The 132288-nt window shown below is 47.6% G+C and overlaps 7 protein-coding genes and 1 non-coding gene across 29 annotated transcripts; 2 read left to right on the top strand and 6 right to left on the bottom strand.

Annotated features, from left to right (window-relative positions):
• The first annotated feature begins 3307 nt into the window (after positions 1-3307).
• PSMB11 (proteasome subunit beta 11) lies at positions 3308-4187 on the top strand. The gene has a single exon (XM_043554492.1). It carries the CDS (start codon positions 3308-3310, stop codon positions 4160-4162), a length of 855 nt encoding a protein of 284 aa, XP_043410427.1. The 3' UTR covers positions 4163-4187.
• Positions 4188-7820: 3633 nt separating this feature from the next.
• Positions 7821-18163, bottom strand: CDH24 (cadherin 24). 2 transcript variants are annotated; one of them, XM_043555784.1, is made up of 13 exons: positions 17916-18163; positions 16069-16373; positions 15584-15764; positions 15309-15428; positions 15068-15235; positions 14705-14892; positions 14041-14294; positions 12955-13091; positions 10508-10629; positions 10315-10426; positions 9819-10067; positions 8236-9252; positions 7821-8140 (listed from the first exon to the last, which is right to left on the bottom strand). In XM_043555784.1, exons 2-12 carry the CDS (start codon positions 16267-16269, stop codon positions 8753-8755), a joined length of 2232 nt encoding a protein of 743 aa, XP_043411719.1. In that variant the 5' UTR covers positions 16270-16373; positions 17916-18163; the 3' UTR covers positions 7821-8140; positions 8236-8752. The 2 variants fall into 2 exon arrangements, with proteins under 2 accessions (XP_043411719.1, XP_043411718.1); XM_043555783.1 differs by having other exon boundaries at positions 15584-15878; positions 17916-18160.
• An 865-nt stretch (positions 18164-19028) lies between these two features.
• ACIN1 (apoptotic chromatin condensation inducer 1) lies at positions 19029-53127 on the bottom strand. Of its 17 annotated transcripts, none has more exons than XM_043555788.1 (19): positions 52696-53127; positions 51214-51279; positions 49148-49259; positions 48615-48734; positions 40452-40540; positions 37706-38965; positions 36989-37204; positions 36373-36488; positions 28610-28751; positions 25153-25195; positions 24151-24281; positions 23901-24017; positions 23256-23397; positions 22788-22933; positions 22292-22399; positions 22045-22152; positions 21484-21808; positions 21278-21378; positions 19029-19974 (listed from the first exon to the last, which is right to left on the bottom strand). In XM_043555788.1, exons 1-19 carry the CDS (start codon positions 53005-53007, stop codon positions 19648-19650), a joined length of 3981 nt encoding a protein of 1326 aa, XP_043411723.1. In that variant the 5' UTR covers positions 53008-53127; the 3' UTR covers positions 19029-19647. The 17 variants fall into 17 exon arrangements, with proteins under 17 accessions (XP_043411723.1, XP_043411720.1, XP_043411722.1 ...); XM_043555785.1 differs by having other exon boundaries at positions 23901-24053; positions 24151-24284; XM_043555787.1 differs by having other exon boundaries at positions 24151-24284; positions 52696-52876.
• On the top strand, positions 52770-55873 carry CB3H14orf119 (chromosome B3 C14orf119 homolog). Of its 3 annotated transcripts, none has more exons than XM_043555803.1 (2): positions 52770-52880; positions 54723-55873. In XM_043555803.1, exon 2 carries the CDS (start codon positions 54724-54726, stop codon positions 55150-55152), a length of 429 nt encoding a protein of 142 aa, XP_043411738.1. In that variant the 5' UTR covers positions 52770-52880; position 54723; the 3' UTR covers positions 55153-55873. The 3 variants fall into 3 exon arrangements, with proteins under 3 accessions (XP_043411738.1, XP_043411737.1, XP_043411739.1); XM_043555802.1 differs by lacking the exon at positions 52770-52880 and adding an exon at positions 53210-53342; XM_043555804.1 differs by lacking the exon at positions 52770-52880 and adding an exon at positions 53370-53943.
• Positions 55874-56003: 130 nt separating this feature from the next.
• LMLN2 (leishmanolysin like peptidase 2) lies at positions 56004-60615 on the bottom strand. Its single transcript, XM_043554546.1, is given in 14 exon segments — positions 56004-56211; positions 56693-56872; positions 57048-57277; positions 57487-57759; positions 57858-57954; positions 58030-58099; positions 58283-58454; positions 58530-58675; positions 58822-58906; positions 59117-59409; positions 59479-59665; positions 59963-60014; positions 60106-60190; positions 60321-60615. Coding segments are annotated over 14 exon segments (2373 nt in total).
• An 8861-nt stretch (positions 60616-69476) lies between these two features.
• Positions 69477-71675, bottom strand: CEBPE (CCAAT enhancer binding protein epsilon). The gene is made up of 2 exons (XM_043554493.1): positions 70616-71675; positions 69477-69989 (listed from the first exon to the last, which is right to left on the bottom strand). Exons 1-2 carry the CDS (start codon positions 71123-71125, stop codon positions 69654-69656), a joined length of 846 nt encoding a protein of 281 aa, XP_043410428.1. The 5' UTR covers positions 71126-71675; the 3' UTR covers positions 69477-69653.
• Positions 71676-77388: 5713 nt separating this feature from the next.
• Positions 77389-129860, bottom strand: SLC7A8 (solute carrier family 7 member 8). Of its 3 annotated transcripts, XM_043555805.1 has the most exons (12): positions 129524-129860; positions 128932-129123; positions 112920-113124; positions 111860-112011; positions 91140-91265; positions 88913-89066; positions 88162-88285; positions 86596-86699; positions 82767-82863; positions 80885-81034; positions 79104-79281; positions 77389-78598 (listed from the first exon to the last, which is right to left on the bottom strand). In XM_043555805.1, exons 2-12 carry the CDS (start codon positions 129089-129091, stop codon positions 78435-78437), a joined length of 1614 nt encoding a protein of 537 aa, XP_043411740.1. In that variant the 5' UTR covers positions 129092-129123; positions 129524-129860; the 3' UTR covers positions 77389-78434. The 3 variants fall into 3 exon arrangements, with proteins under 3 accessions (XP_043411740.1, XP_043411741.1, XP_043411742.1); XM_043555806.1 differs by lacking the exons at positions 111860-112011; positions 112920-113124; positions 128932-129123; positions 129524-129860 and adding an exon at positions 101381-101400; XM_043555807.1 differs by lacking the exons at positions 88913-89066; positions 111860-112011; positions 112920-113124; positions 128932-129123; positions 129524-129860 and having other exon boundaries at positions 91140-91255.
• LOC122469885 lies at positions 90274-90435 on the bottom strand. The gene has a single exon (XR_006293764.1). It is a non-coding gene; the product is annotated as a U1 spliceosomal RNA (small nuclear RNA).
• Positions 129861-132288: the final 2428 nt, after the last annotated feature.

A 132288-nucleotide genomic window follows, 5' to 3' on the forward strand; every position in this document is an offset into this window, starting at 1 on the left:
CCGAGGTCAGATGCTTAACCGACTGAGCCACCCAGGCAACCTTAAGAGAGTACATTTTAATTTTTTTTTTCAACGTTTATTTATTTCTGGGACAGAGAGAGACAGAGCATGAACGGGGGAGGGTTAGAGAGAGAGGGAGACACAGAATCAGAAACAGGCTCCGAGCCATCAGCCCAGAGCCCGACGCGGGGCTCGAACTCCCGGGCCGCGAGATCGTGACCTGGCTGAAGTCGGACGCTTAACCGACTGCGCCACCCAGGTGCCCCAAGAGAGTACATTTTAAATGTTCTTCCCACCACCACAAAAATGGTTAATTATGTGAAGTGAAGGATGTGTTAACTAACTTTATTGTGGTAAACATGTTGCAGTATATACATGTATCAAATCATTACACTGTACTCCTTACACTTACACAATGTCATATGTCAATTTTATCTCAATAGAGTGGACTTGGGGGAAAAATGATAACTATTGTGGTTCGGAGGTGAGAGAGGAGATTAATACAGTTTGGGTTGAGGTTGGGCGACCAAGAAGGCTTTGCTAAGGAGGTGTGGATTCGTTTCCCTAAACACCACTTGGGTCCCATTGTTCCTCAAACCAACAGCCTCTCCTTTCTCAGACCAGAAGGATTTTCAGAGTAGATGATACTTAAGCCAGGCTTTTAAGGATAGGATTCATATTGATAGAGGGGAGGGGCACCTGACTGGCTCATTCGATACAGCGTTCAAATCTTGATCTCGAGGCTGTAAGTTTGAACCCCACATTGGGTGTAGAGATTCCTTAAAAGTAAATAGTAAAGGGGCGCTTGGATGGCTCACTTGCTTAGGCATCTGACTCTTGATTTCGACTCAGGTCATGATCTCCCAATTCATGAGATTGAGCCCCATGTTGGGCTCTGCGCTGACAGCACGGAGCCTGCTTTGGATTCTCTCACTCCCTCTCTTTCTGCCCCTCTCCCACTTGCATTCTCTCCCTTACTCCCCTCTCTCCCAAAATAAATAAACAAACATTAAAAAAATAGATGAAAAAGGTAGATAAAGGGGGAGTGTGAGATGTGTTAGGAATAGCATGAAAAGAGGTTGTGGTGGATGGATCAGGGTTGCACCATAGTGGGTCTTAAATGCCAGCCTGGGGAGGAGAAGGTGGTTTGAGTTTGATCTTGTAGCCCTTCAAGGTTTCTTAGTAGGGAAGACACAAGATTTGAGTGATATCTTAGGAAAACATGTCAGTGTGGAGGATAAGATTAGAGGGGACACTGGAGGATGGCCAATTAGAAGGCCATTCAACTGTCCAGATCTGACTTGAGAATGGCTTGACCTAGGGAGGTGACAATCCATTCATATACGAAACATCTAAGGCTTAATCTTTAAAATCAGTAGACATTCTGGGGAACCTGGGTGGCTCAGTCAGTTAAGTGTCTGACTCTTGGTTTTGGCTCAGGTCATGATCTCGTGGTTGGTGGGTTTGAGCCCCGTGTCGAGCTCTGTGCCGACAGCTCAGAGCCTGGAGCCTGCTTCGGATTCTGTGTCTCCCTCTCTCTCTGCCCCTCTGCAGCTCACACTGTCTCTGTCTCAAAAATAAACGTTTAAAAAAATGAAAACAAAACAAAACAGGAGACATTCTTATCTGTCTAGTAAGAGAGGGAGAAAGAAGGGAGAAAGACTGGTTGGACTTTACTGTGACATCCTGGTTTCTCTGGTCTTCCCATGACATGTTTGCACTTGCCATTATAGCGACTCCACGGCCCTGTCATCATGGTATCTGGAGGGCCTGGGATCTTTCTCTTGTGTGTGTGTCTGTTTCTTTGACTAAACCCATTTCCACAGCACCCCTTTGAGCTGCAGTGTTTGGTAAAATATAGTCCAGATGGTGCTGGAAGAAGTTGCAGCTTGCCGCTCTGTCCCAATCTACTTTGTCTTTCTGAAGGGCCAGCTGTCAGGGTCTACTAACCCCACCCCTTGACCACCCCTGGTTGGTCTAAGACTTAGACTCAGCGTTATGGGGACAAGGTCAGTTGTTTCTCTTGCCTTGGAACTACAAATATCTCTCTTGCTATTGTTAACTATTGGGCGGAAGGGGGCGGGGAGAGGGAAGGCCATTAGATGCTTTCAGCTACATCCTCAGAACTTTTACATAATCAGAGAAGCTAGACTGCCAGAGAACTGTCAGGAACTCTCTCTCTGTCTTTATGCAGATGGAAGTTCATATTCACCTCCAAAGCAGAGTTGAACGAGAGCTCCACATTCTAGGTTCCCTTCACCCTGGCCCCTCCATACCTTGCCTTTGTGGAAGGTATTTGAGCTCCCCTCCTCCTCACATAAGACTTTCTGGAGGTGCCTGGCTGACTCAGTGGGTTAAGAGGCCGACTCTTGATCTCAGCTCAGGTTATGATCTCACAGTTTCTGAATTTGAGCTGGGTTCTGTGGTGATGGCTCAGAACCTGCTAGGGATTTTGTCTCCTTCCCTCTGCCCCTCCCCCACTCGCATGCTTGCGTGCACTCTCTCTCTCTCAAAATAAATAAAAAAATAAACTAAAAAAAAAAAAAACTTTTCTCTTGGTCTAGGTCCATTTCTTTTTCTCCACCTGACTGGAAAGTGAAGGTGTGAGCTGAGCTTTAGAGTTCCCTGGGCCCAGACCCCTGAAGAGAGAACTCAACATCAAAGACTCCTGCCTTGGTGGGCCCACAGCACTCTATTCTTTTCTTTTAAGTAAGCTCTATATCAAACATGGGGCTCACAACCCTGATATCAAGAGTCACATGCTCTACCAATGGAGCCAGCCAGGTGCCCCTTACAGCATTCTATTCTGATTCCATCAGAGATCCACTTGTCTTTACCTCCTCCTAGGCTGGGAGCTCTTTCCAGACAGGGACAGAGCTTTATCTGTCTCTGCAAGCCCAATGCGCCCCACAGGAAAAATAAGAGGGACCCAGATGTGCTCCTTACACTCTTGCCTCCCTTCCTTTGAGGTTACCCCAGATCCCACTCCGCTCCAAGTGCTTGGAGGATGATGGACAGGGGACTCCTTGGGTGACGCTCAGATGTGTCACGAGCAGCGTCTTCCCAACAGTGGAGACTTCACCGGCCTCGTCCTGTCTCCCCTTAGCAATCCTCTGAGAAGGAGGAGGCTGCTTCTCAGCCAGTCCCAAAGCCTGATTTGGGGTTAGGGAGAAGCGAAGCCACAGATCACATGCCTCTCTCACCAGTTCTGGCCGCAGCCCAGCTTCTCTTTAGCGTCTCTTTCTCCACTTGACTCCGGCCCACAAATCCCTGCCTTGTTCCTTCCAACCATCACTCAGCCCCAGGGATGGCCCTGCAGGATGTGTGCAAGTGGCAGGCCCCCAACACCCAAGGACCATCACCTCACCTGCCTCAGCCTGGGGCCTGGGCTGTGCCCCCAGGCTGTGATCCTCAAACCTTCTTGCAGATCCACGGTCCCAGGCTGGCCCATGGCACCACCACCTTGGCCTTCCTCTTCCGGCATGGAGTCATCGCTGCTGCTGACACACGTTCCTCCTGCGGCAACTATGTGGAGTGTCCAACCTCACGCAAGATCATCCCTGTGCACCAGCACCTCCTGGGCACCACCTCTGGCACCTCGGCCGACTGTGCCGTATGGTACCGCGTGCTACGACGGGAGCTGCGGCTTCGGGCACTGAGGGAGGGTCAGCTGCCCAGCGTGGCCGGTGCCGCCAAGCTCTTGTCGACCATGATGTCCTGCTACCGGGGCCTGGATCTGTGTGTGGCCACAGCCCTGTGTGGCTGGGACCGCTCTGGCCCTGCCCTCTTCTATGTCTACAGTGACGGCACCCGCCTGCAAGGGAACATCTTCTCCGTGGGTTCTGGATCTCCCTATGCCTATGGCGTGCTAGACCGCGGCTACCGCTATGACATGACCCCACAGGAAGCCTATGCCCTGGCTCGCTGTGCCGTGGCCCACGCCACCCACCGCGATGCCTACTCCGGGGGTTCTGTAGACCTTTTCCACGTGCGGGAGAGTGGATGGGAGTATGTGTCACGCAACGATGCCTGTGTGCTGTACTCGGAACTGCAGAAGCTTCCAGAGCCAGACAAGGAAGAGGAGGAGGCCAGCCGGGACCATCCGGAGCCCGCCAGCCGGCACAGAGACTCTAGGATGCCCGCAGAGACTGAGATTCTCTGAGAAGCGGCAGGACTTGGAGGGGGCCTCAGCCCAGGGAGTGGGGGGGGGGGGGATGGGCCACCAGGGGAGCAGCCTCACAGCATCTGGCTCCCTCCTGTACGGGTTGCCAGCTCCATTTGTTCCAAGTCTCCATCCCTTTCTGCCTCCCAGTGCTATTGATGGCTCTGTCCAGCATGTTCCTATGGATGCCGGATGGATTGGTCCGGCGTCCTTCCCACCACCAAGTTCTCCTCTCAGCAAATACTCCTGTCGTGTGCCTGCTGCACGCCAGACACGGGGCTGGGGGCTAAACCCTCTTTCTCACCACCCTCTTTGCTGCTTTTCCCCACCAGATCCCTGCTCTCTTTTCTTCCCGTTCCTGTGCTCATCTCGGTTTCAGAGTTTATCACTGTCACCTTGTGAGGGGGGTGGCTGGAAGAGGAATAAGGTGGGGAGAGTCACCCAGAGCACCCAGGCTAAGGGTAGGGCGGGGCAAAGTGGAGCCTGCGGTGGTAAGGAGGGTTTCTCCCAGCTGCTTCCCCTTTGCCCCCTCCCCGCTGCACGGGACTCTAATGACTACAGTTGCTGCTCCTTATTGAATGCCCTTCTCATGATAACTCGGAGGTAATAATTATCCTCACCTTACAGAAGAGGAAGCAGGTGCAAAGGGTTATGTGACTTGCTGGGGTCACACAGTAAGTGGCAGAGAGGAGGCTTGGATCCAGGCCTTCTGCTCCAGAGCCGAGATCCTTCGGCACAGCGTGTCCTCCCAGGTCCTCTTTCTTGCCTTCTCTCTCTGTCCAAGGCCCTGCAGGCCTCCGGGAATGAAGAGAAAGGGAGAGAGCAGCTGGGCCAAGCCCCTGCCTGGGGTGAATGAACCCAGAGGAGCCTGAGGGCCTGGAGGCCAGCCACCCCCATGACATACCAGGGCCTAGAGCCTTGGCCACCGTTTGCTCTGGTCTTTTGGCCTGTCTCTGTTGCTGCCAGACTTCTCTCCTCTTTCCCCTTTCTTCTTTCTTCCCTCTGTCTTCTTTCCAGCCTCTCCTTCCTGTCACTCTCTCTGGGGAATGAAGAAAAGAGCAAGGTGGCTGTGCCAGTGGGAAACGTTGGGTTAGCACACCTCCTCCTGCCCTTCCTGTCCCTCCCCCAGCTCCCCTGTAAGTCCTGACTTGGCGGGTGCAGGCTGCCGGTCCAGGAAGGATGCTGTCCCTGCCCTGCCCCTCCCCAAGCAAAGTTGAAGGGGGGGTGGGGGTGGGTGGGAAGCACAGTCAACCAAGAGATGGGACTGCCTGGAGGGAAGGTTGCTGAACCTTCTTTCTCTCTCATCCCACTCCCACAGAGCGTCTAGTCTCAAGATTAACAGCCTCCATTTAGTCCCCCTGGATGCCTCTCCTCTCAGCCTCCAGCCCAGCCCTGAGCTCCAAGCCCCAAGCCCCAACCCTGCACTTCCTGCTAAGAATTCCTCCCGGGCTGGAGCTGCCCAGAGGGAGGAGACCTCCAGGCTCTGGCCTTCAGGGCATGAGTAGGGAGGAGGAGGGAGGAAAGGCCAGAGAGTCTCAGGAAGGAAAGCAGTGGAGGCAGAGGGAGGAAAAGGTGGTGGGGACCTTTGATTCAAGCATTTGATTGACTCGGGCCTAAGAGGGTGCATCTCCAAGTACAGAGATTTATGTGGACATGTGTCCTGGTGTGAGTGACCCAGTAGAAGTGTGTGCACCTGCGTGTGGTAGGTGATGCATGTGCTGTCCTGTGTCCGGAGCCAGGAAACAGACTGGAAGAGAAACACTGACACGTGGATAGGGAGAGTGGGCCCTCCTCAGAGAGAAAGGCAGGCCTTGACATTTATTTTGGAAAAATGGTCCAAAGCAGAGAGGAAGTGGGGGCAGAGCTCACCCCACTAGTTCACCACCTCTGCATCTTCACAGCCCTATCCTAAAGCCCTAGGAATGAGAAAAAGTGTATATGTCTGTGTGGGTGGCTAGCAGCTGGGGTGGGGGGGGTGGGGCCGCCCGAGCCCAGCCAAGGCTCAAAAACTGCCTGCGTCTCACTCCCCTGGGATGCTCTGCGCCCCTCCCCTCCGCATAAACTGGGGAAGGACTGAACCCAGCTAGAGAGGGCAGAATAGGAGGGGAGCCCCTTCTTCTGGTGTCTCCTTCTCCCATCACCTTGCCCCTTCTCTCCCTTCTTTCCTTCCACGGTCCTGCCCCTCTTCACTCCCTTTGATAAGTTCTATCCTTCGAGATGATGAGGTATTTGAGACCAGAGATGCACCCAGAGGTCTTGCTGACAGGCCTGCTTCCCTGTGCCCTGTTTTTTCTTCTAAGTTTAATGGAATCGGGGTGGACCAGGAGAGCAGGTAAAGGCCCGTGTCCCACCTCAGTGCACCCTTTACCACCAAGGAACGGCCCACAAGTCTGTCCTTCTTTTTCTCCACTTATTCCTGAAGGCTTGATGCAGATGTCGGGGTGAGACCAAAGGGACAGAGAGCTTGCCCATCCTGCCCTGAACTGGAAAACCCTGTCCCTCCGACACCGTGCTTGGGGTGCTGTCTCTTAATCGTCTCCTTCAGAGACAGCCAGCCTGCTCTGGCACAGGCCTTTGGCCAGTCAGGGGTCCGGGTCCACCCTTCAGTGCAGCAAATGACAAATCCAGCCCCGGGGGCAGGGGTCCTGTTCTCCTATCACCTAGTTGCCCTAACCAAGCAGCATGAGAGGTGTTGAGGGGCACCTGGGTGACTCAGTCGGTTAAGCGTCTGACTCTTGATTTCAGCTCAAGTCATGATCTCACAGTTCGTAGTTTGAACCCCGAGTAGGGCTCTGTGCTGACAGCGTGGAGCTTGGTTGGGATTCTCTCTCTCTCCCTCTGCCCTCCCCTGCTCATGCTCTCTCTCCCTCTAAAAATAAATGAATAAACTTAAAAAAAAAAAAAAGTTGTGAGAGAAGGCATCTTCATTGGAGTAGTTTCCTCTGATGGCCAGCAGCCTACACTTGGAGGGGAGGGTCACAAGGACCTGTCCTGACCCATCTACTCGAATCTCCAGGAGCCCTGACTGGAGCTAGGAACTCTCTTGTCTGCTCAGGGAGTGCACAGTGAGAAATGATGGCCCTCTGCTTAGCTCCCACCCCAAATGACTTTGGTCAGTTGGCCCCTCAATAGCTCACTTCCCTGGTCCCTCTTCCTCCTCCTTTGTGTTCCATGGAGAGTAAGATGAGGACCAGGGAGAATTCAAGTTGGGGTCTCACCCCAGCCACCCTCTCCTGACGGGCACCACAGGCCACAGGAGGACTGGCTTGCCCCCCTCTGCTGCCCCCCAGCCACATTTTTTCCCTGGTTTGAAAACCACTCTTTCCCTCCTTTCATCTCTCCTCTATTCTTCCCAATAGCTCTCACCCCCCCTTCTCCTTTCCACTCTCCCCTCTGGCCAATCCCTCTTAGTTCCCTTGGACATTTTGAGACCAACAGGAAACAGGGGAGTTGGCAGTGGGAGTGGGGGTACTTACTTCCTGAATGGAATCAACTCAAACCCTCCTCAGGCTAGAGGGGCTTGAAGTGGACTGCCCCCCAAAGGAGAGAGGAGAGTGAGCCAGAGGGGATGGGCTAGGCCTCTCCTCCCACCCTATGGCACAGTGAAGCTCTGCACAGAAACCTGCATGTGGAACTGAAAACAGGGCTCCAGCTTTAGAAAATAAAGTGTTTGTTTATTATGAAATTAGAGATGGAGGCCTCTCCCCTTCCTCCCTTTTTCCCCTTCCCCAGCTGCCTCCCTCTTTTCTTTCCTTCCCTCCCCTCCCCCTGGGGCCTGGGAAGCACACAAGACAATGCCCAGAGCTGGGATGCCCAAGGCAGGCCAACAGCTGGGCAGAGCTCCAGGGAGGCGGCCATGGCGGGAGTGGGGTGTGCTGGAGCTCTCGCCCTGGGAGGTGGGCTGGCACCCTCTCTCTGCTGGAGGCCAGTGGAGCCAGGATGAGGCCATGAGTGATGGATGGAACCATGCGGGCAGGTCTGTAAAGACAGGAGAGCCCGGGGTCGAGGTGGTGAGTGGAGGAGGGCTTCAGGCCATCCCTGTGCCCTCAGGCCCATCATCTAGGGACACTGACCTGGGGCCGAACATCCCCTGCAGGAGGGTGGGCAGCAGTGGCTGGAAGTTTCTCTTGCTTTTGGGATGGTCAACAGAAAAAACCAAAAAGCCAGTCACAGGGACCCAGAGAGAATGCAGGCAGATGTGGGCAGGAGACAGACACAGAGCATGTATGTGGGCAAGGGAGACAGAGAGAGGGTGTGAGAGAGATTTCGAATCCGGGAGACAAAAACAGAGTCACAGAGAGAGTGGAATCACAGTGAAAGAACAGAGAGATTCAGAGTCGAGCCACACAATCCAGACCCAGACAGGAGAGCGTTACAGAAAGAGACAGAGATCCCTGGAGGGAGACACACAGACTCAGGAGGAGGGAGGTAAGAAGGAGGTTGCCCTGGGGAAGCTGGGAGGAGGGACACAGGGAGGAAAGGAGGCCTGGGGGCCCCTGGGCTGCTGCCGCCTGCCTGGACCCCGGGGGAGCTCACTCAGAGGGCCTGTGCGGGCTGCCCCACCGCGGCGGGCAGGGCCAGGGCCGGCTCTCAGGGGGCCGGGGGCTCCTTGGCCCCGTACAGCTCAGCCAGGGTGCGGAAGAGCGGCCCCCAGTCGTCCAGTGGTTCGGCGGGGCCGGAGGCACCCCCCGCTTCGCTGCCGGAGCCCAGGGAGCTGAGGGAGCCGCAGGAGGAGCCCCGGCCCTCGTAGCCGTACACCTGCACCGAATCGTAGGGCGGCACGCTGGGGTCATCGTCCGCCTCGCGGAGCCGCAGCGCCAGGAGCTGGGCCACGTCAGAGGGGCCGGGGGGCCTGGGCTGGCGTGGCGCCCGGGCCCGGGGCAGCACGTCGCGGCGCGCTGGAGGGCCCGGGTTCGGTGGGCCCGCCCCGTCGGGGTTCTGCAGTGCGCTGATGTCGAAGGCCTCGGTGTCCTCTTCGCCGCCGCCCTCGTCATCGTAGGTGATGATGTTCTCGCGGACGTCCTCCTCCTCCAGCACCATCAGCGCTTCCTGCTTCTGCCGCCGCAGGGCCACAAAGAGCACCACCAGCGCTGGGGGAGAGGCGCACACAGGGCGCTGAGCCCGCAGGGCCCGGAACAGGGCGCCTGGTTCCGTTCTGAACCGCAGGCAGGTTGGGAGACAGAGGAGACAGTGTGGCCTAGGGGTGGCAAGACCTTGGTCTGACATCTGGCAAACCTCGTTTGAGTCCTGACTTCACCCCTTACTAGCTGTGTGACTGTGGGAAGTTGCTTGGCTTCTCTGAACCTCTGTGATCCTTTAGAGGGTTTGTGTGGAAAACAGGGAAAACAAATTTACCTCTTACAGCTGTTCAAAGGATGAAAGGGAATAGTACGAGTGATGTGCTGGGCACCACACGTGGTCCAGAGTCAGGGTTCAATAAACAGTTTTTATGGCTTGTTGCTGTCATTGCGGATTGGTATGTCAGGGAAATGAGGCCAGAGCTTTTCTCTTGGACACATGAGGCAGTGGGAAAATCCAGGCATGATGCTTCCTTCATGCCCTAGGGTGGATTTCCCTGTGTCCAGGGATCTGGCTCCTCTCTATACCCCCTGCAGCCTTGGACCCCTCATCTATGTCCCACGGTGGCCTGACTCACCAAGCAAGGTGCCCACGCAGGTGATGATGGCAAGCAGGGCCCCAGTGCTGAGCCCAGCGGGGGAGAGCTGCGCCTCGGGCCGGCAGGACGCCACAGAGCCATCAGGACGGCAGCGGCACACGCTGACAGTCACTGTGGCAGTGCTGCTCATAGCTGGCTGTCCCCAGTCCCACAGCTCTATGGGAACCAGATAGGGTGCCTGGCGGGGCGGAGCAGGACGAGAGGGCAGCAGCAGGTTGGCAGAGCCATCTGTGGGAGAGGGAAGGTGTTGGCTATCTCCGGGGACACCTCCCCTGTAGGGTGGGTGCGACCCACGGAGACAGCTTCCGATGGGGAAGGTTTGCAAAGAGCAAAAACGTGCAAATCCCCATCCACTTTCTGTTGAGTGGAGGGCCCAGATATGTGGGTCAGGAGTCAGGCCGACTGGGCTAGGGGGTGGCAGAGGAAGAGAAGAGCAGGGAGACAGGCACAGGCACAGTGGTAGAAGGCTACCCACCTCGGTTGTCTTGGACAGTGAAGTTGGCATCAGGGCCCAGAGGCCCTTGAAGGGAGACACGGCTACTGTTGCCAACTTCATCTCTGTCCAGAGCCCGGATGACCTGAATCAGCTGGGAGGAAGAAGAGAGGCCTTGTATGGAGTGGGCAGCTGGAGGTCTTGAGGTCCCAACCCTGCTGCCTCAGCAGCTCACCTGGCCAGGGGCTGCAGAATCACACACAAAGGTGTCGTAGGGCTCGGCCAGCTGGGGGGCGTTGTCATTCTCATCCAAGGTCTGGATGGCCACTTGCACGCGGGAGGCCTGTGCGGAGCTGTCTGAAGCCAGAACACGAACACATACACCCCACACACGCACACACGCCACAGTTTACACACAGCACACAGGGTGCACGGGCATGGATGCCACATGCAGCACACAGCATGCACGTGCAACACACGAGAAATGCACGCAATATGCGAGTGAGAAACAGCGTTGTGAAATGAAAGGAGCAACACCAAGTGCACACAACATTCCCGTGGTAGACAAGATATGTGCAATGCAGCACACACATTCGGCAGGAGGGAAGCACCCACAATACATACATACAATAACCCACATGCAGGGCACATGCACCGTGAATGAAAGGTAGACACAAAGTGCATACAGGATGCACACATACAATAGTCATGAAATAAACACATTCATACCATATATTCGATGTACACTCAGCATTTAAAGCAAATACAACACACACAAAGTGGATGTTGGATATATACAGTGAATACAGTGTCACCAGCCCCCCGGGTCGAGAGAATGCATTTTCATACACAGCGTGCGTGGGACAGAGACAGACACACGTGCGCGCGTGCGCACACACACACACACACACACACACACACACCCCATCAGAGGTCCGGGAGGCCATGGTATAGCAATGAGTATCATTTAGAGCTGGCCTTGGGGAGCCAGGCCAGCCTGGGTACCAGAGCTAGACACAGGCCCCCTTCTTCATGCATCCCTTTATCAGGTGGCTTCATCATTGCCCTGCCTTGCTCCTCACTGCCAATGCCATCCAAGAGAGAATGGAAAACAGGTACCCCTGCCCACCCTGGTGCTCACCTCTCCTGGTTGAGCCTCCCACATTCTTTAGTCCTTCTCCAGGTGGGGAGAGAGCTGGCTAGCCCTGGTGAAGGGGCTAAGGTCCCAGCCTGGGCAAGGAAGGCTGAGTGGGCTCCCCAGCCAAGGGTTTGGGGCTCCATTCCTTCTCTGCAGTCAAGACCCGGGGCCTGCTACTTGATATTGGAGTTCGTTGCAGAGCAGGATTTGGTGGGAGGGTGAGAAGGCAGGGAGGGGAGCATGCGCGTGCACACGCGCGCACACACACACACACACACACACACACTCACACGGCTATGTATACACAGGCAACTACAAACACACTATGTAAACACGCAGGGGCATTCCCATGGACAGATACACAAGCACTTCTATGTAACACACAGCGACATGGGCATAAACATAAGCCCATACACAGAAAATTCTACACCGAGAGGAGATAACTGCTCTGATTCTGCAGCCTGACTGGGTCTGATGGCTCTTCCACTTAATGTCTGTGTGACCTTGGGAAGTTACTTAACTTCTCTCTGCCTGAGTTTCCTTATTTTCAAATGGGGAACTAATCATACCTCCCACATAAAGTTGTAGTGGTGATTACATTAATTCGTTCACATTTGGTACTTAGAACAGTGCCTGATACACTATAAGTAATAAATTACCTGTCTGCAAACACTCACGCATGCAAAATGATATATATAAATGGCCACTTGTACCTATTATCATATACATCAAATTACATATATGCACAAATATTCTATACTCAACTACACATACACACAAATACGTGTGTGTATTTTCACACACACAGAATTATACACACATGTAAGTACACACTCACACGTACACATACTATATAGTTCTTCACTGACACGTACAAACGTCTGTGCACACAGTTACAACTCCCACAGACAGGACACAGAGAGAAAATGTAGGAGACCCTGGGGCGTGAACAGGGGTGAGAAGGGGGGGTTCACAAAGGGGAAGGAGGTCTTCCTATCTCCGGTGGCCATGGCTGCCCAGAGGTAGTCAACCCATGCTGCTGGTGACTGGTAGCTGACAGGGGCAGGAGCTGGGCCCTCTCTTCTACCTTGAAGGCTCTCTGCGGGGCTTCCCTGAGAGGGGCTTCTGGGGCCCCCCCCAGTCAGCCCCCAGAGGAGGGACCCAGCCCTTCCCTGAACCCTGGCTTCAGCCTGCAGCAGACAGTGGGAAGGGCAGGGTCTGCCAAGGTGCAGGTTGGGGTTTGTTAGGGGTTGGAAGCTATCTGAGGTTAGGTTTGTTTCCCAGTTGGGGAAAGTCAGGCATGGGAGTGAATTTAAAGTCAGGGGAATGTGCAGGCAGACCCACTGTGCCCAGGCCAGCCCAGCCTCAGAGACCAGAAGGCCTGCCTGGTGGTGATGATCCAGGCTGGGGACCCGGCGCTGCACACAGTGAGGAGTGGTGGCAGTGACTGCCCCTCCCCGCCCCCCAACTCCCCCTACTCAGGGACAGCTCCTCTGCCAGGAGGCTGCTGCTTTCCCCTCTCCTGGGGGCCCAGGGCTCCTCACCGAGCTCTGTGGCCAACACTGTGAGGTTGTGCCAGACACGAGTCTCGCGGTCCAGGGGCACCACCGTGCGGATGGTGCCGTCTTCGGGCTCGATAGAGAAGCAGCGCTCTGGATCCGAGTGGGGGAGGATGGAGTATCTGGGGAAGATGGAGTGGAGCTGGGAGCTGATCTGGGGCAGGGCCGGAGCTGGCTGCTACCCCTCCCTCCCTTCTGTTTGCCTTGCTGGGCCTCTTGGCTCTTCTGGGCAGAGGGCCCGAGCTCATCTGGGCTGAGCCTGCCCCGTGTACCCAGAACCATGATTCACATTAGGATCCCCTTAAAAAACAAATCATTTGGGGAAGTCATAAACATTAAACACCTGTCCTAAGACTCAGGGGGGACTGGGTTTCATGGGGTTGGGAGAGGAAGAGGTGGAAAAGGGGTAGATATGATCTGTCTGTCAGACTTCTGGGCTCTGTTTTGGGGACCCAGGGACCTGTGTTTCAGCTTTGCTTTGCCTGAGACCAGCTGTGTGACCTTGGGTGAATCGTTCAACCTCTCCTTACTTAACCACAAAATGGCAATGACGCCAGCACCTCCCTCATTCCTGTGACAGGGATGCCCAGAGGTGGGAAGAGTGGCTCTTCTCAAGGCAGACAAATCCGGATTTGGATCCCAACTCTGGCGATGTAACCTTGGGCAAGTAACTTAAGTTCTCGGGGCCTCGTCTCTAAAACAACGGGTGATGATCATGCCTACTTCACGGGGCTGTCGTGAGAATTGAATGTGGTCAAGCGTTTGGTAAAATGTGAAGCAATAGTGGTAGCCATCACCCATCCACCAAGCTCCTCGCAAGAGATTGCATTTGCTTGCACCGCCACTGGGAGGTGCCACTGTTATCCTCTCAGAGGGATGGGTGGAATTGGAGAGCGGTAATTAGCCAGGTCCTCCAGCCCTCCCCTGGCCCCCAGTCCCGCAGAGTGGGCTCCTGCAGCCAGAAGGTGAGTGTGGTTTTTCCGTGAAGGGGACCCATCCTCAGTGGGAATAGCCTGCTGCTGAGCTCCTTCCCTGAGTCCCGGCCCTTCCCCTGCCCACACCCCAGCTCACCTGATTGGGCTGGCTGGGGAATCCAGGTCAGAGGCTGAGACCTGGCCCACCAGCGTCCCGGGAGCTTTGTTCTCAGGCACTGCCAGGTGATAGGCAGCCTGGGTGAAGGCAGGGGGCTCTGGGGCATCCTGCACAGCCACTCGTACCGAGGCCACGTCCTTGAAGGGCCCTCGCCGCAGGTAAGCTGGGTCGATGAGGGTGTTGGTGGCCTCCACACGGAAGGAATAGGAGCGCCGGGTCTCAAAGTCTAGGGGCTATGGGGAGGGGACGGGGAGTGACTGAGGCACGTGGAAACCAGGGCAGGCCCAAGCTCCCGGGAGGTAAGAGAGACGTCCCATCTCCATGCAACCAGTGCTCAGCCCACCCGACAGGAGAGGTGGGCACCTGAGAGGCAGTGGCCGCGTGGTCAGAGTGAGGCAGATGACTTAGTCCGTAACTCTAGGTGTGCCTCCAGCTCCACCACAGACTGGCTACATAAAAAGTCCTGAGCCAGTCATTCCCCCTTGCTGGGCCCCAGTCCCTCATCTGAAAGACGACTGGATGACCATGATCCCTAAGCTCCAACGGTGGTCCCGAGTCTGTTGCAGACCAGTTAGAGGGGTGCCTCATGGCGCAGGAGGCACGCATGAGTGAGTCTGCAAGTGTTAGCAGACAGGAGACTAACCTTGCGGACGGTGAGAAGCCCATCTCGACCCTGGGAGTCTGTGCTGATGCTGAAGGCCTCGGACCCCTCTCCGTCCAGGATGCTGTATGCCATGAGGGCGTTGTCCCCCAGGTCTGGGTCCTGGGCCCGCAGACGGCCCACTAGGGTGCCTGGCCCAGCAGTCTCCACCACAGAGAACTGGTACAGGCCTTGGGTGTGGATGGAGAGGAAACATTCTGAGAGGGGTCCCAGCCTTCCTCCCTCCCCCAGCACTTCCTTCTCCTGGGGGCTGGCTAAGGGAGGGGCGGGAGAGAAGACTTCTCCAGAGGCCGTAGGGGGTGGGGCGGTCAAAGGATGGGTCAGGTGGCAGCACTGGCCCCTTACTTTGAGGGAACTTGGGGGGGTTGTCGTTGACATCGCTGAGGGTGACTGTCACTGTAGTGCTGCCCGACAGCCCCCCCATGTGGCCGCCCATGTCCTTGGCCTGAATCACCACCAAGAACTCCTCCTGTGTCTCCCGGTCCATGTTGGGGATGGCGGTCCGCACCACTCCTGGGGAGAGACGAGGGGTCAGGGGGTACCTGTTCCCATGGCTGCCCCCCAGGTTCCTGAGCCCTATTCTCACCAGTCTGGGGGTCGACAGAGAAGAAAGGCAGTCCATCCAGCACGGTGTACACCAGCTTGGCGCTGTTCCCGTAGCTGGGGTCATCGGCATCGTGAGCCGTCACCTGGATCACTGACGTCCCTGTGGGGTGTCCCGGCACCCCCACTCAGCAGGGGCAGGGCCAGGTGGGAAGGAACAGCAGATGAGGGGGACCCAGACATGACAGCAATGAGGGAAGGAGAGGTGAGGGTGCTCCAGGAGACAGACCCCGGGATGGTCAGAGTTGGGGTACTCACCGACATTGGACATCTCGGGCACTGTGGCATGGTAGGGACCGAGGGGAAAGATAGGTGGATTGTCGTTGATGTCTTGCACCTTGATGATAAACTCTGAAGGGGGCTCCAGAGGCCGGTTTGAGGCTCGGTCCACGGCTTGGGCAAGCAGCACGTACTGTGCCTTCTCCTCTCGGTCCAGGCTCTTGGTGACATGGATATTGCCTGTGGCCTCATCAATCACAAATACAGTGCCTGCCCCCTCCCCGGTCAGCAGGTACTTGGTGCGGCCCTCGCCCCTGTCCACATCCGAGTGCAGCTGTAGGGGTCAGGGAAAAATGGCAGCGGGTTCCAAGCATAGGGACAGAAGGTTAAAGAGTCTAAGTCTATGACTGGGTGGAGCGTTGGGAGTCCTGAGGGACCAAGGTCATTGTAGAAGTGATGAAGTTGCAGGGCAGGGCCTAAGGGCCTCAAGAGTCAAGGTAGACATGGGAAGGGCTGATCCTTACCTTACCAATAAGGACGGGCTCTGGACCGGCATATTCCTCAATGACAAAGAACTGGTTCCACACCCAGCTCCTTCGGTTCCGTAGCAGTACTGGTCCTGGGCCCCCCCGGGACCCTGCCCAGGCCCGGGCTGGGGCTGCCAGGCGCCCCATGCAGCCCCAGCCACCCAGCCAGGCCAGGAGGAGCCTCACCAGACCCCACATGTTTGGGCTCCAGCCGGGGCTCTGTTCACTGTCCCTGGGTACTGAGGCATGAGCTGGCCGGGGCAGAGGGGCAGATGCGTTGGAGCTACCCCATGGATCCACACCTGTAGGACAGGTAGTTGTTCAGGGCCAAAGAAACCCTTAACTCTCCCCACCCCCCAACCAAAGTTAGATGCTGAAGATCAGACCTCCAAGGAACCAGACATCCCATTGCCCAGAACCCAGACTGAGACAGAGCAGACAGTCTGATCCTTCTCTCCACCCAGGCTCTGCCTGTATTCACCTCCAGCCCTACAAGCTGATAAATCTTTGGCCAGTCAACTCTGAGTCGAGAAGCTGGGGAAGAAAACAGGAGAGGGGATGCTGGAAGGGTTTAGAACCCTAAATGTGGCTCCTGTTCTCCCAGGTTGGGCATGCAGCCAGGGGGTTGGAGGAGATGGGGACTACCAGAGAAAGGGCTTAAAATCCAGAGGCTGGGACTCATGGAGGTGTGGTGTCAGGGTGTCTAGGGTCAGGCTGAGCAATGACAAGGAGTGCAGCCGAAGACAGGGTTGTGAGCCTGTGAAAGTCCCTCTTTCACGGAGAACCCCACCTCTCCAGAACCTGCCCCCAGCTCATACTGCCAGCTGAAGTCCTTGAAGGGGGACTCCAGAGTGGAGGGCCGGCCCTGAAAGAAGAGGGGGTAGAGTTGGGGGCCAGGGCCAGGAGGCTGGGAAGGGAGAGCAGAGAGTACAGATACAACGTTACTGAGGGTGAGACCCAGACTCAGGCACTGTCCGGCACAGACTGAGACAGAATGGCAGCAAGAGACACAAGGAAAGAGATCAAAGGAGGCAGCCTGGATGTGTGATAGGCAGAGAGGAGTCATAGGTAACAGGCTTGGGAATGGTTGGGAGGGGGGCAGAGGGGCTTTCTGTGTGTGATGGGCAGACAGGGGCAGCCCTCAGCTATGGGGGGGTCAGGCCAGGCCTGGAGAACTTCAATCTGGGAGAGGGGGTGGTCAGGAGGGGCTTCGGGAAGGGAGCTGGAGAGAGGACCCTTCCCACTGCTGTCTCCTCCCTCTCCTCCTGGGGGGCATCCCTCAGGTAGCTGTGGCTGCCACCCCTCCTTCCCCAGAGCAGAAACACACCTGCCAGTCCTTTGCCCCCCCCCCGAAGGAAGAGGGAAGCCGAAGAGGGAAGCCGGAGGGAAGCCGGGGGACCAGAGCGGGAGGCGGGACGAGGAGAAGGGAAGGGCTGGAGGAGTGGGAAACAGGATAGCGGGAAGGGAAGAGGAGGCGAAAGGGAAGGGACAGGGAAAGGAAAGGAGAGCGGGAAAAGGCAAAGAGAAAGGAAAGGAAGGGTAGGGGAAGGAAAAGGCAAAGAGGAAGAGGAGATGGAGAAAGGGCAAGAGGGAGAGGGAAGAGGCGGAGGAGGCAAACAGGCAGAGAGAAGGCAGGATGAAGAGAAATCGAGGGAGAGGAAAATGGGGAAAGGAGGGAGAGTAGGTGCGAGGGAAGAAGGGAAAGAGGTAGAGCGCGGGAGACGGGAGCGGGCAGTGGGCTCCCAGCCGCGGAGCGCACCGCTCTGAAGACACCCGCAGGCTGCGGGCCCCCTGCTGCCCCTCCGCGGGTTGTCGACCCCGGGCTCCGGGGCAGGCGCTCTTACCTGGCAGTGCCGAGGGGCCCAGGCCGGCGGGGAGCGTCCCCGCCCGCCCCCGTCGCCGGGTCCCGGGGGCGCAGCCCCGAGCGGATCGGAGCGGGCGCCGCGGCTCCGCTGCAGGTCTGAGCGGCCCCGGCGAGAACAAGGGAGCGAGACGGAGGGGGCGGGGGAAGGAGGCTCCGCCTGCGGAGGAGCGAGGCGGCTCCGCGGCGCGCGGGAGAGAGCCCAGCCTCCGACCCTCCCCGGCCAGCCCGGGCCCGCGCGGCGGGGGCGGGGGCGGCGCTGCCGGGCCGCCGGGCGCATACAGATGCAGCGCCCCTCCCGGGCCGGGCCCGCAGCGCCCGGCGGGCCACTTGGGCGGGAGGACGTCCAGGCCCCGGCGCCAGGCCGTCTTCCAACGGCTGGCGAAGAGGGTGAAGCCGGGAGCGCCGAGCGGCCCCCGCACACCGCCCGCAGCGGGGCGAAGGGCGAGCGTGTGGTGAGGCGGGGAATTAGGAGCCCGCTGCGGAGAGGCCCGGCTCCAGCTCCCGGGGCGGCCTCTGGGGCGGCTGTAAACCCCGGCCACAAGGCGGCGGCATTTGGGGGGCCGGTGCGGGGCACCAGAGCGGGCCGACTGGGGCAGCGCCTAAGTCCGGCAGAAGGGTCCAGGGAGACCGCGGGCTGAGCCCAGGGAACAGGTCAGGGCCCGAGGCACGCCAGCAGCGGGAGGGGACGGAGGTGGGGAGTGGAGCCTTTTTGGGAAGCTCCTTCACAGGTTCCCATTGAGCTAGTGGCTGCCGCCCCCTGGCGGCACCCGTGGGAGGCGCCTTGAAGGAGGCGGGCAGGTGACCAAAAGCCTACACCACAGGAAGGACTGGGAACCTCCTCAACCCTCCAACCAACACTCCTCTTGGCAGGGGTCTTCCCCTCTCTGCCCTCCAGTGAGTTAGATCCTCTGTGGCGACGTGGTTACAGCCAAGGCAGAGATGGAGGGCGGGAATTCCCTGCTCCAGGAAGCAGCAGGCTTCCTGAACAAGTGTAGGGAGTGCAAACAGTGGTGCTTCCATGCTACCAGTCCTCTTCAACTCAATTTGGCTCTCCCCCACGCCCTGCCCAAGGAAGGCCAGTAACACACACTAGTTAAAACTAAGTCAGATTTTTATTATTTTCCATAGACCACATCATTTAATAATAAAAAAATAAAAATAAAAATTGAACAAAAGGAAAAGGTGGATATAAAGTGGAACCGGTGGGCAAGAGGCAAGGACTGCAGGACAGAAGAGACTGGGAACTGCAGGGGCCCTGGGACTCAGGAGGAGATGCTGATTCAGCTCATAGGTGACCCAGTCCTGGCCCCGGCTGTTCCCAAGAGGGGGGTGTGAGTACCCAAAGGAGGTGGTGAGCAGGATGGGAGGAAAAATGAAAGAGGTGTGGGGCTCCTGGCTGTTCCCCGCCTCTGGGCCAACCACCTCCCTCCCTAACCTAGCTCTTCCCTCTCAGATTTATCATGGGAAATGAGAGGGAGAAGAGGGCGAACTCCCAAGAGATAGGTTATGGGGGTGGGGCTTTGGGGGGGAAAGATGGCCACTACTCCATTTGGTATGTGGGGACAGGTGGCAGCCATACTTCAGCACTGGGTAAAAGATGTGAAAGACCCCTGGTTATAGGGTGGTAGAGATTGTACCTATCCCTCTGTGGCCTCGAACCCCCCAGGGCAGGGTGGCTGATGCCTGCAGCTCTCCCTCTCAAGTTTTCCCAGCTAGCGGCGCCCGCCCCGGTCCCGCACAGGTGTGCTCCGACTCCGGCTCCTGCTGTGGCGCTTGGTGTCTCTGCGGTCCCTCTCCCTGCCTCGCTCCCGGTCCCTCTCCCTATCCCGATCTCTATCACCCCTGTCACGCTCCCTTTCCCTCTCTCTTTCCCTGTCCCTCTCTCTGCTGTGCTCTCGACGCTTCTCCCGCTCCAGCTGTCGGTTCCTTTCCCGCTCTGCTTCCTTCTCCCGCTCCTTTTGCTCTTCCTCCTCTTGCTCCTTTCGCCGCTTCTCCCGCTCCTTGGCCCGTTCAGCCCGCTCTGCCTCCTTCTGAACAATCTGCAGCAGGCAGCAAATGTAGAGAATAGGCATCTTGGCCCTGCTCATGCCAGTCCCGCTTTGTCTATCTGCATCTGGACCCTGCCCTCCTAGCTCAGGGTCACTGTCAGCTCTGCTGTTAAGCAAGAAGTGTCAGCAATCACATCTCTTTGTCTTGGGGTCTTAATTCAAGTTTTTACCTTTTATACCCACAACAGGTAGTGGCACCAGTCATGCCTGGCCTCTGGTATTTCCCTAGCTACCTAGATGTGAACAAACCACTTTTCTGTTTAGTTGAGTAATATCAGCCTCAAATTCCCAAAAGGCCCATCACTAAGAAACTTAAATTTAAAAAGCAAAAAATCCAAGTAAACAAACAAACAAACAAGTAAAAAGCAAAAAATCCTAGTGGTGCTTGGCTGGTTCAGTCAGAAGAGCATGCAACTCTTGATCCTGGGGTTGTGAGATTGAGCACCACACGGGGTGTAGGGATCACTTAAATAGATAATTAAAAAAAAAATGTTCTTAATTTATTTTTGAGAGAGAGAGCGCGAGCGCACAAGCGCACAAGCAGGGCAGGGGTGGGGGCGGAGGGGGACAGAGGATCCAAAGTGGGCTGTGCGCTGACAACAGCGAGCCCAATGTGGGGGCTTGAAACTCTTGAACTGTGTCATCATGACCTGAGCTCAAGTCAGACATGGAACCAACCGAGCCACCCAGGTGCCCAAAATAAATAAATAATAATAAAAAAAAAAAGTCCTAGAAATAAAAAAGCAGAGAAGTGGATGAATCTAGAAAATGGATTTCTTGGGGCGCCTGGGTGGCTCGGTCGGTTAAGCGTCCGACTTCGGCTCAGGTCATGATCTCACAGTCCGTGAGTTTGAGCCCTGCGTCGGGCTCTGTGCTGACAGCTCGGAGCCTGGAGCCTGTTTCAGATTCTGTGTCTCCCTCTCTCTCCGCCCCTCCAATGTTCATGCTCTCTCTCTGTCTCAAAAATAAATAAATGTTAAAAAAAAATTTTTTTTTAAAAAGAAAATGGATTTCTTGGCTAACGGAAATCAATTTCCAAGAGGCATGGCTGACACAACTATATAAACCCAGTTCCTGTCTTCGTGTCAACCTTTACCCTCTTGGGTTTGGCTTCTCTGTGGCATACTTGGCACGTGGTTCTTAAAACTACCTCTTTCTGTGATGCTTAGTTTCTCCCCTTACTATCCTAAGCCAACACCTGGGCCTACTCAACCCTCTAGTCACGTGACTCTCTCTGCAGACTGCCGGCAAGACTGGGTGCTACTCTGAGTGGAGCAGGAAGGTGAGCACTCACCTGGCTGTCAGTCAGAGGGAGCCAATAGATGCAGGGAGCTGCCTTGGTTTTACGGAAAAGGTCATCCAGCAGCTTGGCAGGTGGTTCCTCCTGAGCTTTCTCTGAAGCGGAAGAAAGCAAGTCAGACAGACTTTATGCCTCTGACCCTGTGTCCCATCCCATTTGGACCCCTACTAACGGGTGTGTATGCCCCCACCACTAAGTACCTTTCTTCTCACTCTTCTTTTCTTTAGACTTCGCACGTTCCTTGCGGCGGCGGTCACGGGACCGTGATCGGGAGCGGGGCCCTTCTCGAACTTTGTCCCGATCCCATTCACGCTCTGATCGAGTTCGCTCCCGCCGCTCCATTTCCCGTTCCCGCTCTGCCCACTGTTCCCGCACCGCCCTCTCCTGCTCCCGCTGTTCTGCCCGGGGATGCTGTGGTGGCTGGGCTGGGGGTGGGGGCGGGGGATGCAGGGGCCGTGGTACCCCCTGCTCCTCTGTCTTAGTTTCAGAGGGACGGTCCACCAAGAGGCCCCGGTGATAATCCAGCTGTGGGTAGAGGAGGGACAAGGACAGTCAGGATGGAGATGATATCACTCCCACTGAAGGAGCCCAGGTACCAGGGCATACAGAGTTTGGAGCCCCATGGTTCAACCAAAAGAACCAAGGGGGAGGGAGAAGAGGGAGAAGGAATCTCAATGACTGCAGGTTTGGCCAGGATCTCAGCTGGTTTCTAGCAGATAATGGCCTCCCCTGCCCCTCCTTCCTTTCTCTAGGTTTCTTACCTCCTCTTGCTCAGCATAGTCAGCACAAAGGAATTTGGGGTTGGACTGGGGCCACTTGACCCCATGTAGAGCTGTGCGGGTGGCAACTGCTTCCTCTACTGTTGAGTACTGGTGGAGGAAGGGAGAAGGTGGAGGGTCACAACAGGCCTCAATCCCTCCCACTTGCCACAGGGCCCTCAATTCCACCCACATTAGTCACAGAAGGAAATCTATGACACAACCTAGAGGATCAGCATCCTTTCCTCACCGTTACAAAGCAGTGAGATTTGATCTTGTCAATCCAGAAGGCCTCTTCCACCAGAGTTCCTGTCCGTCCCAACAATTCCTTTAGTTGGCCTAAAGTAAAGGGACGCACCTGCCAGCGAAAACGAAGTTTCAGAGTCTTAAAGAAAGCAAGAACAACACTGTAACTAGTATTCAGATTCCCCAAATCTCTGGCACAGGAGGACAGCTTCAAAGTCTGGGTGAGGGCAAAGGGGTCAGGAACTCTCTTGCATGGGAAGCGAGAAGAGTGGTAACAGAGATACTATGTGCCAGGCCCTCCACAAATCCTCCAGACAAACCTTACAGGCTGATACTTTGTCCCTATTTTTCAGGTGAGGAAACTGGTTGTGAGAGATTAAGTTCAGTTGCTCAGTGAATAACTGACAGATCTAGGAGCTGAAGCTAAGAAACAGGAACCCAAAGCTCAAACTCTTAACCACTGAACAATGTGCTGTGGGGAAACAACGCCGCCGACTCACCAAATTGGAGATGTGGACGATGTTACTGATCTTGCCCCGGGGCGGGGAGGGCACCTGAGCAGTTCGGACTGGGTCATCAATTGTAATGGAAACTCCAGACTTTTGCTGGCTAATGGAACGTCGAGTTAAGGTATCTCCTAAAGTCACTATCAAAAAGAGCACACAAACGGTTTTCAGCAGGGAGCAATGCTGGCTCTTTTACCTCTGATATGCCTTTCTTTTCTCTTATTCTCCACCACGTAGTCACTCTTCCACCTAATGTGCTGAACACCTATAATGTGCAAAGTGAAGCTCCATATTATGGAGATTAAAAGATTCTAACCTAGCTCTCATGCAGCTTAGTAACAAGGAGGCGGAAGTAAAACAGATATGCAAAATACTAAAATAAAAGGCAGAAAACATTAAATGCTTTAAAAGAGGTCCAAATAAAGTGCTCTGGGAATTCAGAGAACTGCATGCTTCACCTACCTTTTTTTACTTCATGCTCCACAGGAGGGGGCAAGGCCACCTCTACTGAAACCTGGGGAGGTATAGGGGGTTCTGCTTCGGGCTCCTTCTCTTCTTCCTCTTCTTCCCTCTGCCCATTCTCTTGGCCTTCGGCAGGTACTACCTGTAAGTATCAGACAATGGAGGAATTCTTAAACACCAAACTGGCACATTCTTTTCAGCCTCTTGTTCCTAAGAGGGGTGGTACATTTAACCTAGCATGCTCTTTCAACTAGGAGAAAGATTAAGTTCTCTTCCACCAGATCCTGGGATTATTAATGGTTCGATTGTCATGAGGAAAACTAAGACAGGAATGGGCAAATTTTTTCTGTATATGGCAAGATAATATTTTTAGGCCTTGTGAGTAATACAGTTTCTGTTGCAACTATTCAACGCTGATGTTCTAGCACTTAAGCAGCCAGAGAGATAAGAATAAATGGGTTGGCATAGCCTTGTTCCAATATGACTTTATTACAGACAACAGGTTAGATTTGGTAGTCTGTTGATCCAAAAGGGCAATTAACCCAACCCTCTGCACAGATGGCAGATTTCCCTTCTAAGACTCCACCTTAGTTGCCTGCTCTGAGTCCACTGCCCCCTCCCGACACTGGGGTGCAGAAGCCTTACCTGGGTGACAGTCCGGCATATTTTCAGCCCCTTGTCATGTGTTCCATCGTCACCATTACGCTCTGTCTCATCCTCAGAGATTCGGGAGTCATCAGCATGAAGATCCACAATAGCCTCCTGCCCCGCCAGGGGTTTGATGTCGGGGATGAGGCTCTGGGACACAGATACCCCCCACCCCGTTACACTGGGCCCGTGTCTACTCCCACCTCAAAGTGTCTTGTCCTCCCTTCCCCGGCTCCTCCCACCTCACCTTGAGTGATTCAGTGGTGATACTGATGGAGGGCTTCTTCTGTGTGGTGGCTGTGCTGGCTCCCCAACGCCGCTTCCGACCAGGCTGGCCCCCCTCTGTGTCACTGTTTCCAGCTGGCACCCCCTTGGTAGCTGCTGTCCCCAAGAAACAGGACCCAACAGTTAGATGGTCTCAAGTCCTCTGCTGGTTCATACCATAACACATACAGATAGCCTTCGACTGGAATTTCAGTAAAAGGTTAACTTAAGGAAATTTCATTTGGGGACTGGGAAACATTGCTTCAGAGTGAACAATAAAAGCACTGGAGCTACTTCCTGACAGATAAAAACTACTAATCTCTAAAGGCAATGAGGGATGGGTAACTAGGGTGGTGTGAAGTTTAAACTTTTAGTGGCAAAAACAGCTAACATACTGGAGAAGGCAGACTGAGAAGGACATATGAATACAAGAAAACACGGCTATGTGATACCAGTATCTAAGTAAAGTTAAGACTGTGACATATCTAATCATGCTTCACATTCATTTTCACACTATGATCTCATATTTAAGTTACAAAGATTTATTACGCTTTTATGGATTTAGAACTTCTTGGTGGGAAAATGTTAAAAATGTTACTGTTTGAGGTGTGAGCACTCTTAAGACTCTCTCTCAGAAGAAAACATAAACTGATAAGCATTATACGGGAATCCCTCAAACCTACTCCTGGTTCTGAGGGTTCAGATACCTGGACAAGGAAATGCATGTAGGGCTAAACAGGAAATGGTGAGACACCTCGCAGTGTGTCTCATTAGTTAAGAAAGAAATGTGACCTAGGAAAAATGACAGGGATTGTCTGAAGTTTTGAATTACAAAATGGCCAAGATGGAAATCTGCTGGGTACAGGGAGTGGGATGGGAAGAGGTGACCCAAGAATGCCATGGAGAAAGAATGGGTACCTATTTCTCTATAAACTCATTTTATGGTTACTTTTGACCTTTATCAGGGATTTGGGGCTAGACTTACAGACAACGGAGATCTTCCTCTTGAATGATTTGGGCAGCGAGCTCTGTATAGAGAAGAAAAGGGGGAAAAAAAAAGAGAAAGAGACACACCCCACAGAGAGGGGGGAAGGAGGTTAGATGGGGCAGTCTTAGCATAGGCTCCAAAGACACAGAGAGAGAGAGACACAGAGACAGACAGAGACCAAAACAGAAGCGGCAAACGGCAAAAACGAAGCAGAATCAATGCAAGTTAGAGAAAAAAATAAAATCAAACATCACAGCAGGGAAAAGTCATCTAGTCCATACCACACCTGTGTATTAGCTTAACCAGAAATAAGCTGGAAGAGGAATTGAGGAGCCTCCCAGCCCTTTAAAGGCATTGGTCATGCCCTCTTCCATGGTCTCTAGGGGTCAAGAGGACACCAAGCCCAATAAGGTATGCCCAGAACTGGGTCATCTAGTCCTCTCAGAAAACATGAGGAAACAAGGAAAACCACCTTTGGAATAACTGTCCAGCCTGACACCCACTGACACTGGCAGTGAGTCACTTGGACAGCAGACTGTTAAGACTGTCCGCACCCCTACAGGGCAGCACCAGACCCACTGGAGATGAGGCTCCCTAGTCAACTGCCAGCAGAAAGAATTTAAAGGTGCCTTTGGTACAGAAAGGTTTTTATGATGGGCAGATTGTCCCCAGGGAGCCTCAGACTTTCTAACCACTGTACAGAGCTCTAGCAGAGCCTTCCTGGTTCCTTTCAACCGGGGCTTAAGGCTTAGGGGCTCTGCCAAGGACTAGAAACTCCCAAACCTGCTTTGGAGCAAATTTCTACCCGAAACATTCAGTGGGAAAAAGACTATGGACAGAGCAAAAAGAGGAAGAGAGAGAAAAGGGGATTAGAGCATTTTGAGATTTCAGTGCTTATTTCTGGAAAAACTAAGACCTACCACCCTTCTAAAGGGTAGGGCAGGACCCTCTTGATGAAATCCCCTTTCCCCATCCACCCCCCAGCCCCGTTTGTGTCGTCTAACCAAGTCTCCTTGGTCTCCGTTAAGGGCCAGCCTGACCCCTAGCCGGGCCGCTCTCGATGGGTAAGTTAGTGAGAAAAAAAAAAAAAAAAAAAAAAAAAAGAGGTCTTAATTAAAACAGGAAAAACATGAACCAAATAAATAAATCCAATAAAGAAATCAGAAAAATAAAGAAAAAGAAAATAATTAAAATAAAATATTAAATAAAAAGAAGAAGAAAATAAAGAAGAAAATAACTAGGAATATGACAAATGTTCCAGGTACCATCTCACACCTGGGATCTTCAGTTCAGCCAATCGCACCTCACTGTGTACTGTATCTAGTCAACCGCCGGTCCAATCAGAATGAGCCCTCCCTGCTAGGCGCTGTGCAATTGGTGGGGGGTTGGGTTGGCAAAAAAGGTGGGCGCACGGCGTGGTGGTCAGCACGGCACTGCCAGAGTCCTCCCAGGGGCGCAGGGGGGGCGGGAGGAAAACGTGTGGGGGGACGCTGCCCAGTTTCCATGATGTCAAGACAGTTCACTGGTGGTGGCCAGGCTCAGCGAGGGGTACGGGGGGAAAGGGGGCAGAGACATCAGTCCCAGCCCTGTAGGGGCATCATCTTGCAGTCCCTGACGAGATGGCCTGTGAGTAGCAGGAATAGTCCTGGCCTTTTATCGTGACAGGCAGGCAGGACCCTATGTCCACCAGTGGCAAGATGCGGCAATACCACCACCCAACACTTGGAATCCAGGTGATGACTCCAGAGTCCCTTTCTCCTCTGCCTGTAAATGGGGAGGGGGTCCTCTCACCGAGTGGGATCATGGAGCCTCTGATGAAGGCAGGCTGGGGGTAGTAGGTGGACAGCCCCAGGACCTGGCACACATTCAGCAGCAAGGTCAGAATACTTTTCTTCTGAGAGTTGTGTGTGGCATCTCCTCAGGGACTCCAGCTGAGACAGTGGTTCCAGTCAGGTGGATGGATGAGGCCCTGCCTCCAGGGATGGAGGAGAAGCCGGAGCAACCAACATGCTGCCCTTCACCATGGACAACAGGGACCAAAGGAAAGTCCTTCTGATGAGCAAGTGGTGATACATGGCTGGGCTGTCATCAGCATTAAATCCCTGGGCTCAAACCCTAGACTTCTCTGCAGGGTTCCTAGTCGTCACAGCTTAAGCCGAGAGCCTCCACTTGGAATTTTACAGCATGGCACTGTGATCACAAACATTGACTCTTTAGGAGGTCTTGGTGCCCTAGATGGGGATCCCAACAGTCTGCAGCAAACAAGGCAACCCACAGTCCTCAAAAGGGTTAAGGGCATGTGGGCAGGCGCCCCAGCACTGACACAAGCTCTTCTTGGGGTGTCCCAAATAGGGAGATGATGCAAGTCCACCCCTTTCCAAATGTTTTTTGCTTTCTCAATACAAGTCTCTCCAGAACAGTGCTCTTCTTGGCCCCCTGATGTAAGCAAGGCAGGGAGGCAAAAGGGGGCCCATCACAGGATCCCATATACATGCCCCCCTCTGGCCAAGACACCTGGATAGCAGACTCGGCTCTGATTGGGCAGCTCAGTAGCAGCGGGTGGGTCCAGAGGAAGAGGCGGCATCAGCGATTGGCCAGTTGGGCAGGGTTTTATTTTACGGGCGGATTACCGTACATGAGGTACTTGGACAAAGTTTTACGGGGAAGAAGGACCTTGTAATAAATAATATTCTGCACATCAAATCACTTTCACCGGCCCCCACCCCCGCAACACACACCAAAGAAAGGCTACACACACGACAGTCCCTCCCATCCTGTTAACCCACTCCCAAACCCAGCTAACTCCTTCTCTATTACTTTAAGAGCCAAGAAGACTTCGCTGGCTCTGATGGGGGGAACCCCCTGAATTGGGTGCAGGACACAAGATAATATATATGCCAAAAAAAGGAAGTAGAGGGGTCAGAGAAATGGAGAAGGGGCCTCCGGGCTCACCCAAGTGCTGGCTTAAGTAGCTAGATCTCTGCAATATGACCACTAGAGGGCAGAGGAGGAACAAAAATTCCTCAGCATGGCTGGTCAGCTGAGAACCACCACAGCCCACTAGATGGCGTTGAACTCCCACAGGCTTTTAAAAAGGAGGGAAAGCTAACAGTTACTACAGGGAGAAGCTTGAGAGGGTAGCAGGGAAAGCTGGGCCTGGGTCTTAGATAAAGGGCCATTAATTGACGCTTCCTTTCGTTACAAACTTCCAACAGTCTGCACTACACTACTTCCCCAACAGGGAAAGGGGAACCAATGAGCCCTGTCCCCATCACAAGGGGTCTCCCTTGCTAAACCAGCGAATTCTCCCTTGGCCCTTATCCTGATCCAAGTCTGTCTAGTCCCTTCTTTTTAAAGCTATCCCACTGTGTTAAGAGGGATCATCAAAGTGGTCTACTCTCTCCCCTAGGCCCGTTCCTGCCCGCCCACCCCAACAGGTGGCTTGGAAATTTACCTCTTTCTTCTCCTCATCTTCGGCACTGCCCTCTGGGCGGTCATCATTGCTGACTTGGTCTGCAATAGGCACGGGGGGTTCTGGAACCTCATTTTCAGGTCTGTTTTCACTTGTGTCCATGGTCACTTCCTCCTTCTCCTCACTGACAGTATGGGGAGAGGTACGGAGGGAAGGGCAGGAAAGAACCAAGGGGAAGAGAGAGCAAGACGTTAGGTTTTGGGTCAGGAAACCCCCATGCCTCATCACTTGGGTGGGGTTGGGAGGGCTGCTTTTCAGATCAGACTAGAGACCATGCCCCCACAGGAAAAGTGAGAAACTGTTTTCTTTGGGAAAAGAGCACAGATTGTAGCATCCACATCCACTCACTGCTGAGATAGGATAAAGGTGTGATGAGTGAGGTCAGGACTCCCAACTGTTTTTAGGTAATTCACCAGAGTACTCTTATATGGAAAGGAGTAACATCCCTCTCTGAAACAGTCCCTCAAAAGTCATTGTGATTTGCCCACAATCCTGTGGCCTCCCTATCCCCTGGCCACAGGCATCTTTAACAAAATTGCATGAGAAATTAAAGGAAGCTTGACTGCTTAAAAACACGAGAAAGAACGTCCGTGGCTGTGGCAAATGATTCCAACCTTGTGTTTATTATAATCAACTGCTTAATAAAACCTACTGACCCACAGGATCTGGAAACATCAGGAATGGAGAAATGTGGGGGAGGGGGCTGCAGGGAAAGCAGGGCTGATGAAGGTTCAAGCTTCAACAAGGACCCTCTGTCATCCAAAAAGAAAAAGCTACAATTGCTGGAGTTTGAAAGCTCAGAGAAGAATCAGGCCACTTTTACCTGCTCAGAGGTGTAGGAATTGTTCTTATATTCGGCTTTCGCCCAGTTTCTCCCACTCCCTCATTCCAACTTCCAAGAGATAAAGAGAGCAGGCCTCCTAGTCAAGACACACCCTCCCCCCACACCATGTATCGCCCCCCCAATATTGAATCCCCCTACGCCCACTCTGAATCACACAAGTTAGCTCCCATTTCAGGCAATGAATCCCAGAGATTCACTTCAGATAAACTATCTTTCCATCCCCTTTTTCTGTTTTCATCCCTAACTTCTATCTCTAACCTCACCCCCACTACCACCAAACACTGGGGTTCCCAGTGTTTGGGTTCCCCCAAATTAAGATGAGCAGGAGCCTAAGACTCAGGAGAGGGCAAACCAAGCCCCCCACCGATAACCACCACCAGAAAATTCAGCATTCCCAACGGGCTGACTGACACTCAGAGGTCAGAACAGCCTCCCCAGAGCAGGCAGGGAGGGATGCATGGGAAGGGGGAGGGGAAAATCGGAACTGTGCCCCCAGCTAACCGGCCCCCACAGAAACACGCGATTCAACTGCCTAAATCTAAAGAAAAGACTTATCCCAAAAATACCTATTTCCCACACGGAGAGGGCAAGTTGGGCCAATTAGAAATCAGGCAGGAAGGACAAAGAGGGAAAGCAGAGTGATTGAAAACAAACCAAAACGAAAGACGGAATGAAAGCCATGGGGAAGAGAAGGAAGATGAGGTGGGCTAAAGTGGTGGGGTAAAGGGATACATGGAAATGTGAGGCTCTCACCCTTCTTTGCTTTCTGATAACATGATTTTTTTTCTCCCCCTGGAAGTGCTGTTTATCCCTTTCTGGAATGGAAGAAATAACAAAAACCAAAGAAAAAAAATCCTAAAAAATTATAAAAAAAAAAAAACACAACCAAAAAACCACAACACCTTCCTTGTCCCAAGAGCCCACCACCTCCTCCCCAGCCACCCGATCCAGAGAGAGAAAATCGAGATGCAGCAACTGGGGATCCAAAAAATGGTAAATGGAAGGGGAGGTGGTGGTGGTGGTGGTGGTGGTGAGGGGAGGCTAAAATAGATCTGGCTTTTAAGAGATAAGCGTTAAGTCCTCACGGCAAACCCCGAGTTCGGCTGGATTGGTCTCTCTGGAGAAGGAGGAGGAAGAGGGCCAGGCTGCTGGTAGTGGCTGGCTCTATTGTATTGGCGGAGCGGCGGCGATCAGCCGGAGACATGCAGGGGAGCCATCTTGCCACTTACCCAGCAGCCCGTGTGTGCGGATGGGGGAGGGCCCTGCTGCAGCAGGGGAGGGGAAAGAAAAAAGGGAGGGCGCTGAGTGAGCAAGGTTCTTATCCTCTGGCAGGCCACAGGGAGCTCACTGCTGGCTCAATAGGCCTGGCCTTTTTCCTTCTTTTCTCAGGTTACAACAGCTACCCAGGCCTATCCCCACAGGGAGAGGGTGCGCTCTCCTTGTCTTCCCAGGGGGAGGAGGAGGGGGCTGGGTGGAGAGGGCATACAAAGTTACAGTGGCTTGCTTGGAAGATTCCAGAGAATAGATGGAAGGGAAACAGCAGAGCTGGGAGTGAAAAATGATTAAAGGAAGACAACAAAGCCAAAGTTGAAAGAGACGCAGAATGGAGGGTCCTGAGCAATTTTTTATGTGTCTACCTCCCCCCCCATCCTAGAAGCCAGTCAGCTGTTCATGGCAGGGAGGTGGGATGAGAACTGGCACTATCCAATCACTATAGCAGCTAGCTAGCTGCTCACCCCAAGCAATGACCACGTGTTATTACTCCAACCTGTCCTTTCTCTAGGGATGGTGGGAGGAGTGGATAGCAGAGATAGTTCCTTTTTGAGTTACCAGTAGAGAGGGGGAGAGGTGTCTCTAAAGAGATGACAGACAACTTTGTTTCAAAGAGTCTTTAATAAGGTCACCCTTCCCCGGGGTCCACTGGAGCCAGAAAGGAAAAGGATAAACAGGGCAAGGGGGACCTTGGGTAGCTGTAGCACGAAGGCCACATTTTGGAGCAAGGACTCCAAGGTGAAGGCTTGAAGTAGATGAGAAACTGAAGACAGCAGTTACCTGGGGCAGGGGTGGGGGGATATCTGTTGGGCCGAAAGCGTTTAGGAACTAAACAGAAACTATTAATCATGGGCATCTTCACCAGACTACATGTGAAATAGGAAGCTGACTCTAACCATTCAAACAAAGCACTCAGGAGATGTTAAAAAACACTGCTTTGTTGAATGCAAAGGTGCTCCTTTTGTGTCCTAGTGGCAGCAGAGGTTTAACACTAAGACAAGCTCCTGGGTACTTAACCAAAAGCTTGGTATTATCTCATCTGTAATACCAGAGCTTTTAGCTAGGAATAAAACTTACTCCCCAATGCTTAAAATCTCATACATGCCAACCACATGCTAAAGCGGTCATGTTTACACATTACACATTTCCTTTCACTTAGTGGTCCTTGTCTGCCCAGTAAGACTGAGAGCTCTGCAGTCAAACTGGCTAGGGCCTAGTCATGGCCTGCCCCAGCTCCCATACAAGTTCTGTGATTTTGGGCAAATCTCTGATTCTGTGTATCTCTTTCTTAATCTGTAAAGTGGGGATAACAATAATACCTATCTCATGGAAGTGTGATGAGTTCGCCCTTAAGAGCCTGGCTTGGATGACTTTTGACTCCAAGTCAAGGTAAAGATATACATAAACACATGTACATTTAATAGGTCATTATCTCATTTGATGCCACCTATGGAACTTTTTCTGAGTTTTCTCAAAGAGTAGACTGCTTTTTCTCTGACGTGAAGGTATTCGGTAGTTGGTCTGACAGGTTTTCAGCAAAGACCTCATCACTCTGTATAATAACCGCTGGTTGACTTGCCCCTCACCTCCACCTTGCAGGGTTCCTCAAGGTCAGGGGCTACATCCCTAGCCCAGGGCCTAACACAAAGAAATGCTCCATAAATATTTAAGACTGTCACTGGGGGTACCAGGAGGACATTTTAATAATTGCTTGCTGAGTGGCACCTGGGTGGCTCAGTCAGTTAAGCATCTAACTCCTGATTTCGGCTCAGGTCATGTTATCACGGTTCAGAGTTCAAGCCCCATGTTGGGCTCTGCGCTAGCAGCAAGGACAACTGCTTGGGATTCTTTCTCTCTCTGCCCCTCCCCCACCCCCCCCAAATAAGAAAATAAACATTAAAAAAAAAAATCATTGCTTGCTGAACTAAAAGTTTTCTTCCTCTTTTTTTTTAAAGCTCTATGCCCAACGTGGGGCTCAAATTCTTGACTCCAGATCAAGAGTCACACCCTCTACTGACTGAGCCAGACAAGCACCCCTAAGTTTTCTTCTTAAAAATTATTGTAGATGGAATTCCTACAGAAAACGTTACCTCACGAAGAATGTTAGCTTCCAACATCCTCAGATAAATGTTCCCTGTCCATCAAATGTCCTAAAATAGTTTGGGCTGCCAATATGCCTCTCCAGAAGTGGCTTCCTTGCAGGAAGAATATTTCTTTCTTGGAAATTCTATCTCGTTTTTTCAAGAATAAGAATTTTACCATGTTATCCTTGGCTTTCTTAAGACACAGTGAGTTTGTGCCATCTATTTCCCCACAAAAAACTCTGTGGAATCCAAGATTCCCAAGACTTTATTTTCATAAAAAAAGATGAATCCTTCGAATTGCCCCCCAAAGGGGCTCAATCTACTTGCAGGCCCAGTCCCAAAACCTTGTTAGCTACTTGTCAGAGCCCCATGCAGCTTTTCTTTGTAGCCCCTTTTAGACAAAAAGCATCCAGGCATCTCCCTTCCCACATCAAGTTCTTGCACAAATATTTCTGAGATCTTTGAAAAATCTGTGAAACTGCATGGGGGCTGGGGGTCGGAGATATCTATCTATAATTAAAGAGCACACAAAGCATTTGTAGGCCAGAAGAAAAGAACCGAACTACTTGGAGAATAGTAACATATTATATAGTTCATATCAAGATTCAGAGAAACTGATGGGAAAGGAAATTTCTACAGGCATACATGTCTCAATTTTAGTTACTGTAGAACATTCATGAGCTGAAGACCTGATATGAAACTTACTAAGAAATAACGGGATGTGACTACTCCCAGGCAGTGAAACTTAAATACATAATCCTGTAGGAGCATACTAGTTCCAAGATAACCAAGAACAGAATGATTTGGGGAATTATGTCTTTAGATCCTCATTTCTCAGTGAGCGAACGCTATTGAGAATAATACATTTTACTTTTTAAAATTATGCATCATTTGCATACTGGCACTGTAGGTCCCCTGGAGAGTAACCATTACGCTGTCATACTGGCTTAAAGGACCATTTCCTTCCTTCATACTCAGGCAAGCCAAAAGTCCAAAACTGCTATTGCCTGCAAGGGTTGTGTCCTCAGGAAGGTTGTATTCAGAAAAATTCAAGTTTGAATTAACTACTGCTGGATGATACAGCTGCCCACACGAAAGTTCTTATTTCCCCTCTATTTTTTTAATGTAAAAGAGAGTAGCATTATTTTCTGCTGTCTGAGGACATTTTTGTTATATCCATAGCAGGCAAAGATTGGATTTTGGAACATAGCCCAACTGAAATAGGACTGAGGGCTCACAAATTACTATTCCAAGCAATGACAAGATACCTTACCTCATAAATTTAGAATTCCTCAGGACACAATCAGAATAGATTTAACAAAGCACAGAAAAAGTTAGGCAATTTCTTCCAGGTGCTGAGAGGTCCATGAAGTCTTTTTTTTTTTTTTTTTTTTAACACTTTACTGAATCAACAGGCCCTAGCTCTCTTGTTGAGACACACTGGAAAACCAAGGTTAAGCCACAAATAGTCTTTTCCATTTAGCACTGCTGATCCCACTTTTAAAATTGGCCAGGGGCCCCAGTGGTCAGCAGGCTGAACACTAGGACTCTAGAGGGGTGAAGGACTAGGAGGAGTGTTGTGATTCGGTTGAGCCTCCAGAAATGTAGGCAAACTTTTCTTAAAGATTCATTTATCAAATCCAATGCCAGAATAGCCTACAGGTTTTGGCCGTTGGGCATGTCTTTTTATTAGGCTGCTGAACAGACCATCTGGAAGACAGGCAGAGGGAAAGTAAGTAAAGGGGATGTGTGTGAGTTACTCCTGAGGCCAGATTGCATTTCTAATCTATAGGCTGCTCCACTGAAGCTTGCCTAGGCAACAATGGACAATCTCAGTATTTGCCCAAGGTGCCACTTGCCTATCACCTTGTTGGAATCAATATAACTAGATTGCTTGCCTCAGTTGTAAAATGAAAGATCAAAGCCACCTTTATGTGGGGAGAAAAACTCCAAGCTTCACTTGTCCCAGGCTTACATGCAAAAGTACAGAAATAAAGATGTTTCAAAATGGCATCAAGTGCCGTTTTGTAGCCAGGATCTCACAGACCAACTGAATATTAGGGCAAACAAAACCTTTTCAGAAAATTACTTGCCTCTCAAGGTGCATAGGAGGCAGTTCCTCAGGCCCAATTAGTAGCAAGTTGTCAACACCTACTTTGAAACTGCCATTACACAAAGGACATGCTGTACCCCCCCCATGGGATGGGGTAGAGGAGGGCAGGTATTATCTCTGCTTGATGGATATGGAAGGGAAGCTGTCACCCCATTTCCTCATCGATGGTGTAGCTGGGGAATCCTGAACACCTTCCAGAATCCGCTGGGTTTTCACTTTATGGTCCTAGAAGAAAAACCCCTCTCCAAAGGATAATGTACCCATCCCCAAAGGGAAAAACAAAAACTTTTCAAAGTCGAGTGAACTTTTGACATTCAAACCAAAAAATGGCCACAAGATGGCAGCAGAGGCAAGACCATTAGACTGAACAGCAGCAAGGGTATATCCCAAGGCAAAAACTATACAGATAAAGAGTACGAAACTAGTATTAAAGTCATAAGGAAATGAGGTAATCAATCGCCTGCCCACCACCCTCCAAAATCTGAGGCAAGATAGTCCGAAACTCTCATAAGAGAGTAAATTATTAGACTTTTACATAAAAGGGAAAATCATACTGATAGTATTAGTGTTAAAACGACATAAAACCAACATGGAACAACTTTAGGTTAACTGTCTACACAGGATGTTCACTAAAGCAGTACAGGATTCTTGATGTCCAAAAGCTAAGCAATCTTATTTCCACAATGCTTTGCTCTTCATTTCCCATGGGACTCTGAAGCCAGGAATTTGGGTTCAAATGCTTCTTAATTTATAGTACCTAGCTCAGAATACTGAATGATATACCTGTTCTTACCTGTATTTTTCTAAAAATAAATACAAGGAATAAAAAGTTCAAATTATATAAATGGTAAAAATCAATCCAAGGGTCTTATGGGGCCCCCAAATAAACTTCTGACTTCCTTCATGTACACTTCATATTTTGCGGTATCGTATCCAGTAAAAACTACGATGGATTATGCTTAATAAAAAGACAGCTAACAACCAGGGAAAACAGCGAAAACTCAAAAGCAACCCCCCTGTGCTTTTCTCAGTAGACTTTTGATATCCTTTATTAAACTGTGTTCCCAGGTTCAGATGTAGCTGGTAAATGTGAATTAAAGATTGAGTTAAGCTGACCTGAGTCAACTCCCTCACTGTCTTGAGTTTGGAAACCAAAGTCCCTACCGCCTGTTCCTTAAAGGACCTAACTATTTTGGTCAGAGGATCCCAGAAATGGGTTTCCTTATGCTCTAACCACCACTTTTCAGACTACCTTAAGAATTCTGGTGGCAGCTCTTAATGTAACAACTGAAACCTAGACTTTGTCCAGATAAAGCTCTGCCTTCTGTTTTAAAAGGAAACTAGGACTGCGTAGTCGAAGAACCCCAGGGAGTGAAGAACTACCCCTCACTCCCAGTTCCTTGTTATACCCCAGACAAGATCGATTACTTACACAGTGTGATGAATCCTTTCTGATTCTGGTAGGTGAGAAGTCTGGGTCTCTGAGGTTTGGGGCTGTGTGGCAGCTGGTGGCTCTGCCTCTTCAGCTTCACACTTCTTTGGGCTCCCCTGTCAGGACAAACATAGCAAAACAACATAGCAACGTACTTAAATCTGCTTGGTTCCTTTTCTTTAACCTGGAGCTGGTAAAAGGCAGAGCAGGACTTACACAGTAGCAGCTCCACACTTAGCCCTATATATCTTCATTATTTTAGTTTAGAAAGTGGAATGGAATGCCACTTCAAGAATTTCTATGCCAGCAATCATTTTATTAGAATTTTTTTGAGAGAACTGAGAAAAGGCTTCCTTTGGGGCAGAAAAAAAGGAGACATTCTACAGAAGTGACTCTGGGAGCCCTAGAGATGAGAACCTTGCTGCTTAGCCTCACATAGAGCTTTCATGAACCAGGGAGCCGGAACGGAGTTCAGTGGAATCTTCCATGTATCCCCAAATATCAACGTTTCTATCGAACCTTATCCAGACCGACCTTTCAGTTTTACAGCTAACACAAAAGGGAAAATCATGCCTAATCCTCCATCTCCCACTAGGGAGGGGGCATAACAGCCTACCCGCTCAGGTTGTAACCTCTGGGTCACATGCTTTTCGGCTGGCTCAGGTTGGCTTAAACGCCTCATTCGAATAGAGGATGAGGTGGAAGTCCTCTCCTTTGGCTCAAGGACCTGCAGTTGTGGCACTGGTGGAGTTGCAACCTCCTGACCAGAAGAGGGATCTTTGGTTTCAGTGTAGCTGGTGCTGCTGTCTCTGGAGACTCCAGGGCTCAGAGACTAAAGAAATGAAGCACATAAAGCAAATTATTTTATATGATTATGTATTTAGTACATCACTGAGTTTTCCAATTTCTGCTGACTCAGTTTAATACTATAGACCCTTCTGTCTCTTATGTTTATTCCTGTTTGAGTTAGTGATCTCTTGGACTTCCTAGAGTATTTGCCAAATTATTTATTAAGTTCCAACTAAGGTGCTGAGATGCTGGGATACTAGAATACACATGTAAAAAGGCATGTCCATGTCCTCAAGTTTACAGTCTAGTGAAGAAGACGGGTAAATGATTCAACTTCAGAATCAAAGGGACTCAAAAAATGAAAAAGAACTCTAGGGATCAATGGGTTGAAAATCAGACTCAGAGATGATAGGAAAGTGACCTTGGGAGTAAAAGTAGTTTTTCCCATTCCTGCCAGGAATTATAATAGGTTCTCCTGGGGTTGAAAAACACTGGAGTACAAGATAAAAAAACATCAATGCACCCAAGATTCTCCCACACTTACTTTTCTGCTGTTGCTTGACGCTGAACGGGAACGGGAACGTGACCTGGACTCTGACGTTGATCTGGAGTCCATCTCAGATCTACCACGAGGGTTGGTGTGAGTACGTGCCCGAGATCCATCTCTCTGCTTGGATCTTGGAGATGAGTGAGATTGAGAGCCTGAGCTGTCAGGAGAGCGGGATCTTGATCTAGAACTGGAGGATGAAGAGGAGGACCGGCTTGAGGATGAGTCAGCTGACTGTTTCAATCTGTGGCTTGGGAGAAGAGTATGAGAAGCCCTTCTGCCTTCCTTCTGTTCCAAAGACAGCTGTTTCAGAGATTCCTCAGTGATCCCTTTGGCCGGTGCTAATTCCTCAATTTTTAGAGGGAGTGGCTGAGCAGATTTTTCTGACTCAGTTTCAAGACCCTTCTGGGTTGAGCATTCAGCTAGTGTGCTTTTCTGAACTAGAGGCAGGACACTCTCCTCTGGCACTTTCTCTGCTAGAGATTCTGCTTTGGTGTCTGCAAGACTGGACAAAGGAGACAGGCCTCCCACCAACTGGACAGTATGCTGAGATATTAATAGCTCCCTGGCCTCAGCATCTGTATTATGAGGAGACAGCTGAATGAGGACAGGGGGAGCTGGGCCTTCCATGGGCTCTATTTCTTCTTCACTCTGGAGTTGTGTATTAGACGGTGGAGAAGATGCTTCCTTGGTAAGTAAGGGTGGGGGAGTTTCCTCCTCACTGGCATTTTGCTCTGGTTGTAGCACAAGAGGGGCCTTCTCCAGATCTTCAGTCAGTCGAGGAGGGGAGGGGGATTTCGATTTTTCCTCGAAGCCTTTTAAAATGTTTACTTCCTTTTCTTCCTCCTCAAGAGAAGAAACTGTTTTCATCTCTTTCTCCTGCTGATGTCTGGCCATATGACTTCTTCTGGCCTCCTCCTGGGACCTTGTAACTCTCCCTCCTCTCTCTAACCCCTCCTGTTCCTGGGATCTTATGGTTTGGGATCTCTCATCTATCACCTCCTCTGGTTTTGCTTTGGGTATCTCTTCCCTCTCTTCTGTTTCCTCAAACTGTTTCAGGACTGGTACATCCCTAGATTTTTGTCCCTCATCATCTTCTTCCTCTTCCTCATCTTCCTCCTCTTCCTCCTCCTCTTCTTCTTCCTCCTCTGTTTTCAAATTTCGATCTGCTCTGACCCGCAGATTTCTGGAAGGTGCCTCTTGGTCCTCTTCCTCCTCAGCAGCCTGGCTGCACTCAGAGAGTTTAGCTGCTCTTGCCTGAAAAAAAAAAAAAAAAAAAAAAAAAAAGATAGTTATTTGTTTATTTATTTAAAGTAGGCTCCATGGCTATAGTGGGGCTCAAACTCACAACCCTGAGATTAAGAGTCACATGCTCTACCCACTAAGCCAACCAGGTGTCCCGGAAAGGAAAGATATACAATAGTTCCAAGTATATTTGCTCACTAACAACAGAGGAGAAAAAGTATCTCACAAGATATACATAGGAAGGAGAAACTCAAAGACACGTGTTTTCAGCAACATAAACAAGTGTCTCAGTAAACAAGCATGACTTATCGAGCTGTTACAGGAATCAAAATAGTGACCAAAAGGAATACAATAATGAAACTGCTACTAGTTTTTAGTTTCAAGCTTTAAAAATAAACTGAACGTCTTTGGACGCCTGGGTGGCTCAGCTGGTTAAGTGTTGGACTTCAGCTTAGGTCATGATCTCACGGTCTGTGAGTTTGAGCCCTGCGTCCAGATGTGTTGACAGCTCAGAGCCTGAAGCCTGCTTCAGGTTCTGTGATTCCCTCTCTCTCTGCCCCTCCCCTGCTCGCACTGTCTCTCTCTTAAAAATAAACAAACATTAAAAATAAATAAATAAAAATAAACTGAACATCTAGAAAGTAGCAGGGCAGGTGGGGGAACTGACGTATCATCACTTAATGTAATTATTCTTATCGTTTTGGTATATTTAATTTTTTCCCCACTATTTCTTTTCCATACTCATAATTATACCACAAATATCCTTTTGTATTCTGCTCACTTAATACTGTATCATATGGCTTTAAAATTTTTTTGTTTGTTTTAAAGATTTTAAGTAATCGCTACACCCAACATGGGGCTTGAACTCACAACCCCAAGATCAAGAGTCATATACTCTACCGACTGAAGACAGCCAGGTGCCCCTGGCTTTAAAGTTTTAATTAAATAACTGTATCTTTTCTAATAATGTATTTTAGAAATACAGACCAGCCTGTTAATTTTCACAATTAAGTTTTAATTTTTATATATTTGCTTAATTTTATATATTTGCTTCTATGCAGATTTGCTTAGAAATCTGAACACCAGAGCAGATCTAAATTAAAAAAACCAGGGTGGCTCAGTTGGTTAAGCGTCCGACTTCAGCTCAGGTCATGATCTCGCGGTCCGTGAGTTCAAGCCCCGCATCAGGCTCTGTGCTGACCGCTTAGAGCCTGGAGCCTGTTTCGGATTCTGTGTCTCCCTCTCTCTCTGACCCTCCCCCGTTCATGCTCTGTCTCTGTCTCAAAAATAAATAAATGTTAAAAAAAAAATTTTTTTTAATTAAATTAAAAAAACCAAAGCAAAAAAAAAAAAAAAAAAAAAGAGAGAGACGAGAAAGAAGATAACTACAGAAATCTAAAGAGACACCAACTCTGAAAAAGTCTGAGGAAGAGAAGGAGAAGATAGCCAAAGCAATACCCGAAGAGGTGATAGATGTTTTAAGAGGTATTTGAATTACCTGTCTGACCCTGGATGATCGTCTTTCTCCTTTCCTTGGTTTATCATCATCAGATTCACCTTTCTCTTCAGAAACAGAGGAGCTTTTTCCTATCAAACGAAAGAAAATCAAGTCAGACTCATGGCGTAAACACTTGTTCAAGGCTGCTTTCTAAAATTCAATCAATCATAGCATATGAGTGGGGCGCCTGGGGGCTCAGTTGGTTGAGCGTACAACTTCGGCTTAGGTCATGATCTCACGGTTCATGAGCGTCAGGGTCTGTGCTGACAGCTCAGAGCCTGGAGGCTGCTTCACATTCTGTGTCTCTCCCACTTCTCTCTGGCCCTCCCCTGCTCACACTCTGTCTCTCAAAAATAAATAAACATTAAAAAAAAATTTTTGTTTTAAATCATAGCATATGAGCTAGCCAATATCTATCTGTATCAATTTCTTTGACTTCTAAGCAGAAGACCATATCAAGTTCTAAGACTCAAGGTCTTATTGATAATTCCTGCTATGCTTGTCTAGAATATTTTCAGTATCTCAAAGCCGATTCACAGATTACAAATAACTCAAATAAATATATGTAAAATAACTACCTGGGGCTTCAAACTGTTTAGCAGGGATGTACAAATACAAAGTATACTTATTTCTATAAAATGTTTTGTCACCATTTTTCTGGATTGCCTGACAAACCAGTTTGTGAAACAACAATCTCATGAAATAAGTACTTAAATGAATTGTTTTCAGGCCCTAAGTTTCTAGAAATTACTTCAAGCCCTGCACAGGGCTTTAGAAATGGGCTATAAAGAGCTCAAGGTAAGATTTCTTTTTGGAAGGAAAAATAAGTTCAAGAAAACTTGAAAACCACTAGTCTAGGTCATTTCAAAAGAGCTCCATGTAAAGCTGGAAAAAATTTCATTCATATTCCACAAAGGAAGGTAATGGTACATAAATCATTTAAACAATCTGAGTCTCAATGTCTTAACTAAGAAAAAGGCAGAGATGGATCGAAAGATTTCTAAGTTCCCTACCAGGATTAAAATATTACACAGAATACAATGCAAATATCGATGAGAACCACCTTAGAAAGCAGCCTAAACATTATTCCAGATACTTAGCTAGATTGGGCTCAATTTTAATATAGTACAAAACTTAAATGATCCATAAAACCATCTCCTACACTAAAAGTATTTAAATTGGTGCAAATAAAGCAGATGGTGTGAGGTCTAATTCAGTCTTCTTATTTCTATATCCCAACAATTTGGGGCACCTGGCTGACTCAGTGGTAGAAAATGTGACTCTTGATCTCAGGGTCATGAGTTCAAACCCCACATTAGATGTGGAGCTACTTAAAAAAAATAAAATAAATATATACCAAAGAACTAAAATGAACTAGTCTTTGCTTCTGTAATTGTAAGAAGAAACAGGGGCACCTGGGTGGTTCCTCTGGTTACACATCCAACCTGCTCAGGTCATGATCTCATAGTTTGTGAGTTCGAGCCCCTAATTGGGCTCTCTGCTGTCAGTACAGAGCCCACTTCTGATCCTGTCACCCTTTCTTTCTGCCCCTTCCCTGCTTGCACTTTCAGGCTCTTTCAAAAATAAACATTAAAAAAAATACACATAAAATGAACTAGAAGACTGCACATATTTTGTAAAACTTTACTCCATCATCACTTGACTAATAAGATCTCTGAATATATACCATTTTACATCTGGGTTAGTGAATAAACACCTGCATTATGAGTATGTGGTTAGGATATATAATGACAGGCCAGACTCTCTAGCCAACATTTGAAGGATAATCTGTAGGAAATTAATAAATAATGTGATTATAATAATCAATAAGAATTTAGTAATTAACTGGCCTGAAATAGGTTAAATTACAATTTGAATAAACCAAAAGAAGATTGTTTTCCATTAATTTCAGACAAAGCTCCTTTACAAAAGTTTAAAAGAAGGAAGTATTTTTGTAGTTTAACCAAAAAAAAAAAAAAAAAAAAAAAAAGGCAGAGGCTGGGGGCAGGAGGGCTGAACAGGCAGAGCACAGAGAACTTCTACAACAGTGAAAATACTCTATATGATACTGGAGTGATGGGTACATATTATACATCAATCCAAACCCACAAAATGTGCAACTTAAGAGTGAACTCTAAGGTAAACTATGGATCTTGGGTGATTATGACTTGTCAATGTAGGTTCATCAATTTTAAGAAATGTACCACAATGATGGGGTATGTGGATAACAGGAGAGACTACGCATGGGTGGGAACAGAAGGCATACAGGAAATCTCTATACCATCCTCTTAATTTTGCCCTGAACCTAAAATTGCTCTAAAAAAAAATAATGTCTTGGGGCATCTGGGTAGTTTAGTTAAAGCATCCGAATCTTGATCTCAGCTCAGGTCTTGATCTCAGGGTTGTGGGTTCAAACTCCACGTTGGGCTCCAACCCCATGTTGGGTTCCACGCACAGCATGAAGCCTACTTAAAAAATAAAAAATAATTCAAAAATAATGTCTTAGGAGGCACCTGGCTTGCTCAGTTGGTAAAGCATGCAACTCTTAATCTTAGGGTTTTGAGTTTGAGCCCCTTGTTCAGTGTAGAGATTATTTAAAAATAAAAATCTCAGGGGCACTTGGGTGGTGGCTCTGTCAGTTAAGTGTCTGACTCTTGATTTCAGCTCAGGTCATGATCTCACAGTTCTTGAGATCAAGCCCCATGCTGGACTCTACACTGACAGCAAGAAGCCTGCTTGGGATTCCCTCTCTCCTTCTTTCTCTCTCTGTCCCTCTCCCACTCTCTCACTCTCTCAGAATAAATAAGTAAGCTTAAAAAAAACATGCAGGGGCACCTGGGTGGCTCAGTTGGTTAAGTGTCTGACTTTGGCTCAGGTCATGAGCTCCTGCCCATGCTCTGTCTCTCTCAAAGGTGAATAAACACTTAAAAAAAAAAATCATCCAGATGCTCAAAAAAAAAAAAGAAAAAAAAAAGTTAACCAGGTCAGAGGTAACGTAAAGATTTGAATTTTGTAGACATTTTAAGCTTATACACAAAGAAAAGATGGGGAAAATTATACATCAAAATATCAGCTGAGGTTTTTTTAGTGTGTAGGACTATGGATGATTTAAAAACTTGTTTTCTCGGGGCGCCTGGGTGACTCAGTCAGTTAAGCATCCGACTTCGGCTCGGGTCATGATCTCACGGTTCGTGGGTTCAAGCCCTGTGTTGGGCTCAGTGCTGACAGCTCAGAGGCTGGAGCCTGCTTCAGATTCTGTGTCTTCCTCTCTCTCTGCCTCTCCCTTGCTCATGCTCTCTCTCCTTCTCTCTCCCAAAAATAAAATAAAAACATAAAAAAAATTAAAAACTTGTTTTCTCCAGTTTTTCCAAATTTTCTTTAATAAATACATACTTTTGTAATAAAACAACAAATATTATTATAACTTTTTTTTAGATGTTTATTTTTGAGAGAGAGAGTCACAGTGCGAGCAGGGGAGGGACAGAAACAGAGGGAGACACAGAATCTGAAGTAGGATCCAGGCTCTGAGCTGTTAGCACAGAGCCCGATGGAGGGCTCGAACTCATGAACCATGAAATCATGACCTGAGCCGAAGCTGGACGCTTAATCGACTGAGCCACCCAGGTGCCCTGAAAATAAATATTATTAAAAAGATAAAATCCTATCCTCTGGAAGAAAAAAAATACTCCCCAAATCCTATAAATAGCTAAAATTCATAGGCCTAGCCATCCCAAGTATTCGTTTTTATCACTGCAAGTTCTGAGAAACATTCTCCGTTTTCTTTTCAATTCATAAACAGAAATTATATGCACATATTTAAAGCCATACTAAAATGCTTTGTGGTGAAAAACAGGCTTTCAGTAAACACACATATGCTCTGAATAAACAAATGTGATTTTAAGGGGTGGGAAAAAGGCATGTTTTATAAAGCTGGCCAGATTAATGTGTTATACAGGTCAAAGAGTTCTAGAGTTGTGATTTTAAAATTTATGTACAAGCAAAGAGCCTTTTTCTCTACCTATTGAAAGTTGAGTGCTATTTATAACTTGGATCATAATGTTGTCCGGATGCTGTAAAACTACAGTGATAGGATTCTAAATGTTAACCCTCTGGAAGCACTTGATTCATCAAAGAGACATGGGCCATTCAGAAAGTTTTGGTCATGACTGTTTAGCAAAAAAAGTGACAACTTGGAGGGGACCCTCAGACATAAAATAGGAACTCAATAAGCAATACAAAATATAAAGAAAAAAATAAATAAAGAAATCAGGAATCACTTTCTAGCTCTTAGTAAGGAGCTGATCTGATGCAGACAAGCTTCTGGGAAAGGTGACATCTTCTATGATGGGCACAAGATGTCTTAACGTAAGTGTCTTAAGCCAGATGTTAACAGTATGTGTAGAAACTGAGTACCTTTAGCAAAGGATGGAGCCAATGTATTTTAGGAGTTGAAAAGCAAGTCAGAGTAAATGTAAGATTTCTAAGATTCCAAAGCCAGAAGCCTTCAGGAGAAAGTGTAAGGTGGCTGCTAGACAGTGGAGAAGTGAAGAATGTTTAAGGTCCACATAGGAAAGCAGTTTCTTCATTCTAGAAGATAAATCCATGGGCAGGACTGGCAGGACCCAAGTAAGGTAGTTAGAGATCACGTCAAAGCCTGTGTACAAAGGGTATCCTTGGGTATGAATGAGAAGCAGGAATTAAGAGAAGAGAACTGGCAATGATGCCAAACCTAAATCTGACTGATGGCAGCTGAGTAAGTAACTTAACTAGCGTTTCTCTAGAATCTCAGCTTTCAGATTTAAGACAAGAAAAAGGAACGAGGACTGTATGCCCTATAAGCAAAAGGTTAGTTAAGATTTCCTAGAGCTATACCTTTGTTAAAGAACCTGTATTCTGATATCCACTTTTAAATGTTTTTGTATTTTCCTAGATTGGACTCTTTTTGAAATAACTAATGGTGGCAATAAGAATTTCTGTATACCCAATCATGACCTAGAGGTGAGTCCAGACAACTTCTGACTATGGACTCCCCACACCTCAGAAAAATCTGAAGAAAGTGGTAGAAAGAGAAGTCAAGAAAGAAAGCTAGGAAGGATTTTATATACCAATTCTTCCCTATTTGGGAGATTGCTGGAATATAAGCCAAAGATCCTCATCAAATATAATATTGAAAAATTATTCTTTCAGTTAGTCATTCACAAATTGAGTTGATTAACAAAACTATCAGGGGACTTTTAAAAACATGTAGAATCCCAGACTCCCATTCCCTGAGACTCTTGGGGTAAGGCCCAGGAAGCCACATTCTTAAAAAAAGTAATACAAAAAAAAAAAAAAAAAAAAAAATCAGATCATCAGGTGCCACTACTGATTAGCAAAATATGTCACTAGAAACCTAAAATCAAAATCTTTAAAAAAAAAAAAATTTTTTTTTAACGTTTATTTATTTTTGAGACAGAGAGAGACACAGCATGAACGGGGGAGGGGCAGAGAGAGAGGGAGACACAGAATCGGAAGCAAGCTCCAGGCTCTGAGCCATCAGCCCAGAGCCCGACGCGGGGCTCGAACTCACGGACCGTGAGATCGTGACCTGAGCTGAAGTCAGACGCTTAACCGACTGAGCCACCCAGGGGCCCCTCAAAATCTTAATTAAAGAGAGGATTCCCAAAACATCCAAATAAGCTGGTATCTCAATAGTTTCCTGGCCTATGGCAGATTAACACAGCGAACCTTGAACGAATCTAATTTTCTGGGTAAACTCCAGGCATTACCACTGCTCCAAATACACACTGCTAGAACCCCAAACTACCACTTCGTTGAGGATCTTGCCCAAATTTTGTACGACATCTATGAGATCCATATTCTAACCAAGATCAGAGGTAGGAAGTTTATGGTAGACAGTACAATGAAGAGCACAAATGGCAATTGTTAGCTGTGCTCTACAATTTACTTCAGTTATCTCTTCTAATTTATTTGCTTTTGAAACCTTATTTGTTTCAGGATCCATTTCTTATTTTCATTTCAAATTACATTCAGAACTGAGACTCTTTTAAGAGAGTTCTTCATCAAATCATGCTCCTATTAAGAATTTTCAGTGGTTTCTCCTTACTTTAGAATAAAAAACCTCATATTCATTGAATTAACATTCAAAGACCTTTGCACTATTATCCCAATCTACCTTACAAGTTGTTTCTCTATTCTTTTTTTAATGTTTATTTCTGAGAGAGAGAAAGAGCACAAACAGGAGAGGGACAGAGACAGAGAGGGAGACACAGAATCCAAAACAGGCTCCAGGCTCTGAGCTGTCAGCACAGAGCCTGATGTGGGGCTCGAACTCAGGACAGTGAGATCATGACCTGAGCCGAAGTTGGATGCTTAACCGACTGAGCCACCTAGCCCTTCTGACTATTTTTGAATATGTAAGACCACTTCACTCTGGCTGCACTAATTCATTACTTCTCCTTTAAAAATATCATATCCAGGGGCACCTGGTGGCTGTTGGTTGAGCATCCGACTTTGGCTCAGATCATGATCTCCTGGATCTCATGAGTCTGAGCCTCATATAGGTAAAAACAAACAAACAAACAGGCAAACAAACAAACAACAAAAAAAAAAAAACCCAGAAAACAATCCACAAGCCCTGCACCAGCCTTGCTACCATCAGCCCAGAACCTGCTTTGGATCCTCTGTCCCTCTCTCTCTGCCCCTCCACCTCGACCCCCTCAAAGATAAATAAGCATACAAAAATAAAAATACCACATTCATTATTTCTATGCATTTGTTCCTTCCTAAAAATATTCTCGTTTCCTCTGAGCCAATTCAAATCCTACTTATTTCTAAGGCTCAGTTCAAATCCTACACCTTTTTCATGAAGCTCTCTCTCATCACTGTAGTCCTCAGGGAACTTTTATTCTGTATTCTTATGGTCCATGTGTTTATACTATTTATATATCACTTTAAAGCACACCATCTTCTCTTGATGGCTGTATGTGCAATTTTCCTCTCCCAAAAAGACTTTATAATGTGTTAACGCCCCCTATACTCACAGCAGAAACTTAATACTTTCTTGACTGACTTCTGAAAACACTGACAACTAATCTAGAAGAGTTTTCCCCCTTCCTTCTGGTTTTACAATTATGGGGAAAAGAGTGTTAGGAGCAAAATGGATCAACTGAGACTCTGCTACTTTTGTACTTGAGAAGAAAAGGGACCTCTAAAATAACTTATTTTTCTCTTACCGTTAAATATCTGCTAAAAAAAAAAAATCTATGTTCAGAAAGGAATTCTATATTCATCAGAAGAGGTAGTAACTTCTACATGTCCTAAAAATATTAATATGGAGTGATCACCTTCCCCATGACCACTAACATTAAAAATGATTCACAATCCTTTTAATTACAAATTGTTTTAATATATTTATTGTCCACGTCCTATATACATGTTCCCCTAAAAGTATACCGTCTTAGGTAGTTTAGAAAACAAAGGCTGTGTTTACAGGCATTTGCTTGAGATACTACGCGAAACTGGGTGCTTAATTTTTATGTGAAAAACTAATCTTGCCTGAACCCACTCTACACAGTGAGTTAGAGCTCCCTGTAATATGCTCACATGATATTCTGCACTGCCTCTGAGAGCACAGAGCACAACAGTAATAATTATGCAATAACCTGACTAATGTCTATCTCTTCACTAAACTATACATTTCATTAGGGCAGAGACTTGTCCTTGCTCTCCTATATTCCTGGTGCCCAGCATGTGCCTAGCATACAAAAGGCACTTAATGAAAATTTGTTGAATGAATTAATAAACTACAGCAGATGTCCATTGAGGGGGGTGACTGGATGGGCAACACGTAACCCATACAACTGGTGAAAAGATGACAGAGTTGTGACTCCTGTAAATTCAGAAGTAGAGGAGGTTAAAGAGGTACAGATGCGAAGAAAAATCATACTGCCTTTAAAACACTCTGAGAGGTTGTCACAACACAGAGGTGAAAGCAGACTTCAAAAAGGACATAATTCCCATGACAAACAGATGTGAAGTATCAATGTCACAGAACTGCCCTGGGACTTTAACGGAGGCTTAGCATGAAAGGAGGCGTAACTACCTCCCCCCACCAACTACGCAGGATTGACAAAACAGCGCAGTGGGGAGGGAGATACGTACTGGGTGAATGTCTGCTGAGCTCCAGCTCTGGTCTCTCCAGGCTGCTCTGAAAGTCAGGAGGCAGCAGGGAAGCCACTCCCTCAGGATGGATCATCTCGTCCTCCGACTCAGCTGAAGCTTCTGCAAAGCACAGATTGGGTCGGGGCAGGGAGGGAGTGAAGGGCTCAGCATGTGGGAATATGTAGAGGAGCGAAGGAGATCAGGCAAAGTCACGGGACACAAGAGTACATACTAAAGAGAGCACTGTACATAGAGAAAAAACTCCCTGGGATTAAGATCTACCTCATTTAAAGGGCAGCTTAATTTACTTATAATTCTTCCTGTTGGCAGGAATCCTTTTCTAACAGTCAAATTAGGTGTCTTCTTCCCTGACAAAAAGTAAATAACAACTCACTTGGCTTAACTACCAAAGCAAGTAAGTAGCAGTTTCAGCCTGACTTACTCCTGAAATTGCCTACTTAAACAGGCCTATCTATTCAGTGACAGGAATAAGAATGAAGAACTCCTTGAAAGAAGTGACAGTCTGGGCTTACCTTCAAGTTCTGCAGCTTCTCGGGCTTCACGTTCCAGACGCTGCCTAAGTAGCTCCTGCTGCTTTTCCAGATACTGCTTTATGAAACTGTTCTGGCTCATTTCCTCGCCAATCTGTGTAGAAGACATGGAAAAAGAAAGTCGAGGAAAGCAAACCAGGAAAACACAAGGAAGAAAATTCCATGGAGCAAAAGTCTACTCCTTATATTTGAACCCAAGAAAGATAATCAAAATGTTGGAAGGCCCTTTTCTAATTATGGTGAGGACCAAAATAAATAACCCTATGATTCAGAAAAGATGGCAAAAAGAGGAACTGCACATAATTTCTTATCTTGAATATTTAGTTCCCAACCAAAGAGTGATGCCCAAATTAAAATAAAAATTCCTGCAAAATTATGTTTTAATCCAAATTTTAATCTAAAATGTTATTTAAAGATAATCTAAATTTTCTTTTTAGTAATATCAAGAACTGAAAGGAAAAAATACAAGTTCCTACTAGGTCATTTTTTTGTTGATAAAAAAAGGTAAATCTCAACCTATCCAGGGATCATTTTGTTAAACAACTCCAAAATTTACATACGGTACTTAAACTATGTAAGAGATTAAGAAAAGGGATGTCTATTCATCATTTAAGCAGTTTTAACTTCCTTTTTCTTTGGGTGGGGATAAATCCTTGGTAACAACATTAAAATCCAGGAGCTTAATCCCTTTTCCCATTTTTTCCTGTAACACAGAGTCCCACATCACTCTTCTGTCACAAGTCCTTCCCAGAACCTTCTTGCTTAGCAAGTCCTACTAGAATGCCAAAAAAGGGAAAAAATCGGAATATTGTTTGTTTTTAGTCATCTTTCCTAAGCATGGTAAATGTTTATTTTCACTTAAAGTAGAGATGCATCTCTTGGTACTCAATGGACATTGATAAAGTGTAGGTTGCATTTATTAGAGAACGTACAGATTTACTGCAAAAATCCTATGTTAATAAAGCAAAGCTTCAAAGACTAAAATGCAATGAATAAATGGAATATAATCATAAACTGATTAACTCATGTAGTTTCTTACACTTATACTTAACTAAACTTCCATAAACAGACTAGATTATGACATAGCTTAATGAAGTGGTAACAAGGGACTAGGAAGGCTCTCTTGTTTTTCCATAGTATCTTGGGACTTCACCTAGTACTGGAGCTGCACAACACTGCACTAACAAAGACCTAGATTTTTCCTTTAAGTACATAACATACTATAATGAGGGGATTTTAAAAGCTGAAAAGAATCTTATGAAATTGCAGTCTAAGAATTTTATTTTTTTAAACTGTGGAATTGTTTCTTCTAAAAAAATCTTACACTGAAACTCAATATATAAGACAGATAAAAGAAGGTCGAATTTAGTTAGGTGGGGAATATGAGCACCTGCCCACTTGGGAAGAAGGTTATCTTCCCCAGAAATCCCCCAAAAGCAGGTCTACAAAACTAAAGTAGAGCAGTTATAAAACTATGGATATAGTCCAACCTTTTCTAATATTATACATAGAAATTGTGGAATCCAAGGCATCCAAAGGTTAAGTTTCTTGCCCTAAGTAACAGAGTAATTAATGATATTTACAAGTAAGTGCACAGTTAGCATTAACACTAGTAATGGTGGATGATTTCCAAAGGATTGAATTCTTGGAAAATCTATGTCAACACAAGAATTCTTCTTGATCAGCAAGTATCATCCTACACTGCCCTATTGATTGTCCACTTCATGTCTTCATTCAAAGACATCAACTACTTTTTCCAAATCAATGGCAAATGAATGGCTCCAGATTCTTGTACTACACTTAATCAATTGGAACCACATCTTTTTGCACACATCATTGCAAGTATCAGAAATTAACTAAGAGCTCTTCTAATTCTGTTTCTGAATTTTTTTATTAGAATTCAACTGATCTGGTATGAGGACTTTTCCAACTCAGGGAATTCAGAAAAATACTGGTGAGGAATTAACCATCAAATATACATCATTATGTCCTTCCATATGTCTGTGCATCCAAAGAGCCCACCCTATCTAATAAATCTTTTTTCTTACCTGGGAATTTGGCTGGAATGCAGCATGGGGTGTTGAGTGTTTCTGCAAATTTTCTAGCATTAGAGCCTGGTATAGAGAATGGCAAAAGTCAGAAACTTGGGGGAAAAAACCCACCACTCCCCAATCTCTTCATTGAATGCAATGACTAACCATACACACTTAAACTGTACTCCTTTTCCAGGAACCTAAAAGCCCTTTACTAATACTAATACTGTTCTTACTCATCTTCAGAAGACCCTTGAAAGTAGCCATGGTTACTGCTCCCAAATGTACAAATGTAAAATGCAGGCACATGAAGAAAATGAGCGACCTGGCTATGTAATAAAATCAGTGACAGTGACAGAACCAGTACTACAATCTCTATTATCTTCTGCACTTCTGACTAATGTCCCTTCTAAATCTGGCCATGCAGGTAAAATGACTTCAAATACTCAAGTCAGCTTCAAATACAGGAAACCAACATGGGGCTGCTGGTTTTGGCTTGACTGAATTACTTGGTCAGTTACCCAGGGCTAGATCTACTTGAGTGAATTTGTATTGTTTCCAACAGAGTGGCACCTAGATTTATCAAGTCTATAAAAATTTCAAAAAGGAGGCTATAGAACAAAATGACCACAGGCTCTAAACTGTGGCTGACCCAATCCACACACACGAAACCGTCAGCTCTGTACAGGCAGGCAACGGTCTGTCAATTTAACCCTTGAGCCAACTCAGCCCTAATGGGTACTACACACCATGTATCCTAACTAACCCCAATTAAAACCATGACATCCTCACATTGCCTCCGTTTACACCAAATCTATACACACAAATCCATCCACCTCATGACGATCCCACCCTAAACTACTCAAATCGATTCAAAACCCCCAACATATAACAACCTGCCCCACCTCTCTCACCAATATTCACCAAACTCTTATCCACCCAAATTGCTTCTGGATAAATCATACACCCCTCTACAACCGAGTCCCTTCAAGTCAAGGTCTCTCTTCATCTCACCTCCTAATCTAATCAGGTAGGCATTTTACCCTATCCCAATCCTATTCCTCCGGATACCGACACCAGCCCCATTAACCCCTCCGCCCAACTATACCCCTAACTCTGACCCAGCCCAATTCGCCCCCCTCAGGCCAGCAACGCCGGTGGTAGTGGTGGGATTTAACTCCTTCTGCAGCGCATGCGCCGAAACCACAGACACAAACAAGGAGGGGGTGGGGGAAGGAGGAAGGAGCTTAAGACACTCCGGGAGAGTAGCGCGCACCCTCCCATTTTGGGCTCGCGCCGCTGCCGTTAAGGCGGGAACCGGCGCTGTCTCTATTCCAGCGCGAGCCTCACCAACCACCGTGCGCGCGGTTCCGGAGGCTCGCGCTGGCGGCCTGAGCGAGCTCGCGCGGAGCCCGGACACTGCGCCTGCGCCGCGGCAGAGACTCGTCTCTACCGGGTCCGCTCCCCTCCGACACCCCGGCAACGCCGTCTTCTCACCCCTTTGAGCCGCTTGACCAGGGCACTCTTCTGCCCGCTCTTGGCTAGGCCTCGCTGCTCCAGTGCGGCCTTCAGGTCGGTCACCCGCAGCGCCTGAAGAGGCTTCCCGTCCAGAGTCACCTCCTCCAGCTCCGCCATCTTGCGTGAGGTACTCGGGTCCGTCCCGACGGCTTCGGGCATCTTCGGTAATTTCCGCCAACGCCCTTCGAACGTACCGAGCTGACCCCGCCCACTGCCATAGTCAACCCCTCGATTACCACTCAGAACTCCTCGGGTTCCTCCGGAATTGCTCGGGTATTTCCGTCTCAACATCGGCACCAATCAGTTCTTCCCATCCTCCCAGCCTCTCCGCCTTCCTCACCCTGCCTTCAGAACTCGGTTATCTTCGTCTTACCGAGGCTTTGAATCGAATGTACTCGGAAGCCCTCGACTCTGGCCTAACCAAAATCGGAGTTAGTCGGCTATCTCCGAGCCTAAGACTGAGGCGCTGAGGCGCTTGGGTTTTTGGGGCTGCTCCGGGACCGGAAGTGCGTGGGCTGCCGGGCTGGCCCTGCTTATGGTTTTCAGGAAACATGGAAGCGGCGGCGGCAGTTGGGGTTTAAGCACTTTGTGACGGTCTCCAGGTGCCCTGTGAGAGGAAAGGGGAGGTAAGCGGGGTAGAAGTCCCTCCCTGGGCCGGGTCAGACTCGGTGTTTGCGGGCTACCCTAGTAGGGCACACTTCCCGCTCTCCTACCGGTACAGCTGCCGCCTCCCGATATCTGAATCCCCGCCACTCCCATCTAAGGCTACGTTGCTCTTTGGGATCTTAGAATGCCAGGCTCCGTGGCCTCCAAAGTGGGCAAGTGGCGGCACCGTGTTTTTGGGCCCAGACTGTGAACTAATTCAAAATTATTGAACTTGAGTTTGCTATGGAGGCCATGTCGCAAGACTAGGCAAAAGTTTCTCCTTTCCCCGAGTAAGAATAAAGTTCCTTTAGGAGGGATTGCTTCTTGGAGGAGCTCTGTGAAAAAGGCAACCTCCCTGTACTGTTTGGGTACTGAACTGATGTTAATTGATTACGGATTCTTCTCTTTGTCACTACAAATACTCCAACCTGCAGCAGAAGAAACACAAACAGTAAAATGGGTCATAGACAAGTAGTTTAAAGTTTTCATTGTTAGACATTCAAACTGTGGAACTCAAACTATTCAAGTCGACTGACCTTCCATTTGCATTACTGATGCAAATCAATGACAGGGCATCAATAGGTATTATATATTAAACCTTTAAGGAAAATGTTCAGAGACATAAATTGTCATACATCTCCAGCAGTATAATACTTGTTACACTCCTAAGTCATCAAACCAACTAGACTTTTTTCAGTCTTGAATAAACACGTGGCTTCTTCTATTTTTTCCTTTCTGTGTTATCTTATTTTGGGTGAGGCACGCTCACTTACTTTGCTCTTTAATTTTTCCTGGTGCTTTAACAGGAAATATAAGGAAGTAATGGATGTTATGAAGCTCTTGGCATATCTCAGAGGCTATGTACACATTACAAAGAAGACTTATCATATATGATTTTCACCATCGATAGCTCTGGGATTATTAGCAGCTAGGCCCTCACCAGCTGCATGTACTAGATTAAAAAAATATGTACCTTTTTTCATTTTAAGGAAGATGAGGTGGACCAACGTTATCATTTTTCTTTACTCAACCTGGAACATAGAAGTAGGCCAGAGAGAGTGAACAAGAAATGTGTTGGTTATTTTTAGATTCTTTATAAGAATAATGGAGAGAAGCAGTGGTTGGGGAGGCTAATGGGTTTGAAAGGGAGGGAGGTTGGCAAATATGAAGTTATTTTGGGGTGACTTCTCTAAGGTAGTTGGAGAATAACCTATGTGAAGTACTCTGTTGTTTTCTTGTGAATTGAATTGGTGAAAAATAACTTTATCCGTAGATGGTGATTTTTGGTAAGATTCTTTGTTGGGAAGTTGTATTTTGGTTGCCCTATCTAGAGAGTATATAACAGTGCTTTTATGTTTCAGGATGCCACTGGAATCATCTTCCTCTTCGATGCCACTATCCTTCCCTACTCCCTTACCCTCAGTACCAGACAGTATTACTAACTCTTCCCCACCTCCAATGTCTTACATCACTTCCCAGGAGATGAAGTGTATTCTTCACTGGTTTGCCAGTTGGTCAGGTCCCCAGCGTGAACGTTTCCTACAGGACCTGGTAGCTAAGGCAGTGCCGGGAAAATTACAGCCACTGCTGGAAGGTCTGGAGCAGCTTAGTGTGTCTGGAGCAAACCGACCGCCTTGTATCTTTGAGTGTCAGCTACGTCTTTGGGATCAGTGGTTTCGAGGTTGGGCTGAGCAGGAGCGCAACGAATTTGTCAGGCAGCTGGAGGTCAGTGAGCCAGACTTCGTGGCAAAGTTTTACCAAGCAGTGGCTGCTACAGCTGGTAAAGATTGATGGGCTTTAAAATCAAAGAAGATAATCATATCTGATGGAGCTGCAACTTTACAGTGAGAACTTCAAATATGTCACTTAACAGTCTAGGGATGGTATCCTGATCAACTGACTGACCTTGTTGACCAGGACAGGCTTGGTTATTTCAACTTTAATAGCCTATCAACTGGACTCCCAGCAGAAATGTTTTCCATCTAAGTAAATTCAGATCAGTCAGCCTCCTAGTTTGCTCCTTTCTACATGTCAAACCCTCAAGAACTCAATGGCTTCTTTTGCGAGTATAACCAAAAGGAACCTACATATTATAACTCAAGCCTATTGCTGGCCCATGAGGCTATAAAGTAGAGCCTTCCTGCTCCAGAAACAGGAGAGAAGGACGATAAAAGGTCACGTTTTTATAGTTTAACTGGATTCAGATGGCTGATTTCACCACTCTTAACCAGATTCTGGCATAATTGTGTGACATCCCAACTAAGCTTCCCTAGTGATGATTTTGTAAAAGTATGTAAAAATCAGGAGAGGGAGATAATTGTTACTCCTTCCATGCTGATGTTTATTTGAATCCAAATAGCAATGGCTTTTTCTAAAGCATATTGTGATATCCTTGGAGCTGGTAACAAATACCTGTTCTGTAAGTTTGCTCTCCAATATGAAAACAAGTGACACTCTTTATAGGTTGAAGTGTTTATTTTTTGTATCAAATAAAGAATCTTCAGAACCATAAGTCTCTGGAATTTTTTCATTACAAGGCTAGAATAGAGTTGATACCTAGAGAAAGAGGCATTCTGAGAAAAGTATAGACTTTCCATCCTGTTGTCTTCCAAGAAATAATCTGCCCTATCTATCCTGTCATGTCACACCTCTCTTATTCCTTCAACTGGGCCCCTTGTTTCTTGGAGCTCTGGTGAATGGTGAGGGGCAGCCGGTGCCACCTGGAGAATAGCTCTTCTGTGATAGGCCATGGTTCCCAGTGCACCCACCAGGATAAGCAGTGTTAGGCAGAGTCCCATGGACAGCCCTAGATGAGTCATGGAGGAATTATGGTCCAAGGTAACCAGTGACCTAGGAACATAGAGGTAATATTTGGCTTGAAATAATGCTTAGGCTTAGGAGGTGAAGAGCTTCACTTTTATCATAATATACAGAGCTCATGAAACTCTGCTTCATCCAATCAAGCTACACAGGAAATCAGGAATATAGATCCTGAAAATAGGAAAAAGACCAAGATCCAAGTCTCCTAGCAACTTAAATTGTTGGAAGGAGACCTAACCTGGCAGTGAGGTGTTGGCAGTTAGACTATGGTGTTTAGGTAACTAGACATAGTAGCCTGTTAGTACTTTAGGGAAGAAGAGGACTAGGATCCCTATGTCCTACAGATGGGGAACTCCATCATTGTGGAGGGAAAGTTGTCCCATAGTGCTAGGTCTGAGGTGATCACACTCGTTTTCCAAAATAAGCCTAAGACACACATGAGTGCTTCCTGCAATTTCAAACATCTGGACTCCAGGACTTTGAAAGAAAGCTACTTGGAATATTGTCTTACTTGATGTGTTCTGTGGTAAAGCTGGCTCCTCCATAATATACTTCCAGGGGCTTCTTCTGGAGACTCAGGGTCAGGGCCCTGTGCAGCATACCAACCGAAGGCCCGTGGCAGCCAGAGGACTTCCACATGTACACAGTGAACACCAGTCCAGTGGTAGTGGAGGGGCTGTGGAAATAGCACCTACAGGGACATTTGGATCTCTTAACGGAGATAGAGTCCCTGGAAGAGTATGTCTCCTGAAACAGGTGCAGGCTTCGGAATGGCACAAAGTTTTCAGAGGAGAGTGGTGAAGTAACCAACTTAGGCAATCTCCCTGGCCCACTGTGTACATCCTCAGTCTGAACTGTCCCTTTACCTGCCAGTGTGGCCTCTGCTCACCAGAGCCTGTAGTACTGCTTCAGTCAGCTCTTCTAGCGTTTCTTTCCCCACAGAGTGGCCTGGGGGCCCAGCTAATTGTAAAGACAGATGGAATAACGGGTCTTTGGTGGCAAGACTCACAGGTGGGGAAGTAACAGCATTGGTACCTTCATTTGTTTGACACAGCCGACCCCGGGGACAGAAGAGAAGACCATGGTACCCAGGTATCTGCAAGGAAATACATAGCAGGGTATAGTTATGACTTCAATTGTTTGCTCAAGCCTTTCTAAGGAAATTGTACAATCTAGATCAGAGTCACAGACTTGGTGGGTACTTAGAGAAAAATGAATGAACATCTAAATGTACTAACTACCATACAAGCATTGTCAAACTTCCTTTTGCCAAGGGCTCTGTAGCTTTTCACTTATGATACCCACCTGAATAGCCTTCCCAGGAAGGCATGAGGCCCAGGGTGACCCCTCTACCTGCACATTGTATGCTCCCCTTTCTGTGCATTGATGTAAGTAGCAGCGGCCAGTGAGCTCTGCTTCCTTCAGGTGTGGGATCTGAGAGGGACGCCTGGTCCCGTCCCCACGGAGCAGTTGTGAAGTGAGGTTGGCAAGGAAGCAACGACTCTGGGAATGGTAAATTTCCCCGTGGGGGTTGTCTGCCCCAGGTGGGAATCCATTTTCCTTCTTCCAGCATTCACTCTGAAAGGCGGGACAGGAGGCAGAATAGTGTTTGCCTAGATGCCTTAGACGTTGACTCCTCTCCGGGCCCACTCACTTCCATTCTCCAGTTGTCTCACCCCATTGGCCAGGGGCTTGTACATGCGGCAGCCTTCCAGCGTGGGGTCTGAGGAACAGCTCCCCTTGTCCAGGTGCAGGTAGTGGCAGCCCAGTCCGCTGTGTGGAAGGGATGGCAGCTGACACCAGGGTCCCCGACAGCTGTACAGCCCCTCAACCACTCAGCACACACACCTGCCAGTACAGAAGAAGTCTGAGGAGCCAGCCCCACATGTGGTCACCAGGCCAAATTCGTGGCCAGATCCTGCTTGAGAGGTGGGAAGAGAAAGAGCCCTCAGAACAAGTGAAGCCCCCAACACCCCTCAGCGCTGGCTGTGCTTATGCTTCAGCTACACGTCTGCAGCAGATAACCCCTTCCAACCTCTCTCGCTGCCCCCAAGCTGACTCAGGTGGTGAGGGCCCCTATGCGATTTTCCTTTGTTCTCACCCCGGCCCCACAACAGCTCCTCTGCAGCACTGTGGTTGACTTGGTACCAGCCTGAATCTTTGAAGGCAGCAAGAGTGACGGGATCAAGTCGAGTGCGCCGGGCACCATTGAAGGTAGCGGTCATTACAGAACCCTGGAGCAGTCGGGCCTCCCAGTGTGAAGACAAAGTGCCCTAGGGAGGAGGTAGCCCGTTGCCACCTGATGACCCCCTCTTCCTTCCAGCACCCCGAGGTGTTCTCAGTCTCACCTCTTCTTCCAAGGGAACACCCAGTGAAGCCCCCAGCACTCCCAAGTGTTTGGCCAGGCTGTGGCTAACAGCTGGGGTAGTGAGAAGCAGCTGTCCCCACTCATCACGCCTTGTGACTTGTGGCCTTGTAGAACAGTTCTCTGGAACTGAGCACAGAAAGTGAAGGAGGCAATATGAGGAGAGGAAAACTCAGAAAGGGTGGAGCAGAAATGGAGGGAAGGAGTTGGTGGGATGGTAGTGATCCCCTCTCTTTGACATTGTGGGAAGGCTGGCTCTCACTCCTCTCATTTACCACCGGGTCCTGAGGGGCAATCCCGCCACTTCTTGAAGAGCTGTCCAGAGAAACCCAGAGCATGGAGCAATTCATGTAGTGTGGCCTAAGGACAAATGACCGCACGGTGAGGGGGACTGGGTGTGGAGCAGATTGACCGGCCATTCCATAGCCCCTCTGCCCAATCAGCTCTTCTTAGAGTCTGAGGCACCTTCTCCTCCAACCTTAATAGATTCTTCCACTTCATGGGAAGCTGAGTGACCTGTCCCCTATCCCCAACCTGTTTGCATCTTCCTATTCGTCATGCAGCAGTTACCGTGATGATGTCACTATGGCTGAGGCTGGGGCTGGCAAGATGTTGGGCACAGTAGACAATGGTACCAGCAAGGGGCCTGTCTTCTGAGTCCAGCTGGCAGCAGGCAGCATAGGCTATGATAGAAGGCTGTGGATGGGCCAGGACAAGGTAGCGGTGGAAAGCAGGGATGTGGGGGAACACAGAAGAAATCTTTCTGAAAATAGACACCCACGGAACTCAGCAGGGATAGTCCCAAGGGATTACTTGAAGGGGTTTAGCTCCCACCCAAACTTCATCAACATGACCCAAGTTACCTCAAATGAGCACAACTTTTAATAAAAATTGCTTTTATGCTCCCTCCCCCTCCCCAGGATATTTAAGACTAGGAGAGACAGAACACGGAAAAGGACTTGATTTGGGCCTCACCTCTCCATGGCACTTGGAAGTGTGGGCAATCCGCACATACAGGAGAAAATCAGTGTTTTGGACCCCAGGCCCATCTGGCTGGACCAGTTGTGGGGGACCCTGCTCTGGCCACAGTGCGTAACCACGGAGATGGGCATCAGGGATCTGGCAGGGAGTGGAATGTAGCATCTAGTTTAGCAGATGGGGACAATAGGAAACTGGGTACTAGGAGTGAGGAGTGGACAGTCTCTGTCTTTAGTCTGCCTTAGTGTCATGTAGGCAGCTGGTCAGAATAGGGACTCCTGCCACCTTCCCTCCCCATCTCTGATTTTATAAATTACCAGGGTGAGAAGGGGCTCAGGAATCTGCATTTATTAGGAAGGACATTAAACAATTTTGGTGCTAATAATGGTCTTGGGGAAGTCTAGGCAGGCTAGAGATCTTCAGATCCCCAAATCTCACCTTTACTCCCAGGCAACTCTCTCCTTTGTACCCTGGGTTCAAGAGGCTGCACCTGCCAAGAATGAATACCTGTAGGTGAGCTGGAGACATTTCTGGGTACCACTGAAGAGGCACCGTGTACATTCTCAATGACGTGAACTCACCTGTGGTAGTTTGGGGTATCTGGGTCTCCCCAGACAGCATGGCAGTATTGTGCAGGGTCTCGACTCAGAAGCAGGGGTCCTTGCACTGGAGGAACTTAAAAAGACAAGAAGTCGATTTCACCTCAACATCTTTAGAGTTCCTTTTCGCTGGTTGTCTTCCTCCATAGCCCTCTGACCCTTAGCCCTCCCTGACTCCCTTTGGTTTCCCTACTTACCTGCGAGGACACCCTGGAGTCGCCTAGCGGCCTGTCTGGCAGCCACCAGGGCATGAGGTACTCCTCTCCTTCCGGCTCCCTCAGTATCCCAAGCCCCATCTGATACAGGATCTCTGATATAGCAGGTTCGGATTCTCAGGGGCTGAGGATCACGAGAGCCAGGGTGGGTGAAGGAAGCAGAACGGAAGTCTGGGGCAAGTTGGGAGAGAGGGGGCCTGAGCAGGCTCACAGACTTCTGTGTCTCATCGTGTAGGCATCTGCTTGCAGCAATCCCCAGGAACAGCAGCAGCAACATCTCACAAGTGGTCCTCCCTAACGTGCCCTGGATCCTGTCTTCTGCTCCTCTCTTCCTTGCCTCACTTACTTCTGGCTGCCCTCTCTTTACTATCTCTCTCCATACCCTCTCCACCACTCTTGCTTATTTTTTTTTAAGATTGGAGTCTTGTTGACTAAATCTATAGTTACCCCCAGGAGGTCGGATGTGAAGCACAAGGATCAAAGCTGCGCCCCCCCCCCCACCCCCCATGCCAGAGTGGAGAGCTGGGGGGCGGGGCAGTGTTATTCCTAAAACCTCAACTGATCTTTCCAAACAGGAGCCTGTGCCATCTGGGAAACCCTCCTAACCCTCTTTCATCTCTCATCCTAATTCCCCTGCCTTTCTGAGTGGACAACCTTGGAACCTTCCTAGAACTAAAAAGTTGGTGTTAATATAAGGGTGTGTGTGTGGGGGGGCACTCTGTGCTTCACAGAGCCTACTTACTTCATTGGAGATGGGCAAACAAGGCTTCTGCATGGCACTACCCCCGGTATCAGAACTGGGTGGACTCTAACCAGACTGCAAGACTTTTAGGCATCACCCCCATCTGTATAGGGCACTTAGTAGGTGCTCAACAAACACATGTTGGTTGACTGACACCTCCTAGGAGAGGCTGTTGTGTTAGCTCTGTGAGGCTTCACAGATAGGCATGCTGCGGCGGAAAGTCAACTCTTACAGTGGACATTAAAAGAAGATGTTCAAAGATGTTCTCACCCAGCTCTTGGAAGTCCCTCTGTTTTCTTTGCTCACACTGTGTTTTCACATCCTTCCCCCCACCCCCTTTCCTGCCTGCCTGGCTAATTCCTACCTCCCCTATAATTACTTCGGGAAGCTTTTCTTAGTTAACACCTCCTGCCCAAATTCCACTCTCGCTCTGGGGAGGGGAGGAGGCCCACTTCACAGAAGGCCTCCCCTTCCCTCTCCTTCTATAATTGTTGGCTTAGAGGCACTCCCTCCACATCCTGCACTCCTTCAAGGTAAGCCTGCTTCCTGGCTGGCTTTGTAGTCACAGCACTCGGCACAGTCCCGAGGGCCTAGTCATCCGTCTGTGTTGTGGATGAAGGAACAGAACCTAACCCCATTGTTTAACTTTTGAAGAAACAGGTCAGGGGTGAAATGACATAAAGCAACACTGCTAATTCCTGACAGGATGAGAGTTTCCAGAAGGGCTGCTGACTTCCTAGGGAGGCTGGATTTGATACTTTGACACGCCACAGCTGTGGCTGGAAAGGTGATTACAAGGGAGGCAGCCAAAGGCTGGAGCCAAACCAACTCTGCCACTTTCTGCCTATGCATCTTTGGCCCAGTGCCTCCGTGTTCCCATCTGCAAAAGGGGGGTGATTATACTTACCTGACAAGGCTACTCTGAGGAGAAAGCAAAGATTTGTAAAGTGCTGAGAACAGTGTCCATGCTCATGGTAAATACCAAGTCACGTCAACAGTACATATTCCACAGACACTTCCAACTCAGTGGAGAGCTGTTCTGTTCTTATCAACATGTGTACAAATCTTTAGGGGACTCTTGTTCTTTTTCTAAGACAAACCCTATTCTGCACGTTATCAGACTCCCTCTTTTTCCTGGCAGGGCAGCCTATTTTGGGAAAACCCTTGTGGTGAGGCTTGGGGCAAGGGAGTCCAGGTCTGGTGTGGCTTTCCGTTTTCCGGCCCCTCTGCAGCCGCTCCTGATGCTTTGCTGCCCCCTTATGGCCGCGCAGAGGAGGGGCACCCCCACCAGGGCCGGGGGTCAGGCTAACTTCACACATGCATGCAGAACTTCATACCTTCCAGCAGAAACAGCACAAGAAACACCTCATGTTTCTTCTGCTGGAATACCTCTGTCCTGCCTTTGCCTGGCAAATTCCTCCCCATCCTCCTAGAGCCAGCTCAGAGGGTATCCGCCTGCTGAGTTTTTTCTTTACTCCCCCAGGCAAAGGTGGTTTGCATAGCCCCTGTTCTCCAATAGCAGCTCTTGCGCATCTAGCACTTATTATATTCTCTTGACATTTATTTCTGTGCTTGTTCCCCTGCTAGACTGTGGGCAGGGGCTGAGTCTGATTTCGCCTGTGCCTCTTTGAAGAGTTGTGAAGTCGTCACAGAGGGATAACGGAGGTGGGAAGGTGGCTGGGAGGAAAGAGAGGAGGAAAGGAGAGAGGGTGAGAATAACAGTCATTGGAGCATTCCCTTTGTGCCCAGACATCTTCCAAGTACTTTAGACTCACATATTCCTTTTGGCAACCTTCCAGGGTACGTATTATTATAAATACCCCAATTTTACAACCGAGGCACGGCAAAATTAGGCAAAGTGAGTAGGTGGTGAGTGTGGGGTTTAACCCAAAATGCAATAGTGTTCTCAAGGGCATAGCATGATCGTGATCGATTGGAGAGGCAGGATGAGAAAGAGGGGGCAAGGAGAATAGGTGGAGATTGGAGGGAAGCAGCATAAGAAGAGGATGAGGCATGGGAGAGGGTGGGGCAGATCCCAGAGGGGAAGAGGTGAGAAGAGGGTGCAGAGGGAGGAAATTAGAGACTGGGAGGGACGTGCTGAGGAGGAAGGGCAGGAAGGGAAAGCCAGCTAGGACGAGGGCGGGGTGTGGGAGAGGATGGGACTGAACAGAGGATGTCTTGGTGGTGGTGGTGCCTGTGTGGATGCTCTGTCCAGCACAGTGACCTCTCAGTTCCTTCACTCTCCCATCTCTAACATTCTCCATTCCACCCTCACAAGCCACTCCCGGGAGCCTTATCATCACCAGAAACTGCAGCACCTATGAAATAACTGAATCAAACATCGTGCTGTCTGATATGATCTCCTTTCCTTACGGTTTGTTTGCTCAAGTAGGCTTACTGCAGCTGTTCTAGGGGTTCATGGAAGGACCGCTGGCCCTTCCTGTCTTTTCATCTTCGGCCTTGGGTTCCATGCTCATCACTAAATCCCTCCTTCGAAGTACCTCCCCCCCCCCCTTCACTGTCTATCCTGTCCATCCTGCCTCCCAACATTTGACTTCTCTACCCTGGCCCCCAGAAGCTAAGGACCACAGAGGGAAATCACCCAGGAGAACAGTCTGTTGTCACTCCATTGTCATCATTGACTTCAGCAGAGGCATGCTCTCCAGTCAGAAATCTCAGTCCTCTTTCCTCTCATCACCTGAGGTCTTACCCCTTGAAGCCTGCTTCTCAGAGCCTCCTGCTTCATCGCTGACACTCACCTCTTTTCATGGTGAAAACAGACAGAACTGGCCACAGCCTGCTACATCCTACCTGTGCCTGTATCTGTGTCTGCTGCTGTCCCGCTGTCCCTTCTTTCTCCTTGGAGGAGAGGAAATGTCCACCTCCCTTGGGAGGTGGTACCTGCCTCTGATGCTCTGGATCCCATCAGAGGGAGATCTGGTCTGAGCCTCTCTCTGACCTGGTCTGTCCCCCAGCCACTGTCAGTGACCAGGAAGGGCCTGCCTGGGGCCTTGGCATACATTTCTCCATCTGCTGGGAACCCCTGCTCTTTGCCAGACCAACTCCTCACCTTTTAGAGATATCTGTATGTTACTTCCTTGAAGAAGCCTTGCCTGACCTTCACCTTTAAGTCAGGTGCCCTTGGTAACATCCATCCCAGTTGCCCCTTTACTTTTGCCACGTAGCACTGCCCATTTAGCATTATCAGTTTATTTGTGGTGTTATGCCTGGCCCCCTCATGAATCTGTAAGCTCCATGAGGGCAGGGACTATTCTCTTTGTGTATCCTGTAGCTTCTAGAACAAGCAAAGTGCCCAGCCTGGAGTAGGTGTTATAACTATTCTTTGAGCAAATGAATACATGAATGGGTGTGATGAGGAGACAGGAGGGATGTGAGGGGGAAGGAAGGATGGGGATGGGAGGTGAAGAGAGCAGATGGCCAGTGCAGGGAGAGGGTGGTAATGACAACGTGCAGAGGTGAGGCTGGGGATGGAGGGGAAAGGTAGGGAGGGGAGGACCAGGCAGAAGGCATCTCTGTGCTGGTGCTGGGCCTGAGTGAGGCTTCCCAGGAGCTCTGTCTCTTGGCCATGCTGCCTGAGAAGTTTGAAGGCAGAGCAGTGGGCGGGGCTAGACTTTATCTTAGGGCGCAGTCCTAACCTCAGATGGTGACAGAGCGGGAGCTAGCAGGGGTTTTGCAAACCGTCCCGATTGCAGCAGGCCAGCAGTCTCGCTCTGGAGGGCGGGTGGGGCCTGGGCTTATCTCCCAAGTACAGTCCTAACCTCAGATGGTGACAAAGCGGGAGCTAGCAGGCGTTTTGCAAACCGTCCCGATTGCAGCAGGGCTGGATGGCCTGGCCAGGGGCAACAGTGCTAGGCATGGGGGGCAACAGAGGGTTGGACAGTTTGGGGCCTTGGGTTGAAGTTTGGCTTTTGGGGTGTGGGGGATCCATTCTACCTATGGCTTGCCTTCACCTACCTTAGATCTCTGTTTCTAAAACCACAGGGGGAGGCTATGGCTCTGTAGGTGGGGTTCTCCCTGTTAGGAAGCCTGGCTTTTCCCAAGTCCTAGGACCCTTCTGCTACTTCCAGAAGTCAGAATTGATGGCCAGTTGCAGCCATTTTCCCACAATGTCCCCAGCAGGGTTGCCTCAGGGAATTTCTCATGAGTCAAGGAAGTTTCTCTGGGGCTGGGCCTGCTTATAGGAGCAGCTGACAAAGTCCAGTCAGGAGTCCTGCCCAAGTCTAACCATTCCCACTTAGGAACAGCGCAGGCTGAGAGGAGAGGTCTGCTTGCCAGGGGCCAGCGAGGGTGACAGGAAGTGACTGGCCTGTCAGAGAGGAGGTGCACAGGCCCTCAGCCAGCCCTGTCTATTGTTGCCTCAGCATCTCCTATACAGCCCCCTGCATCCCAGAGCCCCCTCCCTGGCTGGCACAGGGTAGGGGTGGAGGTGAAGAGGCCCCTTTCCACCCCCACTGCCCCAACCGGGATCTTGCAACACTGGGATGGGGGCCCTGGGGGCCCAGGCGTGTGGCAATCCATGGGGGTGGGGTGGGGAGGTGTGCACTGAGCAGGGGAGCAGCTTTCACAAGCAGCCACTGCAGGACTGACCTTGGCTGCCTCACCTTGGGCAGCTTCCTCTCTCTTCCCGGTATCACCAAGTAGCGTTCCTTCTCCTCAGCCGTTTCCCAGGGGCCTGAGGTCCTGTCTCTCAGCTCAGCCCTCTCATCCCGGTCCCCAGTTCAGCTCATGAAGGAAAAGCGGGCCTGAGCCCACTGTGGAGGCTAAAGCAATGCGACGCATGTGTGTGCTGTTCGGACCTTGATTTGCTGGTTTCTTAAAGTCACCGCAGCCCAAGGATGAGCACTTCTTTCTGCCTCTTCTTTCTCTGAGGCAGCTCTGCTTTGGGGGGTGAGGGTGGGTTGGAGAAGGGGTTTGGGTGCTGGATGCTTGCTGTCTGTGACACCTCAGTTTCTTAGGGACTGTCCTGTCCCACAGAGGGAATGGGAAGGGGAGAGAGAGTCCTTTGCAATTCCATTCTAGACAGAGGGAGGTGCTTTCTTGTTTACCCCTTTCCTTCTTCTTTCCATTCAGCCAGCCTCACTTGGCTTGCTTTCTTCTTCTTGATCACCCAGATTTTAGAGCCTTCACCTTTTGCTCTCCCCTCTGCTCACCCTTCCACCCCAATTTGGCACATCTGCCTCCTCCTTGAAATGTTTTAGGTTTCAACTCCAGTGTCACTTTCTCAGAGAAGCCTTCCTTGACCACCCCAGCTAAAATAACCTCCCTCCTAGGGCGCCTGGGTGGCTCAGTCGGTTAAGTGTCTGACTTTGGCTCAGGTCATGATCTCGCGGTCTGTGAGTCCGAGCCCTGCATTGGGCTTTGTGCTGACAGCTCGTGCTGACAGCTTGGAGCCTGCTTCAGATTCTGTGTCTCCCTCTCTCTCTGCCCCTCCCCCACTTGTGCTCTGTCTCTCAAAAATGAATACATGCAAACAAAAAGTTTTTTTTTTTTTTTAATAAATAAAATAACCTCCCTCCCCGTTTATCCGTTTGGTTTCCCCAAATGGAGGTATTAATGGATTGACTGAAGGGATTAAGGGAAAGTTGCAAGGAGAGATGAAGAAACTGGCTAGCTGCAGCGAGGGTCCATTACAGCCCCCAGGGCCATAAGGGCAGGGAGCCTGTGAAAGAGAGCCTTGGGCAGCACCTGTCCCCTACCGCAGAGAGGGTGCCCTCCTGCTGCTCTCCAACGTCCAGTCATGCCTGGAACACAGCAGGATGACTAAGGGTAGGGGGCACCTAGAAAGGCAAAGGAAGATAGTGCACTCGCTTGTTGTCCTTTTCTTCCTACTCCTTCAGTGAAGAGCTGGGTCTGTCTGGGTCACTACCGTGTTCTCAACACCTTGCAAGAGCCTGGCACAGGGACAGATGCTCAACAAATACTTGTTGAATAAGTTACTTTGGCCCAAACCAGAGGAGGTCAGGTTAGAAGCCTCATTCAGAAAGTGTGACCCCTGGCTATGTGTCATCCCCCTGGGATGTGATCTGCCAGAGCATTGGGGCATGCTCAACACTCCTTGTCACGCAGGCACCAGGTGTGTTCTTTTCTCACAGCGGCACTGGGACCCTTCTCCAGCCCTGGTGCCAAGCACCTGCCCAGAGGATGGTGGACGGCTGGGCGGAGACCCAATTCAGAGCTGTGGGAAAGAAGCACGGAGTTGGTGCTGAACAACCCAGGTCCCATCACCCAGAACCTTGAAAATAAGTCAAGGGGCAGTGGTCTTGAGCTGAGAGGAGGAAATCCGGAGGTTGAGTCACTTACCATGTTCTGTACAAACCCCCCTTATGCAACCCCATCCCCCTGGGCTAAAAGGAAGGTGCGGGATTCTCCCGGACATCCACAGAGACTGGCGCCTCCCCCTTACAAACTCAGAAGGCCCCATGGCTGAGGAATAAACCAGCTATTGACGTTCAGATCTGTCTGTGCAGACCAGATCTGTGGCAGTGGGATCCAAGGAGAGATGTAGGACAGATGTAGGATGCCTGAGGGACACAGAGACAAAGGCAGGAAAAGGGACCGAGTCCTGGGTGAGGCTGGCGTGCTGCCCACGGATGCCCAAGATATAGGAAGTCTCTGCCCCTGGAGATGGGGCAGGGAAGAGGGGAAGGGAGAGAGAGGAAGAGACTGGGAAGATTCAGTCTTTCCACCTGTCAGAAAGTTATTCCTTAGTGTCTAACTTGAGCTTTCTCAGCAGTGGCCTACAAGTCACTGGCGGCCCAGGAGAGACTCTAGCCCCTATTGTGTCTTATGTCTCTCATGTGCCCATAATTCCTGGTTACTTATTGAAGGGACTCTCAGGCCCACCCTGTGTGCCTCTGTGGGGAGGGTGTGAGCAAGGAGTAGAGACAAGTGCCGTGTACTGACACAGCAAAGGGACTGAGAGAGCCTCAGGAGAATGTCTCTTATCCCCTCTGGCTTTATCTGTAAGATGTGGCTCGCACTATCTTGCTTGTCTGAGGCCAAAGCCCACCAGCCGATCTCTTGAGGTCTCTTCCAGCACCTCTTGAGATCTGTGATTTTTGTGGAGCTGTTTTTGATTCTGCCTCTAAGCAATCCTGTGACTCTGGCTAAGTCCCTTTCTCCTCCTGAGGCCTCAGTTTCCTCACCTACAAAATGAGAAATTTAGATGAGATCCTGAGGTCCTTCCGGTTCTAGTAAAGTGGAATAATAATAACTATTCATCTCACCATGTGCCAGGCCCAGTTTATCTATGAACATAACAACACTGTGAGATGGGTATTAATCCTACTCCCAGGGTACAGATGAGGAAATTGAGGCATAGAGGGAAGTCACTGGTTCAGGTCACACAGCTTGGAAGAACCTGAGGGAGATTCAACTGGAGTCTCTTAAGAGGGCTAGAGTTCTAGCAAGAAAGAATACTTTGCACAAAGGATTTCACTGGTAGAGGTGCCTGGGTGGCTCAGTTGGTTGAGTGTCCAACTTCAGCTCAGGTCACTATCTCACGGCTTGCAAGTCTGAGCCTGGCGTCAGGCTCTGTGCTGACAGTTTGGAACCTGGAGCCTGTTTCACATTCTGTCTCCGTCTCTCTCTGCCCCTCCCCTGCTCATGCGCATGCTTTGTTTCTCGCTCAAAAATAAATCAACATTAAACAACAACAACAACAACAAAACCAAGGGGTTTACTGACAGAGGTGATCTTGTCATTATCAACTTTCTTTCATACACACAGGTCTCAGGCCTTTCCCAACGGAGTCCTCCCCCAGGCACTCAGATTCTAGTGCTTTGGAGAACTCAAGCCCCAGGGAATGAGGGGCAAAGAGGGAGTGGGTGGATAGGAGCCATGTGTGGGGGGGCTGTCAGCCTGGTGGGCTCAAGCTGTGGAACTGGAGAGAAAAAGCTGAGTCCTGGATTAAGAGCTAGGGGACCATAAATGTGGCAGAGCCATCTGGAAGCTGACAGGAGCTCCCAGACCTAGAGGTGCTGGGGTCAGCAGGCCTAGACACAGGGACTGGGAGGTGCTGGGATCCCCCCACAAGACACAGAACTCTGTTAGGGAAACATCCAGAGGCTGTTCCAGTCCTGTGGGATTGCAGGGGTGGTGTGCCTTCATTATCCAGAAGGATAGAGTGGGTTGGGCTAGGGGCAGGGGGAGAGCGGAGCAGAGTGACAGACACGTGGCTTGGCCGTGTGGCGTGTCAGGGGAGAGCTGTGGGCAGTGTATCTGTATTCTTGGATATTCATTTGTGCATGGAACCGAGAGGTATACAGACCCAGCCATATGCATTCCCTGCCCTTGAGGCCCCCATGCCACACATGCAACACCACCCCCCCCCCCTCCCGCCACTGGAGAAGGCCAAGGCCCAGTGTGCAGGCCCATTACTGAGTCATAGTGCAATTTTATTCAGCCATAGAATCATCATGCTGGGGTCTGCCCTCCTCCCTTGCCACCCGCTGCCATTTGTCCATGGTCTATGTCTCAGGCTCAACCTGTGAGGGCTCTAGGGCCCCAGCAGGGTCAGGCCGGGGGCTGGTGCCACAGTCTGCCAGCTGGGCTCAGCTGCAGCCCCCCACGCCCTTGATGAGGTTGGCAGCCTCGGGGATCTGGCGGAAGAGGTTTCGGAGGGTGTCCAGCTCCTGGGTCAGCTGCTCCACGCGGCTGCGGAGGCGCTCGTTCTCTGCCATGTACTCCAGCACCTTCTGTTGCGTCTCCAGGATGCGCCTCTTGGCCTTGTCCCTGCTCTTGCGCACAGCAATGTTGTTCCGCTCCCGCCGAAGCCGGTACTCCAGGCTGTCCTTGTTCACCGCCTTCTTGCCTTTGTGTGAGGGGCCAGCTGGGGACGGCGCCTTGAGGAGGGGGCTGCAGGGGGGTGCGGCAGCGGCCACAGGGGCCTGGAGGGGACACAGAAGGACCAGAGGTGAGGCTCTGGCCAGGAAGCAGAGTGGAGGCAGGGCAGGAATCCCAGCAGCACAGGCACACTTGGGCGTCAAAGAGATACGGGATCCAGAGCCAGCTTTTGGCTCTCAGTGAGAACAGCCACTGCCCTGCCGCATGCAGAGGGTCCCCCGCTCTGACCAAAACTTCCTTTCATGTTCCCACAGGGTCTGAGGACACTTTCCTTCAGTCTCTCTCGAGTCTCTAGTCCTACGACCAGTAGGTGTTTTCTCTTCTAGAAGCAGGTGGCAGAGAAACAAGAGGAAAGGGCTGATGGGCAGCAGAGAAGTTGGTGGGACCTGAGGTCAGGGCAGGTCGGCTGGCCACAGGGGCTGCAGGACACACTGGGTTCCAACCATACGGTGGGGTCTAGGATAAGCATGAATTCACAGAGAAGCAAAGAGGGGTCCTGGTCGGGGGGGAGGACGTGGTGGTGAGCACAGAGGGCTTTGGGCTGGGTCAGTTCCACACAGCAACATCAAACATAGACTCGTTAGTGTAAGCGGGGAGTTCAGAGTCCTGCACCAGCACGGGCCTCTCTCCAGCTCCTGGGTGCCAGGGACGGGATTTGACCTGCTCTTACCTTGAGGACGCGCAGGGGCTGGCTGGGCGCTGCCAGGGCTGGGGGCAGGTGCATGGCCGTCTGCCCACAGTGTGCTACTTGGTACTGCAGAGGATTGTAGCCACCACGGCTGGCCCCTCGGCTGCCCTCTGGTCCCCGGGGCTCCTCCTTCACGGCCACAGCCCTGGGGTCGTAGCTCCCTGGGCTGCTGTAGATGCCAGGCCCCAGTGCCTTCCTGTCAGGGCCGAAGGTATGTGGCGGGTAGGCGAAGGGCCGTGGGTCAGGCGGCAGGTAGTGGGGGAAGGCAGGGGTTCCAGGTCCCTTAAGCCCTCTGGCCTCAGGTGCTGGCTTCACAGTGAAGAGGTCAGAGAGGAGCTGTTCCTCCCCAGACTCGATGTAGGCGGAGAGGTCGATGGAGGCCTCATGCTCACACATGTCCCCCAGCTCTCCAGGCCCCGCTCTGCCCCCTGAGAACTCGAGTGGCTGCTGGCCAGCCCGGGGCTCACACTCGTAGTAGGTCCCGTGGGACATGGCCGGCCCGCCCCCTCAGCTCCCCGCCCCTGCAGCCCTGCTCTTGGGGCACCCTCTGGGATGCTCGACCTGCCCTCTCCCTATCTCCCCCTGCCCTAGATCTGCCCTAGATCTGCCCTCTCCGGACTCCTCTGTCACCTACTCTTGTGTGGCCTCTCTCCTCCCTCCTCTGCTGTTTCCTTTTCCTTCCTCTGTAGTCAATGCCTCTTTTCTCTTCCCTTTTTTCCTCCTCTCTCCTTGGGGTGACTCAGGGAGGGGCAGGGCGCACCCCGGAGGAAGGGATGCAGGGCTTAGAGAAAGGGGGCCCCTGGCCTATTTAGCAGTTGGGAGCACTCTTTGGTCAGGGTCCAAGCCAGGGTTCTCAGACGCCTGGGAGCTGATGCTTCTGGGAATGCCTCCCCCCTCCCTGTTGAGTCCAGGGGATTCCAGAGTCCTCCCTGAGGGCAACACCTCACTCTGAGTGTCCTCCTCCCTCCGACTTCTAAAAAGTTCTGTGCAGATGAGGTGCCAAGTCAGAATGAACAGAGAAAACCCTCTGCCAGTGCCGACCCCAGCCGGATCTGAGCTCCTCCCTTGACACGCCTCCCTCTCTGCACCCCCCACCCCCCAACCCAGCGCTGGGCTCCACCTACCCCCAGGGGGAGTCAGTTCCTTTTGTAGCCCCACCTCCCAGGGCATTCTCTTGGGTACAGGCCAGGGGGTGTTGTTTGAGGGGTTTACGAAGTAGTGACAGGTTCTGGGACCAAGCCTGCACTGTGGTGCAGAGCATTTGCTAGGTTTTTGTGCAATAGCCCGAACCCTCTTATGTTTCCAGCCCTGGGTAGCCCTTGCAGCCTGGCACTATCCCTGACTGCCAAGGCTTGGCTGAGGCACCTGCTCAGGACTTGGGCCCCGTGCCCCAGACTCAGGCAGGCTGCTGACCCAGGAGCCGACAGCTGCACTCCTCCAGTGACTCTAGTGCTCTCTCTTCCAGCTGCCCTGCAATGCTAGAGCCTCAGGCTGGCACTGTGCCCCCACCCCCCCATCTGGTCCTGGGGCTCTGCCCTGTTTCCTGTGCCTTGTGCCGCAGGGCTCAGGCACTCACTGCAGCTCGGTTTGCTGTCTTTCCTTCTGCATAGCCGTTCTCTGACCTCGATGCGTGTCTCTTGGGTCCACTTCCTCTTGCAAGTCTTGAGAAGACTTCTCTTTTTGTCATCACCTCTTCCTGGGACTCTGTTGCAGGGTTTCCAGGAGAAGCCCAACCTCGGCACGTTTTGTCTCATGCTGAGCCCCCTCTCCCTTCCCTTTTCTTTTTGCTCTGGGAACTCCCCACTCTCTCCTGTTAGAGGTATTGCAGTTGCTCTGTGTTTACCTATTGAATTTCTCCTACAAAAGGGACTATAGGTCCAGAAAAGGAAAGGACACAGAAATGTGTCACCAACTCTTTTATCACCAGCAGATGCTGTGAGTACCCTGTGGAGGCCAGAAGGTTTGATAAGTAGGGTACATGAAGGGCCAGGGCAAATGCAGAGGGGATATGTGTGGCATTGAACATTAAAATAAAGTATGCAAATGTAGACATGGCTGCCTACCCGTCAGGCTAGTTAGCATCTTCCTTCCTCCCTCCCATCTCCAAGGGCACAGCTTAAGGTACTTCCTCTGAAAGCCCTGTCCTGGCATGGGGAGATCTGCGTGTATCCTGGAGACAGATCTCAGGGACCAGATGGGGAGATTTCTATCTGATCTCCTTTTCAAAGGATCTTGGGTCAAACAGGTACCAGAGCTGAAGTACTTCAGTTTGGCCGGAGTGCCTCTGTTGACCACCAGGTGGCAATGTTGGTCCAGAATTCAGGACTTGAGGGGTTGCTGTGGTCAGGCATCCGGGGGGCCGACAGAGGGCAGCCTCCAACAGCCATGACAAGGGCAAGCCGCCGCTGGGCCCCCAGAAGGAGGAAGAAGAATCGCCGCGGGGTGGGGGCTTGCAGTGTAGTTACCGGGAGGGTGGGTAGGCTGAGAGGACTGGGACCAGGGCCTTGTCTTAATGAGGAGAAATTCTAGCCCTCTCCGACTTTGGAATAGTGATGATGGCTAAGGCCTGGCATTTTCTGGGGTTACGCTTTTTTGATCATTGAAACATTTACTTTTCCATGCTGACCATTTCCCTGTGAGTTAAGGGGGAAGGTAAGCAAGACAGAGGGTATTTTTATCTCTGCCTTATAAAAGAGGAAAACAAGGCTGAAAGGCCAAACCTCCCAAGGTCACACAAGGATGCAGTATTGGTCCTGGGGGATAGGGCTGTAGGCTAGTTCTTGAAACCCCCAGGCAAGAAGGGGTGTGGAAATGGGGAGCTGTGTGACTGAGAGAGCCATGTTTGCCCTCAGTCAGCCCTCCTGGGGGGAGCGAGAGACCGTGTCAGTAGCCAGTAGCCAGTGAAGGGGGGGCGGGGGAGGGGGCGCTGGAGGAAGCAGGGAAGTGTGCAAATAGAGCTGGCAGGAAATGAGAAAGGCTGGGGCCAGTAGGAGATAAGTGATCTCGGTCTCTCACCTCCCAGGCTGGTGGCTGACGTTGCTGGAGTACTGACATCAGTGTTTCCCAGTAACCGAGGGGCTTGGTGGGGGTGGGGCAGGTTGCATTCTGGATGTCCCTGCAGGGGAGGAGTGGGTACTGGACAGGAACAGAGGAGGGGAGGGCAGTGCCAGCTAAGAGCAGGGGGCTTCTTGGATTCCATGGAGTTACTCAGGAGTGGAAAGAAGCCTCCTTGGCCAGCAGGATCATTTCCTCCTGTGCTGCTTCAGTTGCTACCTGTTTGCATTAACTGAAACAATGCATGATATATTATCTTAGTGACTTTGTAACAGGCCTCAGTTCAAAAGTCACCTCCTTCACCAGGTCCTTCCAACAGGGAGGCAGCCAAACATGGCAGTCAAGTGTCAGAGAGAACTGGGCTTACATCCTGCCTCTGTCACTTCCCAGCTGGGGGGCCTCAGGCAAGTTACTTAATCTTACTTGTAAAATGGCAGTAGTAAAGTCTACTTTGCTGGATTGTTTAATTACTTTGAATAAGATAATGTATAGAGAGCAACTTATCAGTAAATGTTCAGTCTTCTTCTGCCCTTCCTCTGACCACCTCTTGTGGTTTATCTGTGTCTCCTAAGTAGACAAACTATCTGTAGCCTCATCCGATGCCTTAACTTGACAGGTATTGTGGGGCATGTAGGCACCAGGCACCATACAGGTTCTGGGGATCTGGCGGACTCAGCTTGGAGTCCACCTGGTGTGGGCAATCAGCCATGCCCGAAAGTGCACATGTACATGTCATGTGCCTTCTTTCCATCATAGACTATTTGCTCCTTGAGGGTAAGGTCAGATCCACTTTTTGGACTTCTTCAGCTGACCATATTGCCTGAATTATAATTAGTAGAGGTGGATTGTCAAGTATGAATATTTTCATGGAGTCAACGGGACTAAGTATTTGAAATCTGTGCTGATTTGGAAAATTCAGGAGTAAGTTTGCTATTCTCATAGCATATAACAAACCCCATGGACACGATGGTTCTAAGATATGTTGTGCGACTAACAAATGAATGCTCAAGCAGCTATGATTTCAGTGACCCCCAAAGTCCCTAAGGTCAAAGCATCTGAATTCCTACCATTAAAGTGACTAACAGGGTTAAGACAGGGTAAAAGCCCAGGTTAAAAATAAATGCATGTTGCCCAGGAGGAGACTACATTTTCCCATTTGACCAGGTTAAAAAGGTCAGCAAATGTCACCTTAGGGGGATGGTGGCAGTGGATAGGAACAAGTGTCTCCACAGGGTGAGAGGGGACTGGGAAGGGCCAGACTTGCTGGAATGAGGCAACATGGAGAATATACTGGCAGCCATGGGAAGGAAAAGTATGTGCATTGGGGCAGAGGGGGTTCAAAAGGGTGGATTTGAGTCCTGGAGAGAAGCCTCTTGCACAAGACTGGCCTCTGCCCAGTTTTGCCCTTGCTCTCTGGGGACAACCTTGGGCTGGGAGATTGAAGGACTCTTTGAGAATAGGTTTAATCCTTTTTTTTTTTTTTTTCTTTTCCTTTTCTCTCAAAGTGCTATATAGGTTAAGTGACTTGCCCAAGGACACAAGCTGTTTAGTGGCTGCTGACCTGGGACTCAGAGCCAAGCATCTGTACCCCTGTGACTGGCACACCTCCAGTCTGAGTCTAGAAGAAATGCCAGCCATAAATGAGGAGTGTTGGGGCCAGGCCAGGACTGGGAGTGGAGGCATTTTGCCTGCCTGTGTCCTCACGTGTCCTAGATGGTAGAGGGTGATGTCTTAATGACCCCCTCCCCTGCCCGTGTCTGCCAGAAGTACTGGCTCTGGAGTAATGCAGCCCCAGGACAGGCAGCTGGGAGGCTGCCCACAAAGGAGGCACTCCAAGCAAGGACTGGGCCTAATCCCATCAACTTCCTCCAGCAATTAACCCAAAGCACGAGGCGAACTTGTTCCTACTGTACCTGCTCCCTCCTTTGTCCTCACTCAGCAGCCTTCCTAGTCTTCTAACTAGACACGGTCCTCTCAGTCTGCTCTGTGCAACTGAGGGGGACTGTGTCTCACCTCCTAGTCCCTCCTGTCAAACCCCTTGTATCTGGCTGGGTGTTTACCTAAGTCTCCCTGGCATCTCTCCACAAGCTCAGCCTGTCCCTTCCTTTCCCACCTGGTGCCAGCTGTCCTGGTGCCAGAAGCCTTTACTGATCCGGCCTTGGGGAACCACCCTGCCTTTGCCTCCCTCCACTCAACTTAGTGCTGTCTGTCATCCATGTCCCCAACTGGGCAGTGAGGAGGTTCTTCTTCCCAGCTAATTTGTGGGCTCTCGGTAAAGTAGGAACTTTAACACTTTCTGATTTTACTGAAGCAATGAGAAAGTTTTTGGTTCAAAATGAGAGGGAGTTAAAACAACAACAACAACAACAACAACAACAACAACAAACCCAAAGAGGTGGTATTTGTACTGGCACTGAGTCCCTGGAACAGAGCAAGGGCCATTCTGGGGTGAAGCTGGCAACCAAAGCATCCTCATGAGATAGGAAACACCTGGGGACTTTGTTTCAGAAGATCACTGAGTTATTACCACCAACAACTTCATTTCCATTTAAAATTTTATTACATCAAAAGAAAAAACAAAAACAAAAAACAAAAAACCCTCCACAAAACGAACTCTAACCCTCAACCAACTCAAAGACAGAAGATTATTATCCAGGTATAACTAAGGCCCTCCCCCCACCCCAAACAACCTTACATTAAAAAATCCAAAAGAAATAGAAATACCAGCTTCAAAAATATTTATCCAAAAAGTAAGGCATTCACTTTATGAAACAAACAAACAAATCAACCCCAACAATTGAAGGAGGGATGGAGGTTGGAGGAATGAGAACAGAGAACAGGAGGACGGTTCCCTGACCCTTGAGGGGCCAGCCCTATCCTGCCCTCCATTTGGAAGGGACCAGAACTCAAACCAAACCTGGCAGCTCACCAATGGGGGGTCAGGCAGGCCAGGTGGGGAGTTGGTGGAGGCAAGCAAGCCAGGAGCACTCCCCACGTGTTCTAGTCTAAGCAGATGGTACAGGGAGGTAGGAAAGAGGGGATTCTGCTTTGTGATGAAAAGATCCTAGTCCTTAGCACAGCAAGTGTGGCAGGAAGGACAAACATGGTGGCCTTCCTCTGGAGTGCAGGGAAAGGCAGCCTCTGCCCACAGGATGGCCAGAAGTCCACATACCATAGAGAATGTGTCTCCAAAATGGGTACCTTCTGCCACTGCCCTTTCATCCTGTCTTGGAGGCTGTCTAAAGACAGGCAGTGGTGGGACCAAAAAAGGGGGGTATCTGAGTAGGGGGAGGAGGGATGAACTAGCCTTCAGAAGACACTCTCTCCCCAAACAGTCTTCCAGCTTATGGGATGGGCACTTCTGGGGGGTGGGTGGGAAAGCACCCTCCATTCCAGGAAGGCTTTTCTTTTTTTTTTCAACTTTTTAAAAATTTATTTTTGGGACAGAGAGAGACAGAGCATGAACAGGGGAGGGGCAGAGAGAGGGAGACACAGAATCGGAAACAGGCTCCAGGCTCTGAGCCATCAGCCCAGAGCCTGACGCGGGGCTCGAACTCACGGACCGCGAGATCGTGACCTGGTTGAAGTCGGACGCTTAACAACCGACTGCGCCACCCAGGCGCCCCTCCAGGAAGGCTTTTCATACCAGGTCTGTCCTGAGGGTTAGAAATCAGGGAGTATTTTTAGGTCCAGTTCTTGGATGGGAGGTGACTTAAGGCTGATTTGGCTTGGGTTTCAGGCCTGAAGGGCTTGGGGAGCCTTCACATTGGTTGGTCCCAGAGCCAAGCCAGAGAGGAGGAAAAGGACATGATGGGGGTGCCAGCAGGGGGTATGTTGGGGGCATGGCTGCAGGGATAATGGAGTGACTGCTTCTTCTCGTGGGAGTAGGGAGGGAAGAGGAGCTGAGCAGCTTTGCCATCAGGAGAAAAATGTCCACTACACTGAAAACAAGACTTTCTGGCTTCAGGAAGCTTTGGCACCGAATGGGGGTCAGGATGCAGGAGACAGGGGCAGGGCTGGGTTTCTGCAATTTGAGCCTTTCCCAATCTCTTCCATAGGCCTGGCTTGGGGTTAGGAGGAGGGGGCAGTTCTCCTGCTCATTGGTCCTTAGCTCAGTAGGAAGGTGGTGTCCCAACAGGAACCTTGCTCTAGCCAGGGAGCCCAAGCTGGGGTGGGGGGAGGTACATGGGGAGGGGGAGAGGAGAGAACAGAGGGAAGCATCTCTCTGATTTCTTGGGTCCCTAGTGAAGGGAGAGGGATATGAGTCTCTCCAGTTGACCTTTAAAGATGACAGATTTGCTTGAGTCTGTCCCTCCTCAAAAGACTCACTGTTGCTTCCAATTCTCTGAGCAGAGGCCTCCCTTGGGCTCAGGAATGGGGAGGGAAGGCAGTACTGAACTGGGCTCCTGAGGAGGCAAGTGAGGGTTTGAGCCCCCAGGGTGGTACAGGAAGGCCCTGTAGGATACCCCCAGCAGCTCCACTCTCCTCCCACTGCTTGGAGCAAACCCTCACAAGGGTTTTGGACATAGGCCCTGGTGGTAAGAAGCTGGTTCTTTGGGTACAAATGTCAGTGTCTTTGTTTATAGTTTTTTACACCCACACCCAGGTCCTGCCCCTCCTTGACAGAAGCGGAGGGGTGTGTGTGTGTGTGTGTGTGTGTGTGTGTGTTGGGGTGGGATCTAGCCCGGGAAGGAGGGGAAAAAGGGGGTATAGGAAGAAGAAGCCAGTTGAGAGGGGATGGTGGTCCTCAGGGCTGGGGCTGCTCCGAGTCCTTGTCCTTGCAGGCAGTGGGTTGGTAGATGGGCTGCCGCTGTTCTTCTGTGTCCTCATTTAGCTCCTCTGTCCCTGAGCCCCCCTCCACCTCGGGGTACACAACCACACACATCTTCTGGCTCACCAGGGTTAGCAGCTCTATGGGAGGTTACACAGAACAGGTCAGTGCTGAGCATCCCACCAACACAGCCAACCAGGCTATGGCCCTGCCCAGATCTCCTGCCCCAGATGTAGACTCAGCAGAGCTGCCAACACCTTCAGGAGACTTCCATTCCAGGAGACAGCCACCTTACCACCTCCTCTGTCTCTGGGAAGCCTGTTTGTTGGCTGCCCATTCCCATAAAAGCCTTAGTCCTGCACCTTCCCTACACTTGCTGACCACCAGTTCCAGGGTCTTCCCTGGCCTCTACCTCAGGCAGCTCCTACAGGATGGCTGTCAAGTTGCCTATTTTCTTATAGGTCTAAGGTCTGTGTGCAAACCTCAGTTGTTCTCCCCTCCTCAGAGGTTTCTGGGAAGGCACCCACCCTTTCTCATCCTGTCTTCTACTACAGAGCTCTGTGGACCAGCCTAAGACTCCTGAGACCGGGAGACCCAGTCCAGACCAGAAGGCCCTCTATCCATCCAGTGCCCTCAACAACTCACCAATGAAGTTATTGAAACACTTGGGCTTGTGTTGCCAGTAAACACCCAGGAAATAGACGGGCACTCCTGTCAGCATGATGGCCAGGCCAGTGCCACACACCACAGGCTCCGACAACAGGCTAAAGATCAGCAGGAAGGCCCAGAACAACAAGTAGATGATGGGGAACAGCAGGTTGATCTGTGGAGCAGAGGTGCTGTTAGCTGTGTGGACCCCAGGGGCCCCAGGATCAGGGCATCCTCCTTCTTCTCAACCTACAGGGAGGCATCTTTGAGGGCAAAGGGTAGACTTCACTCAGCTCTGTGGCTTCCACACCCTTAGGCCTGACAGATCAAGTGCTATGTCAACAAATGTTGGTGAACTTGGGTAGTGGGACAGGAATAGGAGAGGGGAACTAGGGAAGGAATGATTTTCACTGGATCTTCTCTTCTGGGAAGGATGAAACAACACCTTGTCATCCACGCCATGTGTTGGTGGCAATAATAGAAGCCCATGGGGATTGATAAGCTTGCTGGTATATTGGTATATATTTGCTGAGGTCCTAGGGTGGAGGAGAAGTGGAGGAATGAGGGAGAGGAAAGAAGGAACTGGCCTGGATTTGTCAGGTTCCTTACCCTTGCCCAGTTCTAGGCAGGGCCCTCATCTGGGCACCATGTGGGCAAATGTCCATCCCTCTCAATGTGAAAGATCTAATCCCAGGATCAGTCTCAATGTGTCTCTCTCAAGCAATTTGAGAAGATAAATCTGCCAAGGTCCAAGAAATCAGGAAACCTACCATAGTATAAGACAGTCAGGGGCCTCAGTTTTTTCAAAAAGAAGCATCAGGTCTATGGGCTTCATCCCATCTGGTTGGCCACAGGTGGGAGTTCCCAGTAGAGTCTTATTCAACACTCTAGATTCAGCTGCTTTTCTCTTCCCTGTCATCTCTTCTCAGAGGGTATGCAAGGGTTGGGGGAGGGATGGGTTATTCTACGTTGTCATTCTAGCAGGCTTTCTAAGAGTGGTAGGAAAGTGGTGGTGGAAAACAGATGTGGAGAGCTGGAATTCCTCAGCTGGAAGAATCTTCTGGAAGGATCTAGTCTTCTCTGTTTCTAGAATAGGAGTGTTCAAATAGCTCAGGGATATACTCTATTCTTCCAATTTGCAGGAGAACCCAGAGTGCTCTCACATATTTTTTTCTGAGCAACCCCATTCATTCCCACCACACAATTATCTCTTGTAGCCATCAATAGGTTCACCAAGCACCCTACTACCTATAGGGCCCTAGTAGTTTAACAAGAGAGGCACATGGAGGGTTGGGGTGGACTGGGAAGCTTCAGGGAAGAGGAGGAACTTGAGGCCTATGTGGAAAATGGTTAGGATTTGGATAGGCAGATGGGAGAAGGAAACTCATTCTGGGATGGAGACATAGCTCAAGTAAACTCAGCTATCTGGAGGGATAAGGAGGAGACTGGACAGACCAGTAGATTCAGGGAAATGTTGGAGAAATAAGGGAGTCTGGAAAAATCAACTGGAGTTTATAAGAGTCATAGGAAACAAAGAAATGACCTGATGAAAGTACATTTAATCTAACTTATTCTTCCAGCTGCAATTTGTTCTGGTCCTGTCTCCAGTGGAAAATGGAAATGGCTGCCCCATTTATACATAACCCTTGCTTCCCAGAGGGTCTGCTACCATCATAGAAATTATGATCTGTGGTCAGCAGCTGATAACAAGGTGATTTAAAAATCTGGGCTGCAGCTAGAACCAGTAGAGGAGATGGAGGGGGTCCCAAGGGCAGCACCTTGATAGGGCGGGGGATGTCAGGCTTCTTCCAGCGAAGAACTATCTGTCCAGCAATTGTGACTCCATAGAAGAGGTAGTTGATGAAGCCCACGTAGTTGATGAGTGTGTACATATCGCTGGTGACCAGCATCAGCAGGGTTGAGATGCACTGTAGAGAATGGGAGAAACTCATCAGTAATCAGAAAGATATTTGGACACTGGAGGAGCTATTTACAGGTCAGGGGACTGTTCTGCCTCTAGGAAGACAACACCATTTTATGATGAATGTCTCAAAATTGAGACTTTACAGCATCCCCTAGTCACCCTGGCCATTGCTAACACCTTCGTTGCCAGTAAGTTCTTTCTTATTGCAGGAGTGATAATTAAAATATTTAAGCACTGGTATGGCATGGGCACTAACCAATCAGAACAGATACTGGCTGTAAACAACTGGATTGGCCACACTGGCGACAGTGGCTCTATGTCTGCCCTGGTCTCATTTATATTTCTTCCTTGGTTGTAGCTCAAGCTGTTTTTTTTGTTGTTGTTGTTTTGTTTTGTTTTTAGTCCCTTAGGGAAGATTGTTAACTGCAGATTAAAGCTTTATTCTTACCCTCAATCTCTTTTCCTGAGTCATTATCCTCCCCCCACCCCCGGTTTTTTAAATATCACAGTTTTATAACAATCCCAGCCAAAAAAAAAAAAACCCAAAAAACTGTTTATAACAGTTATAAAGCACTTACTAGGTGCCGAGCCCTGTTCTTAGTGTTCTACAAATATTAACCCATCTAATTCTCATAACAGCCCCATGAGGTTTTCTTGACAGAGTCCACTTTCCAACTTCAAAATCATCTCAGTGGCTCTCTCAGAACCATGTTCTGCCCCTTTGTTAATTTGTTAAGGCCAAGAGAAGGTTCAGTTCTCTTGTAAGATCTGATGGTGAAAATAATCTAGAAGATTTTAACAGGAAAATAGGCCAGATTCTGACTATACTTGCCTTGCAGTCACAGGACTTCACCAATGGCTCAAACCGGAAACAAGTCTGTGGGTCACTGGGAGCACTAGGTGGTCTCTAGGCACCTTTCACAGCTAACCAATCAGATGGCCTTCATCCTGTATCTGAACATTCTGAAACTCCCCTCATGTTGTACAATGTTTCCACTTGACTCCTGAGAACTCTATTATCCTGGTCTAACTGCTTCTCTGATGGAACAAAATCATTTTTAATACTGTATTCAGGATACAGAAAGAAAAAAAAAATAACTCAAAAGACTCAGTGGGGACAAGTCTTTGCTCTTTCTTTTTACCCCTCCAAATGACTCTACTCGGGGCCATTTTGCCCTCATTTCTTCCCTGTCCCAAGTTTCCTTTTCTTCATTTTCAGTTACTAGTCTTCCTTTCTTTATGATTTTCTTATTTGGTGTACCTACACATGACACTGAATTTGTTTCAGTCATGTTTTCCAAGAGGTAGGCAGAGCCTCCTGGGGTAAGAAGATTGAGGGGAGTGCTGGGAGTGTGCAGCAATTGGTCAGGAGCAGGGGCCCAAAGCTGCAACTCTGTGAGCAGCAGGTGTAGGGGAAAGCCAAGAAAGGAGAAGTTTTTTTATGAGGCTGTAGAGTCATGAGACAGTCCCTTCAGTCTGACGCAAAAGGATGGGAGAATAGAAATGAGCCAGGGTGAGAGCCTGAAGGTGTTTCATGACTCAGGGTTTTTCCTTGTTCTTTCTCTTGATATTCACAAAACCCACTCATGCCATTTGCCAGATTATCTAAGACCCAGTGAAACCTAGGAGCAGGCCAGAGGGGGACAGGGGTGTGTGGGGGAAGTGTGAACTCCCAGCTCAGATCAAGTGCAAAGAGAAAGGGTGTATATAGGACTGGCAGAAGGAGGGGCCCTTACTGTGAAGAGCAAGGCTGGGATTGGAGTGCAGCGCTTCACATGGATCATGGCCAACACACTGGGAAGGTGGCCTTCCCTGGCTCCAGCAAAGAATAGCCTGGTAGAAAGAAAAGGAAGTCAGCCTGGGATGGCCCATGGACCACCTAAAGAAGGTCCCTCCCCAGCCCAGTCTCCCTCATCCATGCCTACCTTCTGCTCACACAGGAGCATCTTCCCCACCCCAACCAGGTACCCACCTTCCCATGCACACTCCAGCCCACTTGTCACAGGACCCACGTTCACAAGTGCAGGTGCAGGCAGACCAGAGGCAGCCAGTGGATAATGGATGGATTCTGGGTGCATGGAGACCCCGAGTATGGTCTGAGTGGTTTGGGGTTACTGATGATTGTGCCTTCACTTTGCGGGTCTCACAATGCTTTAATCCCTCTAAAAATGTGCTTCCCCCATTCTCGAGGGATACAGGTTCTCTGATACATGGGGACTGAACTGTCTGTCCATGGAAAGCCTTAAAAACACTGATATCCTAGTCAAGAAGTAGTTGCTACTTTGGGGGTGGAGAATGGGTGGTACACCAGAAAGGGAAACTTCGGTGATACATGGAAATATTTTATATCTCATTTTGGGTGGTGCTTACATGGCTGTCTACATCTTTCAAAACTCATCAATCTGAACACTTACATCTGTGTATTTTATTGTATTGTACGTATTGTATTTTATTATACCTAAAAACTTATATATCCTTAAGCTACTTTTTCTATTCCCCAAAAAGCCATCCTAAGGAAATGAATAGTGAGTTAGTAAAAGGTATGTATACAAAGATACTCTAATGATTAAAAAGATTGGAAATATCCTAAATGCCCAAAAGTAAGAGATTGATTACATAAATTATGGTGTATCTATAATATGGAATATTTTACAGTCATAATAATGTTAAAAAAATTGATCACATGAGAACATGCTCACAATACAATGTCAAATGGTAAAAGCAAGATAGAAAACTGTATGGTTCCAATTAATTTAGAAATTATGGACATGTAAAAACATACCAACTGATTATCTCTGGGTGATAGGATTATGAGTAATTTTAATTATCTTCCTTAGACTTTATTAAAAAATTAATTTCTAAAATAGACAAGGAATTTATAATTGGAATAAAAATTATTTTTTAAACTTTTTAAAAATTAAACTTTTTGGGGGAGAGAATTGTAGATTCACAGTCAGTTGGAATAAATAATACAGAGAGATCCTAGGTATCCACCCTGTTTCTACTGGTAACATACTGCCAAACTATAGTACAATATCATGGTCAGGCTACTGATGTCTAAAAATTAATTAAAATTTGTTTAATGTTTATTTAATTTTTGAGAGAGAGAGAGAGAGAGAGAGAATGAGCAGGGGAGGGGCAGAGAGAGAGACACAGAATCCAAAGCAGACTCCAAGATCTCAGCACAGAGCCCAATACGGGGCTCGAACCCACAAACTGTGAGCCAAAGTCAGACACTTAACCGAATGATCCACCCAGGTGCCCCTAAAAGTTAATTTAAAAAAATGTTTATTTATTAAAAAATTTTTTAATGTTTATTTTTGAGAGAGAGAGATATAGCATGAGTGGGGGAGGGACAAAGACAGTGGGGAACACAGGATCTGAAGCAGACTCTGTGCTGAGAGCAGAGAGCCCAATGTGGGGCTTAAATTCATGAACTGTGAGATCATGACCTGAGCTGAAGTCGGACTCAACCGACTGAGCTACCCAGGTGCCCTAAAAGTTAATTTTTAAAAAGAGAAGTTTTAACATAAGGGAACGCTTCTTCTCTGTCCCTTTTCTGAGAGAAAAGAATACAAGAAGCTGTTGGGAGTCATTTACATATTAGTGTGGATTAGCTTTTTCTTTTCTCTAGAATTTTGTAGGGAGAAAGAAACACCTAGAGGTAGGAGGAAGAGGATGGTGTAATGGGGACAGAAAGGACAGAATCAGCATGCTAGGTGTTCTGAAAAAAACTGTCACTTACATTGTAATTTGTGTGTGAGGGGGATGGAGCTAACAGCAGCAGTTTGGTAGAAGTGTGGGAGTCCATTATGGCCCCAAGTACCCATGTGCATCACCATCAGCTGCCATCATCAACCTCCTAGGCCACTGTCACTAGTTTCATGCAGCCACACAATATCGCCCCTCTACGGTGCAGCCTCATGCACCCAACTGAGCCACAGGTGCTCTGTGGGCCTCATCATGCACATAGCCAGGGCTCTGCATTCACATCCCTCCTCCACATGCAGCCAGGACCATGTGTAACTGTCCAGGTCCAACAGCATTTGCAAGTGTCAAGTTCACAAGAGACAATTCTTGCCCAGCTAGCTGACAACGGAAGAGACAATGACATTAAGCATGACACACGCCACACACACTCCTATTCCTCAGGAAGGATCATCCTCTTCATACACCAAACATAAAAGAATAAGAGAGAGGAGGGAAGGAGGGGGAAGGAAGGAAGGAACTGGAAAGATGAGCAGAGGAGGCCTGGCGGGTGAGCTGTGCCTCTGAATCAGAGGTCTCACACACCAGGGCCACTGTGTCCTGCATGCATACACAGCTATACCACATGCACGCAGACCACTGCTTGGCCTGCCTGAGGGACAAACCCCACTCTAAAGTGACTATAGCCAGTCACTCTCCTTCCAATAGTTCTCAGAGAGCCTCATGGGTCACTGCTCTTCCACTGCTCGCCCTCGGTTGAGGCCTCCAGGTGGCCACTGCTCCTGTGTAATACGCACACGAGGTTGCTGTGGGTGAGTCTCATAGGGTCCTGGGGTAAAGAGGATACCTACACTCCCTCTTCCCTGCCCTGGATCCTGAAAACATGGCAGTCCCTTGACATTTCATGAGAACTCCTCCCTGATGGGATGGGTGGCTTTGGAAGCAGCTAAACCCAGGGACACCACTTTTACTGTATCTTTTCAGTAGAACTGTGCCCTGGGGGCAGGGAACTTTCTAAGAAAACTGGGAGAACCCCTTGAACCACACCAATGGAAACTATCCAGTGTCTGCCAGCCTCAACAGCCCATTCCGGAGATAGTAAGAAGAGACACTGAGGAGGGGCCAGATTCCTAGAGGTGTGGAGGCAGGAGCTAGGGATTCCTGGACCCACTTGAGCTTCTGGCTTCCCTGAGAATTTGGGAGTTTGGGGCATGGCTTTGGACAAATGCTTTCTTTTAGCTCTTCCACATTTCTCTTACTTCACACACTCTGCCCTAGTCTCCTGAGCGACCATGAGAAGGCTGCCCACAGCCACATGTCTGTTGAGCAGGGAGAAGCTGCAGGGCACTCAGAGATGATCCATCCCACCTATGGGCTGGTCCCAGAACTTCCATGAGACACCAGCCCAGAAGCCCCAGGCCCATGCTCCTCCTGGTCCCTTGTAGAGTGGGGTTCCTTTCTAGCCAGCATAGCCTGTTTCTAGTCAAGTAGCAAAGGGGCTCTGAGGCTGCAGCTGAGACACTGTCCTGCTGCCAATCACAGTGCTCAGACCTAGGACTGCATCAGGTGGCCTGGGACCTCCTCAGCCCTGGGCTCCTACTGAAATGAGGTGGGATGGGGCTTCTCGCCACTACATGTGAAGCCACACACATCGCAGGTAACCACGTGAGCAGCACACACCCCTCTGCATCCAAGCTGACACACATCTGCCCTTATGTGAGCAATCATCCCCTACCAGGTCACCACCCAGGTGCCCACACAGACCCCTGCTGATGGAGACAAATACCCCACATATACACAGAGCAATAAGCACAGCAGAATGGCCCCTGGTCCAGGAAAGGCCTGGACAACACTCACCGGGAAGAGGTGAAGAGAGACCCATTTACTCCTCCAAATGTGGACAGGGCAACAGAAATGGGCATGATCCAGGCCATGACCCCTAGGAGCTTCTCTCCAAAAGTCTGGGAGAGAAAACAAGGGGGTGAGCAGAAAAGGAGAGATTACAACCCTCCACTTGTACATCATTCTTGGGAATGTTCCCTCCCATCTCTACCCTTGCTGAGTCTCTCTGACTAGGGTCCTGAGGGGAGGGTTGCAGGCCCCAGGCCCCTCCTGCACCATACTGCCACTTCCCTTCCCATGTTGATCACCACACAGTGGGCATTTAATCAGTGTTTTGGGCTATTAACTGAAGGAGACAGTGCATGGTGGTAATAATAATACTAATAATAACAACAACAACAACAATGACAATGATGTGGTAACATTTGTTTTCCTTGTCTTATGGATGAGAAAACTAAGGCACAAACTGAGATCACAAACCCAGAAAGTGGAGGGCCAGGACTAGAAGCCAGCTGTGTGAGTCTGGGCCTCATGTGCATTATACACGAGTGAGACAGGCAGGCCCAACAGTTTGGAGCTCTGAGACCTTGAACAAGGTCCTTAATTTTTGAGCCTCAGTTTTCCCATCTGTAAAACAGAAATGGATCCTAATTCATAGAATGAGAATTTCTAAATTTATAGAAATAATATGCTAAGAAGGGAAAAATGATAACAAGCCACTACATAGGCTGAGAAAGAAAAGACAGTGAAGCTATAGACTAGTCTTCATATATTGAAGGAATACAAAATGTCAGGGGACTAGCCTTTTCTATGTTTTCGGAGCCAAGTACACATTCAATTTCTAGCACGTTATGGGGTAAGGGTTGTTTAGAGTAGATGTCCTGCTGGGTTAGGCTGGTTGGTGGTCATGGAAACAGGCTACCACTGAAGGACCTCTTTCTTTACAGTCCTCTGAGATAAGCCATGTGATGACAGCTTGGCAGGGTGGCATCCAGGCCCAGGTGAAGCCAGGTGAGGGAACGGCATGGCTCCCAGGTCTTTCCTGGATATCAAAGACCCCAGTGCCTTGGATCTACATGATCTCTTTCCCCAAAAAGCACAAACCATTCCTACTTTCTGACTATTTACTGGCACACACTTTTCCCTGATGAGGGAAGGAATCAGGCTGCATGATTTCCCGAGGAAGAAATGAAGGCAGAGAGAAATGGTGTTGTCTTCTGCTAGATTATATCTTTCTGAGGAGGAGCCCGCCTCCTTTATATAATCATCACATTTAGAGTTTAAAGTGCCCCAGATCAGGAGTTAGCAAACTTTTTCTGTAAAGGGTCAGATAGTAAGTAATTTGGCTTTGCAGGCCATACAGTGTTTGTGGCAACTAGACAGCTCTGCCGTTTTTGCTGTTGTAGGTACAACACGGCTGTCAGTTTGCTCCTTGGCACTTGAAGATGTGGTTTCTGCCCTGAGTACTTGGGTTGACTTCCAATTCCACAAATCCATGGATCAGGGAAAAGTGAGTGGGGCTAATCAGGCAAGTCTATGTCAACATTCCTGGTTTGAAGGACTGTGAGTTTGATTTCTTACCACAGCGACTGCGTTTGATGCCAGCAGCTCCTGAGGGGACATTGCAGTGACATAAGCGACATTGGCAAAGACATACACAAATGTGACCAGTGGGATGGAGATGAAGATGGCTCTGGGAAGGTTCCTGTAGAGGGAGAGGAGGTGAGAGGGGGAAGGCCTGGCACCTGGGACCACCTGCCTTGTGATGGGATCTGGGGAGTGCCTTTTGTCTTTCTGCACACAGCTGACTTTGCAGGGCAGCTGACTTTACACTTTTCTGTGATGCTCCCTCTCCCTGGGGGGGGGGGGGGATTTGTCTCAATATGGGCAGGGCAATTTAAAGGAAATGAAACAGCGTAGGCTGGGAATATGCTCCATACTGTTGGTCCCTTCCTGACTGGAATCTCCATGATGTACCTCTCTCTCCTGCCTCAAGACACAAAGACCCTCCTGTCCCAAGACAGGTAAATAAGATGTCTGGAGGCCTCTCAGGGCACATTTCATCCTCTAAGGCAGTGGTGTTTCCTCAGCCCTGTTTCAACTTTTTAATCTGCTCTGGGACTGTCATGGCATCATTTTTCTCCTCCTGGCAGGGTGTATGGCAAATGGTTAAAGTTCCTGGGAAATAACTCTTTCTTTAGAATAGACCAGGTCATGGTCAGATGGGGCTGGAGGTGGAGAAGTGGCCAGGGGACACCTGGCTCCCTTTTCCTAGTAGCAGGTGCCATGGCCTTTTGAGGGATTTGGGAAGAGCTGGGCTATTTCAACTCACTTGTAGGGATCAACAAGTTCCTCAGTCACGTAATTAAGAAAGTTCCAGCCTCCGTAGGCAAAGGAGCCCTGAAGGAAAGCCAGTGCGATGAGGCCGATGTTGGGTTCTTGGAAATTCTCAAATGCGTTCTTTGGCTCCAGCCAGAAATACTCTCCTGTGGACGCAAGGGGCAGGAGGCTGCTCAGAGAGATAAGCCAGAGGCCTGGCGGCCCTTAGCCTGCCTAGTCCCGTCTTGGCCCCTCCCTGCAGTGATGGTCCAGCTCTTTGTCTTGTGTCCAGTGAACCCCACACATCGGAGAAGTGGGACCAAAAGGAGCAGGGAAATAGAGATCTAGGACTTCCCCAGAACCTGTTAACCAGGAGTCCAAATGGGGATTCAGGTTCAAAGAACAGTGCTCAATGTTCTTTTAAAAGGCAAATTTACTTGGAAAGAAAGGCCAGGGGTGGTCACTGGTTAGGGCAGGGTAAATCTGGGGCAGGTGGGGAGGTGGGGGGCTGGCTTGTTGAGATTTGGAGATACAGGATTAGGGTCATTGGCAGTCTCCTGACCACCTTCCTTTGTATCTAAGATATACCTATATCTACTTTTTTATACGAATGTAAACAGTTTTATTTAGAAACAGATAGGTACCTGTTTGTATTGTAGAATATAAAACTTGATTTACACTCTATAAAAAATGACCAGTATCCAAATTCAAGAGAGCTAGCATTCACAGAACATACAATGTGGGTGTGTAGCTACTGCTCACCAGCCTCAGGCTTGACTTAAACCAAAAAGATAATCCAGGGGGATTATTAGAGATTAGAGTACAATGCTTGCTGCTGAGCACCCAGCATCCAGAAGTTGCCGTTTTAGCATATGAAGGTTTGCTTTCTAAGTGCGTAACTTTAATAAGGTCTAGGTGCTGTGTACCTAGTGAGCTGTGAGGCTCTCCTGCCACACAGTTTTCACAAAGCATGAAGAACAACAAATACTCACACATAAACTCCTATAATGCCATTATTAGTTCATGCTTGCTCTTTCTTTGTCAATATCCTCCTATCTCTTTCTAAGGTGTGTGTCTGGTCTCCTTCTTCATGGTATAGATTCCCTGAGGACAAGGTCCTTCAGCAAAGAGATTTTCTACTGCCTTCCCAACCCTTAGCACAGGGTCCTGTACACAGTGGGCCCTCAAGAAAGGTTGCTGAAGACACTGTAATGAGACATGGATTAACTGCCCATATTTTACTTATTCATCTGTAATCCAGCATTTGGACAGGAAATAAGATTACAGTGATCAGGAGAAAGCACTGGGACCAGAATAGGAGGAACTTACTATCTCTGAAAAGATAGCACAGTGATTTCTTTCTTTCTTTCTTTTAGGGGAAAGCGTGAGCATAGTCCCCACTACCACAAATTATGTAATCACGTTTCTCACATTTGGAGAAATCGCAGGGGTCAACACATCCGGAGTACGATGGATAAGACTCGCCCTGGGAATACCACCTTCATGATCATGGTATCTCCCCTGCCAGGTAAGTACATACAACAATTTCTTTAAACAATATAACCTGCTAAAGAACTTAACGTAACTGGTTGAAATAACAGCAAACTTTAATTAGTTTCCTGGAGTAAATATCCAGGCACCCCACAAGGCCTTTAGAGCTTGTAGGCAGATGGGAGGTCTCTCTGTTTGTCATCTGACTTTCTCCAGGAGGCAGTGACACTGGGCAGAGCCTAGTGGTGCCATGGTTCCCATGGAAGCCAAATACAGACTCGGGCTTGGAAAGGACCAAATCCAGTGGGGAATGTTGGCAGGGGCCCCAGGAATGTCGAGCTCTCTCTTGTAGAGATTATGAGTAATTTTGAAATGTGTAAAAATCTCCTCCATTCCTCATTTTAAGATATGGACAACATACAATATGAGATGCAGGGAGCTTTCCTGGGGCTGGGGCAAGAGGGCAACAGGAGTCCAGAGATCTGGGGTCTTTACCTAGCTATGCTAGAGCCATGAGGTCAGCATGGGAGAACTAAATTCTGCAACCCAGGTGGGGCATGCTCAACTTCCAACCACCCCAGGAAAAATGGTTTCTTTTTCCCTTTGTCAAGCAAGTGAAGAAGAAAAATCATTCAAGGCCAGAACTGGGAAATCTCAGGGTGTGCACATGTTCAAAGACAGTGTGAAGGGGTATGTACATGCAAGGGGTGGAGAGTTGGGTAGGGCCCTGATGTTCAGGTGATACTCACCTTTGCAGATCTGTACAACTCCCATGATGATGATCAGGGCCAGGGCCAGGAGCTTCCCAGCTGTGAAAATGTCTTGAACCCGGGTGGCCCAGCGAACACTGGAACAGTTGACCCATGTGAGGAGCACTGAAATGACAGATCCCCAAACATACCCTCAGGGCTATAATGAGGCCCTCTTCACAGAAACAGAAATGCTCCTTGCTCCTGATGATGGGATTGTAACGGGCAAGCCAAATTTCCCTAAAGCTCAGCCCAGTGTCCAGAAACCTTGGCTAGGTTAATGGGTTACAAATGGGGATTATGTGCCACAAATTAGAGCTTGGTCAGAGCATGCCCTGCTCAGGGCTGAAAGCCAGAAGCAGGCATGTAAGTGTGGGCACTGGCTTTGGGGAAAATCAGCATCTGACCAGGGTGCAAGTGTGGGCTTTGTTTTCAGGTCACTATGCTCAGGAGGAGCCCTGAGCAGCTGGTAGATCCTGAATGTCATCTTCCTCAGCCTGAATTTGGGGCAATAGAGGTTAGGGGAATCTTTTGTTACCTGAGGTATAATTTACATAGAGTGAAATTCATTTTTCTAAGTGTACAGTTTGATGAGATTCAACAAACATGTTTCATTATTTAATCACTTCCACATTCTTTGATGTGTATTTACTTACGAGAGAGAGATGGAGCATGAGCGGGGTAGGGGCAGAGAGAGGGAGGCACAAAATCTGAAACAGACTCCAGGCTCAGAGCAGTCAGCACAGCGCCTGATGTGGGGCTCAAACCCCAAACTGCGAGATCATGACCTGAGCTGAAGTTGGATGCTTAACTGACTGAGTCACTCAGGTGCCCCACTTCCTCACTCTTTATATGGAACATTTCCAACACCCTAAAAAGTGCTCTCTCTTGTACACTGTGCTCCTTTGAGGTCAGTCCCCTTCCCCTACCTCTGGTAACCATTAATTTGGCTTCTGTCACTAAAGTTTTGCCTTTTCTAGCATGTCACATGAACAGAATCATATAATATGTAGCCTTTTGTGTTGGCTTCTTTCACTTTATGTGATGCTTTTGAGATCCATTCATGTATGGCTGTGTATGTCAATAGTCTGGGCCTTTTATTGTCAAGTAGTAGTCTATTTTATGTATCAGTTTTCTATTCACTGGCTGATGGACATCTGGGTTGCTCCCAGTTTGGGGCTATGATGAATAAAGCTGCTATAAACACTTGCACAGAAGTCTTTAAGTGGATTGTAGATATCTTTGAGAAGGGTTTTCATTGCTCTTGAGTAAATACCCAGGAGTGAGATTTTGAGTCATAAGGTAAATTATTATTATTTTTAAAGTTTATTTATTTATTTTGAGAGGGGGGCAAGGGAGAGGAGAGAAAGAATCCCAAGCAGGCTCTGCACTGTCAGCGTGGAGTCCGACATAATGCTCGAACCCACGAACCATGAGATCATGACCTGAACTGAAGTCAAGAGTTGGATGCTTAACTGACTGAGCCACCCAGATGCCCCTAACTTTATTATTTTTTAAAGGTTTTATTATTAAATAAACTTAAAAAAAATTTTTTTAATTGAGAGAGACAAAGATAGCATGAGCAGGGGAGGGGCAGAGAGAGAGGGAGATATATAGAGAGAATCCCAAGCAGGCTCTGTATGACAGTGCAGAGCCAGATGCGGGGCTCAATCTCATGAACCTGTGAGATCATGACCTGAGCAGAAACCAAGAGTGGGACGCTTAACTGACTGCGCCACCCAGGCGCTCCAAAGATTTAATTTTTTTAAAAGTAATCTCTAGGGGCGCCTGGGTGGCGCAGTCGGTTAAGCGTCCGACTTCAGCCAGGTCACGATCTCGCGGTCCGTGAGTTCGAGCCCCGCGTCGGGCTCTGGGCTGATGGCTCAGAGCCTGGAGCCTGTTTCCGATTCTGTGTCTCCCTCTCTCTCTGCCCCTCCCCCATTCATGCTCTGTCTCTCTCTGTCCCAAAAATAAATAAACGTTGAAAAAAAAAATTAAAAAAAAAAAAAAAAGTAATCTCTACATCCAGTGTGGGGCTCAAGCTCACAATCCTGAGACCAAGAGTCATATGCTCTACTGACTGCGTGACCCAGACGCCCTCTGAATGTATGTTTAACTTTATAAGAAACAGTCACACTGCTTTCCAGAGTGGCTATATCAGTTAGTATTCCCACCAGTGACAACAGGTAGTTGTGGCTATATCAGGTGGTATTCCCACCAGTGACAACAGGACTAGTTCCTGTTGCTCTGCATCCTTTCAGCTTTTGGTATTGTCAGCTCCAAAAGTTGGGCTATTCTAGTGGGTATGCAGTGGTATCTCATTGTGGTTTCCATCTGCATTTCCCTAGTGAGTAATGATGTTGAGTATGTTTTCGTGTGCTTATTTGCCACTATCCCTATATCTTCTTTGGTGGCATGAGGGCTTTTAACTCTGTTTTATTTCCTAGGAGTCACAGGGCTCTCACAGAGATCCCAACAACCTGGAGCCTCCAAGGGCTGGAAGAGAGTTGAGAGGCTGAATCCTACCACCACACTCACCAAGCAACCTGGGGGAGCCTGTGCCATAGGAACAGGACTCATACATGCTTAGGAAGAGCTTGAGAACAAAGGGAAGTTAAAATCCTCTTATTTCTCCCCCTAATCCTCTAAAGGTAAAAGTCATACATGTAAAAGCACCAGATCTCATTTGCAACTACATGAATGGAACTAGAGGGTACTATGCTAAGTGAAATTAGTCAGAGAAAGCCAAATACCATATGACATCACTCATATGAGGAATTTAAGATACAAAACAGATGAACATAAGGAAAGGGAAGTAAAAATAATATAAAAACAGGGAGGGGGACAAAACATAAGAGACTTTTAAATACAGAGAACAAATTGAGAGTAGCTGGAGGGGTTGTGGGAGGGGGGGATGGGCTAAATGGTTAAGGGGCATTAAGGAATCTACTCCTGAAATCATTGTTGCACTATATGCTAACTAACTAAATAAATTATTAAAAAACAAAAACAAAAAACACCAGATCTCTTCTCAAGCTCTGGCCAGGCCTTTGACTTCACTTGAACAGCTAATCAAGTTATATCAATACTTGATCCTTAAACTGCCCTTTTACTTTTCAAGAGTTTTCCAACCTTACTTGATTCTGAGAGCGTTTCAGTAAGGGGTTCAAATGTTATTATCTGCCTGTAACCTTTCTCCCTGCACCTCTTCTACCTGGCAAGCTCCTTCTCATCTTTCAAGATCCAGCTCAAATGTCACCTGTTCGTGAGTCTTTATTATTTTACTTATTCCTGACAATGTGACTGAAAGGTAAGATACACTAGCTGCATTTTATAGACAAGGAACAAAGTTTGCCCCTCCTCTCTACCCCCAGACCACTTTCTTTATATTTAGTTTTGGCATCTAGTTCTTTGTATTATAATGATTTGTTCCTTTTTCTCTGTCTTCATGTAGGCCAGGAAGGCGGGGACTGTGACTTTTCAAGCTTTTAATCCCAGGGCATCATTAGTGCCTGCAAATAGCAGGTGCTCAACAAATATTTAATACTTGGATAAATAAAATGCCCCATATCATTAGACCTGTAATCTCATCTTAGTCTACACATTCTACAATGCACAGAATCTCCCCTGTTCCCCAGGAATCTCATCAAAAGAAGACACAATCCCCAGATGGTTGTACAGAGCCAAAAGGGCAACAGGAAACTTGACTTCAAGAGTAGAAACTCTTGACTCCTCATGGAGGAGCTGTTATCCAAGATGGTGTCATATAAGGAGAACCAAAACATGTTGTCAGAGGAAGGATTTTAAGTGCTTGAACAGGGAGAACATCTTGTAAATACTCGAATGTTCCAGATGGACTGAGACATCCTGATAAACACACATTTGGTTTATCTTACTCAATTCAAAAAGGATTTCAGGATCACATGCCTGGTGACAATCCAACCCAAGTCACTCTAAGCACCGGGGCCTGTGATCTGCTTCTCCTCAGGGCCCTGAGGCTTGCTAAATACAAGGCTGAGCCCCCGGGGCCCTAGGAATTCAGGCAGACACAAGCAATGACTTAAGGATAAAAGAGACTGATACATGAAAAGAAGATTAGGACACAATACCCATGAGGCTCAGGGATAGGTAAGGATTACAGATTAAGGAACCAGATTGTGATCACAGAGAAGAAAATTATCCTCTACCAAAGGGGAGGAGAGGGCATGGTGGAGAGGAGACAGCAAAGTACTTGGAGAGAAATAAGAGATGAGCAGGACAACTCACAGAAACTCCTCTCCCCCAGCAGGTGGGGGGTGGGGGGGGATGTGGCCACCTCCTGGTAGACTGGGATAAAAAACACAAAATCATCTCCTTAGGAGGGGACTTTGTTAAGGCAACCAGAAAGATTCCTTCAGTCAGCTCCACAGTAGTGCTGGGGATGGGAGATGTTTGAAGGAAGGGATAATTTGTCAAATAAACTTGCTGTGGGTGTCTTCTGTCCCACCTGAGCTTATCTCCACAATTTCACAAGAACCCAGCCCTTGACTAATATTTAACCTTTTACCTTTACAGGGATCTTTCAGAAATAAAAAGAGAAATCCTGAGAATGAGGTGGAGAGACAGGCTGCCTGTGACACTAATCTCCTTAGAACAATGGCTGCAGGCCCTATATCTGACCCTTTACCCTGAAGTTGGGTGATCACAGCATGTGACTGAGGGGAAAGAGGGCACTTTGAGTCTCCTGCTACCACAGGACACCTTTCCTCACAGCAGGCTGAAACCCGAGCCTCCAACCAGAGAGGAAAGGTCAGTGAGTGGAGGCAACACTGTCGGGTGCTTGCCAAGTCCCTGACCTGCTCAGGCCTTCTGTCTCTGCCTGTCTGCTACCCAGAACCCCTTTCTGTTGTTGATGACTGTGTCCCCTCTCTCTTCTCAGCCAGACCCTTCATTATGCATGTTTGAGAGACAGTGACCTCAGAGAAGCCACATGTAGATGGGGACTAGTGGCCAACTACAGCTTGAAATGTGAGGAGTTTCTTCCATCCATCTATCCATTCATCCATCCATCCATCCATCCATCCAAACATCATCTATAAAGGGCCTACATATTCTAAGCACTCTGGTAGAGTGCCTAGGGGAGTTATAAGTAAGACACAAGTTCCTGCCCACAGGGAGTTGACAGCCTAAGGGGGGATGTTGGGTGAGCTAAAAGATAATCATGCAACAATGATCATGCCACAATGTGGTGGCAGCAGAGCTCTTCATGGAAGCCAGTGGGCTAATTCAGCCCAGGGGTATCAGATGCTTCCTATAGGAGGGAGAGACCCTAACAGAAAGAAGAATTTTATAATTTTGGCCCAGCTGGATAAAATAAATAAGAAGGCATAAGACTCTTGTTCTTGTCCATTGTAATCTGGCTGTGAGGTGGTTGCTGCTTCTCTAGAGGCCTCCATGGAATCTTAGACTTATCTGTATTTCTTGGGCATTTTCTCCTCTCTCTTTTGTTTCCTTTCTGATTGCTGGGTTAAAAAAAAAAAAAAAGACTATCAAGAAGACGATACTTCAAGAAGATGCTGAAGTCAGGAGTTGGTTACTTAATCTGCCAAGTTGGAAAAGGTGACAAGGTGACACCTTAATGTCAAGGAACAGGAGGGGTACAAAAAACAAGACAGGCAGGAGTAGGGAATTTAGAACCCAGCAATCTTTTTTTTTCTTTTAAGTTTACTTACTTATTTTGAGAGAGAGAGTGTGTGAGCAGGGAAGGGGCAGAGAGAGAGGTAGAGAGAGAATCCCAAGCACACTCTACACTATCAGAGTGGAGCCCAATGCAGGGCTCAATCCCATGAACTGTGAGATTATGGCCTGAGCCAAAATCAAGAGTCAGATGTTTGACTGCCTGAGCCACCTAGGTGCCCCCCAGCAATCTTGTGCCCTGCTCAGAGCACAGGGCCTCTCAACTGCCAGATAGGAGAGGTGGGCTCAGTACTTCCTGTCCATGGGAAAACTGTAAGACTGAAAGAGAGATGCAGAGTCCTCGGGTCGATGACAATACAGATCCTGTCACCGACCTGGACAATGTCCACTGTAGAGAGGGTTGGCAAGCTCCTGTTTCCTGCAGAGAAGACTGAGTCCCCTCCCAGCCCTGATCCTCAGACTCTGATCCCTTGGGGACTCACAGAAGCTTCTCCTTCACTTCCTCCTCTGATGATGACATCAGAACTCATGGGGCCAGTGGTAGGCAGAGAAATGATCATCCCAGAGATGTCAACATCCTAATCTTGTTAGCATGTTACTTTATATGGCAAAAGAAAATTTGCAAATGTGAGTAAATTAAGAAACTTCAGATGGGGAGATTATCGAGGATTATCTGAATGAGTGCAATGTAGTCACAAGAGTTCTTATAAGAGGAAGGCAGGGAGGGTCAGAGTTAGGAAAAGAGACATGATGTCAGAAACGGAAGTCAGAGAGGGAGAAAGAAAGATCTGAAGAAGCCATGCTGCTGGCTTTGAAGATGGAAGAAGGGGCCATGAATCAAAAAATGTTAGGGAGTATCCAGAAGCTGGAAAACACATGGAAACAACTGTTCCCAGAGCCTCTAGAAAGAACAAAGCTTTGCTGATACCTTGAGTTTAGGACTTCTGACCTTTAGAAGTATAAGACACCAAATCTGTGTAGTTTTAAGTCACTAAGTTTGTGATAATTTGTTGTAGCAGCAATAGGAAGCTAATACAGGGCCAGGTACCATACAGAAAGACCAGAAGGCAGGTGGCACACCTTGAAAGAGCAAACCTTTTATTTATTTTTTATTTTTTTATTTTTTTTATTTTTTTTTAACGTTTTTTATTTATTTTTGAGACAGAGAGAGACAGAGCATGAACGGGGGAGGGGCAGAGAGAGAGGGAGACACAGAATCGGAAGCAGGCTCCAAGCTCTGAGCCATCAGCCCAGAGCCCGACGCGGGACTCGAACTCACAGACTGCGAGATCGTGACCTGAGTTGAAGTCGGACGCTTAACCGACTGAGCCACCCAGGCGCCCCGCAAACCTTTTAAAGAGTAACCAGACAGCATATCCAAGTCCCCAAAGGAGTGCCTGTCCACAGACCTTGCAGAAGACCTGTGGAGGAAAGAGGTGGGGCCCTCTAGAAGTGGTCAGTGAAAGTGAAGTCATGTATGTGCTGACCTAGCTGGCAAATTTCCACACCAAATGACAGCATCCCAACTCTTCCACACCCCCAGGATCCTATAGCTAAAGTGTTACTGCCTCCTGTTCCTTCCCTTTGTAATTCTACACAGTAGTAAACAGGCTCACCCTCCAATAACTCTAGCTGTAATTTTCTTTTCTTTTTAGTTTTTTAATGTATTTATTTTTGAGAGAGAGAGTGCAAGCTGGGGAGAGGCAGAGAGAGATGGAGACACAGAGTCCGAAGCAGGGTCTAGGCTCTGAGCTGTCAGCACAGAGCACGACATGGGGCTCGAACTCACGAACCATGAGATCATGACCTGAGCCGAAGTCAGACACCTAATTGACTGAGCCACCCAGGCACCCCTAGCTGTGATTTTCTTCTCACAAAAATTTGGGGCAAAAAAACACTCCTAGTATCCCTCCTTCATGCAACCCCAGGTTCTCATCCAGTCTCCTCCATATTCCATGAAACTTCAGGCCCACACACACAACCCAGATATACATACAAATGGAAGCCCAAGAGTCTTAAACTTCTTACAAGGTGGGTATAGCCCTGGGATGCTCACAAACATGGTTCCTTTGTTCTCTGCCCCCATGGTTTTATTGGTCTCCTAATTTTACTGACCAGAGGCTATAATCACAGACATAGAGGAAGTCAAGATGAAAAGCTAAGAGATGGGCTCAAGTGTCCTGAGACTGGGTTCCTTCCTCAAGTCAAAGGATAGAGTGGCCACAATGTGCACTATCTTGCAGTGGACAACACTGAAAGCGCCCTGGCAGAGCCCGTTCTGGGACTTTCCCAGGTTGAGTCAACCCAACCCAACCCCCCAGGAAGGGAGGCGAGGTTAAAGGATTAACAAATTTTAGAAGGGAAGAACATGAACAACATGTTTTGGGAACCTTTACCTTAGATGGATATATTATAGATTATAGGTAAAAGAGACAATTTAAAATTAATCTCTCTAGTCCATCTTTAAACAGAACATCAGTGACTTGCAAGCATAAAATAACTAAAATCTCCATTTAGAAAATGGGTTAGGGAATGGTGGGGCTGGTTTTAAGTGTCTGCAACCAGTGCAGGCCAGGTTTTGTCTTCAGGTACTCCCTTGCTTCTGGACACAGGACTCTGGCCTCTTGCTGAGCTGGGCTGGCAAAGGGTCATTTTATGTCTTCATCAGAGGCCAAGTGAAGACCTTCCCACATCGAACCCCAATCTCATTCCTTTTGCTAAGCCAGCTCTGCTCCATGTACCATGTCATTCGGGTGTGATGAGGTGAAAGCCAGGATGGGGCCATTTGGATAGGGGGCTGGTTAAAAAAATTTTTTCTAAATGTTTATTTATTTTTGAGAGAGAGAGAGAGACAGAGTGTGAGCAGGGGAGGAGAAGAGTGAGAGGGAGACACAGAATCTGAAGCAGGCTCCAGGCTCTGAGCTGTCAGCACAGAGCCCGATGCAGGGCTTGAACTCATGAACTGTGAGATCATGACCTGAGCCAAAGTCGGATGCTTAACTGACTGAGCCACTCAGGTGTCCTCCCCCACAAAAAATTTTTTACATTTATTTATTTTTGAGAGAGAGAGAGAGAGACAGTGGGGTAGGAGTGGTGGGGGAGAGGGGTACAGAGGATCCAAAGCAGGCTCTGTGCTGAGAGCAGAGAGCACGATGTGGGGCTTGAACCCACGAACTGTGAGATCTTGACCTGAGCTAGAGTCTGACGCTTAACCAACTGAGCCACCCAGGTGCCCCTGTAACAGTGATCAGGGAGCGTGTGGGTAGCTCAGTTGGTTGAGCTTCCAACTCTTGATTTTGGCTCAGGTCATGATCCCAGGGTCATGGGATCAAGCCTCGTGTCTGGCTCCACACTGAGCATGGAGCCTGCTTAAGATTCTCTCTTTCTCTCCCTTTGTCCCTCTTCTCCACTCACACTTTCTCTCTAAAAAAAAAAAAAAAAAAAAAAAAAGAAAAAGAAAAAGAAAAAGAACTGTGCTCAGAAGAATGAACTAGTTGGGGCTCTCCTTGTAGAAAGCCCCCAAACTAGGGGGAAATGTTTGAGGCTTTTGCCCTACTATCCAGAGGCACATTTCTAGCCTTACGGGCAATCAGAGCCAGGAACTGACCTGAGAGACTCAGAACATCATTTTATACAGAGTGGAGTAAGACCCCAACTAATGTCCTCCTGGCCCCCAGTTTCTCAGTTGCTTATTCTCCCACTACATCAGCCTTTATTTTATCATATACACATTGCCCTGCATTCCCTTTGCCCATTCCTACATTCTCTTTCTCCTGCTCCTGTCAGTGGTACTCAAGATCATTGCTGAAGTGCCACTCTGAGTCAGTCACCTGAAGATACTAGCTAGTCTGCTTTCAGGCTAGCAGGAAATGAGATGCCAATGTGGCAAAGGGGAAGACTAAGATGGCTACCCCTCAGAAACCAAAAGAGTCGCCTCCGTTGCTCCTAGAGCTTTAGAAAATTATTTCCCACTGGCAGTCTTGGTTCTCTGCCTTTGTATCCCCTTCTCTGGCCCCTTGTCAATGTCACCATCACTTGTTCTCTTGAACTCTGGGAACTTCTTTAGGATTTCTTGGTCTTGCTGTCTCATACCTTTCTCAGGAATGAGCTGGAGGCAGCTTGGAACAACTTGTTTTTGTTTACCACTTCCAGAACTAGGCCTCTCTGTCTTTTCAGATAAGAGAAAACAGGCAGTAGAAAGTGGGGGGAAATGCCCAGACTTGCCAAAGTCCATAAAGACAGGTGATGAAGAAGAGAGGGAAAGAGAGAGCCTGAGAAACAACAGTGGGGAGGAAGGAAGAGGAGGGACAGTACACATCGATATGAGAGTAAGGGAGAAAGAGCCTGAGAGATGCAGCACAGAGAAGGCCAGGACAGAAAAAAGATATAATGCACTAAGCAAACAGCTGCTGAAAGGGGAAGCTGTGACGCCACTTTGTAGAAATCAGAACACCCTGTTCCTCTCCAGAGCTTCAAAATAAGCACCTTTCCGGGATGGAGCTCCCAGACCTCTGAAGCAGCCATAAATTTCACCTGGGTCATAGGCATTGGTTTCTTAGTCTCACCTTTTGCTGGGGCACACACTTCTTCTTCCGCTTTCCACCATGCTCTGCCAGCTCCCCCTAACTCCCTCCCTCCAGACCTGGAGGAAAAGGGGCAAGGTGACGCCCCTTAGACCAGCCCTCCGGTGCCCAGGCTGGAGCAGCATGCCTGTGAGCACTCAGCCCGCAGGAGGGAGTGTGGTGACACTGAGCTCTGTGATAGGCTGGACAGGGCTCCTTGGCTACGTCTCCCGTCCTGCTCTTGGAAGGATCTGGGCACGTGTTTCTAATTGTGGAGAGGCTGCTTGGGCTTGGCTTGCCTAACCTCAGCCATTTCCAGAACTAGGAGGTTACCAGTGCCGGCTGCCAAAAGACACTGATACGCAAAGAAAACAGAGAGCCCTGTTTGAGTTCTAACAAACACAACCCAAGGCTCTGATAAGGTTCCAGGTTTGCCCACACGGGCCAGACTGAGCTATCTTTCCTTCTATGAGTCCTCAGAGAGAACTGGGGGGAAAGGGGTGTGAGTGGAAAGACACAGCCAGCTTCCTAGAATCCTTCCCTGTTCACCGGGTGAGACATTTTTCACACGGGGTGAGGAGTTGTATTATAAAGTCTCAAGTTGTTGCCTATCTAAAACAAAGGCTGGTATTATGGTAAGTATAAATAACTTCACTGATGAAAGACAAAAACATCAAAACAAAGCAACAGCAATAACACCAAAATCAATCAAAGCAGCCCTTTCCTATAAACTAAGCTTTGATCCCAGCTTCTGTAAGGTCCACAATGGGGCTGTGAAACAGATCTTGCACCATGCTACAGTAACATTTTGTTCTTCTCCAGCCCTTTACATCTGGAAGCATTCTTCCAGCTAAGCTCCCACCCATGCTGCCCTACCCCCTTCCCTGGCTCTCTCTTCCCCTTCCTTCTTATCCTGACCCCTCCGTGCCAGTTGCTAGACCTGGAGTTTCTGCTGAATCACCATCTGGTACTTAGTTTAGCCAAGAAGCCCAAACTCCCAGCTCAGCATTTTCCAAGAGCTGAGTAGTTCTCTCTTCAGCATGAACTAAACATGGCTTCTGAGCTAGGGTAGGGATGGGGTGGGGTGGGGGGAGAGAAAAATGGAAAGCAGCTGGAAAGCAGGGGAGACAGACCTAGTGCACCATGCCACCTCTGAGAGTTACATTTTAATCCTACTCATTATTGTCTCAGCACTGGCCTCAAAAATTCCTGTTATCTCATCCCCCCAATTCTCAGGGCAGATGCCTCCCAGACAAAATGGGAAAGGGAATGGGGCAGGTTCTGTGGGGTCTGCACAGAGCTCAAGAGGGCTAGCCTCACTTTTCATCACCCTCAGCCTTGGAGGAAAGGGTGTGAGTCTTGGGAGGTCTGGTTGGTTCTTGGACTAGAACACTTGTGGGCTCTGTTGGTGTCACTGAAGCTTATAAGCATGGACCCAGGCTGCAAAATTCCCAGGATTGGTTCAGTTATAACCCTATTCCAATGGCAGGTAGTACTTATACTTGCTAAACCCTCAAAAACAAATCTTCCCTCTCATCTTTACCCCAAAACTCCCTGTAACATTAGGCCCCACTCCCAGTCGTCTTCTAGTTTTATATTCTTGGGTATGTGAAATAAATGTGAACTTCATAAACCACAGGCTCTGGCTCCTCTTGGTAAAACAAAGTCAGCAACAAAAGGCCAGAGGAGAATTTAATCTGCAAGGCTAGTTTGAGAAAGTTAGCAAGCTGTTTCCATCCTAGTGGAAGCTGAACTACTAGAAAACTCCCTGTTTTAGGAAGCCTCAATCCCATTTATTACTCTCTCAAGTAGGGCTGGACACATTCCCAGGAACAAGTTCCTCATTCCCCAATTTCCAGGACTTTGGCTGTTTGGACCCTTTGAACAGCAAACTCCAGTCTAAGAGTGAAAGCTGGAGACTAGAAGAGACACTATGGGAATCCAGGAAAGAAGAGGTGATTGGGACCAGGAATTGAAGCATATTGAAACTAAAAAGAAGACAAAGAAACTGATCTGAGAACAGAACTAGATTTAGACTAATGGACAGAAGTGTCCAACAACCAATGGATCTCTAGATCCAAACTCTAGAATTTGCTGTGATATTTATAATTGCTTACTATGATATATAAACCATAGAGCACTTATTGGTAGTTGTTCTTATTAGAGCTCAAGATTGGATCGCTCTTAAGAAATGTTAAGATGAGGGTAATAGGCACAAAAGATACTCCAGAGGTCTTATAGGGCAGGGAGGAGGTGAAATGGCACTGAAGAGCAGGTGTTTACTCTGCCATTATAGGCATGAATTCCAAAAGCATATGGAATGCCTTCCTCAAGTCCCAGCAACAGATCATGAGTATTGGAGAGTGAATGGGAAGGGTGAATGGGAAGGGAAGTGAATCGTGAGTATTGGAGAGACAGATGGGCCAACTCAACACACTATGAACCACACCAATGACAAGGCATTAAAATATAATCCAGTGTTATCCTCAATTTATTTCACTTGCATTCCAATGAGAATGTGCCATCCTTGACTCCCCAATCATCATAATCACCAGGTCCTATAAATTCTACCTTGTAAATGCCAAATATATCTATTTCTGTATACCCCCACAGCTCCATCCCTAATTCATATCACTGTCATCCCTATCCTGGATTCCTGTAACCACATTATAACTGGTCTCCTTGCCTCTGATCTTATTCCCCTCTCCAATTCATCCTTTACTCTTGCAGCCATGAGTTTTCTAACATGTAAATATGATCATATCAATTTTCTGAAACCCTTTAATGCTGTCCCACTGCTCCTAGAGTAAAGCCCAATCTCTCTGGCATGGCCCAGAAGGCCCTTTCATGGCTGAGTCTTCACTTCTATCCACATTTCCTACCTCTTAGTCTATGCTGTGGCTATACTGAATCACCTGAAGTTCCCCTAAGGGGGAATGTTCTTTCCTGTTCCTAGAACTTGGCACATGCTAATCCTTCCTGCTATAACATTCTCCCTGTCCCATCCCATTCCACTTTTCTCTCCATGCTGAATGTTGCCCTATCTCCAACTGGTCTTTCCTCAACTTATATGTAATTTTCTCCAAGATTTTCCTCAACCACAGTCCCTACTCCTATTTTTTTTTTTAAATTTTTTTAATGTTTATTTATTTTTGAGAGAGAGACAGAACGTGAGTGGGGGAGGGGCAGAGACAGAGGGAAACACAGAATCTGAAGCAGACTCCAAGCTCTGAGCTGTAAGCACAGAGCCCAATGTGGGGCTCGAACTCACGAACCACAAGATCATGACCTGAGCTGAAGTCGATGCTTAACCGATTGAGCCACCCAGGCGCCTCTACTCCCATTTCTGTTATATCTAGCTCTGCTTGGATGTTGTCCTCTTGGGGAATTTATGAGTTAGAACTGAAATTCCTTGTGTCTTTGTCAGAATCATCCATTGGACTGTGGGTTCCTTGGTACAGGAACAAAGTATCCTCATGTCTAACACAGTCCCTGAGGCAGAACAGACACTCAGTTATTCGAGAATAATTGAATGATTCTGTATCCCCTGTGGTACCTGGAAGACACACATGTGGACTCAGTAAATGTTTATTAAGTCTTAATTTCCTGCTGCTGCCACCGCAAATGAGGATGAGGTTTTTTGGTTTACTGTTGTATCTCCTGTGTCTCAAACAGTATCTAGCACATCATGGGCACTTGATAAACCTTGTTGAATGAACAAAGTGTTGAGATTCTCGTTTATATAATGCTTCCCAAGAGTCCCAACTCCTTTCTAGGTTGTATTGCTCTACAGCAGACTTTTGAGCAACAACCTGGGGTAGCCACCCTGAGGAAGGCTTCCAGCCAAAGACCTGCTCAGTGCTCCTCAGGGCTTTGCGGAGGTGGTGGAAGGCAGAAATAGAGAACACATTGTGAATGCTCATCACAAACACTAGACAGTTGAAACACTTCATTTTGATTCGTCCTAGATAAACTACATTGCTCCCTCTTAGTAGTCCATCACCATGTCCAGCTGATTCTACTCCTAAATCTTTCTGGTTTTTGTCACCTTGTAACTTCATTTTTATTTCAGGCCAGGATTTCGCTGGCCTGGACAAATGTTTAGCCTGCTAACTCGTCTTCCTGCTTCAAGTGTCACAGTCTTCACTCAGATGTGAGCCTAATCATGTTACTCATCTGCTCAATATCCTTCAGTGGTTCCCCATGCCTTGGATGAAGCCTGCTCTCTCCTGTATGATATATAAGATCCTTCGAGATCTGTCCCCTTCTCACCTGTTCAACCTCATCTCCTATCACTCTCCTGGGCTCCATCCACACAAAAGTACTTGCTTTTCTCCAACATGTCATTTCTCTCTTGACACAAAGTCTTTCCTGTGCCCATCCCCCTACCTGGCTGTTCTATTTCATGCCTATCTGGAGCCCACCTACTTACCTTTTTAGATTTGGCTCAATCTGGGAGCCTTACCTAGCATTCCTCTTGCAACTTTGAAGGACATTTCTTTGTGTTGCACACACTTTTGTCATCACATTGTATTGTAATTATTTGTTTGTACACCAATGTCTTCATTAGCCTTTAACCTCTTCCCAGACTCCATAAATAATGCCTTATCATCGCCCCTCAGTGTTGGAGCTCAATATGGTGATTAACTGATAGATTTGCAGATTCTTTCTTTTTTGAAAAGCCACTTACAAAATAATTTTAGTCTCTATGAATCATAAAAATGAAAAACGAGATTTTAGTCAAATTGACAACTGAGTAAAAAATTAAGAGATTTTCAATATGCAGGTGACCCTTGAACGATATGAGTTGGAGCGTCACAGGCCCGCTAAAATGTGGATTTGTTACAGCGCAGCACTGTAAATGTATTTTCTCTTCCTTATGATTTTCTTAATGTTTTTAGCTTACCTTATTGTAAGAATACAGTATATATAATCCATACAACATACACAATATGTGTTAATTGGCTGTTTATGTTACTGGTAAAGCTTCTAGTCAATAGTAGGCTAAGTGTAGTTAAGTTTTTGGGAAGTCAAAGTTATATGTGGATTTTCAATTGTTCAGGGAGTCAGCATCCCTAACCCCTCCATTGTTCAAGGGTCAACTGTATTTAGATCTTATTTATTTATTTTTTAATAAAAATTTTTTTAACGTTTATTCACTTTTGAGAGAGAGAGAGAGAAACAAAGCGTGAGCGGGGGAGGGGCAGAGAGAGAGGAAGACACAGAATCTGAAGCAGGCTCTGGACTCTGAGCAGTCAACACAGAGCCTGACACAGGGCTCGAACCCATGAACCGTGAGACCATGACCCGAGCCAAAGTCAGACTGAGCCACCCAGGAACGCCTGTATGCTAGACGATGTATGGGGAAAGAAGACAACCTGGATATACATGGATTAAATCTGGGCAGTCTGTTTGTCTGGATTCATACATATAAGGATTATGAGACATCCAGAGAACTCCGGGAATTAAGGAGGGCAAGAAAGCAATGCTGTCCAGGCATCTGAGGCAACAGGTTTAGTGAATGGAGATAAATTTGGGGTTAGAGAATGTGAAAGAAACCTCAAAGGAAAATGAACCAAGACTAAGGGATTTAGAAATTAGGAAAGACTAGAACCCTCTGATGTCAAGGTATTAATTTGCAAGAGACTTGCAAAACAATACACACGTTTATCTATCATAGCATCCTGCATCAAGGACCTGGAAGCTTTCCACAGTGGAATTGCAGAGCAAATCAGAGTTAAAAGTTACACAAATACTAAAGTTCTTTCTCTTCCAAGCTGCTCAAGGAAGAAGAAAAAGAAGGAGAAAGAGAAAAAGAAGAAAAAAAAGGAGGAGGAGAAGGAGGGAAAGGAGAAAAGCAGAAGCAGGAGGAGGAGAAATCTGAAGCCCTAAAAGACTAGCCTCTTAGGAATCTCAGTAGAAAGATAGAAAATAAGATAAGAAGCATTTTTTACTTGTGAAATGCATGCAGCGCACTCTTGTCCCCTCAGGGTGAGAAAGGAGAAGGAGCTTTTTTAGGACAGGCATTCAGGGGGGAAAGGGTACTTGAATGAGAAGAAAAAATTCTACTTCAGCTTCTGGATATGACCCTAGCTCCCAAAACCAGGAAGGAGACCAAGAGCTGCTTGAGTGAAAAGTGGCCCAGTCCCAAAGAGAGGGAGACAGATCCCAAAGGAAAACCCAGTGTTAGGAAGCAAGAAGCACAAATGGGGGACCCCAGAACACCTGAAGCTCCTTCAGTGTCAATGGGACCTCTTTGTTTACAACTAGAAACTCAGGCAATAGCCAAAAGATATAACTAAATGATAAAAGAGCTAGCTGCAGAAATAACCTGTCAATATGTTTGTCTATATGTCCAGACACATACATGGAGAGATGTATTTTATTTAGAATTAGAAAGATACCTATCAACTGTTAGCACGGCCACTGGGCAGGGGAAGACTGTGACAGTAAGGGGAAGTTTTCACAGTCGACCAACTTTATATAACTACTTGAATCTTTTACCTAGAGAATATAGTCATTTATAAATTAGTAAAAAGACAAAGAAAGAAGAGAGAAACACTCAAGGAAATCACAGAAGGCATCAAAGCCAAGTTTCAACACCTCCTGTTCCCTTTCTTTCTTAAGTCCTTCCTCCCACTCTAGAGAAGGGAGAAAGGCTTTTCATTTAATTAGAATGTAAAATACATTCTTTTTTTTTCTTACTGCCTGGTGGCAAGGGATATTCTGCTGACTCAGCAGTGAATAATCAGCTTTGACCTACATAATAGAATAACTCAAAGTGGCAGCTGCAGTTGCATAAGCAGATCCAGCTCTGCAGTTCCTTCTCCCTCCCCACCCCCCCACCCCCAACCTGCCAGGCTCCTAGCAGGCAAGCCAGTTACAGCAGGTTCTCTCCACCTCCAACTGGCTGTCCCACCGCCATTTCTCATCTGATCTATTTTGGCCCCAACACAGAACCAGACTTGACCTCATCTCTTCCCTCCCACGGCCAACTCCAGCCAGGGGCCCATGGGGTCTCCCTGCCAGGCTCCCCACCCAGTCTTCCTGCTCCCTCCATGATATACCTCTTCACAGAGGGTGGCCTTAAAAATTCTCATCCTACAGTGGGTTAGGCCTGTCATCAGTATACCAAAATGACACAGCAGAAAGCAGAACTTTTAATTTCAGTACATTCAGACCATCCCAAACTTTCTACTGATTCTCTCAAAAACCTGACTAGACTGGGCCACTCTTGGCTCTACTGCCAAAGAACACTGGGCCTATTTTTACACAGCTGGCTTGCCTGGCACCTGCAAAGAGGAATAAAAGATAATAGCATTTAAGGAAAGTAGCATCCATCAAGCCTTCTGGACAGTTGGTTCCTTTTTCACTGAATACCTTAAGAGATGATTAGAGGGCCTATAGAAGTGGATTCCAAAAACAGAAGAAAAAAAAAGTATTCAACAAACCAGAAAACAGAACTTCTTTGCACAGACTCAAAGCAGCTGGTAGCATCTGATGAGAAAATGTGAGTGTGTGGCTATGTCTGCACGTACACCCCTGCCGGGAGAGGGGTCATGGGCTCCACATGGCCTTCACATTTGGGAAGAAGTGGGTAGCACAAGGGGTTAGGTAAGGAGCTATCTTCCATTTCTGCCAAAAGAAATAAGGAGAAATAAGTTTGGGTTTTAGATTTTTCTGCTTATGAAGGTGAAAAAGTACTTGAATACCTAGCTCAAGGACAATGAAAAATTCCTGTCTCTGGAGAACAAGATTGACCAATGTTAAGTTGGAGATAATCTCCCTGCAGTTCTACTTAGGAGGCAGAGGACAGGTCAGATAAGCTTTATTGAACCTTTAATGGCAGGAATTAGGAGAGGAGAGGACTTTGTCATTTTGTCATCAGAGTTTCTAAATTCCTCCTTGGCTTGGTGCTAGCAGCGTCCAGTTGAGGAGTGGGCTGTGGAGGGGACAATGCACAACTGTCTTTCCAGAGCTGGGCTATAGGCAGGAGATAACCTTGTCTGACCTGAGGGGGTATCTATGGGGCTATACAACTGCAGAGGGTCTTGGCACAAGGGATCAGTTACCCTTGGCAGTTTGGGGGAAGGCAAAGGAGGCTGTGGGGTCAGCTGCCAAGGCAACTCCACTGTGTGGCCTGGTTTTTCTCTGCGGGGACAGAGTGACCAGTCTCATGGTTGTCAATTTCTTGTTTGGAGAGTAAGGGTGGCCTCCTGTCTGAGATACTTTAGCAGTATCAGCAGGAAAAAGGAAGCCGAGGCTGTGTGCACGAGACACTGAAATAGCAGTGGCCAGCACTTATGTGGTCCTCCTTCCTACCTCCATTAACCTGTCTGATAGCAGAAATAACAACTCTTCCTGCATTCCCATGCCACCTTCCCCCTCCCCACACTTCTCCCAGCTCTGGATCCAGCTAGCAAGCAAGGACTGAATGACCACCCTCAGTGACTACGTGACCCTGTGCTAAGAACATTTATTATCTCATGCAATCCTTACAACCATGACCTCCTGTGCAGGCAGGATTACAACCTCCATCTCACAGCAGGGTGGGGTGGGGAACTTTGCCAAGCACTTGCCACAATTAGAAAGTGGTGCAGAGTTGCAGCCTCAGGCAACCTGGTTCTGGAGTCCACATTCCTTTGCCTCTAGGGCCATGAGCAGGCCTGACCAAGCACAGGGAATATACCCCAAATAAGTATCTTGGCCCCATAGTACCACCTGCTTGGATGGTAGGGGTCTCTCCTAGAGCTGTATACCACTGCCAAAGAGGGCATGCTTGCCAAGGAGACTACCCCTGTGAGAGGCCTCGGGGTGGGCAAGTGACCCCTCCTCTTCTTTCCCACCAGCCTGACAGAGGGAAAACATCAAGATCTGGGAAAAAGTGTGGCCCAGATGGTCACTGCCCTCAGCTAAGTGTATGTGTATTGAAAGGTACGAGAAGGCAGGGATCATGTTAATTCCAAAAAGTGGAGCCTGGAAAAAATCCAAATATTTTCTTTTTTTTTTTTTTTCAACGTTTTTTTAATTTATTTTGGGGACAGAGAGAGACAGAGCATGAATGGGGGAGGGGCAGAGGGAGAGGGAGACACAGAATCGGAAACAGGCTCCAGGCTCTGAGCCATCAGCCCAGAGCCCGACGCGGGGCTCGAACTCACCGACCGCGAGATCATGACCTGGCTGAAGTCGGACGCTTAACCGACTGCGCCACCCAGGCGCCCCCAAATATTTTCTTTAAAAATTAGTTTTTGGTTAAAATATATAAAATATCTCAATCTATTGAGATCCCTGAGACTTCCTAAAAATATGAGTTGCAGAATTTCTCTACACAAATCTCTAACCTATTCCAGCTCACAAACATCTTTCCTTCTTCTCTGAATTTTTAAAAAATGTTTATTTTTGAGAGAGAGAGAGAGAACAGGGTGGGGGCAGAGAGAAAGGAAGACAGAGGATCTGAAGCAAACTCTGGGGCTTGAACTCACGAACTCATGAACCATGAGATCATGACCTGAGCAGCAGTCAGACATTTAATGGACTGAGCCACCCAGGCACCCCTGCCCCTTCTCTGAAATTTTACTGAAATTGAATCCTTACTACAGAACCTGTTTCTGCGGCTCTTCTCCCCAGTTAGGTAGAAAGCATATTAAGGGTAGAGACCATAGACAATGCACTTATTTTCTCCCAACTCACAGCTTTACACTCTCCTCCCAAAGAGTTTTAAGCTGTGAACTGGCAGATTGAGGTAGAGATGGATGAAGCCGGAAAAAAAATCTTCCCACAAGCATCAGGGAGCCTCCACAGTGTATGTGCTAGAAAGAGAAGGAATTAGGAGATCTGGGCTCCACTCAGGGCCTGCCACCTTGAGTATTCATTTGCCTGGCTCTTGTACTTACCTGCTCTAGGAAAGTGATAATATTGGCCCCGCTTACCTCATGGATTTGTCATGAGGCTCAGATCAGATAATATAGGTGAAAGTGCTGTGTATGATGTAAAGAACCTTGCTGGTGAAAATTACTGTGCCCCTGAGCAGCTATTTACGTTTCTCCTTCTCCTTCTTCTTCTTTTTTTTTTTTTTTTGAAAAATTTTTAATGTGAGAGACACACACACACAGAGAACGTGAGTGAGGGAGGGGCAGAGAGAGATGAAGACACAGAATCTGAAGCAGGCTCCAGGCTTTCAGCTGTCAGCACAGCCCGACGCAGGGCTCGAACTCACAAGCTATGAGATCATGACCTGAGCCGGTCAGATGCTCAACTGACTGAGCCACCCCAGGCACCCTAGTTTCTTCTTTTTTAACACCAGATAATTATATGCATAATCAATTCATCCAAGGCACACATGTTGGAAAAGTAATGGGGGGGGGGGCGTGGAAAAAAGGAGGGAAGGAAAGAAAGAGGGAGAGGAAGGAGAATCAGAGACAAGCGGACCACCAGGAAGGCCAAAAGAGGCCGTCCTAGGAGCAAGGCCCAGATGGCACTTACATAAGCAGATGGCAGCCAGGAGTCGAAGGCCAGACTCTGGGGGGAAGCAGGTGGGGAAGAGAGGCTGCAGCACATAGTTGGAGAAGGTGAGGGCGATGACAGCCTGGTTGGTGGGGTAGATCACCAGCACCGCAATCCAAAGCCTCAGGAACCTAAAGGGGGAACAGGACAGAACTTGACCCAAGACAGACACAGAGACTCCCACCCCAATGACATGCATGGCAGGGATTCAGGAGTCATCAAAAGAAACCTGGGCAAGTCACTGGGCAGTAGAGGTGGGTGGGCTAAAGGGGTACGTTTCCTTTTCATTTTCAGGGATGCTGAGGACCCCAACCCCTGCTCAATGAGACAGTTGGCCCTCTGCAATGACAATAAAGTGGTGTGACGACGAGGAGCTAAGTGTCTGCTAGTGTGAACACATGTCTCGGCATTCTTCTCTCTCCCCTCTCCTTTTATCATCTCTTCTCTGAGCCCTGGCTCCTAGAATCCAGTGGTGGAAAATAAAATAGGCAACCTGAGAATTCTGACAACCAGGACATGCTTAGGGTGTGGCCATTTTAAGCAACTGCCAGGGGCGGCACTGAGTGGGGGCATGAGGGGAAAGTGCCCTCCACATTCTTGGCCCCCTGATAAGGGTTCAGCTCCTCAGTAGCAGGGCTGCAGAAGCTGAGGAAATTCAAGATCAGGGGCTGACTCTGCTGGGAGGCCTCATCCTTGATAGTGTGAGAAGAGGGTACCCCATTTCTTAGGTGGTCACTCTAATTTGTAAAACAAAAGGGCTTTGTTTTGTGATGTGTTTTCTCTGTGAGTCTATGGTCAGAGTTGTCATAAAGCCCAATTTGTTACCACTCATAGAATCTTGCCCACTGAAATCAACAAAGAGGTAAAAACTACAACCTGGTTCTTCTGCCATCCTCAGAAGAATCAAGGGGACACACAGCTACATTAGTGACCATGACAGGGAAGCAAAAGAGGAATCCTATTCTTTAGCTCTCCTAGGCACACTGGAAACCACTGGCCTTGGCTTCTAGACAACACAGGCCTCTGTGGATCCTCTTACCCAGCCAGTCCTCCAAAGATGTCCTTGACGTAGGAGTAGTCACCTCCAGATTTGGGGATGGTGACACCAAGCTCAGCATAGCACAGGGCTCCCACAGCTGTGATGAGACCAGTCACAATCCAGACAATGAGAGCAAGGCCCACAGAGCCGGCGTTCTCCAGCACACCTTTTGGCGAGACGAAGATCCCAGAGCCAATGATGTTCCCTGCAGAAGGCACCAAGGTTGTCAGGGAAGACAGTGGAGTCAGCACAATTGGCAAGACTGGCATTTGCAGCAGTGGTCTTATCTCTGGTTTGATCCTAAAATGCCTTTGGAACACACCTTCAGGCAGGTGTGTCTACTAATAATTTACATGTCTCCTTTGGTCCTCAGGATACCCCTATGGAGTCAGATATAATTTTATCCATTTTACAGAGGAGGAAACTGAGTCTCAGAGATATCAAGTGCATTGTCCAAGTCTACATGGTAGCAAGTAGTGGCTCAGGTATTGAACTTTAAGACCCTCTTACTGGGCTACTCGAGGCAACAGAAATCTTAAGACTAACTGGAAATGGCAGGACTGGAAAAGCAATCTATTCCCAGAGACAATCTGCAGGGTAGAAAGCTTCAAAAATGAGCCTAAGGGCCATAAACTTTGTATAGATTGTGGTCATACCCCATGCCTGGGGTTTTTTAAGACCCAGGAGCATCGATAGCACTTCTAGAGGCTGGCTTTTACCCCAGACATGACAGCCCCACCCTTGGTAAGAAATATGAAATAACCCTATAAAAACAGTCCTAGTAGCTTGGAAGTGGTTTGTAGGAGTGCAATACGTGCAAAGGTTCAGCACTATATTCTTCCAAAGGTCGTTCCCCTCCATTGTTTCATGCGACCCTCACAAAAACCTTACGAAATTCAGGAAGAAGAGGAAGAATAGGTATTTCTCTCTTTATTTTACAAAAAGGCTAAGACATGGAGGGGTTAAGTGACTTTTTCCAAATTCCACGGCTACTGATGGGTAAAATTGGATCTAGAAGTCAGTCTCCTGATGCTTAATCCAGTGCATTTTCCACTAATCTATTTCTGCTTCTGTGTGCAGAAAGGCCAGCTTTCTCCTGAGAGGTGAGACGGGTAGCAAGGACTGAATAGTTGGCTACTGGGATGTGTATATTGGGCAGGGGAGGAACAGATGGGTGGGGGGAGCTCCTGACATGCTCCATCCCAAGCTTTCCTCTACTTCTTGTGATTCAAGGTGATCAGGGTGCACTGCACAGGTTCTTTGAAAGAAAGCTCTTTGAGGGCTGAAGGAAGAATCAGAGACTAAGTGAATGCAGGTAGAAAATCAGAACTGGAGTATTATGAGGCCAGCTTGGTTTGACAATGTTCTGAGGACATCTGAAACTCCCACCACCTCTCTTAGGGGGTTTGGAACCATATCTGGGCTGAACAAGATGCAGAGTATGAGATTTTACACTCAATTTTCAAAAACGACTTTCAGATCTCAACCACAACTCAACCTCAGTCCAGTCCTGGAACTTTCACATCTAAACCAAAATTCATGCATCTGGTTATTTCAGTGAAAGGGAACATTCTATTTCAGTGAATAGTCACATTCTAAAAATAATACATCTTTGGGGCCCCTGGGTGGCTCAGTCGGTTGAGCGTCTGACTTCAGCTCAGGTCATGATCTCATAGTTCATGAGTTCGAGCCCCACATCAGGTTCTGCGCTGACAGCTCAGAGCCTGGAGCCTGCTTCGGATTCTGTGTCTCGCTCTCTCTCTCTGCCCCTCCCCCGTTCATGCTCTCTGTCTTGAAAATAAATAAACATTAAAAAAAATTTTTTTTAATAATACATCTTATTCCTCTTGGATAAAGAATGCTTTTCACACTAAAAAATTGAAGCTTCAGATGACTAATGGGAGAGGAAAGGGGTCTAGGCAGGTATGACAGCAGCAACCGTGAGACTGACATACAGCATCTGCAGCTAGATTCAGATGGTAAGGAAGCACATTTGTCTCAAACTTGCCTTGCTTCTGTGCAGATAGTCTATCCCAACAGAACCGGGCTAAATACACAGATGAAGCTAAAAGAAGTAACAATCCCTTATGTTCAGCTTTGTGATCTAAACATCAGGCAAAGAGAGATAGAAAAATGAGATTCTGGGCCTCATTAGTTCTTAAAGACTTTTCCTTTTCTTGTACGTTTACTTAAAGTCCTATGTGATAGGAACAGCCTCCCTCTCTCCTCCACCAGTCTCCATATGTGTTTTGCATGAAGGTTAGGCTAGTGGCGACTAGAAGGCCTTCTGGTAGTGTGCTAAGACTCAGGACACAGTTACCCTAGCAAGTGACCCTTAACTTGCCAAACGTAACGTGCTCCTGTCCCCTGAAAGACACCAAGTGCCGGGAGTTGAGAACAAGGGATGGGGTTGCTAACAATGCTGAAAAGTGATAGTAAACTCCTTGCCTAGCAGGAATTTATCAGAAAAGTAATTTGTAGGGCATTTCAAAGCCAGCCAAGAGGAGAGTAATACAGCTAGAGTTATAAAAGTAGTTCAAGGGGTTAGAAAAATAATCAATACAGGAGAAAAACAAGGTTTGACTTTGGTCTTTAAGGTGCTGGAAAGGGAGGTGGTGGAGGAATGGGTAGGTGTTTCTCAGAGCCAGGAATGGCTGTCACAAGGAGGAAGTGGGAGTGAACGTTATCAAAGAGATTCCGTCTTCTCAGGAATTAAGTGTCAATGTTCCACCAAGGATTCTTGGAAAACAAATACTGCAGTGGGGATCTGTAAGCATTTCTGTTCTCCAGCCTTTGTTCTGGCATTTCCAGAGTGTGTGCTCCTTTTCTCATTCCAGAGGCAGGCAGCTGCTGGAAAATGGGATGTGTAACACCAACAGCCCTTTGCGAGTCTGATCACTTAACTGTGTCTCCTTATTCTTGGATAACATGTCCTTCTGTGGAGTTGCTGAGGTGATGGTGAGGGTCATAATGGGTTGACATTGGGACAAGAGTCTTTACTTTATAAAAATTTGACTCTACCCCCTGCCCTGAAATCTTAACTTTGACCAAACTAAAATTACAAAGATATAAGCTTAAAAAAAAAAAATTATGCTAGCCAAAACAGAGTGCTAGAGAACAGGAAGAAGAGGAATGTCTCTCTGATTCTAGGAAGCTGCTACCTAGAAAACCAGAATCAGATAACTTTTCCTCCACCTTAGTGGCCTCTGGAGCTTCTGCAGGGGAAGGAATGTTACACAGAGCTGTGTTCTGAAGCTGAAAGAACATTCACATTACATTTAGTCAAGAGTAATGCCTACTATTTACTGCATCCTCTCACTTGTAAAGTGTCACACAGTAGACACTCCATAAATGTTTACTGAATGAATGATGTCAGACATCCATCCAGAACTTATGTCCACAGAACAATTTAATGTACACGTTTCTTTGGAACCTCCAAATCCTGTAAAGTAGGTCAATTGTGTTTTGTAGGCAAATGAGTAAAGCAACCCACTTCTTTCACTGCTGAAGAGAGTGATCTGGCTATTATTACTGTCTCCAATTTGTAGGGGAAGAAAATAGGGCAACTATTACTCCCATTTTCCAAATGGGAAAAAATGAGAGAGGTATTACTATCCCTATTTTATGGATGAAGAAACTGAGACCCAGAGAGGTAGTTATTTGCCTAAATCACAGAGTAGGTTAGTAGTAACTGGATTAGAACCTAAATCTTCTGTCACACAGCCTCAAGCTTTTCCCAGGAAATAGTCAGCTTTACTAAGATGATACTTATTAAGATAAGATGCTTATTAAGGAATTAGAACACAGATCTGATTCCTTCTTTCTACTGTACCACCTTCGATGGTGATTTACAAAGTGTTCACATCCATTACTTTATTTGATTCTCAGAACTACTTTCTTAGGTGCACAGGGCAGGTACTATCATTTATATTTACCTTTGCTAAGACTGAGTTTTAGAGAGGCGAGGAGACTTGACCAAAGTCACATATTGCATAGGCAGCAAGGACTGTATAAGCAGTCCAAGTCCTTGGACTCCCAGCCTGGGTTTCCTCCACTATTCTACAGGGCCTCTCCTCTAGAAATTGCACAATAGAGACTTTAACTGGAGGGCTTTTACACTTGGACCCTGTCAAAATGTGTTTTTTCTGGAGTGGCTTTGAAAAAGGAGAAGTGGAGGGGCGCCTGGGTGGCTCAGTTGGTTGAGCGTCCGACTTCAGCTCAGGTCACGATCTCGCGGTCCATGGGTTCAAGCCCCACGTCGGGCTCTGGGCTGATGGCTCGGAGCCTGGAGCCTGCTTCCAATTCTGTGTCTCCCTCTCTCTCTCTGCCCCTTCCCTGTTCATGCTCTGTCTCTCTCTGTCTCAAAAATAAATAAACATAAAAAAAAATTAAAAAAAGAAAAAGGAGAAGTGAGAAAGGTCTTTTCTATCTTGACTATGGACCTTTCTTGATGACAGGTTGAAAGAAAGTTGATTACTGTAGGGATGCTTTTCTCCATTGTTTTACTCTTAGACTCATTGTCTATAAAACATTTAAGAATGAGATGCCCATTCATCTGGTATAGCCAAGGTTTCAATCCTTCCTTTCATCCATCCCAATTAGTAATATAATCACCTTATCATATAGATCTTCTTTGGTAAAAAAATGAGTCCTAGGATGCCTGGACAATGAGGCCCAACTTGGCTTCTTCTGTCAAAGAAAAGCCAAGCAAACCACTCCAGGTTATATCAGTGGGCAAGTCTTCACCAGAAAAAAATTTGGAATTAAGAAAATCCACATTTGCCATGTATAACTTGATTTCCCCACTTGTGGGCCAATGTTCATGTGACTCCTATTAAGGCCTTACTCACATCCAGGCCTGTCCACACTAGAATGCTGTAGGCATCAAAGAATTTCCTACGGCATGGAATTACAGACTTCTAATGCCCAACAGACCCTCTAATCCAAAAGCTTTTGGCCTTCCTTAATAGCTCATGCTAGTCTTAGAGTCTAATCAGAGATCCTCTTAGGGCTTGGAGGTTCTGTCCATTTCTATAATGTTTAGAGAAAGCCAGGTGAACTTTCTTTATGCTTCTTCCTTAAACTGGCTGAGAAGATCTCAGGATTTTCAGGACTGGGGGAAGTGTGGAAGCAGGATCTGGTATATTGGGGGCCTTGATCCTCATGGCAGGAAGCTCACCATGTTTCCTACCGTGTATAGACTTTCCCATTAGGACCATACAAATAGTTACATCAGGGTGACAACAGGTCAAGACTGACATGTGCCCTGCAGAGTTGCTATCTCTGGCAGAATAAACATGTGGAAGGTGCTGCAGGACTCTGCTGTTTTGGATTCCTTACTGAAAAATGAAAAGGGCGGAAGGCTCAGAATTGGGGGAGCCATTGATTCCTTGCTTTGCCACTCACAAGTTGTGTGACCTGAATTTTTCTGACAGCCCTTTCCTTTACCTGCTGAATGGGAATAATTGTTCCTGCCCTGACTACCTCACAAGGTTGTTATGGGAATCAAGGGAGGTCACATATGAAAAAAAAAAGGAGGGTGGAGGTCATGTATGTGTGGGAGCACTTTATAGTCTGTAAAGTGCTAGCAAATATAAGGAATTGCTAGGATTTATAGCAGTAGAGATAGAGTCTATATCTAGAAGAATCCAATGGCTTGCTTTGGAAGCTTGGCTCCAAAACAGCGCTGTAGAGCCAGGACCATGAAGCATTCTCTGAGTCATTTGTCTGCCTGTCTAGGTATAATTTTTAGATGCTGTAAGTGGGCGGCCAGCAGGTAATTGCATCTCAAAAAGTATTTATTGAGCACCCACTCTGTACATGCTTGCTTTAAAAGGTAATTGGGAAGCACTTGTTCACACATGGACTTTTAATGACAAGACGGAGCCAACCACCACCCACCAGCCCCTGAAAAGCATAGCATCCTGGCTTGAAGGGCTACGAGTGCTGCATCCTCACATATGCCCACTAACATTCACATCTAACCTCTAGCATCTCCCTGTCTTGTTGGGGAAGAAGGCACTAGCAGAGACAGGTTTTTTCTACAACAGTGGTTCTCATCCAGGGGCAATTTTGCACCATGTCCCCCAGCCCCAGGGGACAGTTGGCAATGACTGGAGACACTCTTGATTGTTACAACTGGGGGAGGGGGTGCTATGGCATCTAGTGAGTAGAGGCCATGGCTGATGTTAAGCATTTATCCTTCAATAAATGTGACAGCCCCCCACAACCAAAAAGTGTCTGGCCCAGAAGGTAACAGTGCTGACATTGAGAAACACTGTTCTAACTTCAAGCCTCATTGTCATTATCTGGCTAATCCCTAAAATCCCTTTTAGATTGGAACTTGGATGATTTTTTTTAAGCCAAGCACAAACATTTACTGTTCATGGGAATAACCCAATTTTAAGCTAAAGAATATTTTGTTGTAGTAAAAGACATATAACATTATATTTACCATCTTAACCATTTTTAAGTGTACAGTTCAGGGGTGCCTGGGTGGCTCAGTCGGTTAAGTGTCAGACTTTGGCTCGGGTCATGATCTAGCGGTCAGTGAGTTCAAGCCCCGTGAGTTGGGCTCTGTGCTGACTGTTCAGAGCCTGGAGCCTGCTTCAGATTCTGTGTCTCCCTCTCTCTCTGACCCTCCCCCATTCATGCTCTGTCTCTCTCTGTCTCAAAAATAAATAAACGTTAAAAAAAAAAAGAATCTGAAGATGGTACCTTCTTGATAAAAAAAAAATGTACAGTTCAGTAGCATTAAGTATATTTACATTGTTGGGAAATATCTCCAGTGGATGATTTGTTTTTAACTGGCTGCTATTATTCAACAAATACTTTCTAAGCATTTGCCATGTGCCAGGCTGAATACTCAGGGATGGAAAATGAGTAACACTGAGTCTTTACCCTCAAGGAAGTGTATGAAGTGAGGGTATGTAAGTGGACATGGAGCTGACAACAACTGTGCTGTATGACAGGATACCAAGGATGGAAAGGCCCACCGGCGTGGGCCACACACAACAAGCTTCCTGGAAGAGGGGAAGTACAAGATGGATGCTGATGAGTAAGAAGACTCAAATCAGCAGAGAGGAAGGGGAAAGCGTTGGCTGGTTGATAAGCAGGTCAGGTTTGAACTGAGTTGGCCAGTTCTTCTCTTGCCTGATCAGTCCAATTTAAATTTCTTTCTTTCTACTTTTATTTGAGAGAGAGAGAGAGAGAGAGAGGGAGGGAGAGAAAGCAAGCAAGAACTGGAGGAGTGGCAGAGGGAGAGAGAGAGAGAGAGAGATTGAGAGAGAGAGTGAATCCCAAGCAGGCTCCATGCTGAGTGTGGAGCCTGACTCAGGGCTTGATCCCATGACCCTGGGATCATGACCTGAGCTGAAATCAAGAGTTGGAGAGTTGGATGCTCAACTAAATGAGCCACCCAGGCACCTCCCAACCTAAATTTCTGAACCAGAATTAATGAGTGTGTGTCAGGGGACTGGAGGTGGGAGGGGAAGTAAGGGTAGTGGTGGAGGAGGAGGAGCTCAAGGAGAGAAAGAAACTAATATTTATTGACTATATATCATAGGATACCAGCTCTGTTTTAATACTTCACAAAAAACTTCTGTTCTACAGGTAAGTAAACTGATAATTAACTTGTTGCAGGTTATGAAGCTTATAAATAGGCAAGCATCTTGCAAACCTAAGACTCCCTTCAAAGCCCCTCCCCTTCTGCTACATCATTTATGCTTCTTCCCTTTCAACAACACTCTGATACAAATCATGGACAAATTCATTATACCCCTTCTACTACAGCATCAGGATCTACTTAACAAATGATTCCTTATCTCTAAGGCAACATGACCTGTGTGTATTAGCTGCTTTCTAAATACTCTATGCAGAATTGTACTCTAAAGAAGCAGCTAGAGCATTTATGCATTTCATAGATATACAAACAGGTACCTTTAAAATCTACATACAGATGAAAAAAGTATACTGATAATTCTGCAGCAAGGGTACTCTCTCTGGATAATCCACCTTCACACATGAAGCGTGGTGTGAGGTTGCCTGGAACATCTTCTGGCATATTGTGAAACCATCTCCCCAGAAGTGACGTCAGTGCTAATGCTGAGGATATTTAAGGTAGGGAGCAAACCAATGGGAATACTTGTGACTGTGACAAAGAATGAGGGATGAGATGTAATCAACAAAGCTTCTTAGCTCAAACTTCATTCATTCTATAAATAAAATAGCTTAAAATAAACCTAAAGCATAATTTTGCTTCTTAGAAATAAAATTGACCAGTGCTCAGCACATGATCCAGCATATAATATGCTCGGTGAGTGCTGAATGTTAAAATATGGACGAGTCTCAAATCCTATAACCAGCAGCTCCCATTTCTGTCCCCAGCAGCAACCTGCAGTTTATCATTTCCAGATCTCCAGAGAGAAGCAACTCAGGGTGCCTCATCTGTAGGCGTGTTCTGGGAAGGGAGCAAGCATAGTCTTTCTTGCTCTATATGCTCAGCCAAGAGTTAAAGATTGCAAAGGAACAATTCCTAGTTCCCTGGGCTCTACATCGTTGTTATTTTGGGGGTTCAGAATATATTCTTGGGATTATTTGCTCATGCCTGCTTTTTTGACACTCCCTCATCACCCCAAACATTAACAACAAAACAAGAGCAACGAAAGAATCTCCTGAGGCATTTCTTTATAGGCAGCTGTGATGCTGGATTAACCCTCAGAAGAAAGCCAAAAACCCTGGTAACCAGGCAATTTGAGAAACCCCAATCTGTATGCCCCTTACCTCCACACCACTTTAATAAGCTGTTTTAATTCAGAAAAGATATATATATGGTGCCAGCCTGTCCCAGAAGGTCATTTGATCTGGGTACAGGGTATTTTTGATGTTGTTGTTTTTCTAAATAAGATGAGCTATTTGGTTTTGTTTCTTGGACATACTTTTTTACCTTCTGGGTTCCTATTTTCTTCTCCCGATCCCAAGAGTCTCTTGCTAGTCACTCAATCTGCATAACTCTGCTCTTTGGGAGAACATATTATAGTCCTGCCAGTAGCAGCCTCAACCAGATTGCTCCTTGAGCTCCGTGTTTCCTGGAGGCAGGAAGCATGCAACAGGATCCCTGTCCCCAGCTGCCCCGTGTTACATGCTGTGGAGAGCTTTGGTTAAGCCCAATGGCTTCAGAGTTCAATGACATGGGGGGAATCCTGGGTCTGTCATTGCCCACTTATTCATTCAAACCCTTCCTTTTTTAGGACAGTACTAATTACAAGGTATTAGAAGAGTATATTCATTTAAAACAATTTTTTTGATGTTTATTTATTATTGAGAGACAGAGAGAGACAGAGCATGAGCATGGGAGAGGCAGAGACAGGGGGAGAGGCAGAGACAGGGGGAGACACAGAATCTGAAGCAGGCTTCAGGCTCTGAGCTGCCAGCACAGAGCCCAACGTGGGGCTTGAACTCACAAACCGCGAGACCATGACCTGAGCTGAAGTTGGATGCCCAACCAACTGAGCCACCCAGGCGCCCCTAGAAGAGTATATTCATAAAGCACTGACCAAGATACTACTATCAGTGCATAGTAGTGCTCAGTAAATGGTAGCTACTTACTATTATTATTATTTTTTAATATTTATTTATTTTTGAAAAAAAATTTTTTTTCAACATTTATTTATTTTTGGGACAGAGAAAGACAGAGCATGAACGAGGGAGGGGCAGAGAGAGAGGGAGACACAGAATTGGAAACAGGCTCCAGGCTCTGAGCCATCAGCCCAGAGCCTGACGCGGGGCTCGAACTCCCAGACCACGAGATTGTGACCTGGCTGAAGTCGGACGCTTAACCGACTGCGCCACCCAGGCGCCCCAAAATATTTATTTATTTTTGAGAGACAGAGTGAGACAAAGTGAGACTGGGGGAGGGGCAGAGAGAGAGGGAGACACAGGATTGGAAACAGGCTCCAGGCTCTGAGCTGTCAGCACAGAGCCTGACGCGGGGCTCGAACCCACAGACTGTGAGACCATGACCTGAGCCGAAGTCAGACGCTCAACCGACTGAGCCACCCAGGCGCCCCGCTACTTACTATTATGATTACACTGCTGGGTAAGCCTTTCTCTACTAACCAAGATGTGTTTCTTTTGACAAGCCTCCTACTTGGCTTCTGTCTCAGAGTTTTCTCTGAGAACAATGAGTTTTAAACATGTTTGCATCCTGAATGAACCAAATTTTAATCCCTCCATGTTTTTTAAAAAAGTTGTAGTGCAAACTCAAGAAGAAATTTTCACACTCCAACCCTCTGTTTAACATCCAATAGACATTTGGGGGATTAGAAAGCTAATACATCATACTAGAGACTAAAATATAAAATCTTCTAAAGTGGTATAAAACACATGGGTCTGAAAATCTTTTGGACTTGAAAATTTTCCAAATCAGCCTAGTGCCATTTTGATATGGTTATACAGATAGCCACACTTTTTTGTTGACAAATAGCCTTAAAAAAAAAAAAATGTTTTCCCCCAGCCTTTTCAGTACCAGACATCCATGGTCTTTACTGGCTCTGATGCTCTGATGTCATAGTTATGGTCTTCCGTGGCCCACTCCCCCACCACACAATACATACTGGCCTTACTCCTTTTTCTCTCTGTTACTGATTAGAAATAAAGAATAGCTAAAAGCTTTGGCCCTGGAGTCAGACCATCTCAGTAATCGGTTGTGTGACCACTGGCAAATTACCTACCAGTTCTGTGACTCAATTCCCCATGTTTAAAAATAGAGGGGCGCCTGGGTGGCTCAGTGGGTTAAACATCCCACTTTAGCTCAGCTCATGATCTCTTGGTTCATGGGTTTGAGCCCCACATTGGGCTCTGTGCTGACAGCTCAGAGCCTGCAACCTGCTTCAGATTCTGTGTCTCCCCGTCTTTCTGCCCCTCTCCCACTCGACACTGTCTATATTTCTCTCAAATATAAATTAACATTAACAAATTTTTTTAATTAAAAAAATTGAGATAGTCATAATATCTACTTCCATGGGATTATGGTCAGGATTAAATAAGGTAATATGCATAAAAACTCATAGCACAGGAACTGTGGGCATTTAGTAAGAGCTCAATAAATACTACTCTTTTATCTTTACTCTTTCAAAGATTTTATTTTTAAGTAATCTCTACACCCAATGTGGGGTTTGAACCCACAATCCAAGATCAACAGTTGCATGCTCCACCAACTGAGCAAGCCAGGAACCCCAATAAATACTATTTTAAAAAAATATCTCGGGGCGCCTGGGTGGCACAGTCGGTTAAGCGTCCGACTTCAGCCAGGTCACGATCTCGCGGTCCGTGAGTTCGAGCCCCGCGTCAGGCTCTGGGCTGATGGCTCAGAGCCTGGAGCCTGTTTCCGATTCTGTGTCTCCCTCTCTCTCTGCCCCTCCCCCGTTCATGCTCTGTCTCTCTCTGTCCCAAAAATTAAAAAAAAAAAAAAAATCTCAGGGGTGCCTGGGTGGCTTAGTCCATGGAGCATCTGATTCTTGATTTCAGTTCAGGTCATGACCTCATGGTTGTGAGGTCAAGCCCCAGGGCGGGCTCCAGGCTGGGTGTGGAGCCTGATTAAGATTCTCTCTCTTTCCCTCTGCCCCTCCTCCATGTGTGCGTGCACTCTCTCTCTCTCAAAAAGAAAGAAAGAAAGAAGAAAGAAAAAGAAAGAAAGAGAAAAAGAAAAAAAAAAGAAAAAAACCCCATATATATATATATATATATATATATATATTATATATATATATATAAACAAAGAGGGACCTCTGCCCAGGGTCTAAAGGAAAACACTCCTTTAGAACATAAAAGTAGAAATAGTAGAGAATAATGCTTAAAAGTTCAATTCAGAATTGGGACAAGCTCTAGGTTTGAATCTCACCTTCAATACTTTTTAGCTATGTGATCTTCAACAAGTTGCTTATCCATCTGAGCCTCCATTTCCTTATCTGGAGAAAGAGATAAGTGCCTACCATGCCAGGTATGGTGAGGGATAAATAGGATAATGATGTTGGGTAACTGCACAAGTGTCTGGCGTATAGTAAGTGCTTAATAATGATAGCTCTTGGGGATTCAGTCAGTGGAACGTGCGACTCTTGATTTTGAGGTTGTGGGTTTGAGCCCCATGTTGGATGGAGATAATTGCTTAAAAAGTAAAATCTAAAAAAAAAAAAAAAGATAGCTCTTAACAGTAACTTCAGTATCATTAGATGAATTTTGCTGCTGTGTCACACTCTCTTTAGATTTTGGGGGAACTACACATTCATAGTGAAATCTAAGTTCATCTGTTGTCACCAGATTTCCTTAGCCAAGTACATAGAGAACAATAGACTGGTTAGATTAAGGTAAAGGTGATATTAAAAATTAAAATGGCCTGGGATGCCTGACTGGCTCAGCCAGTGGAGCATGCAATTCTTAATCTCAGGTTTGTGAGTTCAAGCCCCATGTTGAGTGTAGAGCTTACTTAAAAAAAAAAAAAAAAAAAATTTTTTTAACGGCCCACCCTAATTGTCTATGTTGATGAAATTATTCCTTGCTTAAAGATTTTCAAGCCAGGTTCCCAACAGTCCTTCAGATAAACACTTCTTATTACTACTATATGCAGACCTTTCCCAAGAGCCAATAAAGTCCAACAATCATTTGAGTTATTGTTCCATATAGGGCTAAACACTAAAGATTCAGAGATGTAGAAGATACATTTTTTTTGTTTGTTTTTGCTCAAGGGAATAACAGTTTAGTTGTTAACGTTTTAAAGTTTCTTTTTTTTTAATGTTTATTTATTTTTGAGACAGAGAGAGACAGAGCATGAACGGAGGAGGGTCAGAAAGAGAGGGAGACACAGAATCTGAAGCAGGCTCCAGGCTCTGAGCTGTCAGCACAGAGCCCGACGCGGGGCTCGAACTCATGGACCGTGAGATCATGACCTGAGCCGAAGTCGGACGCTTAACCGAATGAGCCACCCAGCCGCCCCTAGTTGTCAACGTTTTACCTATGAAATCTCCTAGAATCATCTTCTCTATTCCATCTTTTCTAACATCCTCAAAATGTTTCTTAAGTAGCTATTTATTTTTTTTATTATTTTTTTTATTATTATTTTTTTTCAACGTTTTATTTATTTTTGGGACAGAGAGAGACAGAGCATGAACGGGGGAGAGGCAGAGAGAGAGGGAGACACAGAATCGGAAACAGGCTCCAGGCTCTGAGCCATCAGCCCAGAGCCTGACGCGGGGCTCGAACTCACGGACCGCGAGATCATGACCTGGATGAAGTTGGACGCTTAACCGACTGTGCCACCCAGGCGCCCCAGAATGTTTCTTAATCTAGTGCTGGATGAGACTTCTCTCCTTGTGCTTCCTACCCTTCACCTAACTTTGACCTTATTCAGCTCTTACACAACTCAACTATTTCATTAATTTCATTATTTGTTTAATGTATATGAATGTCATCTCTCCAGTCAGATTATAAGTAACTCTAGGGCATGGGTTTCTATTAGTTTCGTCTACATTCTTGTAACACCTACCATTCTATTATTCCTACTTTAGATCATCAATGATGCTTGTTAATGAAATTTTATGAGCTTGTATGAAACATATAGTTTAACTTATCCCTCTAAGTCAATTGGGTATGAGATAGTTGGATTTGGGGCAGATGTTACTTTCCCATACCATATCACCGGACTCACTTAGGAAATTTCTTTCCTCTTTTTGCCTTCTAATTTTCTTTCTTCCACAGTCTTGATGTTGAACACCAGATCACTGAATTCTGCATGGAAAAGGCCATTTCTATTTTTGCATTTGGTCTTGAAAAAACTTGAATCACTATCATCCACTCAGAAACCCCTCTAGAAGAGAATGGGGCTGCTGCTCAGCATATCTGCAATTCAACAGCCATGCAGGAGGGGAAGCAAGAAGAATTTTTTTTTCCTGGAAGCAGATGTCCTTCTGACAAAAGCAGAAAAAATTTTGCCCCCATATAATCCTAGAGAAAATCTGTGTCTCACCCTAGTTTAAATGGAGCTAGAATAGTGCCTATTAACTCTACAAAGATTCTCACACTTTGGAAAAATATCCTGATTTCTCTGAAATCACCTATTTGGGATCTCCCTTTACCTTAGAGTTATTATTCTTGTCACTGTAATGTCAATGGAATATTGGGACTATTTTCACACTGAAGCTCAATCTATGAGATTGTGGGTAAAGCAGTAGTAATATTTACCCAACTAAGATTGTATTTCTTCAACATTTAGAAACCTGTTGAAGAAAGAGACAAGAACAACCTCCGGATATAGAGAAATGTCCTCCACCCTTGAATACCTGCACATATACAGAGGTGGGTGAGCAAGGCTGAGGCAGGAAAGAGGTTTGATTGTGTTTGTGTGCATGTAGGTGTACACATCTGCATATGAATAAGAGGAGGAAAATGCTTAATCCTATCAGTCAAACTGGTGAAAGAGGTAACAGGCTCTGGGCTATTTATAGACCATAAATTGGCATGTGCTGTACGTATTGAGTACTTTGCTGATCTCATTTTTTGAGCAATTGAGATAAAGGAGAAGCAAAGAAAAGGTAATGAGAGATTCAGATCATGATTGTAATTTTCTAAAATAACATTACATTTCTCTTAACTGTAGATGCCTGGAAAACCTCCCAGAGTCAAGAGAATTAGATAGAATGGGATTCCATTTTGAAAACAGAGTGGAGATAACATGATCACCAAAGTCTGGGTGTAGAGGTGAAGAGGATTATCTGAATACTATACTGATTTTATTTGATTTCAAGGGCGTTCTCCAATGTCATTGTTGCTCGGGTGCCAAAATGCCTCTGTGCATGTAATATGGGCTCATCCAGAGACACTGATTCATGGGCAGTAGGACAATAGGGCAATAGGGCAATAGAAAAAAGTTCAAAAGGAACTTTGGAGAGAGGACACAAACATATCTGGCCTGACCATCCCTCACCCCATTCTCTGGGAAGTCTGTAAAACCTTCGACCAAAAACAGAAGAAATGCTCACTCTCCGAAGTAATGAGCCATTGCCCATCCATCTCCAGGGCGTCTCTGGAAAGAGGAAGATGTGTTGTCTAGAGACAGAACCATATTTGGGACCCTCTGCCAAGCAGTGTGTGGTTAGGGGGTTGGAGTGGCCTATACTGGCACTCTCAGGAACACTCAGGCCCCCCAGCCTCAAAGTCAAAGTCTTCCAGCTGGGACCCATTTTAACCATCGGTTCCTCCTTGACTCCACGTTCTAGTCATTCTTTGAGAGCCTCATAAGGTCTTCCATGAATGTTAGGAGATGGGCAGACTCACAGGCAACTAGAGAAACTGCAAACTGTCTGTTTACAGAGAGGCACAATCTGTCTCTCCCTTTCTCCATAATTTATTTCCTCATCTGTGAAATGGGAATAACAGCCCCATCACATCTACTTTACAAAGTGAAAGTGCTGCATAAGATGAAAAAAGCTATAGGAAGGCAAGGTATTATTAGCGCCGTTGTAGCCATTTTTATTATCCATTCCCTAGGCCCCCTATGTTTCATAGGACATAAAACAACCAAACATCTACTAAATATGTCTCAAGACAGTCCCCAACCTGCTAAAGAGATGGCTGCATGAAACCCTGTTAAAAATTCAGGTTCCCTAGCCCCACTTTAAACCAACTGGATCAGAACCTTCAAGTGTGGAGCCAGAAGACTTGTATTTTCAACAAGCTCCCAGGCAATGCTGACCATCAGCCAGGTGTGTGAACCCTCTTTGCTCCATTCTATGAACACTGGACAGAACTGCTCAGCCTGCTTTGAAGGAAGAGATGCAAGACATACACAGCTTTCTAGACCCATCAAATATGACCACTGGGGATGGGTTACAGCACAGGTGAATGACAATCCTTTTCTAAGGGAGTAGGAAGCAAAAATAGTACTTTAGAGGGGGCATAGGTTCCACAAGAGGACCACCAGAGAAGGGGAGGAGTGGTGGATGGGAAAGGAAATTGGACTCACCTACAATGATACCACAAGCACTGACCAATCCAATCTCTTTCTTCAGGGCTACTCCGCCCCCTCCAGATCCAGACTCCGGGGTGGTATCCGATTTGCTCCCACCTGGGTGGTTCTTTTCAGTGTTGTTTCGGTGCCTGGCTCCTTTTTCCATCTTTCCCATTGGATTTCAACCTCCGAAAGGTATCTCTCTTTCTAAATATGTGTGGGTGTAAATATATTTTAAGAGATTGTCTTTCAAATTGAAATGTCCTTTTCTGAAATAAGGACCACTCCTACCCTCTTAAAAAAGACTCAGGCGATAAAAGAAAAAACTGAAAATCTTCCTATTCTGTATTGACACTTTCTTGTCACTCGTGCTTACAAACAAGGAAAGGGTTGTTAAAAGTGGGGGGAAAAGAGACATAGATATTTAAATATAAAAATAGAACTGTGCCAGCTACTCCAGCTGGAATTTTCCTGAAGGGGATGTAGATCTTCAGAGACCAGAATGGTTCTGCAATGTGTACCAGGCAGTGGCTTATTTTAGCCGCTTCAAAGAGCTAATCTGGGTTTCATTCAGCTCTGCCCCCAAGAAAACAAAGATTGTCTTTACCTCCCCTTAGCCTTTTCTTTTATGATGAAGATAAGAGTTTTCATTAACTGAAGGAAAAAAAGGCAGTCCTCCGGTACTTTTTTCTCTTCCAGAAAAACAACTGTGGACCAGACCGGTTTGCTCTAGATCTTGTTTCCACCTGCTGTGGGTTTGTTTTCCCCTCCCTGTCTTCTGCCTTCCGCTTTCTCCAGATGTCCTCTTATGTCTCGTTTGTTTTCCTGTCCTTGTTTTCTTTCTTCCAAGCTCCGTCCTCACTGCACAGACTGCCCCATCTCTCTAGGTTACGGGAGAGTGGCCCTGGCACACACGAATGTGCTTCCCTTTTAGCATGGGGTTTTATAGGCTGAGCTAGCTCCGCCCCCATCTCCTCGGCTTCTCTCCATCCTCAGTCCGTCTCCTCCCTCCTCTTCAATTTAAATATTAGCACACAGCCCCCAAAGATCACCGAGAAGATGGATTAAAATATTCTCCTTTGTAATCGTCTCTCATTCTCCATCTTTCTCCTTGTGAGAAGTGGAAGTAAAATCCTTCCATATCAACTGTTCTGGGAGAGATCATTAGCTGGTATAGCATTACAGGTCATACAGCATTTGTGAGCTTTATAAATAAGGGACCGGTTATGCAGACACTTCCTCAGAAATACACAGGCGACTGTGCTAAAATATTTATATCTGGATCATTTGAGGATACAGGAGAGAAGGTTGTAGGGACCTTGTCTTCAAGTTTCTGAAAGTAGAAGGAAATGCGCGGCTGGGGGAGGGGAATGGAAAGAATTAAGAATAATGGAAAAGAGGTTCATTTAGTAGAATTGTAAGCTGTGAAGAGCATAGGTGAAACAGAATCACCAGGAAGAGGTAGTAGCCTTACTGTTCACAGCTCTATTCTGTGTTAGCTAAGGCAGGATGAAAATGACTCCCACTCTGGACCCAGGAAAGAATGACACAAAATCTGGTAGGATGGAGCCTTTCACAGCTTCTAGTATTTTTTGCATGCATAAATTATCTGAAAGACAGCTTGGGGAAGGAGTGAAGAGCTATCAAGACCTCTCTGATCACAAAACAGTGTTGATGTTAAGAAATGACCAACTGGGGCCCCTGGGTGGCTCAGTCGGTTAAGCGACCGACTTTGGCTCAGGTCATGAACTCACAGTTTGTGAGTTCAAGCCCCACGTCGTGCTCTGTGCTGATTACTCAGAGTCTGGAGTCTGCTTCAGATTCTGTGTCTCCCTCTCTCTCCTCCTCCCCCTGCTCACGCTCTGTCTCTCTCTCTCGCTCTCAAAACTAAATAAATATTAAAAAAAAAAAAACTTTAAAAAAAAGAAAAAAGAAATTACCAACTTATCATGTTGATATTGTGTCTTGGCTTCCATGAAGAATTTCACCCAGGAACTGCTGCCTTATGGTGAGAGCAATGATATCTATTTATAATTGTAAAGTACTTTGAAAAAAACAGCAAGAAGCAATATAGCAGACCACACTATAAATCTAAACTAAAATTATTTCTTTAAAAAAAATTTTTTTTAATGTTTTTAAATTTATTTTTGAGACAGAGAGAGACAGAGCATGAGCAGGGAAGGGGCAGAGAGAGAGGGAGACACAGAATCCGAATCAGGCTCCAGGCTCTGAGCTGTCAGCACAGAGCCCAACACAGGGCTCTAACTCACAAACCAAGAGATCATGACCTGAGCCGAAGTCAGACGCTTAACCGACTGAGCCACCCAGGTGCCCATAAGCTAAAATCATTTCGAATCCATATTAAATATATTATGCAAAAGTACTTGATTTTAAAGTGGGTCTAAAAAACAAAGGTCCCCAAGCTGACTGCTAAATACAGAAATTCAGTTTTTGGAAAATGTTCCAAAAGACTCTGCATTTTAAGAAAAATAAATACTTAATTCCTTTTAATAAGGATGGTTGAGCTATTGTAGCAAAGACTTTCCAAATAAGATAAAGTCCAATCCACAATATTTTCACTTTGCCCTTAAGCACTCAGCAAGTACTAAGAAGTTTCAAAGGTTCGGAGTTCAACCTCTTCTCCTTTTGCCACTTCAAGATACAGCAAATTGAAAGCCTCAGCTAAATACACACATACATACATACATACATACATACATAAATAGCATTTTCAATCAAAAGAACAGAGAAGTAAGGAATATATAGCACAAAACTCCACGGGAGGGCATGAGTCATGGCAATTTTGAGTTGCTTCTGGCCCTTCCTGAAGGACAAAGCATTGAGGAAAAATTTGATGGATTCATTTTTAAACAGTATGATTTGAAGACTTCTGCCCAAATTTCAACATTAAGGTATAAAACAAATAATCTTTCTCCTTCCCAAACATGAGTTCTTTCAGTTACATTTATATTTCTAATTTAAATGTGTCAATTTAATATGAGATAAAACATGAATGTGATGAATTTGAGTTCTCTTGCCAAAATCAGTGCAAACCGACCACAAAATGGCAGGCTTTAGCCAGCTGAATTTATGATTAAAGAAGTTAAGGAGGGTAGGGCGCCTGGCTCAGGTGGTTAAGTGTCGGACTCTTGATTTCAGCTCAGGTCATGATTTCATGATTTTGAGCCCGTGCCAGTGCAGAGCCTGCTTGGAATTCTCTCTCTCTCCCTCTCTCTCTGCCCTTCTCCCACTTTCTCTCTCTCTCTCTCTCTCTCAAAAAAACCAAACTTTTAAAAAATTTTTTAAAAAAGAAGTTAAGGAGGATTGTGGGATCAAATCCATTCTTGGGATATAGTGGTACTAAGCACACCA

Source organism: Prionailurus bengalensis, chromosome B3, assembly GCF_016509475.1.
Source record: "Prionailurus bengalensis isolate Pbe53 chromosome B3, Fcat_Pben_1.1_paternal_pri, whole genome shotgun sequence".
Lineage (NCBI taxonomy): Eukaryota > Metazoa > Chordata > Mammalia > Carnivora > Felidae > Prionailurus > Prionailurus bengalensis.

What these genes read in the sequence shown, in the direction of transcription:
- CEBPE (XM_043554493.1), bottom strand. Translation starts at nt 71,125, where the DNA reads ATGTCCCACGGGACCTACTACGAGTGTGAGCCCCGGGCTGGCCAGCAG. An exon ending in AGCCCCTGCGCGTCCTCAAG is followed by an intron (nt 69,990 to 70,615) that starts GTAAGAGCAGGT and finishes TGTCCCCTCCAG; the next exon opens with GCCCCTGTGGCCGCTGCCGC.
- PSMB11 (XM_043554492.1), top strand. Translation starts at nt 3,308, where the DNA reads ATGGCCCTGCAGGATGTGTGCAAGTGGCAGGCCCCCAACACCCAAGGA.
- ACIN1 (XM_043555785.1), bottom strand. Translation starts at nt 53,007, where the DNA reads ATGTTGAGACGGAAATACCCGAGCAATTCCGGAGGAACCCGAGGAGTT. An exon ending in AGAAGCTGCAGAACTTGAAG is followed by an intron (nt 48,735 to 49,147) that starts GTAAGCCCAGAC and finishes TGTGCTTTGCAG; the next exon opens with AAGCTTCAGCTGAGTCGGAG. An exon ending in TATGCCGGACTGTCACCCAG is followed by an intron (nt 23,398 to 23,900) that starts GTAAGGCTTCTG and finishes TGATACTTACAG; the next exon opens with GTAGTACCTGCCGAAGGCCA.
- SLC7A8 (XM_043555805.1), bottom strand. Translation starts at nt 129,091, where the DNA reads ATGGGAAAGATGGAAAAAGGAGCCAGGCACCGAAACAACACTGAAAAG. An exon ending in TGCTTGTGGTATCATTGTAG is followed by an intron (nt 113,125 to 128,931) that starts GTGAGTCCAATT and finishes TGCCTTCTGCAG; the next exon opens with GGAACATCATTGGCTCTGGG. An exon ending in CATCAAACGCAGTCGCTGTG is followed by an intron (nt 86,700 to 88,161) that starts GTAAGAAATCAA and finishes TTTCTCTCCCAG; the next exon opens with ACTTTTGGAGAGAAGCTCCT.
- CB3H14orf119 (XM_043555803.1), top strand. Translation starts at nt 54,724, where the DNA reads ATGCCACTGGAATCATCTTCCTCTTCGATGCCACTATCCTTCCCTACT.
- CDH24 (XM_043555783.1), bottom strand. Translation starts at nt 16,269, where the DNA reads ATGTGGGGTCTGGTGAGGCTCCTCCTGGCCTGGCTGGGTGGCTGGGGC. An exon ending in CTCTGTCGACCCCCAGACTG is followed by an intron (nt 15,236 to 15,308) that starts GTGAGAATAGGG and finishes GTCTCTCCCCAG; the next exon opens with GAGTGGTGCGGACCGCCATC. An exon ending in CACTGTCCAAGACAACCGAG is followed by an intron (nt 10,068 to 10,314) that starts GTGGGTAGCCTT and finishes CCTCTCCCACAG; the next exon opens with ATGGCTCTGCCAACCTGCTG.